The sequence below is a fragment of the Aedes aegypti genome, chromosome 1 (assembly GCF_002204515.2).
Source record: "Aedes aegypti strain LVP_AGWG chromosome 1, AaegL5.0 Primary Assembly, whole genome shotgun sequence".
In the NCBI taxonomy this organism is placed as follows: Eukaryota; Metazoa; Arthropoda; class Insecta; order Diptera; family Culicidae; genus Aedes; species Aedes aegypti.
In genome coordinates, this window is record NC_035107.1 from 226,831,792 (window position 1) to 226,975,970 (window position 144,179).

The 144,179-nt window shown below is 37.8% G+C and overlaps 1 protein-coding gene and 1 long non-coding RNA gene across 4 annotated transcripts; one reads left to right on the forward strand and one right to left on the reverse strand.

Annotated features, from left to right (window-relative positions):
• Positions 1-5,168: 5,168 nt before the first annotated feature.
• LOC5580182 (prion-like-(Q/N-rich) domain-bearing protein 25) lies at positions 5,169-101,625 on the forward strand. 3 transcript variants are annotated; one of them, XM_021857722.1, is made up of 8 exons: positions 5,169-5,661; positions 54,012-54,307; positions 79,338-79,455; positions 79,521-79,889; positions 79,955-80,203; positions 80,264-80,812; positions 100,441-100,587; positions 100,847-101,625. In XM_021857722.1, exons 1-8 carry the CDS (start codon positions 5,604-5,606, stop codon positions 100,948-100,950), a joined length of 1,890 nt encoding a protein of 629 aa, XP_021713414.1. In that variant the 5' UTR covers positions 5,169-5,603; the 3' UTR covers positions 100,951-101,625. The 3 variants fall into 3 exon arrangements, with proteins under 3 accessions (XP_021713414.1, XP_021713413.1, XP_001655599.2); XM_021857721.1 differs by lacking the exon at positions 5,169-5,661 and adding an exon at positions 41,018-41,206; XM_001655549.2 differs by lacking the exon at positions 5,169-5,661 and adding an exon at positions 52,521-52,674.
• A 9,977-nt stretch (positions 101,626-111,602) lies between these two features.
• On the reverse strand, positions 111,603-112,183 carry LOC110674625. The gene is made up of 2 exons (XR_002499047.1): positions 111,939-112,183; positions 111,603-111,879 (listed from the first exon to the last, which is right to left on the reverse strand). It is a non-coding gene; the product is annotated as an uncharacterized LOC110674625 (long non-coding RNA).
• Between the last annotated feature and the right edge of the window lie 31,996 nt (positions 112,184-144,179).

Genomic DNA, 144,179 nt, shown 5'->3' on the forward strand with positions numbered 1-144,179 from the left:
CCTTTCTTTCATTTTAGGAAAGGAAAGTTTGTTCTGAATGTATAAAACTTATACAACTTTGATTATCGTCCATTATTCCGGTTGGCATACCTTGTTGTTCTCCAAAATCTTTGAATAAGTTTCGCATCCAAATTACTTCCTGGCAAGCTTCACTTAAGGCTAGATATTCTGCTTCCATGGATAACAGAATAACGTATCCTGGAGTCTACTTGCCCATGAAACAGCTCCTCCTCCCTACAAGAACATGCAACCAGTAGTTGACTTACGTGCGGAAATATCTCCAGCGAAATCAGCATCGGAATAGACTAATAGTTCGCTTGGCTGTCCATAATGTAGCTTGAAATTCTTGGTCGCTCACCACTCTTTTGGCGGCTGTCCAGTCAGTAGGTGCAGTAACTTTTCTCCCAAAAATCGAGGCACACACAGCAATGTCCGGGCTATGTAGAGTGTCGCTCCAATCAAGCTTCGAAAATTTGTATTGCTTTCTAAAACTCTGGTTTCATCCGCAGCTTTGATAAACCCAGTCTCCATAGGCGTTTTTGCTCCTTTGGCATTTTGCATATCAAACTTTTCCGCAAGTCTCTCGATGTATCCTTTCAGCGATAAACTGTAATCACAGACAAACAGACGTCACACTCTCATCTTTGTCCATCGACCACCCTTTTAACGATCAATTCAAGAATATGGTAGGTGGCCAATCCGCCACCCGCAGCGCTCGCATCGTTTTTGTTCGCGTTTGACGTTTACACATTACCGCCTTCTGTTAGCCCGTCGGCCAAACACACTAATTTTAGCATTGAGCGTACATGTCCTCGTGACTATGATTTTGATCGAGATTTTGTTCAAAGTGTTACGTCTGTTTGTCTGTGCTGTAATTGCCACCTTTTCGTTGTATCTCTAATCCAAGGAAATATGACAGGTCTCCGAGATCAGACAGTTTGATTTTTTTTTTCAAATGAGTGTGCACAACTTGAATCTCAGCTTCAGTTTCCACTCCAACGATTATGTCGTCAACGTAAACTACAGGATAAATAATTTTCTTACCACTGGCCTTGACATATAAACAGGAATCAGTCTCGCTCTGTTGGAAACCAATTTTCATCAGAACATCACGAAGTCACTGGTTCCAACATTTTGCAGATTGTTTAAGGCTAAGGAGCCTGTCATTCGTTTTGGCAACAATGATGACTTTTCAGCTTGCATTTCAAAGTGATAAAACTCAGTCTTGATAGTTTATTTTGACTTGAAAAAGTATCACTGGCAGCGTTAACATGCATAAAGTATGCTGATAGTTTTTCAGCTGTGACAGTGCAAAACCAACTAATTTCCTTTGGTTTGAAATCTTGAGATGAATTAGCAACTATCATCAATGACGCGAACAAATTTCAATGACGGCCTACTTCGCCTTAAGTCCATATATACTCCTCCTCAATCTGCAAACTATACGCTCTTGACCGCGGCGTGACCAGGTGGTTGCCGCATGTATATTTCCTCTTGCAACTCACCATTTAAATATGCAGTCTTGACATCCAGCTGCTTGAGTATTAACTTACGATTGTTTGCAGCAGCCAAAAATGTTCTCTGGGTTGTATTATAACCATAACGTTGAGTGAACCCCTGGGCAACTGAACGAGCCTTGAATTTCGTGATCTCTCCAGCAGCATTGAGTTTTCTTCAAAATACCCATTTACAGCCAATACATTTGCCTCCTTTGGGTAAAGGCGCCAATTCCCATGTGCCGTTCTCTCGATGTGATTCCAATTCATCTAGCGTGGCGGCCTGTTATTGAGCTTCTTCCGGTGAATCTAACGCATCTTTCAAACTTATCGGATTGTACAGGTCTGACAGACTTCTAGCCAGGAAAACTTCATGGTTCAGTCTCTCCGGAGGTATTCCCTTTGATGCACGTGTTGATCTCCTTGCCGATTCTTGAATAACATCCGGTTCTTTGACATACGAATAGCTTTCATTCATCTGTTCTTCTGTTCCTGATAAACTCTTGAAACTATCATCACCGTTCTCGAAATCCACATCGTCATCTTGCTCGTCATTTGGATCGCAATCATTGTTTTCGAAATCTACTAAGAACTCGTTCGGCTTACATTTCATGTTGCAAACTTCTTCATTGCGTTTTTCATTTTCAAGAAATTTGGCATCTCGACTTATTATCACGGTGTTGATGCTTGGATCTAGAAAACGGTACGCTTTTCTTCCTTCAACATATCGAACGAATAGTAGTTTCTCAGCTCTCTTGTCAAATTTATTCCTTTTCTCTTTAGGTAAAGGGTAGATGTACCAATAGTGGAGGTACTAAACACGATTGAACTTCATTTAAATGCCCGAATTCAAGATGCGCTATTAATGTACATGTTGATGTTGTAACGGGAAGTAACGACCATTGACTTAAGGCTAAGTAGCCCGTCATTCGTTTTGGCAACAATGATGACTTTTCAGCTTGCATTTCAAAGTGATAAAACTCAGTCTTGATAGTTTATATTGACTTGAAAATTTATCACTATACACGCTGAAATGCATAAAATATGCTGATACTTTTTCAGCTGTGTCAGTGCAATACCAACTGATTTTTTTTATTCGAAATCGTGAGATGAATTAGCAACAATCATCAACGACGCGAACAAATTTCAATGACGGCCTACTTCGCCTTAATAAAAAAATAATGATTTCATCGCAGTAATCCACGGCATGTAAGTGAAAAACAATACCTCCCCTATTGGCACACTGTTCCTTTAGTTGCGGTATATTTTTAATTTGTGTTCCTATAGTTGCGGTATCCGTTGTTTTCTTATGGGATCCTCCACTATAGGAACACTTTTCCGCAACTATTGGTACAAGCGAGTAACGTTATAGCAATTTTAGTTATATTTCATCAGTTTTAAAGCAATTTGAACACTCTTTTCAACTATTCCGTGTATCAACAAGCCAATACGTCGATTGGCAGTGTCGGTTCTGTGATACATGTAATAAAATCAGTGAAAACGGCACTACCGGAAAGTTATCAATTTTTTCCACCTTTGGGCTCGGATTTCCCCAATGTGCAGTGGTTTGCTGGAGAATAATGTACAAGTGTTACTTATATATATCAAGTAAGTTACTAGGGTAAACGTAGTATTCTTTAATCGTATCGTTGCTTCACTTAATATGAAGTTCCTTAAATTTAAATTGGTTAACACCTCGTCTAATCCGAACATTTGATTATGAATCATCCAGTGTAGCACGTATCAGCCTAATTACACAGCACAACAAAAATGACATTTTTGCGTGTCTCAAGGATCAAATTATGTGTCTCTAGTAGATTTTGGGTCGCTGAATTTGATGCCGTTCTCAGAAATGTTCCACCACGTCACAATTTTTAGCTACAGGTCACCAAAGTTGTATAAAACACAGTTTTATTGATGTTTACGTGAAATTTAAGGTATAATTTATCAAACTTCTTTTGTGATTCAATCCACCAATCATGCAAAATAGGACTTGAACTTTCAATTTCGATGTAATTTGATAGTAATTTTTACCATTATATTCAATTTAAATCGATTTTTTCAATATGCTTACAGTTTTCATATAAAATTCTTCCACCAAAAAATAACATTTTACCAGCGGAAGAATTATGAACTTTGTTGATAAGTATTGTTTAACACATGAAGTTTGAGTTTTGTGACAAATTAAGCAAATAAATTGCCATACAAGTTGGAAAACTTGTATGCAAGTTGGCTGAAATCGTCAAATTTAGCATTTTTAACAGTCAATATCTCAAAAACTAGACGTACTATGAGATTTTTGAAAACGGCAATGAATTCAGCAACCCCTAATTGAGGAAATAGTGGTATTTTGCTGCTTGAGACAAAAACGTGTTCCACAGTGTTAGTTTATCCGGGCTATAATGTTCAGACATTATGTGCCACATCTCATTTCTTTTCACTGAATCGTACACCGCCATGCAATCAATAAACAGATGATGAGTCTGTGATTTATCCGGGAATTTATCTAGGATCATTCGCAAAGTAATCTTCTGATACGTTTTCAAGCCGCGGGCCGAAAACCAATTTTGTACACCAAACTCAGCAGGATAATCCCTCTTTAATTGGCACACTCCAGTCTGTGCCCTTTCTTGTAAATTGGGCGTATAAGGCTATCCAACCAACCGGTGTTCGATAGATCCATTCGTGAAGCTGATCACTCCCGTACTTGAGAAACTCGACCGTCCTGCCAAGCAGCCTAAAAGGCTGACAGCCTTTTTAAAGAGGTCGGTGGATAAACAGCTCCACTGTCATCACCATGCTCACCCTTATTCTCGCTGCATGTACATGACGGGATCGTTGCATAAAAACTCCGCATATCGTTCCGCTTCATACTAACTTGTGCTTCGTCGTTTCGCGTTCGATATTGAGGCTCATCAAGCCATACAAAATGACAGTTTAGTTCACTCTCGTTTTTTCAACTTTCCCGGTCAATATCCTGGAACTATTATACCCACAAACACGTCGGAACCCTTGAGGAACAAAATGGAGAAAGAATCATCCAAATCCGCTGACCCGTTCGCAAGCCATTTCGTGACATACAAACACCATTCCATTTTATTTATGTAGAAGATATATAGGGAAAGTGTACCAGTTATGGCCATAGTGGTTCCCTATTTGGCCATATGCACAATTTGGACAACTTTTACATTTTTAATCTTTTTGAATGTGTTAACATGAAGATTTACCCTTTATTTTACTGCTAAAACATAAAAGATTTTTCAAAATGTGAAAGCATTCTAGATATCACGTATGGCGAAATAGGGAACCACTATGGCCACAACTGGTACACCTACCCTAGATGTTTCATAGATTATGCACGTATGCTGACCTAGTTGTAATTGTAGAGCTTGCTCTATATTTTCAAAACTGAAATATAAGGCGATATTCTATAACTGTTTATAACTGTTTATGTGTCATATGGAGAACATTATTTCAGAATCTGAGCGATTCCAAGAATGGATTTTGGCCAACTAGATTAGCCAAATACACCTTAGTGCGTCGTCTTCCAATAACCTCCTGAGAGCGCAGCTCCGTTATTTGCTACCTCGTTTGACCGCGCTATATCTAGCTACCAGGTTGGGCTTGGTTGGTAATCATATTTATGGTCTGTTTTCCATCGGTTGGCCAGGAGTCGTAGTCGGTAGTCGGTGGTCGTTGGTTGGCGCGCGTGTGTGTCTTTTCCAGCTGGTCGCGGTCTGCCCGGCGTTTTTTTGGTCGCTCCATCCGTCGGTCATTACAAAAGGACAGTACACGGACTGTGATATCGCGTGTCGCTTATTGACGGTGACGGACGGTTTCGGTTTGTGTGGGTAGCTACGTGCGTGTGTTTGTCAGTGAGTAATCACTGTCTTCGCCACCATACCATAGGATAATGTCCACAGAGGACGGAACTACAACTACCGGTTGATTAGTTTACATTTTAGGGGCCATTACGATTGTTCTGTAAAACATGCTGCTCAGTGAATGGTTTGAAGAGCTGAAGTGCTTCATCGATTGACGGGAAAAAACCGTTGTGAATTACGTCCCTCTCCGCCAGTCAGTGGTGCGTGGGGAGGCGCAGTGTTAATGCTGATTAAATTAGTACCACAAGGATCCTTTGGTTTGCGTGTCGTTAACTCGAAAGGTTAGCTTCATTATGGTTTATGTTTTCAGATATTTTGAGTACTTGTGTCTTTAGTGCTTCAATTGAAATGAAGTACACGAACTGTTGATTAATTAACCCAAGGCGGTTACAATCAGGGATAATTTGTATTAAAAGTAACAAAAAGGGTTTCACAGATTTTTTCATATGTTTTTTATTATTATTTTATTATCACATAATATCATAATAAGTCCCATACCTAATGGATGTCGATTATTTTTGGTCAGTATACTCGTACATATATCTAGTTCCAAAAAGTGACCAAAGGATCTCGGGAATGTTCCAGTGGACGGAGTTATTCCAGTGGGTCACTGGGTCAGGTCGGGTGGAAAGGGTTCTGTGCTTTTGTGCCGCTGTTCTTAATGGTGCAAAACTCTTTATATATCGGATCTTAATGATTTAAAAAAATTAAAACGATTAAGCTTTAACTCAGGCCTATACGGGTAACAGATGAGGTCGTAGTACTATGCTAGTTATAGGTTAAATTGAATTTCATTGTCGATTAGAAATTAACATCGGGTGGTCGAGCTAGTACTTCATGTACTTACCAACTATTAGGCAAGTCACAATTCAGTTGACTAATTTGCTAAAGGTATTGTTGATTTCGGCCAGGCGATACATCTTCATGTTGTCGGATAAATGTGTGCTGCTGCAGCATGGAACCTGACAGAACGTGAAACGCTAAGGAAACAGCGGATGCATCTCTCTTGGGGGATGAAGCGATTCTTGGAAAAAGTGAAGTGTGAAGAAATAGAGCAGGTATGCTGTTCTCAAGAGACTTGCGAGTTCTATCAGCAGCTGGGCACATCTCGTAAAGCCCCTAGCCGAAATGTGCTGGAATAAGTATAGGAGTATCCTGATCCACAAACGTAATGATATCGAAAGATAGAAGAAGAACTTGGATAAACACTTGAATGGCACTGGAAGCGCAGGCAGTAGAGGTCTAGACAGCGAACAGTGGGTCAAACTGATGAAAAGTAGCAAAAAATTCTGTGTTGTGGTTTGAGTGCGGAAAATGATTCACCCCATTTCCGAAAGGAACAATTCTGGGGAATAGACTTAGCGGGGGTGGAATATTGCGAATCGAAACGGTTCGCATACGAACATTCCACATTATGAGAATTTTCTGTATTCGTTAACACTTCAGTCGTCGTGCTGTTGTATTATGTACAACAGTGGTGAAAAAACCTCGCTTATCGCACACAGCATCAGCGTGGTGGTTCTGGCGGTGGAAAACCACGCGAACAGGTATTGTTTGCAAATGATTTATGCGGAACGTCTTTCTGCGAAATGGTTAATCCCCTTTCTCAGAACTTATCAATTTATTACGTCTAATTTTAAGAGCTTATCGTTTCAAATTGTACAGAGGTATATGTGAGCCATCGATGACAGCCGCAGCATTATTTATGTTCTCCATTTCAACCAAGATCATCTTATTTACACGTAAATCAATAGTTTCGGCACCGTTAACAAAATTCACGTGACAGTGTTATGTAATAATTAACCTTTACGTCCCCGACCCCTGACAAGGCATTTTCAAATAGCTTCCATTTCATAAATTTTCATTCGATTGGTTTTTTGAAACCACTAGGGCAAGTGTACCATTAGTGGTGCACCTAAGGGAAAACTGCTAAAACACGGTGTTAAGATCATGAAATATATGATTTTAACGTATCATTCGATAGATCTCAAATCCTTCTATCATTCAAATGTATAAAAATCACGATTCATTTGAAATTTCCCTGCAAAAAGCCTTGCACCAATAATAGGAACACTGTTCCTTTAGTGGAGGTATATTTTAAGGATGGTTCCTTTAGTGGTGCAAACCATTGATTTCTTATGGGACCCTCCACTATGGGTACTGATGCACCACTATAGGTGCAAAGGAGCAAAAAAATTAAGCAAAATAATTGTTTTAAATAGTTTTACGGTTAAATTTCATGAATATTATTCGATTACTTGTATCATTTTCGCATCGTACATAATACAAAAATATCACATAATCAATTATTAGCGCGAAACATGCCAAAACACACTACCTCCACTATTGGAGCTACCTCCACTAAGGGAGCGTTTGCCCTAATGAAATACAAATTATTTGCCAAAAATGAACAATGCAGAATTCGGAACCATGCCGAAGATATTCTTGGTTCTACTGGGCACTGGGGTAAGGGATGGCACACAAATTATGTCACGCTAAATTTAGACTTTTTGACCACCTCCCCCCCCCTTTGTCACGTTTTTTGTATGAGTCCATCGAAAATTTTGTAAGGCTTGTCACGCTGGGCTTGATCCCCTCCCCCCTTGGAGCATGACGTAATTTGTGCATGACCCCTAAGGTGGTGCCTAATTTGAGAAATGTGATATATTTTTTTTTCAAATACAGCACCGTAGTTTAAATGTAAAACGTATGAAAATGGTTGATTGTAACAACATTTTAAATATTTGTCCATTCTGGAACACCGTGGCCGGTTCTGCCACTTTCTACGGCCAAAAAATATCATGCGACGTCTCAATCTTCATGAATTTAAGAAAACTTATCAATACATGAAGAATAAACTTGACATCAACATATTTGGCCACTCCAGAGCACCTGAAACAGGTTCCGCCAGGGCCTCTTTGGGGAGATTTCATAATTTCGAATCTACATATCGATGAACGTAGAACGAACATTGTAATAATGAATGTATTCACTCCAGAGCCCCTGGTACTGTTGTATGTCTATATGGAACAAAATGTGAACTTTTCCAACCTCTGACTGATGTTAATCAAACTAGAGAAGCAGTCCTGCTATTAAGTGAGTGGGTATCAAAAACGGCAATTTTTGGCGTTATAAAACATGTGAATGAACCCTAATGACAAGTAAGGGATTTGTCACTGTACTAATTTAGAGCAGAGCAATGCAGACGATTTTAAGCAAATCAAAATCTATGTTCATTGAACGAAGCTATTCAGCAATACCATGCTCAGGGCCGTGGGTTATAATCCCACTGGTCAAGGACCTATCTGAGTTGAAAATGTTATCCAAAAATGCATGAATGTAAATGCAAAAATTATTAATTGGCAAAAAAGCACGCAATTAATTACAGTGAAAATGCTTATTAGAGCTTTGAAGAAGCTGAGAAGCAGGCTCTGTTCCAATTGGAACGTAACGCTAACAGGAAGAAGTTCATTTTATTTATAATAAAAAGTGCTTCTAAGGCAAAAATGTTTGCAAAAAGTTCTCATTTTATTACTGTGGAAATGCTTATTAGCTGAGAAAAGGCTCTGTTCCATTTGGGACGTAACGCTAAATCTACGTTCACTGTATTTATAATAAAAATTGCTTGCTCCGTTCCTGTACAAACAGGAACCTAAGCAGGTGATCATTTCGTTTCAATAGATCATCATTGCAAATTTATTTCAAAAATGCTGGTTATTCAACACAAGACCATCAACCACAAAATCGAAAATTGCAATCGAAAGAGCAGACGGGAGCAGCTGGAATCATTTTCAGTATTCAAAAGGCATCCTAATTAAGAACTTATGCCAAAATCAGAGAGGTTCTTTGAGGTGATTTTTTGTTTTAGCTGTTTAAAGTTTTGCTAGTTATTTTATTCTATGTGGAAAATAAATGAAATGAAGGCTTCGGTTCTTACAACATTCCTGTAAGAAAAAAATCACAAACAGAATTGTGTATTAAACTTATTAATTTTGGTGATAACAATTCGATTATCACATAAAAAATATCATAGAACAACATAAATCTCTACAAAAGATACATTGTAATTCTCACAGATTTACAGAATCCACGTCATTCAATCAAACTGTTGAACAACTTGCGTTGGTCTGGCTTATAAATAATTGAGTTCACGATGTTTTGCTACTCATTTAACACATGTCAAATATATGTCAACAAAGTAGCATACTTGAATTGGTGCAATAAAATAGTTATTTTTTTTTACTTTTGTCCATAGGACGCAGCACTGTACGTCGTTGTTTTTTTTTTCACCCGCACACTTTGTTTTCGTCTTTTTTTTTTTTCGCAAAACGCGAACTGGACACAATTGATCTGGATTCCACCGCTCGCCCTCAAACGAGCATGCAATAAATTCAACGGATCAAACACTACTCGACAAAGTTTTGATTTTCTATTAATAATGTCTACTTGAAGGTTGCGTTGCGTGCTAACGGAGTATTTCGTAGATTGCATACTGAAAACTGTCATGTTAGAAACTTTACAACACTTATTCCAATTGCTCATGGAAAACTATTTTGGATCAAATAGTTATCCAATCTGAAGTCAGATATGCAAAGATATGATAATTTCCATTGCCGGCCACGCTCATCTTCTCCGTTACGAGCAATGGAAAATGATGATATGACTTGAAGCTTGAAGAGAGGCCAGCGACTCACCGACGCCCTCATAGATGTCAAGGAGTTGGATGATGGGAAGGGTAATGGTCTAGGATTCACTATAAGCGAGTGATGTGATCGGATTGAAATTTAGTGTATGTGTAGTTTAGTATACTTTTTGTAATTGAGTGTAAGTGTAAATGTAATGTTTTCATCATCGTTAGGAGTGAGGGATGAGACACAGGTATTTCCACCTTGTGCCCTAGCTAAGAAGCTTTGGTTTTAGCGCCATTACTCGCTCTTTGGAACGAGAAGATAAAATAACCCAACCCCATGCTATAGAAATAGCCCAGAATTAATAATAGCGGTGAAATCGGAACAAACTCACCAAATTCTTCCATTTATCGAAACGCCGGGTAAAAACACGTTTCCTCAAAAACTTTAATATTAATCTTTTGGGAATTTGAATCAAAATCGTCTGAATGGTTTCATATCTGAATTTGGTTTGAATCAATTTCTGCGAAGCACAATAATCATCATCGAATGCGGCTTTCATACTTAACACAGGTTTTCAAAACTTATTATCAGGAAGCATAAAATTAAAAATGATTAATAATCTCACAACCGAATGCTTTTTTATCTTATTTTGTCAAAGTTACACTTATTCCAAACGAAAAAAAAACTATCTGGGTGCCGTAACACTAACGGAATCATGCAATAATCTAGCACGCCACAAACCATCTTTAAGGCTCAAGAATCCATCGTTCAATCATCAGCAATCATCAAAATTAAAAAAACAGTTTTTTCGTTCAAATTTCAATCGATACTTATGAAAATCTATCATCGTATTTCAGTTAGCAAATGCAATGCAATGATAAATTTTCTTGAGCATTGCTTCGATTTTGAGTAAAACAACTGGTTTTGAAAATTTGTAAAACGATGATGGTTATTTTCCTCTTAAAATCTTCGCAAATAAAAATAACACTTAAATCACTGCACCATCAGCCAGTTTTATTGCAGCTGTTTAGCATTGTACAAAGCACCTGCTAATATCGGCGGGTTCTGGAACAACGAGAGCGCAAAACATTTTGTAGGAGGTATAGCGCCATTAGTCGAATCTATTTTTCACCGTCCAAAACGCGGAACCGAAGTAAACGTGACAGAAAATTCAAAACGCAGCCTCTCGCGCGCACGATTTACTGCGATCTCTTCGACAATATGTCTACTTGAAGGTTTCAAATAAAATGCCCCAAAATGCTGCCTTGAGGAGCACCAGCTCTTACTGGAAGTCTTTCAGACTTGAAGTTCTGACAATTAACCTGACGTGTTCGATTTGACTGGTAACTTTGGATTACTCTAACAATGCATATTGGAAAATTAAAGTTTTTTTTATTTAATTTAACAATCAAAGTTTCTTGCCAAACACTGTCGAATGCTTTTTCTATGTCTAGAAGAGCAAGATCAGTAGAATAGTTGGAATGTATAAAATTTGTTACAAGTAAAAATTGGTAAGTGGTCGAATGTCCATGTCGGAATCCGAACTGTTCATTGACAACCATTTCATTGATGTGGACCATCATTCTGTTTAAAATGACCTATTCAAATAGTTTACTGGTGAAGGAAAGTAATCTGATTGGACGATAGCTTAAAGCTTCTGCAGGATTTTTGTCTGGTTTCAAAATTGGTACAACCTTGAAATTTTTCCATTTGTCAGGAACATATGCCAATGTAAAACATTTGTTAAATATATCAACTAAGAACAGTGGCGCAACCAGGGGGGGCCAAAACCCACTTAGAGCCGAAAAAAATTAAGGATAACCAAGCATATTTTTGAAACTCATTACTACACATCTTATGCAACTACGCAGCAGTAACTTAGTTTGGTTCATTTTAGCAGTAGTTTCAGAGGTTTTTACGTTTAGTTTAGTTACGTTTTCAAAGGTGTTTTTTTTTCCACCGTCAAGTTAACATAAGATGTAGCATCCGAAGCATTACAAATGTTTCAGTTAGCTCGGTATTTAATTATTTTTTTAACTATTTTTTTAAAGCATATCAATTTACGTATAAGTAATTCTTTAGATTTTGAAGATTATGGAAAATATCAGGAGTTTCAACAATTATGAGATTTTGCGGCTGTTGATCCTGAATACAGTATTTAATCAATCAGATTATGAAATCATACAAAAACAAAATTTGATGGTCTTATTGAAAAAATGTTTAACTCGGTTTTGACTTTTAGACTCGATTTTCTGGTTTGTCGATTCTCTAACATGAGAAAGTTAAGCTCCCACTGGAAGTTAAGTATGGCAATGCTGGTTTGCCTTCGACCGGCTGTAACAATTATTGCAATAATTTCTATTTCAAAATTTTGCGCATTGTTGAAAAATTGAAAAAATATTTAAAGAACAACATAGATGGACGACTAAACGATATCACGTATTATATTGTAATATATTGTAATCTTGTTTGATCAATTTTTACTATGCGTGTTAAAATAGTGATGTTTACTTATATCTTCAAGTCGGGTTTTGCTACTAAAAATTACCATCTTTATTCAAATTTACAAATACCAAAACATCAAGCCTCAGCATCGCATCCAACAACCAAATCACCGACGATGATACATAAAGTCGGCGTTCCTGGAAACAATTGTGTAGTAGTTTCAGCAATTACTGCGTCCAACTGAGAAATATTATTTTCAGAATTTTTGTTTCTTAATTGTGAAAATCGTTTTTAATTTCTTACTGCAAATCCTTCCATATAATTTTCATAGCATGATCGTGAGTGCGTTGAAATTGCCTTCTCTTCACGTTTTTAAGACGGATCAAGAGTTTAAGATCATCGTCCTTAATCAAGGATTCAAATTTTTCTTCACATTTTGGAATTGCAATGCTCCTGGCTTCAACAATAAAATTCGTTAAAGTTTCAAGAGCATTGTCAATATAAAGTTTTGTTTGCAAAGAAATGTTAACATCAGGATTAGAGTCAATATACGTTTCATATATACTCCAGTCGACTCGAAAATAATGGAAAGTGAAGCTGATAGGATTGAGAATCGCTTCATGAGATATTTGAAACGTAACAGGGACATGATCAGAATCAAAATCAGCATGAGTAACTAATTGGCTACGAAGATGACTAGAGTCGGTTAAGACCAAATCAATCGTACATGGATTTCTAGAAGAGCAAAAACATGTAGGGCTATCAGGGAATTGAATTCAGAAATATCCCGAAGAGCACTCATCAAATAAAGTTCTGCCGTTGGAATCACTTTGCGAATTATTCCACGACCGATGTTTGACATTGAAGTCACCAATGACAAACAAATTTGACTTATTGCGAGTCAATTTTCGGAAGTCAGTTTGGAGCAAATTAACTTGCTGTCCAGAGCATTGAAAAGGCAAATGGGCAGCTATGAAAGTATATTTACCAAGCTGTGTCTCAACAGCAACACCTAAAGTTTCAAAAACTTTAGTTTCAAATGACGAAAACAGTTGATGTTTTATACGCTTATGAATGATGATTGCAACTCCCCCACATGCCCCTTCAAGTCGATCATTACGATGAACAAAAAATTTAGGATCTCTTTTGAGTTTGGATCCAGGTTTCAAATAAGTTTCGGTAATAACTGCTATATGCACGTTATTAGCTGTAAGAAAAACCATTCAGAGAACGAGCATTCCAATTTGAAATATTCAAATTATTATTTGGATCCATTAGAAAAACGTAATCCAATAACAATTTGATTTGTAAATTTTACACCAACTTGGACTGCTTCAGTCATAGTGGTGGCTTTGAACATTGTATCAATCATTAGATTCAATTGATCAGTTAGAAAATTAAAATCAGAGGCAGACATATCACTTGAAGTGGGTACACCTGATGATTTCCCATTAGAATTTTCGGTAGACGAAGAAGCGGAGTAGGAGTTACCTGTGGCGGAAGGGTTTTTTCCATTTGATTTGAAACAAGTAGAATGGGTACTCATAGTACGAATAGGGGAGGAGTTCAAATTACCTGCTACGATATCGGCAAAAGATTTTCCGTGGGTAGATACATTCGGAATTGAATGATTGTGATTCCTAACCAAGGGATCGTTAACTGGAAAATGAGCATTGTTCGATACTCTACCAGGCAAATTCCGGAAACGACCGTTATTGTAACGGATAGGGGGAGATCCCCCAGTGCCGGACAGCACCCAATACCGGACAAAGTCGAAATATTGAGAAATCATGGTCCAATCAAGATGGTGTATTAGTAGAAAAGAAAGCTATTATGTAGACTAATGTTTGCGTAGAATAACGAATCCTTGAAATATGCATGCCTTTTAAAAAAGTAGAAAAGTTTGAAAATCTTTAAAAAATTGAGGTATTCTCTTAATTTTGAGCCTATTTAGTAATTATTTTGAATATGAAAAAATACCATGGATCACGCAAGCATGATCGAACATGATCCTAATTTGATAGAATGAATGTATTTTGTACCATAATTGAACTAAATATGGATAAATTACAATTTCCGTTAAGCACCTCCTGTCCCTCAGTTTCGGACAGCTTCATTTGTTATATGATATCTTTGTAATTATTGCGTCAGTGTCTCAAAATACTTTAATTTTTCATGGGTTCCGTCGATCATGGTATCAAACATGCAATAAAATTAAGAAGAATGAACATTCAGAACAACATCGTAAAATGTGCTATTTTCCATCATATATGGAAGAGTTTTATGATGGTACTAAAAAACATCATCAAAATGCATTGTCAAAATTCATATTTATATTTTCACATTTATTTTTGTACACTATAAAATGATAATATTTATCACAAATGGGTAACACGAGCCAATAAAATCAATAGCTTTCGAATTATGAATTTAGTGGCTTAAGTGTCCGGTACTGGGGGATCTCCCCCTATTATCTTTCATCTGCCTGGCACGAGCCTCAATGAATCTTTTACGTGAAGGGCAATTCCAAAAATTGGACTTATGATTAGCCCCGCAATTAGAGCATATGAACTTGGTGGTATCTTCCTTCACTGGACAGACGTCCTTAGCGTGAGAAGAACCTCCGCAAATCATGCATTTAGCATCCATGCGACAATTTTTTGTACCATGACCCCACTTTTGGCACCGACGACACTGAGTGGGGTTCTGGTAATTTCCTCCAGGTTTCTGGAAATGTTCCCATTTTATTTAGTTCTTTTTTGTTAAAGTGAACTAAATAATATTTTTGAGAAAGCCCTTTCTGAACAATACCAGATTGGGTTCTTTTTTTCATAATGATTACTTGAACTGGGGAAAATCCAAGTAAATCATTTATTCCATTTTTGATCTCTTCAGGTGACTTAAAGTCACTTGAGAGACCTTTAAAAGACAACTTTGAACAAACGTTCAGTTTTGTCGTCATAAGTAAAACATTTGTGCTTCTTCTCTTCAAGATGTTTGAGAAGAAGTTCGCGATCTTTAAGAGTTTCCGGCAAAACGCGACAGTCTCCTTTCTTTGCGATTTGGAAGGAAACCTTGATTCCCCTTATGGAGTTTAAGATCTCCTGCCTAAATCCCCCAAATTCGGAACAACTGACCACGATAGGCGGCACTTTTGCTTCCTCACTTGAATCAAAGAGCCTGGGCTATAGGCTGCTTCGATTTGTCTAGAGCATCGAACTGATTGCTCATTTCGATGCAATTATCAACATCATCCATTTCACCCTTGGAAGAATGTTCGCATTCCGGAGGAACGTCCTTTCTTCCATTCTTGTAACGTTTAGTGACAGTTTTAAACCCCATTTTTTTTTTTTGAAGAAAGTTGTGAATTCAGAGATTCATCCTTCCTTTTGTCTGTAGGTGCAACCATGTTTAGTGAATAAACGAAAGAAGACGAGACCTCCTGAGAGGTTTTTTCCCAAGACGGTGTCCAAGAAGGATTACCACCGCTAGCTTTCGCTAACGGGTCCAACGTAAAATCAAAGGCACGGGTCCAAACAAGGATCGTAAAGGGATCAATAGTAGAGAAATAATCCTGAAAAGTACTGATTTTTGTAGCACTAAAAAGTACTTTTTTTTCTTTATTATATATTTTTATTAGTAACATTCCAAACATTACATTCATTTCTTATATATAGGTGTTCTGTGTTATTAGACAACACTATCATCTTAATTTGGTAAAAAAATTTAAGATTTAATTAACATTTTGTTAATAACATATTACATTTCATTTGCCGTAGCAGTTCAGATTTTTTACAGGTGAGATGATTTTACCTGCTTATAAGAGAAATAAAGTTTTTAATATACTTAACCTAACTTAACCTAAACATATAACGCATTAATCGTGGCAATAGAAGATTGTAACGATTTTTGCCTGAAATTATTAATTATTTTATTTGACATTTGTTCCAATGTTTCAACATTGGATATTCTATGTAACTCATTGGTACTATACCAGGGAGGAAGCTTCAAGATCAATTTCAAAATTTTATTTTGAATTCTCTGTAGAGCTTTCTTCCTGGTATTACAACAGCTAGTCCATATTGGTACAGCATACAACATGGCTGGACTGAAAATTTGTTTGAATATCAAAAGCTTGTTCTTAAGACAAAGCTTTGATTTTCTATTAATAAAGGGATAGAGACATTTTACATATTTGTTACATTTGGCTTGAATGCCCTCAATGTGATTTTTGAAAGTTAAATTCTTATCTAGCATGAGTCCTAGATACTTAACTTCATCTGACCAATTTATTGGAACCCCTCTCATCGTGACAACATGTCTACTTGAAGGTTTCAAATAAAGAGCTTTTGGAAGCATTAGGAGAAATCTTCCATTTTTGCAAGTATGAAGAAAAAATATCCAAACTTTTTTGCAATCTACTACAGATGACACGCAAGCTTCGCAAGATTTTTGACATCCCTGAGGTAACTCAGGTAAGTCAGATGTGAAAATATTGTATAATATTGGTCCCAAAATGCTGCCTTGAGGAACACCAGCTCTTACAGGAAGTCTTTCAGATCTGGAGTTCTGATAATTAACCTGAAGTGTACGATTTGACAGATAACTTTGAATTATTCTAACAATGTATGTTGGAAAATTAAAGTTTTTCAATTTTACAATCAAACCGTCATGCCAAACACTGTCGAATGCTTTTTCTATGTCTAGAAGAGCAAGACCAGTAGAGTAGCCTTCAGATTTGTTGGAACGGATCAAATTTGTTACACGTAAAAGTTGATGAGTGGTCGAATGTCCATGGCGGAATCCGAACTGTTCATTGGCAAAAATTGAATTTTCGTTGATGTGGGCCATCATTCTGTTCAAAATAACCTTTTCAAAAAGATTACTGATGGAGGATAGCAAACTGATTGAACGATAGCTAGAAGCTTCTGCAGGATTTTTGTCTGGTTTTAAAATTGGAACAACCTTAGCATTTTTCCATTTGTCAACTGAATAGTACTGTTTTGTAGCACTGTTCTATTGCTTTAGGTAGTTTTTAAAGAACTTCCAAGAGCAGAGAGAATTTGTGTACCCACAGCACGAAGGTACGATGCGCACTGACAGTGTGATGACTAATTGTTTTTACATCGCTTGCAAGCATGCCAATACTTAGGAGAATACATGAATTTTCACAACGAATACAATGTTTCGGTGGTGGAGAGGGAGGATTTCTGTTAGTTAGAATGATTTGGGCTAGTTTCACGGTCACCATGAGGTTATTTAGTATCTGCCTGCTGCGCAACACAGCTACACGACATGGCATACAATAGTGCCCGAAGAATATCGGTTAGTTATTTGACTGGGTATAAGACTCACACGCAAACATGGTTTCAAATTGGAATAATATGTACCTCTCATTGTGGGAATTATTTACCTTTGGGACGATTTTGGCTATAATCGACCGATGCGTAGATTTTATCTTCGAAAACGTAGTACCGTCAAAACGAGTATCACACAAGGAAAAATAAATAAAAATTGCTGGATACAAGTTGTTTTGTTTCATAAAAACAAAAACAACTTATTCAAATGCAAAAAGTGTTATATACCTTCAATCATGTAATAGCAACTAAATAATAAATCACAAAATGAAAGTTATTTCATTATGCTCGCTTCTTGGGAAGCAAATGAAGAAGAGCTTGATGTTACAAAGCTAATTCTTCCTGAGAGATCCACAACGCAATTCAAAAAGTTGACTCGCAAACAATCACTCTAGATAATTTCTTGTGAGGGAAAAACTTTCGAGTTTTCTTCGTCATCGGCTAGTTTGCCGTTTTCCCATGCAACAATAACCAAACTTAATAATTTATTTAACCTCCGTATCAGCCTTCATGTGTCACCTGTATACGTGGGAATCAAATTATAGTTAACGATGGTGATAAATATCCTCCGCTATGTGAAACGTACAACGTCTCGTCCAATTTTTGGGAAACATAAATCGTAAATTTGATTCGATCGCTAGCTGCACAGAGTAAACACACTCCGAAATGCAAATATGAGGCAGGTTAATCCAATTGCTGTTTATATCTTCCGTTGTTTCCCATTTCAGTTCGATAACCAAGAAAGGAACCAGGGAAGGTGTACAACATATCGACCTAATGCTTATTTATTGAGTAAAAGGGCAAGTTCCCTAGTTTTTGGCCAAATCGTACACTCAATATTTTGTTAAAAATTTCAAAATTCTACGAAAAAAATATTATTTTGTATTGAAAATCCTACTATTGGTTAAGAAAGATGCAAAGGGGCTCAGATTTCAAGCAGAATGAATTGCTTCAAGTAGATTATGGGAAAATTACAATGTTTCATCGAGTTACCATTTATGTATTTTTTTATTCATTTCGATGTATGACTAAAATATCCATAATGACAGCTGTGTTCTTAACTAGTATACTTACCCTTTGTTGCAATACTTTGAAGTTTTCCGATACCAGGAAAAACAACATAAGAAAGAAAAATAGTAGCAAACCATCTCCAGCACTCGTTCCATCATCAGGAAACCCCATTAAAATACAGTGGAGCCTTTTCCTACACGGTAGTAGATGATGAAAACAGCCACCGTAGTTACACGAATATTCTTATACAGCTATTCCCCGAAACCTTTAGGCATTCAATGTGATATATTTAGTGTTTCAAAACATTCAATGCTAAAATTCATTGACTAAACAACCAATCGTAAGAGTTAAGAGGCTTGACTCAGATTCAGCTTCTAACAGCTAATAAAATCAGCTTCTAATCAAAGCATACAACTTTGTGTCATTAGCTCGTTAAGCATCATATCAGTAGGGATAGTAAAAATAATTAAAGGATATATACATTCTACTAGATCTTATAGAGGAGAATCGCTCAAAAGTAATCAACTTAACCCGATTTGATGGTGTCGTTATTTTCGATTCAATTCAACTTCATTCAATAAAAAAAATTACGAAGTACTGATTTTCACGAAAAAAAGTTGACAATTCTTCATAACAATCCAACAAAATGTTAGTTATCATCTCCAGTTTGCGGTACAGAAAAATGGGATATCTTTCATAATGCGGATAACTTGGATTGTGCAGTACCCACAATATATTAAACAAAATAACTTAATTTCTGTCATTCAGTTAACCAAAAAAAATAATAATAATAAAACAATAATAACGCGATAGTAAAGAGTATTAATATGTAACTTCATGTCAGATTTATTTTCGTTGGAATCGAGAAGAATTGAGGCTATATGAAAAGTTTATAACATGATGAGATTTAAGATTAAAGTAAATTTTTGTTTTACGGAAGTTATGTTGGTCGCAATAATGACGATTTTTATGAATATCGTATTTTGAATAGATATATATTGATTTTATAAATCTGTGAGTTTTTTTTTCCATTCTACGGAAGCTATTCATTCTTGGTCTAATCCAATAAAAAAACATTCGAGAACTTTTCCAAAGAGCTCACGAGGAATATCCCTTGTAATTCTCCCACGAACTTTTCAGGTATTGAACCTTGTGCTTTTAAAAGATTCCTCTGAGAATTTATACAGGGTTTCTTCATGAATTATTTCCGTTCTTAATCAGTGCTTTCTCCAAGAAATCCTTAACCAGTTTTCTCTAAGTTTCTCCTGGGATCCCCACGAAAACCATTCCCGGGATTAGTAATTTCCATTCAACAGATTTTACCTGAAATTTCTTAAGGATTTCTGATTTTACCAGAAAGTTTCTCAGAGAATCTCTATCAAATTGCTTATAAAAATCTGGAGAATTTCGACAGAACATGCATTGGAAATTCTTTTAAACATTGCTCCCCGAAGGTCTTCTACGTACTTATCACATTTAAATTCTGGTTGTTGTTAATATTGTAATCCTGTTGTTCATTATTGAATTGTTTGAGATTTTCTGGAATTACTGCGGATTCCTAAAAAAAAAAAAAAAAATACCAGGGACTCTAGGAGTCTTACCAGGATTATCTTCATGATCACCAAGCAAGGATTATTTCTAAAATTCTATTTCTTAGGGTTAGAGAAAGACTACCTGAATTTTTTTTCAGCACTATTGGTCATTCCATGAGCTGGCGCATTGGAAGTTGATATGGGATTTCCAGCTCAAACATGGGAAACGGCACATCATCTACTGTTTGGTTCAGGAAAATTGACTGCTAAGTCCGGTTCACCGCAGAACAACCTCAAGCGCAAAGTTGAACAGCAGGCACGAAAGTTCATCACATTGTCGTAGTCCCCGGTGGGATTCGAATGAACAGGAGTGTTAGCCCGAGATCTTCACGCACCCGACCAGTGGATTACAACAAAATTGTTGCACAATTGTAACATGATTTGTTATTATTAACAAATTTTGTTTGAATTTTTGTGTCAAGCACTTTGATTTGACGGGCGTTTCAAATTTGTTTCGACTTGAAACATAATTATAACAAAGTTTTATATAAAATTTTTGAGAGCACTTGATTATAAGAAATTTTAAATCAATTCAGGTTTGGAAAATAACAAATGAGTTATTATTTTGTTCGGAAAATAACAAAATGAGTTATTATTTTGTTTGAATTGAAACAAAATGAGTTACATTTTTGTTTAAATTATAACATATTTTGTTTCAAATTTGTTTAGTGTTATAATTTGTTATTTAAACTACTAACCAGCCAAAATTATAACATATTTTGATAGAAAAAATACGCTAACTGAGTAACAAAATCTGTTACAACTCTGTTGTAATTAACTGGTCGGGCATTTTTGCACATCTATCGTTGCTTTAAGGTGAAACATCTCGGAATACGAAGATGGCCGACTTGTGCCCCTACTCACGTTTTCAAAGGCACTAAACTAGAGAAGGATTTGGCAAACTTATCTGATTTTCTTATTTTAAGCTTTCTGCCAGTGCACAAGGCCAAAATAAAAAGTGCACTGTTGTTGGGTGCTTTTTTCGCGAGATTTGTGCCTTTGAAGTTGATTCCAAACTGTTTCACCTTAATCAATCTTGTAAGCTTCCCGGGAAAGCTATTCTCGTCCATAAGCATCCATAGCCTGTACACCGTCAATACTGTTGTATGCCGCCTTGAAATCGATGAACAGGTGGTGGGTAGGGACCTGGTACTCACGGCATTTCTGGAAGATTTGTTGTTCTTGAGCTGTTGAATGGCATCCTTAACTTCCCGCCATTCAGGTGTTTGTCGAAGTACTGCTTCCACCTTTCGATCGCCTAACGTTCGTCCGCTAAGATGCTCCCATCCTTATCCTGCACATCTTGGTTTGCGGCACGAAGCCATTGCGGGATACGTCGAGCTTCGTGATAGAACTTCCGTGATTTTTGAGACCGGCTCAGCTATTCTGCCTTCTACCACTCCGTCTCCTCCGGCGTTTTTTTTTTCTCCCGAAAGAGACGGGACTGCATGATAGTTCAGACAGCGTTCTTCATCTCTAGAATCTGCTTACATTCCTCGTCTAACCAATCGCTCCGTCGACTTCGTCCCATGTACCCGCCATTCTTAGCTGCATCGGCTAGTTCGCCGCTGTGGTATTCGCAGATTGTGTCGGTTCGTATTTTCTCGTTGATTATTTGTTGCTTGCATGCACTCGGGCTGGCTTGCAGGGCACGACACTAACTATCTAGATTTCCAGAGGACCATTCATCCTAAATTTTCGTTGGACTATAGTGCGCAGTTTAGCGTAAAGTTCTTCTCTGGCACTAGGATGATGATCAGCCGCCCCTGCAATGAGAACAAACGCTGTTGTGAGGTTTTTTTTTATGGAGAAGAGGGGGGGGGGCAAGAAGAATATAAAGCGGATGTTTGCAGGTTTTTTACCAAAATGATTTTATATTAAAAACTAGTGGTCCCGGCAAACTTCGTCTTGCCATCAAGTAGGCTATTGTATAAGCTATGGGTCGTCCCATACAAAATGACAGTTCCGTCCACTCTCGTTTTTTCGACTTTCCCGTTGAATATCCTGGAATTTTTATACGCACAAACACATCAGAACCCTTGACGAACAAAACGGAGAAATAATCATTCAAATCCGTTAACCCGTTCGTAAGCCATTTCGTGACATACAAACACCATTCCATTTTTATTTATATAGATTGACTATACTGCCCATAACTGCAAAACAGTCACATTCGACATTTTTGACAAATTGGAGTTAATACCATGAAGAGTCATCAAATGATAAATACTTTCGATCAACTTACTGAAATCTGTGAGACTGTTCTAGAAAATTCGAAAAAAATACCAAGTTGTTTTGTCACACTGGTAATTATAACCGCATAACACATTGAGGTTATAAATGAGCCTCGTAATGTAATAGCAATGAAATTTCTATCAGAATTATTTTCTGACTATTCACCTAGTATGCGATATGAGTTGTACAAAATATCAGCCTAAAATACCGTTTTGATTCATATTACGGACAGCTTCAAATTCCGGACACTCTCGTTTGTATGGGAAACATTTCACACGAAATGTTTCAATTTTCGCCGTCCAAAAGTTCTCATTTTCGAGGCTCGTTTTATTAGGTTTTTTCCATAAATATCATTGCAAATTTATAATGCCCAACTACCTTAGACGTCTCTTAAGTGGTTGAACGATTTCAATTGATGATTTGACTGTTCCATTAATGATTATCATGAGCTGTCCGTAATTCGAATCAAAGCGTCCGGAATATGAGGCAAAAGTGAGGGAGCGTCCGGAATAAGAATCATGAAAAGGCCACACGTTTTGATTTATTTAAAATTATTCAAGTTGTGGACGTGTTTTCTTTACCCACCATCCAAAAGTTAAGGGCTTCCGACGCTCGATAACGCTAAAAAATCATACCGAATGATTTATTTTGTATGGTCCAAGCTGGGTTATACTTCACTGAGGCCTTAAGTGTCCGTAATATGAATCAAAACGGTAGGCACTTTTGAGTTCCAGGTAATTTTTAGAAATCTCATACTGCCATAAATTGCACACTTGGTATTCCATTTACCCAATGCCTACTTTTGTCGAATGTTACAAATATGCAGTTATGGGCAGTATAGTACAGTTCATTTATCATTGACGTTTGGACAGTATTTTTTACAATTTTTGAAAAAATATTTTTTTTTTATAAAAAAACGATTATTTCCACATTTGAGACCAATGAATTCCTACAACAACTACTCTGATCTTGAAAAAATATTCAGAAAAATATGTATGGTACTAGAAATGTTTATTAAAAATCTTTTTTTACTATTTAGTTATGTCGGTAGCTGTAAGCTTATGAGATTATACTTCTGTTAAAAATTCTAAAAAGATTAAAGAAATAGTCCAATTTGTCGACGAATCATGCAAAAATCTGTCAAGTAACTATTAATTAGCAGTTAATATGATATGTATTACTACAAAACATTAGTCATCCTTTTTTTTGCAAAGTCGCAAAAATTCTGTCAGATTTGGTTTGGGACTATGGCGTAGTCAATCAAATTAAAGTTTAGTTCCATCAAATTGGGTTAACCGTCTGATTCAAAAAGATTGGCGAAAATCATCATAAATTGGAAGATTACTGTAGCAAGTAGGAAACCCCTAACCATAGGATAGGGCGCGTCAACGGTGGAAACGGTGCACTGTCTGTGGGGTCAGGATCGGGCACAAGCCGGACCAGAGAACGCGCACGGTCCACAGGAAGAAAATTTAAATAATTGATCAGAACGGCGCTGTTTTTGTTGGCCAACGACGATGGTGCGAAACGAAAACGAGGTAAACTTACTACCGTCAAGCTACCATTCACCGTGCATTTAAGAAAAAATGCACTTCCAAAAATTATATAATTTTTCCAAATAATTTAAAGCGTACTAGAATACCACTATGTAGCGTGCAATTATATAATAATTCAGGGAAAAATCTAAAACTAGTGATGCATAACAAAAAATTACTCAAAAATTATGTTTGAAAATGTCATGTTAAGTTCGCCTCGTACCGTTCTATGTCACCATTTACCGTGCACACTAGTGCACCATTCACCGTGCGTATAGTTTTCGTCATGATTAATTTTGTATCTTGAAAAAAAAAAACGTTGTTGATAGAGCAATTATGTTGCTAGTAGTGTGAGCACTCATTTTTAATAGTATTCAAATATTCATTTACAATAAAAACCATAAAAAGTTTTAAAATTGGCCAAATAATTATTTTTTCATTAAAATCGTTATTGGCGGTTTTACTGTACTGTCCAAACCATTCTATGTTCACTCAACAACTAAATATGAAGTAGTTTAATGACGACATAACAATATATCTAATATTACCGACAAATTTCATGACTTTTACACTAATGCACGGTAATAGGAACCATATATATTGGAGAGGATCTATTCACCGTGCATTTGAGTTTCGATTGAAACTCAATAAAAAATACTAATTTACATAAAATCTCATTGCTCATACGATGAAATACATCTTACTAATAGTATCCACAGGGAAAACTTGTTGAAATTTTGAAAAATTTGATACTCTATCGTTAAAATGAAAAATGTGATTTTTTGGCATTTCTACTAAGAGTGTTGAAAAATCTCATTCTCAAACAAAATTCACATGATTGTGGCTACATAAACAAGGTTTTTCAAAATGCTTTTTGACAAAAACTACATCATTTCATCAGTTTTATCTTGTTTTGCTGACAAAAGAATAATTTGTGAAAATTGTATGAATATTCTGTAGGAATTTGTATATGTGCACGGTGAATGGAGGCCGCACGGTGACTGGTGACTTAACGGTACTACGGTATGGAAAACCTATGCAATGTATCATGTGTGGGGATGTAGGTATTTCGTTGGCTGCCGCGCAAAGTCCAGTCTGCCTTTTGTTTGTTGCAAGTAGACAAACAAAATTGGAACATGTGGAAGTGACGGGCGGTAGTAAATGATTATCCAGCTAATACGGTAGGTATCCATCAATGGAGCGGGCGGATGGATAGACGGAAAAACGGGCGGCAACGTTGACCTTTCTATGTTCGCCCCATCAATGACGTCACCAGTTCGAGTATTGATCGGAATGAGTCCAGTGTTGAACTGTGTAGGGAAAAGAATAATTTCGTGTTAAAGCAGGGCTGCCCAACGTACGGCCCGTGGGCCGCATCCGGCCCGCGACCTCATTTTGGGCGGCCCGCGGAGGGTTCGAAGGTTCTTCCCATATTTGGCCCGTTGACTATCCTACCAACCCGAAGCTAGAAAACACCAAACCTATTTAATTTTCAATTTAGTATCAACCTAATATATTTTAGGTTGTTTTGTTTCCTTTAAATCTTCTTAGCATTCTCAAAGATTTCAAGGTTGCATTTCGAAATGATTATTGAGTGAGACTCTGATGGAATCCTAGGCACGATTCTTATGAAGTCCTGGACATTTTGCCCAAGATTTTAATAAAAGCTTGATCAAGATTTTAGCACATTTTGGGTCGGATTCTTACAGAATTTGGAGCTTGACTTTTATGAAATCCTGCGAATTATTCGCATGGAGTCCAAAATTTTTGATTCTGCAAAATATTTTGCACAAGATTATTATATAATTTTGGAAGAAACTCTCACAATATCCGGCAGAATGCTTTTTTTTTAATGTGGCCCTTATTTTTAAATGTGCTTTTTTTAAATGTGGCCCGCGGCACAACATTGTTTATGTGATTTGGCCCGCGGTTCAAAAAGGTTGGGCAGGCCTGTGTTAAAGGATAACCCAGGGCAAGATGGGTAAGTGCCATTTTTGAGCGCATTTACTGCAAAAGTGAGGTCATGGCAGCGAACATTGCTGCATGGTTTCTAAATGTATGTTTTACGGAGATTCTTCTCACGCTAAGGACGTCTGTCATGTGAAGGAAGATACCAAAAAAAATGTATGCGCAAATTGCAAGGACAACCATAAGTCTAGTTTTTGGAATTGCCCTTTGCACAAACGAATCCTTGAGGCTTGTTGAGAGACGAATGGTTATCGTAACGGTCAACTGAATAGAATAAATCAAAAGAAATTGTCATTAGTGACTTTAATGCCAAACATCGCTTATGGAATAATTCACGAAGTAATTCCTACGGCAGAATTTCATTTGATGAGTGCTTTTCAGGATATTTCTCAATTCAATACTCTGATATCCCTACTTGTTTTTTTCATTTCTAGAAACCTTGCTACGATTGATTTGGTCTTAAGGTGAAGATTAAATAGTAAACATGGATTCATAGTCTTCTGGCGATGATTTCGCAACAAAAATTATGCTAGGTACCGGATCGAATTGTCTTTTAATTAAAAAAAATCCAGCTCGAGGGCATTTATTACCATCTCACCCTATGCATAAGGAACAGGAATAGAAGGTATTTGTCATTCAAACAGTGTTAGTCTGGTATGCTAGGTCACTGTAGAAACCGTGGCAAACAGAACGTAGGAAAAATTCTTCCGGTCGTTCTGCATAACTATGCACCGAAAAGCGCTGCCAAACCGTGGGCATAGAAAGGTGTAAATTCACTACTCGTTTACATTATTGCGCTGAGCCCGTGTGGCTATGGACTCCGCTTTAGGATCGCTGTCATGTTTGATTTATGTCCACCTTTAGATGCATGCTTGGTTTGAACTGGTGGACCGAGTTTGCTTTGGCCCGGTTGGCATTAAATAATCATGATCGAAACACGAAATGAATGTTGCAAAGTACATTAGAAGAAACTAGAACACTTGATAAATTTACATATGACTGGGGTCAGAGAGAATAAATTATTTCAAGCACAATTTTGAACTAACTTCCCCAAATGCAGACATATTTCATGAATGACGTTGACCAAATTGAAATCAAATTTATAGAAGAGATTTATGATGATTTATGAGATTATCCCAATCCCAATCCCAATCCCAATCCCAATCCCAATCCCAATCCCAATCCCAATCCCAATCCCAATCCCAATCCCAATCCCAATCCCAATCCCAATCCCAATCCCAATCCCAATCCCAATCCCAATCCCAATCCCAATCCCAATCCCAATCCCAATCCCAATCCCAATCCCAATCCCAATCCATCCCAATCCAATCCCAATCCCAATCCCAATCCCAATCCCAATCCCAATCCCAATCCCAATCCCAATCCCAATCCCAATCCCAATCCCAATCCCAATCCCAATCCCAATCCCAATCCCAATCCCAATCCCAATCCCAATCCCAATCCCAATCCCAATCCCAATCCCAATCCCAATCCCAATCCCAATCCCAATCCCAATCCCAATCCCAATCCCAATCCCAATCCCAATCCCAATCCCAATCCCAATCCCAATCCCAATCCCAATCCCAATCCCAATCCCAATCCCAATCCCAATCCCAATCCCAATCCCAATCCCAATCCCAATCCCAATCCCAATCCCAATCCCAATCCAATCCCAATCCCAATCCCAATCCCAATCCCAATCCCAATCCCAATCCCAATCCCAATCCCAATCCCAATCCCAATCCCAATCCCAATCCCAATCCCAATCCCAATCCCAATCCCAATCCCAATCCCAATCCCAATCCCAATCCCAATCCCAATCCCAATCCAATCCCAATCCCAATCCCAATCCCAATCCCAATCCCAATCCCAATCCCAATCCCAATCCCAATCCCAATCCCAATCCCAATCCCAATCCCAATCCCAATCCCAATCCCAATCCCAATCCCAATCCCAATCCCAATCCCAATCCCAATCCCAATCCCAATCCCAATCCCAATCCCAATCCCAATCCCAATCCCAATCCCAATCCCAATCCCAATCCCAATCCCAATCCCAATCCCAATCCCAATCCCAATCCCAGGAAGGTGATTTTTGTTTTGTATAGTGTCACCATGTTCTTTAATCATGCTTTGTTCTGAAAAATTACCCTTAGTTGATCCATAACTGTGGGGTGACTGTATGTGCAAAATTTCACTTATAAGATGTCACGAAAAAGCCTTCTACGTACAAAAGTGGAGGCGATGTACGTGCATATATTATGTGATGAATAATAACATACAATGCGAGTGTATAAATACTTTACCGAACTAACCTGTGATCTTATGCGACTTATGATAACAAATTTTGATTTGACAGCTGCTACGGATTGATTCGACTTACTTTGTACGAATGTACGGGACAAAACAAAATGTACAAATGAGCTCAGAATAAAAGCGTTTTATGCGAGGAATTTCATCAATCTGACCACCGTGTTTTGCGGGTTTAATGAAATTTGTATGAATAAACGAGTTATTACGTGAATTTTTATGCGATTTCTGGTTGTCTGGGAAGTCCAATTCTATGTTCAATTCCTCTAGTCCAGTGCTTCCCATACTTTTTAAACTTTCGCCCCCTTGAGGCCAATATTCATCTGGAATCGCCCCCCTGATATGTGATTCGAATATTTGTCTTCGCCAAAAAATGTCTTCGACTCGCATATCCATAAAATCATAATACAATAACTATTATGTACATTTCAAAATGTTTTCTTTAGTATCGATAACCCACCATTATTAGGACTGATTTAGGGGGAGATCCCCCAGTACCGGACAGCACCCAATACCGGACAAAGTCGAAAAATTGAGAAATCATGGTCCAATCAAGATGGTGTATTAGTAGAAAAGAAAGCTATTGTGAAGACTAATATTTGCGTAGAATAAAACATCCTTGAAATATGCATGCTATTTTAAGAAAGTAGAAAAGTTTGGAAATCTTAAAAAAATTGACGTATCGCCATAATTATGAGCCTATTTAGTAATTATTTTGAATATGATAAAAAACTTTGGATCACGCAAGCATGATCAAACTTAATCCTCATTTGATAGTATGAATTTATTTTGTACCATAATTGAACTAAATGTTGACAAATTATAATTTTGGTTTAGCACCTCCTGTCCCCCAGTTTCGGACAGCTTGATTTGTTATGTGATATCTTTGTAATTACTGCACCAGTGTTTCAAAATACATTCATTTTTCATGGATTCCGTCGATCATGGAATCAAACATGCAATAAAATTAAGAAGAATGAACATTCAGAACAACATCGTAAAATGTGCTATTTTTCATCATATATGAATGAGGTTTTTGATGGACATCTTGCAAAATAAGAAAAAACTCAAATTGTTCTTGTAAATGTTGCAAATGCTTTGAATTAGCAATTATATACTATTCTTATTGTAAAAACATTCAATGATGTTCAAATTTTCAGAATTCGGAGCATTTCCAGATTGTGTCCGGTTTTGGTTGCCACCTTTCAAGATCGATCAATTTGGTACTAAAATACATCATCAAAATCCAATGTCAAAATTCATATTTATACATTCAAATTTATTTTTGTACACTATAATGATAATATTTATCATAAATGAGTAACAGCGTAAGCGTTACCGTTAGCGTAGTTACGGTTTACTTCGTAGATTGGATACTAGCAACATTCATGTATCTTTCTAATAATCTCATCCTGACTACTTTCATGAACAAGGCAGGGGAGTATACCTTGTTCAAATCATAAACAAGAATACTAAAAGCATGAATATCACTATTCCCGGCCACGCCCATATTTACCGTAACTCGGGATAGGGGAAGGAAATGTTGATGTAGCACTTACTTAATGAGAGGCCACCGACTCAGCGACACCCTCATAAGTGCTACGGAGTTGGAGGTTGGGGAAGGTATATTCTCAGGATTCGCCTAGAAAGCTGGCGATAGACCATAAACATTTGTTGTTTAAGTGTTTTCAATTTAATCTTTTGAATGCCGGCAATCAAAAAAAGAAAACAATAGTTTATTTACAGTATAAATAGTATTTCGCGAAATGCTTGTCGATTGTGCAGTAATGTTTTTGCTCAATAGCCAGTAAAAAGCAAAACCGATCCCTCCAGAGTCATCGCATCGTATAACGACATGCGTAAAAAAAAAAAAATCTCCGTCAACGAAAACACGCGCGAAACCGTGAGCAAAACCTATCTGACGACGCAAAACCGAACTGTCCTGCTTGGGCTTCACGAAGCACTCAATAAACATACAGATGATAATCATTGAACACATTCAGGCTGTGAACCGTTTCACCAGTTCGTTTAACTATTAGTTAAAATTTGACATTACAATAGTTATTTTCCCCTCACATGGTTAAATTGAACATCGCAGTCGACCCATTTGAGCTTTGACAGTCGAGTAGTTATTTCAGAACAAAGTTGGCAGATGGTTAGTTATTCTCAAATTCACGGGAGCAAAAAATAACTTTCGAACTGTCAAGTTTAACCATGCTCCATAGCAGGGTTATTTCTAACCGGAGGGGAAATAACTATCGAGCTGTCAAATTTTAACTAAAAGTTAAACGAACTGGTGAAACTGTTCACAGCCTCAATGGCTGTTGTGAAATGAAAAAAAAATAATTAAATTTACATTGGGGTTATGGTGGTGTCAAGCCGTGAAGAAGTATATATTATTGTAAAACAAATGTAACTCTAGATGTAAGATTTAAAATGATACTTGGCTTGGTGCCTCATGTTACTGGTTGCCATGCCAAGATGCTCTCTTCGAACCGCTCGGTACGCACACTAACGAAGCGGCATTCATTGCTATTTTTACGAGTGTGCGTCTTGACGTTAATAGCTGTCAAAATACGTTGCTCGACAGTGACCACCATCCCAACATGCACCAATGAGAATATATACTAAGGTGTGGAAGAAGAAGCAATGGCTATGTATTAGTAAAGAGAAAAAAACGTAAACAAAAATAACTACGTCACTAATTTACACGGCTTCTTATGGGAGCTCACCCGCTTGTAGTTGTGAAACATTTTGCACCGTACACGGATGTCACGCACACTAAATGTCGTCTTCCTCACCTCGGTATATATTCTCATTGAACATGCACACTTTTTATTGACCCCCTTTTCCACATGCACTATTTAGTTCTTCCTCACATACACACCTACTCGCCTTCTCTACCCTTCATTCTAACATAACCCAACAACACAAATAAAAACCAAACATCAATCGAGAACATTTCACTTACACTCTCTCCCACTCGTAACAGCATTATTGCACACTAAAAACCCAGCAAGTGTAGATTTTTTTCTTCACCAAAATGCTTTGATCATTGAAAATTTCTTGCAGCGAAAATCAATTCCTGCTGACACATATTTGATATTTTCACAAACGGCAAAAGCTTCCACAAACTGAAAATTATAACAGCCTCGCAGTTTCATACCACTCACTGCGACCGAAATGCTAGAAAGCTCACTTCGAGACCGGACCGGAAAACTCGACACGTCCCGTATCGCCGTCAGAAAATTTTCAAAAAAAATATTTATCATAAATGAGTAACAGGAACATAAAAAACCAATATTTTTCGAATTATGAATTTAATGGCTTGAGTGTCCGGTACTGGGGGATCTCCCCCTACTTGACTGTAATTCACTAGAGCAATCAGTTTTCGTTACAAATTTGGCCCAGTTTCAACTAATTTAATGTAATGTATGCATAGGCGCCAACTTGTGATGAAGTTGAGGGCGAAGCTCTTCAAAATTGAATCAAATGCAATGTTTTTCCATCAAACGCACTTCTTTTCACATGAATATGTCATGTTTGGGTGAACTGCATTGATTATGTTTGAAATTATGCGTTTTTGGAAGGACCGTAATATGATTCTTTCATTAAGATTTCATACTGTTATATCTGATACATATTTCTGAGATAACTTCAATAGTTTTCAGAAAATGTGAATAATAAATGCTTGACGTTTCTGGGTACGCTTTTTTATCCAATCCAAAACCCTGAATCCAGAATGGTTTGGAACTATTTTTTTTCAAAGCAATATATCAAAATCGTTTTTTTCAGATTTTTTCGTACGTTCTGTAGGTTCAATTCCGGCGCATCTCTGATGATTTTTCAAATATGTTTTTAAGTAGAGTGTTGTTCGTCTTCAAAATCAGGTGGTTTTATTGTTGGAATCCGATTTTTATTTGCTAAATTTGACAAAATTTGATTTATACCATAAGAAGAGATAAGAATGAGTGCAACCGAAACTTAAAATGGGTACTGTTAGCTTCATAACCTCAAAGTTCCCATACAAAAAATCCTTATATATGAAAAAAAAATCTAAAAATTGCTCACATCAAAAATATAGTGGGTGTTTCAATTGTTATCTGTGGCTAATCAAAACATCTCAAATATCGATAATTCTTTAAATTGCACATGATTTTTAAAAAACCTATGTTATGCATCACTAACATTTTGTGTTTGACAATCATCAAGTAATGTCTTTCATAACTTTTAAATGACAATAACAAGAGATATTGTCGCGCGCCCACCAAATCGGAACGCGCGTATGGGACACGCGACGTGTGACTCGTTCCCGACATAACTGTCATAATGACATGTATGGCGCTACATTCTTACGATGTTTATAAACACAGCGCACTATTCAAATATTAGTCGCGACGCTTGGATATATATATAAAAAAAAGTTTGTCCTTATTTCTGTCGGATTCATAATATAACGAACTAACCTAAAACAATTCTGGAATTAGTTAAGTTTGGAATTGAATATCATTCAGATGTGTGTCCTCTAAGAGTTATAAGTAATTATTTTCAAATGCTCCCGTGTTAGATTTTTCGCCCCCTTTCTGGATTTTTCGCCCCCTAAATTCTGTTTTACAAATTTTCGCCCCTTGAGCTTAAAAATCGCCCCCCGGGGGGCGAATTTGGCCACTTTGGGAATCACTGCTCTAGTCGGTGGAGGTCGGTGGTAACTTTTCATCAAACGACAAATTCATCACTTGGCTACATAAAGTTTCATGTTTTCCGTTACCTTAAATTAGTCAAAGTTCAAGTCCAAAACCACATTCAAATTGAGCTCCAAATCGTATTGCAAATCCAATTCAAAGTTTATGTCCAAATTCAAGTCCAAATAGGGAGACTTACGGCTTCGGCACCATTCGAATATTATCGGCAGCAAAATTTCAAACGTCAAATTCACAGTATTATTCTATCAAAACAAGTCAATGAAAACATTCAGATGATTTTTTGTTCTGCCCGCTTCTCACTGACGAGATTAGCGAGACTGAACAAACAATAACGCCAGAGATGTCATCAATTCAAATGAACACGCCTCAAAATGCGACTGATTTGGAGCTGCCAAGAAGATTCACCAGCAGATCTTATGGGAAAGTTGCCGAAGAGAATGAAGCTGCCGACAATAGTCACACTGACAAGAGATTTTCTCAGCGTTGTAAAAACGTTTTCAAAAGCATTTTGACAAGTCTGTCGGTGTGAATCGATAGAGGATTGAGCAACGCATAAATGTAAACAGACAAACATGGAATGTCGGAGAAAATTACAAAAGAAGCGCGGCATCGACTTAGACTGTCGAGAGTACGTAAGTTCCCCTACCAGTCCAAATACAAGTCCAAATCAAAGACCAAAGACCAAGTCCCAGTCCAAATCCAAGTCCAAATTAAAATTCCATTCCGAGTCCAAATCCAAGTTTAAATCTAAGTTCAAATACAAGTCTAATTGCAAGTCTTAATCCAAGTCAAAATTCAAGTAAAAATCCTAGTTCAAATCTAAATCCAAATATAAGTCCAAAATCAAGTCCAAATCAAAGTCCGCATCTTACTCTAAATCCAAATCCATGTCCAAATCAAAATCCATGTCGAAATTCAAATCCAAGTACAAAACTGATCTCAAATTAAAGTTCAAATCCAGACCTTTGTTCTAAAAAATTCAGTCTGTTAAAACGACATGCGAAATTCAACGGATCTCAAATTTAATTGACAGTTTAAAAAAAAAAATGTATATAACCATCGGCTAGATGGCACTGGAAATCTTATTTCGGTGGAGCACACCTGTCGTTGTGCATTAGGGAACAGTTGTCGCTGTCTATGCATTCGCATTCGTTGCAATGATCCATTTTCTTTAGGGGATGTCCATAAATGAAGTTTGTATACCTTACGATTATGGAATCAGAAAATTTATTCAGCAAAATAGGAGCTTAAAACTTAACAGGACGTCTTGAGGACTGGTAGGCTTTAGAAATGTTCCATCTCTCAGTGTGGTTTTTGGTGTTCTAGAAGAAGTTTTCTCCAATAGGTTCATGCGGGATTCGATGGAAAATAGGGGAAGTCGAACTTTTCACGATATGGCAAGTGGTCTGGAGGCTGACGGTGGCCTATTCATTCAAAATAGAATTTAGCTGGATGATACTTCAGTCGAATCTCAATTGTTTCGTGTGTTATGCCACGGTGCTCCAATTACCGTTATTATCAAATAAAATATATCATTCAAACGGCAGTCAGCAGTTGATTCCTGACGTTGTTCTACATCTCTGGGCCGATTTTGAAAAAAATCCTTAGTCAGAATTTTGAGTTACGCCCTTTTGAAGTATATCCGATAGAAATCACACGAAATATGCCACTTTAACGTGTTTAAACGAAGAGATGTAGTTTTTATTTTTTATATGGTGAAGAAATTAAAAAATACATTTTTCTGAATTTTTTCTCGACCGACATTTGAAAAGGGCCAATGCTATGTTTAATTATTACTAATAAGCCAATGCACGAAAAATGATATCTACCAAATTAACACCTGGTAGTGATTTTAAGAAATTGTCCAAAGCATTCAAATTTGTATGAAAAATTCTTGGACAGGATATGCAGATACGCCCTTTTTAAATGTATAGAATGAATATGGAATATGGTGGATTCTGCTCCTTCTATAATCAACGGTTAGCTAGGTGCATACATAATCATTACCATTTTCGGTTGTTCTTATTTCATTCAATAGGGTCCCAAAGCCCTGTCCCAATTTTAATGCCAAACGCTTAAGTTTAGGCCAAAAACACATGTTAACTCAACTTTTAGATGTTTTTCGTTTGCTTGAGTCCAAAACAATTTTCTTTATGTTTTCATATATTTTGTCTCACCCCTTGGCTTAAACTCAAATTTTTGGGTGTAATTTGTTTTTCGTGTCCCTTCTGAAATGTCAGATAGGAACAACCCCAGTGCTAAAACTAAATCCCCTGTGGTGTTTTTGTAGACTAAGCGAACGTCAAACACAATCTTAAGTGTCAAGGTTCATTTAAAGACCCAATTTTAAATTAAAGTTAAAATATGATGTAGCCCTTATTTGAGCGGGAAAATTTGCTAAAGTAGTTGCATTAACATGCTTTTTTGTGTTATCTAATAAAAACAAGATTTCATTAAACATTTTAGGACCGTATTTAGCAAGTTGCATAGAAGGAATGATTCAAATATAATGTAACGTAGAATTTTCCAATTTGAGACCCCTTTTCCTTCCCCACGTAACAGCTTTTGTATGGAAAATGTATGAACCGTAACACCGAATTCCCTCGTTACGTAATATTTGAACGATTACACGTACACATTTTGTCTATACTGACATTGAAAAAAGACCAAAGTATAATTGAAATATACACATTTCAATGTAGCTGAACAATAACTGTATCAATGTTGACCGAAACACTCAAACATCACTTATCTGTATCTATATTATACATCTATTCCATTTTATTTAATTCCTTTCTATTCTAATCTGTTCTATTCTTTTCAATTTTACTCTTTTTAATTTTTTTCTACTCTGATCCACCCTACTTGTTCTTATACATATTTTTACAAATGCACACTGTATTAATCAACAACTGCACGCAAAAGATTTGAACGGTACAGTCGTACACTTTCGATATTTGTACGGCTTTTTAGCGCTCCCAGCTCTGTAAAAAATTGCTATGCACAGATTCTGACTCCTAATGCGTGCTTCCCATGAACATTTGAATTATTATTTCACAGTAAGTCCAAACAAGGGTTTCAACTTATGTATGATAGTTTTTATGTATTTTAAGGAACTGAAGCATTTTGTATTAAATGCTTTTCATTTGAGCTGGATCCTTGATTTAAAGGTAATTTGAACAAGTTTGTCGAGAGCTGGGAAGAGCAGAGTCTGACAAAATCTTCGAAATATCAGATCACTAAGTTTCATGTAAAAGACTTCTGCAATGCGACTGGTCGAGGACTAGGCTGACATAATGAGCTGTCGTCGGAGTCTGTGTATAGCGCTGTTTCACAGACCTGTCAGCGCTATAAAGTCGAACAAACATCGAAAGTGTACCGTTCAATTCTTTTGCGTGCAGTTGTTGATTACAACATTGGCATTTGTAAAAATATGTATAAGAACAAGTAGGGTGGATCAAAATAGAATAAATTTAAGTAGAATTGAATAGAATAGAACAGATTAGAATAGAAAAGAATTGAATAGAATTTAGGTATTAGAAGAATATAGAATTATGTAGATACAGATATGTTATGTTCGAATGTTGCGATCAACTTTGATGTCCAGCTATATTGATGTGTATATATTTCAATTATACTTTGGCCCTTTTATAATGTCAATCTAGACAATATGTGTACGTGTAGATTTTATGCAACTTGCTAAATTTAATGAAATAAGAACATCCGCAAAGGTGTAATGATTATGTATGTAACTAACCGTTGATTATAGATGAAACGGAATTCACCATGCAATATTCTTTTTATACACTTCAAAAGGGCGTATCTGCATATCCTGTCCAAGAATTATTCATTCATATTTGAATGCTTTGGACAATTTCCTAAAATCACTATAAGGCGTTAATTTGGTAGATATTATTTTTCGTGTATTGGCTTATTAGTAATAACTAAACATAGCATTGGCCCTTTTCAAATGTCATTTGAGAAAAATTTTAGAAAAATGTATTTTTTAATATTTTAAACCATATAAAAAATTAAAACTACAAAATTTTATTATGATCTCTTTGTTTAAACAAGTTAAAGTGGTATATTTCGTGTGATTTCTATCGGATAAACTTCAAAAGGGCGTAACTCAAAATTCTGACTAAGGATATTTTCAAAATCGGCCCAGAGGTGCAGAACAACGTCAGGAATCAACTGCTGACTGCCGTTTGAATGGTATATTTTATTTGATAATAACGGTAATTGGAGCACCGTGTATGCGCTACGTTCAAGCCCGCCAGAGAATTGAATAAATTGACGAAAATCGATGACGTAGGTCGCATCGATGTCAGGTATTTCCCCCATAAGAAGCTTTAAAAGCTGTGATTACTGACTGGCAAAGTGACGCAGTTGGGAACATATTCGTTGACTTTCTCCATCGAGAGCGTGGGATGCGATGGTACGCTTTTATCGAATTTTGGATAATCGATATTGATGGATTCGTCAATGGCTCCATAATGGTTCCCAAATTGTTTTACGTAAGTGGAGACTGTTTCGGTTCCCATTCACATATTCGCTCCGACTAATGTTCAATTATCACGTTACATGTGGGATTTATAAATAAGGCTTGGAACGAAACACACAGGTTACCAAAGAACGGGGGTTTCACCTCCAACACATTGCAGTGTCATTCATCTTCTAGAGCAGCGAGGACAGAAAGGCCGAAAGAAATGTGCCTGGCCCAAAGGTCTAGGTAGAGTTTATTACATTGAACTAGGAACTGTATGTCGATTGAGTGAGCCCTACCATCGTAGGGAATATTTCTACTTCTGGCATTCCTCGGTTATTCCCATCATGAATGAAATGCGGTAACTGGTAGTTGGTAGTACATATACATAGTTACCCATTTTGAAATTAATGCGAGGGCAGATAAAGGCAAGACTGCTCGATGAATTATGATAGCAATGTATCGTAGGGCCGAATTTAGTGTTTGTCAATGATTTGTAAAGATTAAGTCTTAAAAAAAAATCCACAGAAAACTTACTTCGACCCATTTGGTACGGATGATTTTACAACTCTATGATCAAATTTCTGGTAACAGTGCTAAATTGTGCTGTAAATAAGAAATTAGAAGCTTCTTGACGATGCTTGCCCAAGCTTCTGGAGGAAGCTTTTCCGAGCTTCTGGAGAAATCTTTTTCAAGCATCTGGAGGAAGCTTTTCCAAGCTTCTGGAGGAAGCTTTTCGAAGCTTCTGGAGGAAGCTCCAAGCTTCTGGAGGAAACTTTTCCAAGCTTCTGGAGGAAGCTTTTTCAAGCATCTGTAGGAAGTTTTTTCATGCTTCTGGATGAAGCTTTTCCAAGCATCTGGAGGAAGCTTTTCCAAGCATCTGGAAGTAGCTTTTCCAAGTTTCTGGAGGAAGCTTTTCCGAGCTTCTCGAGGAAGTTTTTCCAAGCTTCTGGAGGAAGCTTTTCCAAGCTTCTGGAGAAAGCTTTTCCAAGCTTCTGGAGAAAGCTTTTCCAAGCTTCTGGAGGAAGCTTTTCCAAGCTTCTTGAGAAAGCTTTTCCAAGCTTCTGAAGAAAGCTTTTCCAAGCTTCTGAAGAAAGCTTTTCCAAGCTTCTGGAGAAAGCTTTTCCAAGCTTCTGGAGAAAGCTTTTCCAAGCTTCTGGAGAAAGCTTCTCCAAGCTTCTGGAGAAAGCTTCTCCAAGCTTCTGGAGAAAGCTTCTTCAAGCTTCGGGAGGAAGCTTCTCCAGGCTTCTGGAGGAAGCTTCTCCGAGCTTCTGGAGGAAGCTTTTCCAAGCTTCTGGAGGAAGATTTCCCAAGCTTCTGGAGGAAGCTTTTCCAAACTTCTGGAGGAAGCTTTTCCATGCTTCTGGAGGAAGCTTTCCTAAGCTTCTGGAGGGAACTTTTCTAAGCTTTTGGAAGAAGCTTTTCTAAGCTTTTGGAAAAAGCTTTTCCAAGCTTCTGGAGAAAGCTTTTCCAAGCTTCTGGACGAAGGTTTTCGAAGCTTCTGGAAGAACCTTTTCCAAGCTACTGGAGAAAGCTTTACCAAGCTTCTGAAGGAAGCTTTCCCAAGCTTCTGAAGGAAGCTTTCCCAAGCTTCTAGAGGAAGCTTACTCTAGCTTCTGGAGGAAGCTTTCTGAAGCTTCTGGAGAAAGCTTTTCCAAGCTTCTGGAGGAAGCTTCTCCAAGCTTGTGGAAGATTTTTTTCCAAGCATCTGGAAAAGGCTTTTCCAAGCTTCTGGAGGAAGCTTTTCAAAGTTCTGGAGGGAGATTTTCTAAGCTTCTGGAGGAAGCTTTTCCAAGCTTTTGGATGAAGCTTTTGCAAGCTTCTGGAAGAAGGTTTTCCAAGCTTCTGGAAGAAGCTTTTAAAAACTTCTGGAGGAAGCTTTTCGAAGCTTCTTGATGATGCTTGCCCAAGCTTCTGGAGGAAGCTTTTCCAAGCTTCTGGTGGAAGCTTTTCCATGCTTCTGGAGGAAGCTTTTCCAAGCTTCTGGAGGAAGCTTTTCCAAGCGTCTGGAGGAAGCTTTTTCAAGCTTCTGTAGGAAGTATTCCTAACTTTTTGAGGAAGGAATTCAAAATTTCTGGATGATTTTTTCTTAAAGTTTTGCAAGAAGCTTCTCAAGCTCCTAAAGGATTCTGTGCCTCTTGGATTACGCCTCGCTGTTTTGCGGAGGCAATTTAACTTACCGGTTTTTCCACATTTTGACCCAAATCCGCCCCTGACTCAGAAGCTAGTACGCCCCATTTGTGTGCCACTGTTGGTCATCGCATGAACTGACCAGCCATTCAAGCATGCACCCACAGAAATGGAAAGCAATCGCATTTTCTTCACATGTGAAAACGTTCTTCCTTATTTCCACATGCAGTTCCAGTCTCTTTAGTAGCCCACTCGATACACGGCACATGTGTGAAAAACCAATGTTCTGTAGGCATTCTTCCAGAAATGGGTACAAGTATCACAGGGCAGGCGGGGTTACGATTCCACTTTTTACGTTCTGGTTGTCCACGAGGGTGGCCTCCAAAAAGTCCATCAACGAACAACTTAGTGTAGTTGAGCTGGGTATTGGGGGTGGAAAACGGGGAACGGGGTGATAAACATTGTATAATATAATTACACACAGAAGCGTCCACCCCGGGAAACACGTGTTCTAAGTTGGCTCTAGCCGTGGAAAGCACAGAGGCGTGGGAACAGAGGAAAAAGAATTACCGTGAAACGAAGTAAGTAAGTTTAAGAGTTTTTTGGAAACAATCTGACGACAAATATAAACTGGAATCTTAATTGATGTATTATGCTTGTTTTTATGAAATGAGTTGATGATTCCAGATTTTACCAATCAACTTACTACTTTCCATCACCAAAATCGGAATCATAAATGACATATCTAAATTCATGAATAATGATTTTGTTTTCATAACTTGGATTCATGGTTCCAGATTCTGTTTTAAAAATGTTTAAAATTTCATCAATTTTTAATATTTCAATATAAAGATTTTTAGCTCTTGATTTCAACGAAAATACTCCTGACATGAAGTGTCATACTAATACTATTTACTCTTGCATTTCTTGCTTAACAGATTGACAAAAATATGATACTTAGTTCAGTATGATGTGAATCCTTCACTATCAAATCAAAGATACCCCGTTTCACGGTATGTACAACTGACCAACAGCCGACTGATTTGCTTGCGTTGTCGTGGCACGGACGGATTGACATGGTAGAAGGTACAAGCGCGCGGTCCTACCTTTGATTGTTTTCGCGCTAAAGGATTTGCTTGCTTGACTAGGATTTAGAAAATTTGCAATCCGGCCCCTGCTGTCTGGCTCGGTCAGCGGAACTTCATTCGATTTAGTGATGTTTTGACAGTGAACAGGAATCGGTCGTTCGGTTGTTTTAAGTGTTCAATTTAATTGAGTTTTCTGAAATTGATTTCATTAGGCCAGCATGAATTGGTTCACGGTGGCGGTTATAGTGTTCTTATGTTTTATAAAACGTGATACGTCTTTGACTGCGGCGGTGGTCATATGCTATAGGAATAGAAGCTATGGGGATGTAGTTGTCAGTGAGTAAATATGATCTTCATTAGTATTTAAGGTGAAGATAGATCGAAACCAAACTTTGAATTTTCAAGAAAACAATTCTGGAGAACCAGACAACCGTTCGCGCTGAAAATTTGATCGAACGGTCATTACTAGCGAGTGACCAATCGATCAAATTTTTAGTACGAACGGTTGTCTGGTTCTCTAGATTTTTGCACGAGGTTTGGCCTCGATACATTTTCACCTTATTTGTTTATATGGATTACTCAACAAATAGTACACTTCCTTGTAAAATACTGTCTGAACTCAAAAATAATATTCGTACAAAGTGAAAGGCATTGAAATTTAAAGGGATTACTCAAGTTTGTGCGGCTTCGCATAACACACCGTTCATTAGTATTACTGTATATTGGCAAAAGAAAAGGAACATTAATATTATGGTAATGCATATTGACCATTGAAGTAGCCAGAGCCCCTGTCTGATTAAAAAAAAACTGTTGCCGTGATATAAAAAAATCTTCAAAAAATCCCATGATTTTCTCTAAGCTTCTTCTTCTTCTTTCTGGCGTTACGTCCCCACTGGGACAGAGCCTGCTTCTCAGCTTAGTGTTCTTATGAGCACTTCCACAGTTATTAACTGAGAGCTTACTATGCCAATGACCATTTTTGCATGTGTATATCGTGTGGCAGGTACGAAGATACTCTATGCCCTGGGAAGTCGAGAAAATTTCCAACCCGAAAAGATCCTCGACCGGTGGGATTCGAACCCACAACCCTCAGCTTGGTCTTGCTGAATAGCTGCGCGTTTACCGCTACGGCTATCTGGGCCCTCTCTAAGCTATCTCATGCATTTACTAGAGATGGTCGGGTCTCGGGTTTAATAATAAGAATGTTCAGAATTGGTAGGAGATAGTCTTAGTAGAACTCCAGGACAAATCCCTGGAAAAGTTCATAGTAAAAATGTCTTGGACACGTCCTTATGGATGAAGTACTGATGATCTTTAAGATGTATTTTAATCTAGTGTAGCTGCTGGTGTAAATTGTGGAAAGTAATACCTGAAACAATTTTTAGATAAAACTCTGAAACAATTCTTAGAGGTGTTCTCAGAGCTATTTTTGGATTTTTTTAGAAATTCTTGGATTCGTACCAATAACAATTCCCAGAGGAATTTGTTATGAAAAGTGTTCATAAAGAATTCATTGGCAAAATTAAGGATCAATTGTAAAATCAAAAAAACAATTATAATAAAGCGAGCAACGTAGCCTTTAAACTAGAGGTTAAGTAAAATGTAGAAGTAGGTGCTTTTCACATGATGAGAATTAGCCCAGACAACCAAAATGTACGTATAAAAAAATCACCTGGAGGCTTTGTATGTGCACAATTTCACTTATAAGATGTCGCGAAAATGCCTTCTACGTACAAAAGTGGAGGCGATATGCGTGCATATATTATGTGATGAATAATAACATACAATGCGAGTGTATGAATATTCTTCCGAACTAACCTGTGATCTTATGCGATTTAACTTATGATAACAAATGTTGATTTGACAGCTGCTACGGATTGATTCGACTTACTTTGTACGAGTGTACGGGACGAAACAAAATGTACAAATGAACTCAGAAAAGAAGTGTTTTATGCGAGGAAACTCATCAATCTAACGAGTTTATCCACAGTATTTTGCGGGTTTGATGTAATTAGTATGAATAAACGAGTTGTAACGTGAACTTTCATGCGATTTCTGGTTGTCTGGGAGTGGCATAATACCGAAAATCAATATCATAAATTTCTATGAATAATATATGCAAAACAATCCAAGTAGCTAGAAGTACTAATAATAAGCCCTAAATCAGCTTAAAAATGCATACATACATTATAATAGCACTACAAATGCTTGGACGTCTCATAACAGCGCTTCCACTCCTTAGAAACCTTATTACTGCATCATTAATGCTTCTAAGTCTGATGCATACAGGAAATAAATTAGCACTTTATTTACTCTATATTCACATATTGGTCATGTTTCAATGCTATCCAGTGTTTTGACAGATTTACCATGTGCTTTGTGTTTGCACGATTGGGAAGAGAGAGCAAAACATAAATCTTCTCACTACCACAATCGCAGATTTAATGGCAGGGATGGTTCAAATTGGTATCTTTTCTCCACAATAATATTCATCTTCTGTGGCCGAAAGAGCATGAAAGCAGAACTTCATCAATCCAATATTGCGAGTGCTGCAGTTTCGAGACGTAAATGATGAATTTTCATCATCATATAATGAGGATCAAAATGTGGCAATGGCATGCAGGATTGATAGAAACTCCTCTACGATGCAAAGAGGAGGCGATTTTGCCGAGGAGAAAAAACTGAACGCAACATTTCCAACACAGATCCTCCAGCGATTCGAGTGAGAGTGCAAAAAAAAAATGATTCTCCTATGTTTATTTCTGAAGTAACCCCTGGTGGATTATTTCAAAAATGCCTAGAAAATTTTGCTGGATTCCAGAAGCAATTTCTGCTGGAATCTCTAAAAGAATTTCTGGAGGTATCCCTGATGAAATTCCAGGGGAAATCTCTTGTAGATTTTCTAGAATAATTCTTAGAAGAATTTCTCGTGAAATCTCAAATCTCATGTAGTATTCCATGGTGGGATTTCTGGATGAACCGCTGAAGGAATTTGGTTGATTTTCTGGATAAATTCCTAGCGGAATTTAAGATGGTTTTCTAAAGGAAGAGTACCTTGAGTAATTTGTTGAGGATTTTTTATATAAATTTATGGAGGAAATTTTAATGTAACTATCTGGAGAACTACCTGGTGAAATTTTTAGAGGAACCCATGGAGGAAGTTCTGGGAAAATCTTTGTAGGATTTCTTTGAGGAATCCCTGGAAGAATTTGAAGAATTCCTGGTGGATTTTTTTGTGGAAGTGCTAAAGAACTCTCTGATATTAACTTCTGACGGAATCCGTGAAGGATTTTCTGGAGTACTTCTTGGTGAAATTATTTGAAGAACTCTTGAAGGAATCTCTGGATGAGTTTCGTGGAAAATTCCATTTAGAAATAGGGTAACGACTGTTTATTTCGTTCTTAATCGCCAACAGTTGGCACCAATGGCAACAAGTACAGACAACAACCATTCGAACTTTCAGTTTCTCTCACTGACCACTGATGTTTGTATTACACTCACTGATCGCGCTACGTTGGATTCTCAAATTTCTCGAACTTCCAACACAAGTGCATGAAAGAATGGTAGGGTAAAAGCACTATATTTCGACTCATGAAACCAGCAAATGAGATGAAAACCCCTCTAAAATCTGCAAAAATGCCTTAACTTATTTTCAAATTTGACAATCGAATAAGAAAACATTGTATATGTTCATGTATAGCGTCTTTCAGGCGATATTCCATTATATATTTTGTATTTTTCGGATAAATGACTTTGTCTTTTTGTGCTATATTTCGATCCATTGTTTCATTTTTCGACCCATTATTGTGTCAATTTTCGACCTGCCGCATATTGCAACAGTATAATCGTTGTATTGTATGAGGAAAACATTAATTTATGGAATTCATATGAAGTTTGTGCGTGTCTTACTAAAGGGAAGAAAATCGTGTTTTTTCTATTTGAGTGCATTTTTATTTTGTAAAGCGAACGTGGGAAGATCAAGACATTTATGGTCAAGGAGAGCAGACGTGGATAATAACTGATTTTTATATCATTAAATATTTTTTTCTTGGAACAAACAAATACAAAACATTATTGTATTCAAAGCATATATTTTATTTCACTATTGTGTAGTTCAAAAAAAAGGTAATAAAAAACTTGTTCTTCGGCTAATTAGCACTTGATTTGGTATGTTTCTTAGTCTTCGGCTTGGAATTTTTGAGCGGTTTTGGTACACTGTTTTCTTTGTTTTCCTTAAAACTTTCTTTGATTCGTTTTGCTACAGCTCGTTCTTGTTTCTTCAAATCAGATTCTCTCTTCCGCTCCATTCTAGCAATCTTGCGATTTTCTTTTTCTTGCTCCAAACGAAGTCCTTCTGTTTGAGTTCCTCGATGAATTCCTCAGATGTAAGCACATGATATTTCTTCGACCTATATTCCCGTGTGTTTTTCCTATTTTTAAGTGGTTTAAAGGCTGCAACATCAGCAGGTTGCATTATACGCTTAACATTTGGGTACCGTCAAGCTACCATTCACCGTGCATTTAAGAAAAATTTGCACTTCAAAAAATTATATAACTTTTCCTAATAATTTGAAACGTACTTGAATACCACTACGCAGTGTGCAATTATGTCATTATTAAGGGAAAAATCTAAAACTAGTGATGGATAACAATTAAATACTCAAAAATTATGTTTGAAAATGTCATGTTAAGGTCGCCTCGTACCGTTCTATATCACCATTTACCGTACACACTAGTGAACCATTCACCGTGCGTATAGTTTTCGTCATTATTTAATTGTGTATCTTGGAGAAACGCTGTTGATGGAGTAACTATGTTGCTAATAGTGTGCGCACTCATTTTTAAGAGTATTCAAAGCTTCACTTTCAATAAAAACCAGAAAAAGTTTAAAAATTGGATAAATAATTATATTTTCATTAAAATCGTTATAGGAGGTTTTTCTGTATTGTCTAAACCACTCCATATTCACTCAAAAATAAATTTGAAGTTGTTTAATCACGACATAACAATAAATCTAATATAACCGAGTAAATTCATGCCTTTTACACTAATGCACGGTAATAGGAACCATATATATTGAATAGGGTCCATTCACCGTGCAGTTGGCTTTCAACTGAAACACAATAAAAAATAATTAAATTTGCATAAAATCTCATTGCTTATACGATGAAATACATCTTACTAGTTGTAACCACAGTGAAAATTTGTTGAAATTTATGATAATCATACTCTAACGTTAAAATGAAAAATGATAATTTTTAGCGTTTCTACTAAGAATATTCAAACATCTCATTATCAAACAGAATTCACATAATTTTGTCTACATAAAACTAGGTTTTTCAAAATGCTTCGTGATAAAAACTACTTCATTTAATCAGTTTTATCTTATTTTGCTGACAAAATAATAATTTGTGAGAATTATATGAATATTCTGTAAGAATTTGTATATGTGCGCGGTGAATGGAGGCCGCACGGTAACTGGTGACTTAACGGTACAATGCGATCAAAATTATACCCAATTCCTGGCACAGTATTGAGGTATGCAAGTTGATGCGGCTGCTATGGCCATCAATGATGTAAATGACGGGCTTTTTGATACCGTTCGCTTCGATGTATGGATTCAAAACATTACGAATATAATCTCGAAATACATCTGTGGTCATCCAACCACTGTCGGACTTAGCAATTCCCCACTTTGGCGGTACGGAGTCAGCTACAGCTTTCGGTATAGTTTTCTATGGATAAATAATAGCAGGCACTACCTTACTTGCAGCGGAGAAGGTGAACATAGTCGTGATGTTAGTTTTGCTAGGTCCTCTTCGATCTCGTATACGTTACGGTTTCCACGTAGTGCGAAAACTGTCTTTGTTTTCGGATTGAGATAGAAAGACGTTTCGTCGCCGTTAAAGATTCTTTCTGGGTCATTCAGTATGTCTGAGTGTCCCTCCGCATTCAAATAATCTTCAATTTTGTCAAACCATTGTTTTATGTCTGACTAAGAAACCTTAGCACTAGCATTCGTGACGAATTCAGGAGTTCGAATTGTGATGTTTGGGTGTCGTTTCAAGAATAAACGTATCCATGTGCGGCCTGCATTCATAGTTTAAATATAAAAATCATTATGAATCTAAGACAATTTACAATGGTTTTACCTGGCCGATTGTTTTTAAAATTGTTGGGCCTCAGCAGCGTCCAGAAACCCTTTAACATACTCCAAAACTGAGTCACGTGTGACTCGTCATCCCCGTTGCTGACTGTCGAATATCCACTCTTCGAGCTCTGTCTCCTCTTCCCTTGTTAGTATTGTGGCCGGTCCAGGACGAACGATGGACTGCGATTTCTTCACCAATATCGAATATATCGTCGATTTCGGAATTCCATACTGCTTCACAGCAGCATACAGCGTGAGTTCTTTATTGACTACCTTTGAAACCGCTTCCTGGATGTCGGCTTCTGCGTAGACTTGTCTGTACTTTTCTGAACGCTGTAATATGTTAATACATATAATTTTGATGAAATTAATGCAATAGCAGTATATTTCTCACCATTTTTGATGAAAATCGTTGAAACAAGCGATTTAACTTCACATAATAAGCACCACCGTGATGAACGAATGTTTACTTCTGATGGTGGGTCGAAAACTGAAACACATCGTTTGCTAAAATCATGGCATGCTTTTTCGACCGGTCGAAAATTGAAACATGGTGTTTCAATTTTCGAACAATTTTAAATGTATAATTAAATGTATTTTGCTTATAAATGAATTTTATTCAACACAATATGATTAAATTTGATCTATTTTAATCAACCTTCATTGAATAGGTATGTCTTTGATCAGTTTTTATACTGGTTTGTGTCTTTTGCGTATGGGACGATTTTTCATCATTGGAAGAAAACAGGTCTGATTCAGACACCTGACAATTAGATAAATAAATTTAAGATCAAACTACGGTTTATAAATATAATTTTCATTAGATCATTACAAGTATAACAACAATGAATTCACATTCCAGTGATTTTTTAAGGTTTTAAAATTTTAAATAGTACTTTAAATAACGTTTGTTCTATCAATGGTTCGAAAATTAGCACAGGGTCGAAAATTAGATCCCTTACCCTAGTCGAGAACTGCCAAAACGTATGGAAAATAATGAAAAACGTAAATTACTTGCAATTAGGAAACTGGTTCAAAAAAGTAGTTATTAGAAATCAAGCGTAATGTGAATATTTTTTTTTGTGTTTAGTTCATCTTCCCTGGTGCTTTCTTTGCTTTAGGATTTCGTTCTTACTACCACTGAAAAAAGCCATCTATTGCCTTTTATGTTTTGAATATCGCTCTACTCCTGGAAAAAAATACTAGAGGAATCATCGGGGAAAATCGTGGAGAGGATATTCTGGAGTACTTTATTTCGGAAGTCCTAATAAAATCGCAAAATTCAATAATAAATTCCACTATTGCCTTCGGGAATACCACTTGCAAAAATTTTAAATCCAAGTATGGTAAGAATTTCCTTGATTACTTTCTTGTTTTGTCACTTTATACCGGTGTTTGATGATGTGCCACCGCAATAATCAAGTGCCAAATTGTTCAAGAGTCACTATTTGATTGCAATCTGATGTCTTCTTCTGCTGCATCACATCCTCTATTCTGGATAGTTCCGGATGCATAATCACGTCTGCGCTATACGAGCAGAGATCAGTCGAAATATGGTGAATAATGTTAGTACAACAAAATCTGACATTTCGTCAATCGGTCGCACGATCATAACTTGGTTTGGCTAACTTGGGGGAGGAGCAAGGGGTGGATCACTCCTGATGCATTGAAATAATTTCATACATTCAAATGCATTCAAGTTGGTGAATCATGAATGAGTGATTGCAATGCCATGAAATAAATTAATCTTACAATTGACGAATACTCCATTTTAATCCAGTACCGTTGTATCCCGCCAATCTAATGATTCTAGGCACATCGTTTCGTTTGTAATACTTTTAACAACTGAGTGAATCTTTTCCCTCATAGTAATTGGTACGGCGTACGATGCAGTACCGTTAGGGTAATTCGTCTGTTGTTGAATGGTTAAAAATCTTGCCTACCTATTAGCTCTAAACCCATATTCATTTACAACCACGGAGATGAATAGTTTCTACTTCAAAGGTTAGCTGTAATCGTGTTCTATGAAGTTAAACCCTCTGAACCCCAAGAGTTTACCGTTCCCAACCTGTCCCAAACTCAAAACGAAGCTAAAAGAATGAAACAATTTATTTCGACAAATAATTGCGAAAAAAAAACTAAATTTAATGCAGATTTACAACTGCTACCAGTAGAGACCAGTAAAGCTGTACATTTCGCGGGGAGGAGGTTCCGATGAATCCTGATTCTAAATGGCACTGTGTCTACAGGAAATTAAAACAATATATGCCTGTAAAGCCATCATCTTTTTCCCCATTATGTTCACTGTGTGCTCAAAGATCACTGAGCTGCACCTGTCAGGCTAAATGCTAAATCAATAAATTTGCAGTCTTGAACTTCAACTAGGTAACCTTAAACGAATAAAGTTTGTGATTAGTGGCAGAACATCTAAGAAAGTTATTTTTTTGTTAGGAAGAGTTAAACCATCAGATAAACAGTTTGAAAACTTTCACAATAAACAATGTTTCGTTGCTATAGCTCAATACACTGGTACAGGTCAAAGCTAAGTTGATGTGAATGGGCAAAAATGCATTTGATGCAAATCGATGTGCATTTGATGTACATTGATCAAGTGATCCACCCCTTGGGGAGGAGTCAATGTTGGTCAAACCATCTGAGCGGCTGTGGGGTACATTACTCACACTTCCAAAGAGCATCCTTTTTTGATGGAATTTTACTCTGTTGTGGTTTGTGCTGCATCTTCCTCGCTCATTTTTCGTTGCCTCTCTGCTTTGCATTTTTTTTGCATCTTCGCAAAGAGGCAAAGGCAGCACGCTGCTCTAGTGTATGTCATCGAACTCTGATGATGTTGGGGAGTATAATCAAGGCAAATGGCATGTCGTAAAAAGACGAAAAACACCAAAAGACCTGATGGAGAGAAGTACTCTAATACATTCATTTATTTACCTTGTATACCAGCTGCTTGACCACGTACGTGAATGCTCTCTGTCTGCGTACGCATAAGCACATTTTTTTCCCAACAAGACTGACGTTTCTTGCGTGGTCTTATATTGGCATTAGTGATGCAGAGAGGCACGGTTATATCTTTGCGTTATAATGGCACGCTATTTCGCCTTTTATGGCACTATTATTGCATTGTATGCTTGAATAAAGCTGTCTAGCATCAAATAACTACCCTATATGAGCATATAATGCTGTTGTAATGTCACACTATCGTGCTTACTGGTTACTTGGAAACATACTGAAGTATTTTAATACTTAGTGCATAGTAAAACGTTGTATAAGGTTTTCAAGAGTTCAATTAGTTACTGAGAAGTTCATAAAAAAAAACGCATTGAAATGGTATTTAATAACAAATCAAGCTTTGCAAATGGGAAGGAAATTTTCACTGTTGATCATATATTATCACAAAATTTTTTTGTGATAAAATATGATTAATTAAAAAAGTATCGCTTAAATCAGCTAATTATGGAATGATAGCATAATATGGTCACCTTAACAACTCAATGGTAAACCATGTAATAGCAAGTCAAGTATGAACCGAGGTATTATTATAACCTCATTTTGTTGTATAATTGTTGAAGGCATGCTATATTCTTCTGGTCGTGCAACTGAATAACCTACAAAATAACCTGGAGGTGTCAGTTGTGGAGTTCTAGGTTGAATAATTGGTAAAATCGTAGTGCTACTATGGAAATCTTTGCAAAAACTTTTGAACAATTCCCAGACGAAATACTTGAAAGAGTCTGAAGAAATCCTGAAACAATTTTGGGGGAATTCCTGTCGGACTCCTTAGAGCAATCTTCCGAAACATTTTTTGACGTTACTCCATGAACAAAATTCTTCTTGATGTTGTCTTAGAAAATTCCTTAAAAAAACCTTATATGATCAAACATCCTATACAGTGAAGAATATTGGCTGGTTTCGCATTTCTTACTGGTGGGAGCAAAATCAAAGATCTGTAGAATTTCCCATCAGTTAATACTTAAAACTCAAATTGCTGCAAAAAATATTGTTGTTTTGAACTACCATGATCAAAAATTCAATTTTCCTGATCACAGTACGCAACTGAAGCAAAAGTGTTGTTTAAATTCCTTTAACCGTGAACTAAGTTGCGTTGTACCTCCATTTTATTATTTCTGAATTTAAGTGAATGATATCTGTCCTTCATCATTCTTACTAAGTTTCATGTGGAAGCCTCGGTAGATGACGGGTTTTTTTTCGTTTTTATCTGAGAGAGAGGAGACAGCTGGCTTAGATTGCGAGCTCCGAAAAGTCAAGGGAACCTGTCATCAACTGTCACTGGGAAACCGCACATTCGAAGGGCAGAGCGTGAAAAATCGTCAAAATTTGGTCAAACTTAAACGGGATGTGATTGAATATTCAGGTTGTTTTTCCGTGCTCTCGCATGTAAAATCGTTGATTATTTAAATATTGTCGATTGGACTCAAATTGCTGTTGAAATTGTTTAATTTTATGATCTTTTTGATAACAAATAGGATATGAAAATGGTTTTGGCCCAGTTTGTGCTCTCCGAACTATTGTGCGCAACCCAAACATGAGAAAAAAAAAAAAAATCAAAGAAGCCAAGAAAACAAGCCAGTTGTCAGTGAGCTGTCTCCTCTCTCTCAGGTTTTTATCAACAAACATCCAGAAAATAGCTCGTCATTCTAGGTTGATATACTCCAAAAATGTTTTCAGTTGACATATTTCAATAAAAAAATGTAACAAATTTCAAAACTGAACACAACTCCTGCCGAAGCCTCTAGCTATCGTCCAATTGAAAAAAGTATTTTGAATAAGGTGATGGTTGACATCAACATTTTTTTCACAAATGAACACTTCAAATTTCGATATAGATTACACTACATTACTCATTAACTTTTCCATGTCACGAATTTGATTCGTTCCAAAAAATCTTAAGGGTATCCAACTGTGCTTTCTCTACTAGACATAGTAAAAGCAGTCGAAAGTGTTTTACATAAAGGCAGGATTGAAACTGAAAAACTTCTATTTTCCAACATTGTAAGAATAATTGAAATGTATCTGTCAAATCGTACACTTCAGGTTATTTATCAATCGATGTTTCTCAAAGCAGCATTCTGGGATTAAAAAAATAGCTTTTGAAAATCACATTTAGAACATCCAAGCCAAATGTAACCTATATATATAAAATGCAATCTTCAGAATGTTACGGAAATTAAAATAAAAAAAGAAAACATAAGATTTCTCAAAGAAATCGTTAACCCGAGCACTAACAGACAGTGGAAACCAGATTTACTCCCTCATTCACTGACTTAGAGGTCCGATATCGATCGCCACAATTGAGCATATCAGTAAATCCCGTCAGCTTCAAGTAATTACCCAGATTGTTATACATCTGGATCAACGTTCAGTATTGACCGACTACCAGTGCCCAGTCGATTGGGCCGATAACAGCTTGATAAGATTAGGGGTATTACTCCTCCTCAATATGAAATTCCATTCATATACAGGCGGTCTGCGAGCCGTCGGCTATAATTCAGTATCGAACAGGTGTTTCGGAGAATTGGTTGTTTGCTTACTGTTGACATTGTCGGGCTGATCTTTGTCTGTCGGTTAAATATGCGGTGGATACTCGCAAAGTGGTTCCTAGTGATACTGATCGTGCGAGGTACATAAATAGTGCTATTAGGATTCAGGCTAATCGCTATGCTAAAAGCATGGCGTTTTGTTGGTTTGTAGTGAAATGTTGTGTTCCTAAGTGTCGTGAACTATTGTCGGTATGAAAAAAAATATCATTCATCGTGGAGTGGATTACGAAGCGGATGGACAACAGGTGTTTGAAACAGTTGGTGATTTCCGAATCTAACTTGAAGATTATCTTATCGGAAAGGCCACAAATGACTCGTCGTTGTTTCTTTTGAGTGACGCTTGATTTGAAATCGTTTGGAATTCATCAAGTCAAGTGACAGTGCGAAAACAAAATTTAAAGGAATGCCTTTTCAAATTATTGTAAGGACATTTTAAGTCGTTTCGAAAGAATTAATGGATGATCTCTCTAAAGCAATGCTTGATGAGATTCCCTAGCAAAATCACTGAAAGTCTATAAAAACCATATAAGTATTCGCGAAACAAGTAATGAAGGAATCCTTTTGATTCTTCAAAGATATTGTTAAAAGATTTACTTTGAGATGTTTAGTAGTTCTGACTGGCAGAAAACCAGGGAGCGTTCTTCACATGATTTGGTTTTATTTTTCTTCTTCTGAAAACTGTTCAAATCCTAATGAATATTCAAATAATGAATGCGCACTTTCTATGCACTTATTTTCTTCACAATTGTGTAGGTGGGAAATGATACCAAGTGTCAAAGTTCTTGGCCATCCTGCCGTGCCACAATCTACCGATCTCAAATGCCATCATGAAGCCTTCATAACTCTTCCACCTTGAGCCTTGGGGGGAAATCTAATGCATTGATTCTAACGCTTTCGGATTGCTTTTCGGGCTTCGGATGTCGTGTCTAGGAACCATAAACATTCCCGAAACATCAACCAACAGCAGTCAGCCATCCACCAAGTGGAAAGGTCCCAACCTGAAGGGGGGTTCATTTGCGCTACTGAACCAACGTTGAAAATCGTGCCGACGGCGCCGCAAATCGTTACCCGTTCTGTGGCGTATTTGGTTAACGCGCCTTGTCTAGCGTACTAGGGAGTCGTAAGATCAAAGCTCCAATCCACTATTTTTCATAACTTTGTATCTCAATTTGTACAAATCGACATTTGAAGAAGAATTTCAGTTTTTTCTATTGATCAATGTACCACCTGATCACTTCAAACATACTTCAATAGAACTTTAGGTGACACAATAAGAAAAAAAACGAAGCAGCCATATTTTTTCAATGTATTTCAAAAAGTTTTGTTATCCACTAAGACCCCTTAGTGGATACGTCACTGTTCCAACGTTGTATCAACTCGACACCAACCGAAAATTTTCCTTCCCGTTTTGTTGCAGAATCTCGCTCGGTTGTGTGGCCATGCACTACGTCTGCGGACTGCGGTAAGGTACCGGAAGCGACCTGCTCGATCTACGGTTTCTGTCAGTGCCCGGCTGGGCATGTGTTCTCCACCGACGTCAGCCGCTGCCTCCCCGAGAGCGCTTATGGGGTGAGGTGCGAGGAAGCTGTCCAGTGTTCTCATATGCTTACCGGTGCCAAGTGCGAGAACCAAGTATGCACCTGTGATACCGGGTTTACTTACGTGCGTGGACGATGCCGTCAACTAGCGAATCTCGACCAACCCTGCAATGAGGTAAGGATGATTATGTAGGATTGAAATTTTTTTCGTACCATAATGTAATAGATAATTAAAATAAGTTTTGAAATATTAGGAAAGTTTAAATATAATAGACCTGGGCCTTGGTTAGATTCCGTGGCTACAAAGCTGAAGGTGTCTGGGTTCGATTCCCGGTCGGTCGTAATGGAAATTTCCTTTACTTCCCTGGGCATAATTCATATTACGGACATTTAAGGCCTTAGTGAAGTAGTAACTCAGCATTGAGCATACAAAATAAATAATTCTGTATGATTTATCAGCGTTATCGAGCGTCGGAAACTCTTAACTTCCGAATGGTGGGTAAAGAATACGCTTCCGCAACTTGAATAATTTTAAATAAATCGAAATGTATGACCTTTTCATGATTACTATTCCGGACGCTTCTTCACTTTTGCCTCATATTCCGGACGCATTAATTCGAATTCCGGACAGCTCATGGAAATCATTAATAGAAAAGTCAAACCATCGGTTGAAGTCGTCAAGCCACTAAAGAGACGTCCAAGGCAGTTGGAGATTAAAAATTTGCATAGATTTTTATGGAAAAAGCTTATTAAAACGAACCTCGGAAGTGAGAACTTTTGAACAGCAAAAATTGAAACATTTCGTGTGAAATGTTTCCCATACAAAGTGGAGTGTCCGGAATTTGAAGCTGTCCGTAATATGGTTCAAAACGGTATCATCTTTCCTGCCACACGAATATGAAAATGGCAACATTGACAAAGAAAGCTTTCAATGGGGTCCTAAAGCCCTGTACCAATTTAGTACCAAACGCTTACGTTTAGGCCAGAAACACATGTTTACTAAATTTTTAAATGATTTTCGTTGGTTTAGCGTTAGCGTTGGCGTTAGCGTAGTTACGGTATACTTCGAAGGTTGGATACTAACTATAAGGTACCGTGGGGGAAGTGTAGCAGTGGGGTAAGTGGATCATTCGTCCGTAATAAGAATAAATACCTTAATATTCCGAATGTTTTCACACCTTTGCTTCATTTTAGGTTATATTCTCACATACACACTGATACTACTGCAAAACTGATACTACACGTGCACTAACACAAGCAAACTTGCTGACTGCAAAAATCAATTCATTTTTAAGTTGTTTTCTGTCGATAAAAAATCCATAGTATCTCTGCCTAAAATCCAATACTATTAGTTTTTTCAACACATGGTGAACATTTCAGTTCTAATTGTATGAATTACAATGAAAAAAAAAAAAAAATAAATACAGATATATTGATCATGGTACACTTACCTGCACTTTTTAATGGGATGGGGTAAGTGGATCAACTATTGTTATCAAATATTGGCAGACTACTTACGCGGATTTGAATAAGCTTTAGTGTCATCAAGTGTTGTTTTCCTTTTACATTTTTCATTCCTAGCTTGATTTTGCCAAATTGACCTGAGAAAATTTCAATTAATCCACCTAAAAGTGTTGTACAGTCTTTCTAGAACAAAAAATTGAAAATTAAAAAATTCAAACAAAACTTTTCTTGGTTTTTCTAAGCTGAAATGCAAAATAGCAAAATATAGGTACTAATTCTCCACCTAAATGCATATTATCGTACGTTTTTTGACCATATCGATTGTTCTAGACAGATGGTATAAATATTTACAAAAATATAATAAAAAGATTTCAGTATGTTAAACAAAAGAAAATGTAATTACTATTTTTAAACTACGAGTGTCTTTCGAAAACATCGTTAGGAATAATCCTCAATTCTTTTGTATAACTCTGGTGTATAAAATGGATGAATTTTCTCCAAAATATTCTAGTTACAGTATTTGTTTTTGTTCGAATGAGTGTAAAGTAATGTACAAATATTTTTCATAATATTTTGATAAAATATAGATTTCTTTTAACTTTAAAGCTATCAAAATATATAACATAGCACATATAACAAGAATGATAGTAATATCATTCTTACTATACATGATTACATCACATTTGTTTTGAGAATAGAGTTTTTTTTATATGTGATCCACTTACCCCACCATGGTAGGGCAAGTGGATCATTTGGCGCAAATTTTCAAGTCCTTCATGCTCAATGATAACAATCATAAAAATCAAAATAATTGACGATTTGAAGTGTAATAGTCCCTCATTTGTCATGCACAGAAAAAAGTTTGAATAACATTATTAATGCTAGCTGTACATAACAATGAAGTTGACTATTGATTTTTCTGTATCCACTTACCCCACGGTACCTTATTCATGTTTTTTTTCTTTTGGTAATCTCATCTAGAATGCCTTCAGAAACAAGGCTAGGGAATAAACCTTGATCCAATATTAAACAAGAATACTAAAATCACGAATATTGCTATTCCTGGCCACTCTCATCTGTACCATAACTTGGGTTTGGGGAAGGAAATTGCACTTACTGAACGAGAGGCCTTCGACTCAACGACACCCTCACAAGTGCTACGAAGTTGGGGGTTGAGGGGTATTAGGTCATCAGGATTCGCCTGAAAAGCTAGCGATGGACCCAGAGCATTTGTTGTTTAATTGTTTTAATTTAATCTTTTGAATGCCGGCATTCAAAAGAGGCAAAATGTTTGATTTACAGAGTGAAGAATTTTGGTTCGCGTAGAAAGTCGATTACGCGTTCAACGGTATTAACGATCTGCTTTTTACCTAGTGAAAAGCAGGATAGATCCCTTCAGGGTCATCTAATTAAAAAAAAGGTTCATAAACTCCGCGAAGCGACCGGGTGAAACAGGTAAAATGAGGTGCGGCGATAAGCGAGACAAAAACAAAAAAAAAATATTTACAAAGCATCGATAGTTCCATAAAATCCGACGTCCCTGTAAGCATAAACGAAAACCGCTGAAACAGGTCGCACTCCAAAACACGAAAATCTGATCTCAAAATCGTTACGTCTATTTTTGTTTTCTGTATAAAAGGAACGGACTCACTAAATACTTGCAGCCTCCGGAAAAAAAAAGTTGCTTAATCTCCCGCCGTCGCGCCGGTCAACGTTCATCACACTCTTGATCACTGTACTGAAGCAAAAGCTGCAAACCCCGCTTCTACTATCATTATTCATTTTTTTAATTGGGGATTGCAACCGGAAGTTGGTAATTATCACAGGTTCACAAACTGAATGCATTCGATATTTTCAACGCCACTCTGAACAACACATAAAATGCGGAAGAGGAAAAATTTAATGCCGGAAGAAAATTTCCACTTTCTTCCACTTTCACGAAGAACAATTCTACAAATTCAAAACGATTGAAACATAAAAACTTTAGTTGATATCGTTGAAATGATTTTCGTTGGTTTAAGCCCAAAAACATTTTTTTTACGTTTTTTGAGATTTTGTCACATTCCCTTTAGTTTAAACTCCACAATTTTGGGTATATTTCCGTGTTCCTTTCGAAATGTCCGATAGAAACAACCTCAGCGTAAAAACTAAAAGCCTTGCGGCATTTTTGTCGACAAAGTGAACGTCCAACATGATCTAAAGTGTCAAGGTTTATACTTGGAATCAGTTTTAAAATATTGCTGGAAAAATTGCTAATGTAGTTGCAAAAACATTCACTTTCGTATCATTAAATAAAAAAAAAGAGTTCATTTAACATTTTAGGGCCCAATTAATAACTGTGAAAGCGCTCATTGAACACTAGGCTGAGAAGCAGACTTTGTCTCAGTTAGAACGCAATTCCAAAAAAGAAGAAGAAATGTTCAGTTTACCTTGGGATTGGATATGAAGCAAAACTAAATTTATTGAAATTGTTTAATTAAAACTTCATTTGACAAAATATGTAGCTTCAATTTGTCATTCCTTTATTCCATCAAGATTACTTTAAATTTACACTTATATTGAGCTGTTCGGTAATCCAATCCGCATGGTTATTAAATTAATTAACTCATTACGCGTGGTAAAGATGGACAAATTATGGGTGAAATTATGAAAAAAATCCACGTGCTCGGCTGGGATTTGAACCCAGGACTCTTGTATGCTAGACGAGCGCTTTACCAACTAAGCTACCGAGCCACTTGGTGACCCAATAACTGAGTTGGTTACAAGTTTAGAATTCAAATCCCTACAGACCACGCAGACCCCTTTCACAACCAATATCCATCCATCTCATGTACCTACACACGCGGAACGAGCGAGTGCGATTTATTTAGTGTTGAAACTGTTTGCCTATCGTACCTACATCGCTTCCACAACAACTGTATTGTGGAAGAGTAAAGATGTGGGAAGGCTATCAACGTGTCGTTCTCACTCAAGTGACGACATGACTACTACAGAGAGGTAGTAACACTCTAATATAAATTTACACTTATATTGAGCTGTTCGGTAATCCAATCCGCATGGTTATTAAATTAATTAACTCATTACGCGTGGTAAAGATGGACAAATTATGGGTGAAATTATGAAAAAAAAATCCACGTGCTCGGCTGGGATTTGAACCCAGGACTCTTGTATGCTAGACGAGCGCTTTACCAACTAAGCTACCGAGCCACTTGGTGACCCAATAACTGAGTTGGTTACAAGTTTAGAATTCAAATCCCTACAGACCACGCAGACCCCTTTCACAACCAATATCCATCCATCTCATGTACCTACACACGCGGAACGAGCGAGTGCGATTTATTTAGTGTTGAAACTGTTTGCCTATCGTACCTACATCGCTTCCACAACAACTGTATTGTGGAAGAGTAAAGATGTGGGAAGGCTATCAACGTGTCCTTCTCACTCAAGTGACGACATGACTACTACAGAGAGGTAGTAACACTCTAATATAAATTTACACTTATATTGAGCTGTTCGGTAATCCAATCCGCATGGTTATTAAATTAATTAACTCATTACGCGTGGTAATGGGTCTGCGTGGTCTGTAGGGATTTGAATTCTAAACTTGTAACCAACTCAGTTATTGGGTCACCAAGTGGCTCGGTAGCTTAGTTGGTAAAGCGCTCGTCTAGCATACAAGAGTCCTGGGTTCAAATCCCAGCCGAGCACGTGGATTTTTTTTCATAATTTCACCCATAATTTGTCCATCTTTACCACGCGTAATGAGTTAATTAATTTAATAACCATGCGGATTGGATTACCGAACAGCTCAATATAAGTGTAAATTTATATTAGAGTGTTACTACCTCTCTGTAGTAGTCATGTCGTCACTTGAGTGAGAACGACACGTTGATAGCCTTCCCACATCTTTACTCTTCCACAATACAGTTGTTGTGGAAGCGATGTAGGTACGATAGGCAAACAGTTTCAACACTAAATAAATCGCACTCGCTCGTTCCGCGTGTGTAGGTACATGAGATGGATGGATATTGGTTGTGAAAGGGGTCTGCGTGGTCTGTAGGGATTTGAATTCTAAACTTGTAACCAACTCAGTTATTGGGTCACCAAGTGGCTCGGTAGCTTAGTTGGTAAAGCGCTCGTCTAGCATACAAGAGTCCTGGGTTCAAATCCCAGCCGAGCACGTGGATTTTTTTCATAATTTCACCCATAATTTGTCCATCTTTACCACGCGTAATGAGTTAATTAATTTAATAACCATGCGGATTGGATTACCGAACAGCTCAATATAAGTGTAAATTTATATTAGAGTGTTACTACCTCTCTGTAGTAGTCATGTCGTCACTTGAGTGAGAACGACACGTTGATAGCCTTCCCACATCTTTACTCTTCCACAATACAGTTGTTGTGGAAGCGATGTAGGTACGATAGGCAAACAGTTTCAACACTAAATAAATCGCACTCGCTCGTTCCGCGTGTGTAGGTACATGAGATGGATGGATATTGGTTGTGAAAGGGGTCTGCGTGGTCTGTAGGGATTTGAATTCTAAACTTGTAACCAACTCAGTTATTGGGTCACCAAGTGGCTCGGTAGCTTAGTTGGTAAAGCGCTCGTCTAGCATACAAGAGTCCTGGGTTCAAATCCCAGCCGAGCACGTGGATTTTTTTCATAATTTCACCCATAATTTGTCCATCTTTACCACGCGTAATGAGTTAATTAATTTAAGATTACTTTGCTGTATTTGATTATACTATAATCTTCAATATGAGATTAGATATAAGTTGATCTGATGTACATATAAAATCATACAGTGGAAGACTACACATCGTCGGATGCATCTCAAAACTAGGCATAAGCCAAAAAATAATTATTTATGAATTATTTAACATACTGGATAATTAAACATCCAACTTTTATAAAAACACAATGACATCACTTTGTGTAAGCATTTCTGTTTTATTTCTTCTATAATCACTTCACTTCGAGGAGGATGCACCAGGCAAACGACTGAGGTCACAAATCAGACAGTATTCGTTCCCCAGAATTATAATGCTGTTATACAGTCGCATAATTTCATTAGATGGGTATGATAAATCACACAGAGAAAGATACTTCAGCGTTTTACTAATGATGAGAATGATAAGAACTCTAATTGTAATAATTTGATTACTAATAATTAGAAACTTGCGGTTTGTCTCACTTTAGTTCTTATATTTTTTGGCTGAGTTATATTTATAATTGCTAATGTATCATTATCAAATGTGGAACAAATTGATTACTTGAAAAAATGCCAATATTGTGTCGAGAGTTGGAGCCAAATGATGTATTTACTAAATGTGCCGACGACAAATTTTATTGACATTAGTTGGTGTAAAAGTAAGCTAAGTTGTTGGATTTACATCTGGCTTCGACTCGACTTCCATTTATTATGTAACGGTAAAAGTTTCAAATTTGTGTATGTACCGTTACGTATAATTTGTGGACGGCGCCTTAGCCAGATTTCCGAGCCTGTGTGACTGAACGACACAGTGACAGCCTATATGATTAACGATCTAAAGATTATTGCATAATAGCTCATTCCTACTTGTTTTAACTTTTTATTTTATGTTTGTTTGTTCAAACATAGTTCCAACGTGCTCTTGAAAATTTTTAGGTTTGGCTTCGATTCATCTTCACCTTAAACGCAAAACATTGTTATACAAAAAATTTTAAAAAGCACCTAACGAACGTCCGTTTCGAAAAATTTGCACTGTTTGCAGCATCTCTTTTTCGGTGGAGCATTTCTTATGCCTTTGTCCACAGTATTCATTTCTCAAAGACCAGTTCAACATCAGCGGCAGCATCAGAAACACGCTTGGAAACGATTCACCTTCCATCGAAGCTCTTATCAGGTTTCTACCTGTATCGTCATATCTGACTATGTTCTATTGAATTACCTCACAAACGCGACATGCCTTATGCATTGAAGCAATACAGTTAGTGCGTCTTACGAACATTGGATTACTTATACTACAGTTACCGATGTAAAAATAGCAGTAAAAAGCAAAATAGAGATGAACTAGTATTAGACTAAAAATCACACATGTTATAATTGAGTATTATCAACTGATATATGACCAAATCTGGTCATATATAGTTTTAAAATACTCTATTATAACATGTGTGTTGCTTGGGAGGGAATCTATTCATTTTAACAGTATTTTATTTACGAATAATCGTTCACTTTACTGAGTTGAATCTCAGTTATGTGAACAAATCTGGTGGCTGGGAAACGGGATCCGCACCATTTTTGGCCAGCCTAAGAGAAATGTTAAAAAAATATGACAAGCTCTGTATGTAGCTTAGCTTAGCTCAGACTGACTACACATATCAATGGTTGCTATTCCGTGATTGACCGAAGTCAGTGAAAAAAAGAATCAACTAGAAGATCGGCTGGGATCAGCCATAATCTTCTTCAGTGTGCATAATTCAGTGCCTCTATTTATACATGATCACTAACGGAGCTGGCCACGTCCTTGCAGTCAGGTGGGATTGGGGGAAGGAATGTTAGTGTGTAACCTTTGCTATTTGGAGACCATGTATGCCTCTGCATCTCCACAAAGGTAACTGGGAAGGAAGTTTGTTAATGGGGAGGATCGTTGGGTCACAGGATTCACTTTGATAAGCGATTAGACCATGATAAATAATTATTTGTGAGATATAAACATGCTTATATGTAAATATAATATTTTCATTTGATATGAACAATATCTATGTAGAGAAAAATTATGCCGACACTTGAGGTGACGAACCTTTCAAAGTTTGTTGAATAAAGTGAACCTTTCGCAAGTCTACACTTGTAGTGTCGAACCATTCATAGTTTTTTTTTAATTACAAAAATAAAGGTAAAAAAAGGAGTTTTGAAAAAAATAGACATAAATAATTTATGAATCAGAGTTTATGTTGACACTCACAGTGACGAACCTTTCAAAGTTTGTTGAAAAATCATATTTACGTCTCAGCGTTGTAACGATTAAAGGTGCGGTCATACATATTTTATAGATTAGAAATAGTAGCATGAAACGAGCTCACCAATTGATTCGTCATCCTTGAGCAGCAACATTCCACTTTCAGCTTCACTCGTTTGCTCCGCTATATAAAAGTACTCAGAGAAAATAGGCGCGCGACCCGAGAGGGAAAACAACTGACGACTGCTCGGGCTTTCTTGACGCACTGCCCAGGAGCAAGCGTCAACGTCGAAAGATCAAAAAGAACTAATCGAACGTGGCACTTTTTCACTTTCACTCGACCGACGCACACTGTAGCCGTCGCTGAAAAAACGTGATCGAAATTGTTTTGACCTTGAAAACATGATTTTAGTACTATAGTGTCTTCGGGAAAGTTTTTCCATAAAATAATCGCTATTTTATGAAAGTGTCAGTTTGGTGATTAATCCACCTATAAGTGAGAACGAAATTTTATTTTTCGTATTTATGAATTTAAAAATAAACTTTATTCGGGAAAGTTGTAGGTAATACTAGAAGAAACAACTTTGCTGAAGACACCATATGCATATTTTTTGATTTTCATGTACATTTGTGGAGTTTTTTGTGGAACACCCCTAAAAATCACTTTTTTCATCATAACTTGGTTGGATGATTTTGTACAATTTTCAATTGTTCTAGTGTTATTTGTTACTTGCAAAAACACATAACTTTCTCCAAAAGAGCATATTTTTATCTCTCATACTTTTCGAGTTATTGAAGGTTTTATATAAAATTTTGCACCTTTTTGACACTAAAAACCATTTGGACGCGCACATTTCCGCATTCTGAAACATGTTCATCCAATGGTTTGAAACTAATACTATGAAATGCAGAGAAAGCCGTTTTTAGCCTGCTTTAGCCTGACGGTCAAAAGATAGTCTGAAAAAATGTTTACTTACATGCAGATATAATTTACACTTATTCACTACACCCTATATTGGCTTAACTTGAATATCTGGCATCACTGTATCGAATTTTATGCAATAAAGTCAACAATATAATCAATCAACAAAAGGTCGGAATAATCTATTCAGACAAGTTTATCACAGACAAACAGACAACATATCCAACACACTTTTCGTCGTTCACCTTTACAACGTTAGCTGTTTATTTTTTGCAGAAAAACACTTATTGCTATGTTTTCTGCAGGAAGTCTCAGTCCTTTCTTGAGAATTTTTCGGAGCTCGCAGCAAAAACTAAAATGTATAATATAACTATGAAACATTTATTTTTTCCTTTAAAATTCATATGCAATCCATAAATCAGTAAATATTAATGTTTAAGATTATCATCATTATTTTTAGCTCCGCTATCACTGGTTTGTTCGTTATCTTTTTTAACCAAAAGATTTTCCCATCCTGATAAGGAAACATTTTTTTCTCGGGAATGCTCTAATAGATGTAATCACAGGATTTGATGTCGCCAACAAACAGTGTAATAATTCTGAGTCAGTATCAATTCTGGAGATCCTCCCTGCAATTCTTAATATCCTTGATACATCCTCTTGAGCCTCTTCGGTCAACTGTCCAATAGAGACCAAGAAAGAAATTACCTCACTAGTATTAAAGGGACGAATGACCTTCGGGTTAAAGTCCCTCTCAAACAACAACAACAACAATTACCTCACATCCTCGTATAAGGATTCAGTGTACAAAGCGTTGAGCAAATTTCTTCATAGCATCGATGTTACTGAATCGATTCACATTTGAACTGTCGAATCTATTTATCGATTTAATCGAATCCTTTGCATCTATATATTTGAATTGAAATTTATGAAGTTTGGGATGGGATCAAATTAATTAGCAGTCGACACCAACATCTTTCAATAAAATCAGTTTTCATATTCGATACAACAAATTCACTAATTAAAAATTTGGTTTCTCTCCCATCAATTCATTAAGAAACATTTATCGATTTCTGCAAAATAAATCGAATCAAAAACTCGAATTAAGAAAATCAATTCATTCGATACTAGATGCTCCAAACATCGATTCAAAATATAGATTAATCGTAATGACAACTTTAATATTCGAAATATCAATTTAAACTCAGCCAAAGCTAGTACGGATGCTGATATTGGGTGCCACTCATATAAACCAAAAAGTAATTAAACAGTTTGAAATGCATACTTACCGATTTTCTCGCATTAAAACATATTTACACAATTATGAAGAAACAATCCACAATCGCCTTCGTGTACTGCCGTTCTACGCATATTTGGCTCGCAGCTCATAAGGTTTACATAGAAAATGGGACAAGTAGGTGTAGATGAGCAGTGTAAGCAGGTTGTAATTTATTAATGGTCCCTTTTATACATGGGTTCGATCACCACAAATGAACAAATTCAACAAAATGTTATCATAAAAAATGTATGAACAAATTTTGTTACATGATCTTTAATATGATCATCTTAAGATTTCAGTAATTTCGCTGTTTTATTTTGTATGATGCTGATAAATAACCTTCGCCAATCGTATCATCAATCAAGCGGTTCTGGTGATGGCAAATCACATGACACGATAACTATTACTAATATTCTAAAATATTTCAACAAATGTATATTTTTTCATTCTCCACAAATTATCAACTATTTATTGTAAAATGCATAAATGTTATAATTGTGAATAAAACTAAAATATAGGGATTTCTTATGAACAAACGAAAACTATAACATTTTTTATTGGTTTAGTGGGAAAAAATTTCATTATCGGTATTTTACTAGTACTACCGATGAATCTATGACAAAAGGTCGAAAGACAAAAGGTCGAAAGGACAAAAGGTCGAAAGGACAAAAGGTCGAAGAACAAAAAAGAAGGGACAAAAGGTCGAAAATCTTTTTTCAAAGAAGGAAAAATTTCTCACCAAGCAAATCATATTCGACCTTTTGTCCCTTCTACTTTTTGTCTTTCGACCTTTTGTCCTTTCGACGTTTTGTCTTTCGACCTTTTGTCCATGAACCCTACCGATTCTGATCGATGTAGTACCGTTGAATCGGTATTCAGCAAAAGTAGTCGGAGCCGGAATCCCTAATTGACCACCTACTTCATAAATGAAACTAACGTTAGAAAAGTGAACGATGAAAAGAGTGTATGATATTTAGTCTGTTTGTCTGTGGTAAACCTGTCTGAACAGATTATTCCGATCTGTTGTTGATTGATGTCATTGTTGATTTGATTGCATAAAATTCGATATAGTGATGCCAGATATTCAAGTTAAGCCAATATAGGGGGTAGTGAATAAGTGTAAATTATATCTGCATGTAAGTAAACATTTTTTCAGACTTTCTTTTGACCGTCAGGCTAAAGCAGGCTAAAAACGGCTTTCTCTGCATTTCATAGTATTAGTTTCAAACCATTGGATGAACATGTTTCAGACTGCGGAAATGTGCGCGTCCAAATGATTTTAGTGTCAAAAAGGTGCAAAATTTTATATAAAACCTTCAATAACTCGAAAAGTATGAGAGATAAAAGTATGCTGTTTTGGAGAAAGTTATGTGTTTTTGCAAGTAACAAATAACACTAGAACAATTGAAAATTGTACAAAATCATCCAACCAAGTTATGATGAAAAAAGTGATTTTTAGGGGTGTTCCACAAAAAACTCCACAAATGTACATGAAAATCAAAAAATATGCATACGGTGTCTTCAGCAAAGTTGTTTCTTCTAATATTACCTACAACTTTCCCGAATAAAGTTTATTTTTAAATTCATAAATACGAAAAATAAAATTTCGTTCTCACTTATAGGTGGATTAATCACCAAACTGACACTTTCATAAAATAGCGATTATTTTATGGAAAAACTTTCCCGAAGACACTATAGTACTAAAATCATGTTTTCAAGGTCAAAACAATTTCGATCACGTTTTTTCAGCGACGGCTACAGTGTGCGACGCGCGACATGTTTGATCCTGCCCTCATCAACGGCCCCCGCAGGAGCAAGCGTCAAGGTTGAAGGATCAAACACAACTCAAAAAAATATGACAAGCTCTGTTGTACTGCATAAACTTCAAATAACGGGTGAACACCCGTTATGTGAAGAAGAGAAAAGAAACGAGATTTTTTTCAGTTATAGTAAAAAAATCATCGAATTCAGTATTTTTTTTTTGAACATAATGTTTATTAAAAAAAGACTTCAATGAATATTGGAGAAGGCGTCCTGAACAGCCGTTCCACACAACTTTGTTGCGATGCTCTCACAAGAGCGCTGTACGGCACTGACGTCCATCTTCCGGATACATTTCCGGATCCTCAACTGCTTCGTATTCTTGGCCCACCAGTTATTTTTGCACACTACGGCACTGAGAAGGCCTAAAAATCATCAATGAGGCAGCAAATTGGTTGGGTTCATTTTTTTCGACGCGTACGGTATCTTTTTCTGCTCAAGTTACTCCAGCGTCTTCTTGGAGTAATGGGAAAACGTCTTGTCCGTGCCGAAGACGTACTTCCCATCCACATGATGCTCCTTTTAGAACAGCAAAATAATTTTCTCAAGATGTTCCTCCTAGTACAATGGTTGATTGATGGCCAGACCTCTCGGCTTGAACCACGGCTTTAAAATCCCTCTGTCCGATATGGCGATGTACAGCATAACCTACAGCACGAACGACGTCCCCCGGTGGTTCTGCGTCATCTACTGGCACTGCGATTCCATGTACTCGAGGGACCGAGTCTTCTTCAGTGATAATTTCGGCCGGCGTCACGCAAACTCGCAAACTCCGACCATGTCGTCGGATAACTTTTTCAACACTTCCTTCTACTTATCCGTCATTATCTTCGACGAACGACCGCTACCGGATTCTACCCCATTACCCCGAATGCCTTTAACCCGATCGCCATTACCCCGAATTCCACATCTCCGAACGACCCATTACCCCGAATGACATTACCCCGAATTCCTATATCATGGGGAAATGTCGTCAATATCATCATGTCAAAATAATTGTAAATTCGGGGAAATGGCATTCAGGGTAATGGAACTCGGGGTAATAATACATTCGGGGTAATGGAATTCGGGGCGATTGCATTCGGGGAACTGGCATTCGGGGTAATGGGGTAGAATCCCGCTACCGGCCTTCCGTACCACGCTCAACGATGCCAGGATCTAGTAAACTGTACTTACGGGCACGTTTTTGTCTCGAAGATTTTTCTCCACGAAGACGCTCTACTGTAAACTTTTCTCCACGCTCACCATGCGTTTCGTAAAAACGTCCAACACGTTCTCGGAATGCTTGCTATTTCGACGTCATCTTCGATTGAACTGACAGCACCCGTGCGAGAAGAAACAGGCCACCCATTTTTTTGGTAAGTAAAGATAATTACTTAGGTATTGAGTCGAGTCGAGATTTGCTGAGTTGGATAATTACGTCGAGTGCTTCGAAAATGGAGTTCCGCAACGAGTTTCGTACAACATTTTTTGCAATTTTGTAGGAGGCCACTTAAGGATATCAGAAAGACTATCACAAATATTAGGTAATTTACGAAAATTATTGTGTAATTATTCGTCACGCAACTAAAGTGGCCCTGGAAGTCATGAAATTTCCAACTTAGTATTCCAGAGCCACAGTATCAGCGAATAATATTTCTCAGCTCCCCAGTACAGTTTCGAAGTTCCAACATTTGATCCTTAACAACCTTGACTGAAAGCTCAAGAGTTCCGAACCCAGTTCAAATTAATAATTTAACTAGCTATGTTATTATTATTTACGAAAATAAAAAGGTAAACGATTTCTCAATCAAATATACTGATTTGAACTGAAAGAAGTAATGATTTGCTAATTCAATAAAAGTAAAACAATTTACTCTAATTTATTCGGCTATCTCAGTCTTAATGTTTTACAACGATATTTATTTAATTCTGCCCGACGTTTCGGCCACGGATTTTGACCTTTTTCAAGGGTAAAATTGTCTATCGTTTTGTCCTGGTTGAAATCGTCGTTTCTTCTGAATTTTGAATTTTTTTTTCTGAATTCTGAATTTTCTTCTGATTTTGAAACAACCGTTAGTAGTAAGTGCAAGTTTAGACTGTGACCAAAACCAAATGAATTTAATTTTAAGACAAATAGTACAAAAAAGCAATGACTACAAACAACTGACAGAAGAAACGACGATTTCAACCAGGACAAAACGATAGACAATTTTACCCTTGAAAAAGGCCAAAATCCGTGGCCGAAACGTCGGGCAGAATTAAATAAATATCGTTGTAAAACATTAAGACTGAGATAGCCGAATAAATTAGCATCATCAAGTACCAGTCGACCTTTTCCAACTACAGTAAAACAATTTATTGAACTCTCTTGAACTATCAATTTTTTTTCTTATAATGATAATTACACAAATTCTAAGAACATCAGTAAATGGAGTAAATTTCATTTGAAAAAATTGATAAAAAGATCATTGCTGCTAAGCATTCTGCTGGACATTGTGAGTGTCCCTTTCAAAGTTATGTTATAATCAAGTCAAGAATATTTTGAAGAATATACCCCAGAGGTATTGAATCCTGTGAGAATAACATCCAGGATTTTTTTTTACAATCGTACTCCAAATTCTGTCAGAATCTGACCTAATATTATTAGCATAAGCCGGAATGTGCTAAAATCCTGATAAAGCTTTTACAAAAATTTTGGTCAGAATGTATAAGATTTTACAATTTTCGTGCAGGTTTCCTTCAGAATCTTACTCAATAATCGTTTTGCTAGCTAGATTTTTTTTTTAAATGCTTAAAATAATAATTATTATATTGATTATAAATTCCTTTAGTTTTCTGGAAAAATGTTACATGGCGTTATGTTGCAATCTTGCCCTGTATATTACAAAAGTAGGGTAAATGTTCCCTTAGTTGCGGGTGTTCCTATAGTTGAGGGAGTGTCGTTTTCACTGATTTTATTACATTAGCCACAGAATCAACACTGCCAATCGACGTATTGGCTTGTTAATACACGGAATAGTTGAAAAGAGTGTTCAAATTGATTTAAAACTGATTAAATATCACTAAAATTGCTAAAGCTATTCTTACTTGTACCAATAGTTGCGGTACCCCTATAGTGGAGGAACCCCTAAGAAAACAAAGAATACCGCAACTATAGGGACACAAATTAAAAATATACCGCAACTAAAGGAACGTTGGGGCTCTGCACTGTTTTGATTTTGCAGAATATAACGTTTACTGGCCTTGTTGTTTACAAACGTTATGTAAGAGTGAAAGAGAGAGGATGATTTTTGTGCAGTGACCCATAGTGGAGGTATGGGTCTCTGCACTGTTTTGATTTTGAATGAGATTTTGACGTTTACTGGCCTTGTTGTTTACTAATTTCATGGAGGAGTGAAAGAGATAGAATTACTTTTGTGCAGAGCCCCATTACTTTTCACTGACATGCCGTGGATTACTGCGATGAAATCATTTTTCTCATCAAGTCAATAAACGTCACTTCTCGTTACAACATTAACATGTACATTAAATGCGCTTCTTGAATTTAGGCGGTTAAATGAAGTTCAATCTTGATTAGTACCTCCACTATTGGTACAGAAGAAAATACAGATATGCAAATATATGTATTTTCTCTGATAGTCAAGCAGCTCTAAACGCATTAAGTGCATATAAATATACATCAAAACTTGTCTGGGAATGTATTCTCTCCTTGCGACAGTTGTGTGAATCAAACTCGGTAAATTTGTACTGGGTTCCAGGACACTGTGGCATTGAAGGGAATGAAAAGGCAGATGATCTTGCAAAACGGGGCTCAAATTCACAGTTTGTTGGCCCGGAACCATTCTGTGGTATACCAAACTGTGCAGTAAAAATGGAACTTAAGTGCTGGGAAGAACAAAAGGTGATGACCAACTGGATGGATGTCAAAAAGTGTACCCAGTCTAAAAGATTTATAACTCCAAACGCAAATAAAACTAAAAAGATTTTAGAGCTCAATAAGAGGGCTCTTTGTACATACACTGGCCTAGTAACTGGGCACTGTCCCAGCAAATATCATTTGAAGAATATTGGCCAGGTTCAGAATGATATTTGTCGCTTTTGTAATACCGTGCACCCCCGCTAATTTGAACGGTACCTCATGCAAACCATCGGGGTTCATTTTTAATTTGAACATCTGGTCACTCTAGAAACGTGTTTCTGGTTACCTCTTTCGCTGTTTTGTTTTGATTCTGCGTTCCGTTCCACGGCGTTCCATCTCACTTCACTCCGTTCCATGAGCTAAATGACGTTTGAACCATTTTTAATCTGAACGATGTGCAAATTAGCGGGGTACAGATTATAAAGTGTTCAGATTAAATGTGGTCAAACCAACGGGGGTACCCGGTATTGAAAATGAAACCTCGGAACATCTGCTTTGCAGTTGTGGTGCATTATACAGGCGCAGATCAAAGTTTCTCGATAGCGGCTGTTTACAGCCCAGTGAGATCTGGTCTGCTGATCCGAGAAAGGTGATTGGTTTCATAAACCACATCATACCTGATTGGGAACGTGTCAAGCTAAGCAGCTGATCGTCTAATCAATGGTGTTCGGCTAGCGTGACATGTACATTAAACTGGGACATACTACAATAGTTCTAAATAATGGACGCAGTAGTTTCAATCCCCCAACAAAAAAAAAAAAATGGTACATCTACCCTATGTATTGAATTCGTTGAAAATTCTGGCTTTTGAAACCTGCCTTTCTTATAATCCTGTCAAAGATGAATTTAGAATGAATGAATGTCGAGAGAAGTCATGGTAGAAACATTGTTGAAACACTCATAATTCGAGATTTAGAATTTGAATGAATTAAGTATCTAAGTATCTAAGAATGTCAAAAACAAGACATTTAAAATAATTACTATACAAAAATTTTAGGTTCAAATTAAATTGAAAATGAAATAGGTTTAGTATGTTCAGGTTGGTAGAATATTCAACGGGCCAAATATGAGAAGAATCTTCGAACCCTCCGCAGGCCGCACAAAGTGTGGTCGCGGGCCGGATGCTGCCCGCGGCCCGTACGTTGGACAGCCCTGGGTTAAAGGTTAAAGGTTGGTGTTGATGATGCCGGTGAAGCCACTCAGGTTGCTAGTAGTCTCCATCCGTTCAATTGTAATCTTCAGCGTGGTGATATCAATATATGCAATGATGCAATGATAATGATCGTTACTAACTCTACTATGATAATGAAAGGCTGACTTATTTCATCTTTTTTTTTTTTTTTTTTTTTTTTTTTTTTTTTTTTTTTTTTTTTTTTTTTTCCTTCTAAGCAATGGGGGGATAATCTGCTCAACAGACTCCGGACCGAGGTCCGGGAGTGTGGGGTTGGGGACCATTTACTACGTACAAGCAGTAAACAGGACTACACCCCCGACCCACTAAACCATTTCCATTGCCGCCAAACCCTTCGTCTCTCCGGGACCACCAAGAAGGCATTGCTTCGGAGAGGGGCTATTGCACATCGCATCCTCCAGGTTAGCTGCGTAGCCATGCAGCAACGAACATCGATGACACGCTTATGGGGGTCCACCAAGGTAGCATGCTGGCGCATTGCCAGCTTCCCGGGTGGTCCTCACCTCCCGTTGTCCGCTGAAGGCGGGCAGGGTCGACCACTAAGCCCGCGCCCAGCTGCACCGCAGGTATCAAGAACTGATACTGCGGGCTTCGCAATTTGACCTACTGAAGGCTCAGGCCCTATCAGCTAGCACGAGCTGGGATTGCTGACGAAGGGGCCTCCACCTGCCCCGAACAACCAGAGGCTCGTATCCACCCAGTAGGCCGGCGCCACGACAGCAGCGCTACCAGGATGTTCTCCCCGCGGCCACTTAATCGCTGTAAGGGTCGATTTCGACCGTAGGGCACCGGTATGACCTACGTAGCCGACTGCGAACCCTTGGACCACCTGTTGATTAGCGTCTGCACTAGTCACTCCTCGAGTCCACACGCCACCTCCTTTGGAGTTCCGAGACGATGTGGGTGATAGCCGATGAAACGGCATTCCAGCCAAACTCGTCTGCACACATCCTCTGGACCAAATTGTCCGGAGTCGTGTCCCGACCGCATGTGGCAAACATGCGGTCACGCATTGTGCGGAAACGCGGGCACACGAACAAAACGTGTTCCGCCGTTTCCTCTAAACCTGCACAAACTGGACATTCGGGAGAACCCGCATGACCGAAACGGTGTAGATATTGTCTAAAGCATCCATGACCCGAAAGGACCTGTGTTAGGTGGAATGTTAGTTCCCCATGGCGCCTATTGACCCAGATATCTAACCTCGGAATCAACCTGTGAGTCCACACTCCCTTGGTGGAACTGTCCCACGCACGCTGCCATTTGACCATGGAGGCCAGTCTGGCAGTCCTGCGTATGCCTCTTGTGCCGCGCATTTCGAAGCACTCTATGTCTTCCATGATAAGGATACCAATAGGCATCATACCGGTGATGACACAAAGTGCATCGTGTGACACGGTACGGTACGCGCTCGCAACCCTCAGGCACATTAGCCTATAAGTACTCTCTAGCTTGCTACGGTAGCTATCGGTACTCAAAGCCGTGCCCCAAGCCGGGCCACCATACCTCAGTATGGACGAGGCGACACTGGCCAGAAGCTTACGCTTGCTGGCGTACACCGCAGAGCTATTGGACATCATCCGGGACAGTGCCACAATAGCTGTGGAGGCTCTCTTGCAGGCATAATCGACATGGCTACCGAAGGTAAGCTTGTCGTCGATCATCACCCCCAAGTGTTTGACGGAGCGCTTCGAAGTGATTGTGCAGTCGCCTACACTGATCACCGCTTGCTGCGCCGACTTTCGGTTGTTGACAACAACAGCCTCCGTTTTGTGGTGAGCCAATTCCAGTTTCCTGGAGCTCATCCACTCCTCCACAATTGCGATCGAGTGGGCTGCAGTCAATTCCACTTCTTCGATCGATTCACCGTAGACCTCCAGCGTAATATCGTCGGCAAAGCCAACGATGACCACACCCGCCGGGAATTTCAATCTCAACACCTCGTCGTACATGACATTCCATAACACCGGACCCAGGATGGAACCTTGCGGGACTCCTGAGGTTATGTGAAAGCACTTCCGACCCACCTCTGTGTCATAGACTAATACCCGATTCTGGAAGTAACTTCCGAGAATCTTGTACAGGTACTCGGGTATCCCCAGACGCAGGAGCGCATCAGCAATAGCCGCCCAACTGGCACTATTAAATGCATTCCTTACATCCAGAGTCACTACTGCGCAGTAGCGAATACCCCTCCTCTTACGCTGGAGTGCTATCTCAGCGGTTTTCTTAACCGCCAGAATAGCGTCTACAGTGGACCTCCCTTTCCGGAAGCCGAACTGGTTGCCTGAGAGACCATTTACACCCTCGGTGTACCTCGACAGTCTGTTGAGGATGATCTTCTCGAGCACTTTCCCCACCGTGTCAATCAAGCAAATTGGTCTATACGCCGACGGGTCACCGGGTGGTTTCCCCGCCTTTGGCAATAGTACCAGGCTCTGCCTCTTCCACGCATCTGGAAATACTCCCTCGTCCAGGCATATCTGCATAGCAGATCTGAACATACCGGGAGCCTCCAAGATTGCGACTTTGAGGGCCAGGTTTGGAACTCCGTCCGGGCCTGGTGCCTTCCCCATGCTTAGGGATTTTGCAATCCCTACAAGTTCCTCATCAGTTACTCTATCCTCATCACCAGCCCCAATCCCCGGCTGTCCTACAAAAGGAGGCCATGGGCTAGGGTTGTGGCGCGGGAAGAGCCCCTCGATGATCCCCTCCAGCATCTGTGGAGACTGCTCCGTAGGAGCAATTGCACCTCTTGTCTTCGCCATTACGATCCTGTAGGCATCACCCCACGGGTTCGCGTTGGCACTCTGACAGAGTCCCTCGAAGCAGGCCTTTTTGCTTGCCCTTATCTCAGACTTCAGCGCGACTTTGGCAGCGGTGAACACCGCCCGTCGTTCTTCACGCTCCTGCTCGGTACGTGCTCGCTGCATCCGTCTCCTGGCCCGTAGGCAGGCACGGCGCAGGTTCGCAATAGCTTGAGTCCACCAGTATGTCGGTGGTCTCCCATTCCTAGGGTGGACTTTTCTAGGCATGGTCGCATCGCATGCACGCGTAAGCACCGCTACCAGTTCGTCCCCGCTTAGGCCGAGTAGGTTACGCTCACGGCGGAGCGCCTCCCTAAGTACTTCATCATTGAAGTACGATGTCTTCCACCTACGAGGGCTTGGCCTTGACCTAGCCGCTTCCTCAACCCGCTGCCTGCTGTTGTTGTAGTCGATACTGTAGCGAACCGCCAGGTGGTCGCTGTGAGTGTAGCCATCGTCTACCCTCCAGTTCGAACTACTCGTTAGGCCAGGACTACAAAAAGTAACGTCGATAATCGACTCCGCTCCGTTACGGCTGAAGGTACTTTTGGCACCAACATTAGCCAGATCGACATCTAGCACGGCCAGTGCCTCTAGCAGGATTTGACCTCGCTGATTCGTGTTACGGCTTCCCCATTCCACGGCCCAGGCATTGAAGTCGCCCGCTATTACAACTGGCCTTCGCCCTGTCAGCGCGGTCGTCATGCAGTCCAGCATCTGCGTGAACCGCTCGGTCGACCAACTCGGAGGCGCATAGCAGCTACAGAAGAGGACCCCGTTTACTTTGGCGATCACGAAGCCCTCGTAGGTAGTAGACACCAACTGCTGGACAGGGTATTTACCCGTTGTCCATATCGCCGCCATTTTTCCGGATCCATCCACGACCCAGTTGCCGTTGCCGGCGGGTACTCGGTATGGGTCCGATATGATGGCGATGTCCGTCCCCCACTCAGCAACTGACTGGTACAGCAGTTGCTGAGCTGCGTCACAGTGGTTCAGGTTCAGCTGCGTTACCTGCACTGTGATTTTTCGTTGATGGCTCGTTTGAAGGTCGGGCACCTTGAGCCTCCCGTTGGGTGATTGTTGTTCACGGACTTGCCGGAACAAATCAAGCACTTGGGAGGGTTCTTGCAGCCTAGTGCCTTATGACCTTCCTCACCACAACGCCTGCACAACTTAGTCCTATCAGGGCCTTTACAGCCCCAGGACTTGTGTCCAGGTTCCCTGCACCTAAAGCAGATCACTGGTTGCTCATGTATGTTCAGTGAACATACTGACCAACCAACCTTGATCTTACCTACCTTAGCGGACTTATTTGCGTCTGCCACAGGTAGGTGTACTAAGGCCACCTGAGTACCTGCCGGACCTTTCCGTAGCTGAACGGCGGTGGTGGGCACCTGCACTTCGCACTGTTGCCGCAGTGCCGTGACGAGCTCTTCTGCGTTAGTGATCTCGTCAAGGTTCATCACCTTCAGAGTCACTGACTGCGTCAGAGCCCTCACTTCAACACCAGCGCCAAGGACCTCTTCCGCCAAACTTTTGTAGGCGGCGCCCTTGCGCTCCTTGTCGCGCTTGAGCTCGAGGATCATTTCACCTGTACGAGTGCGTCTTACACTGCGTACGTCGGCTCCTAGATCCGCAAGCTTCGCGTCACTGCGCATCGCCTTCAGGACTTCCGAGTACTTGGACTCTTCCGTCTTGATGATGATCGCATCACCCTTTTCGCGCTTGGCACCTACCCTCCTACCTTTCTTAGGTCTGGTATCCCTGCGCTCCTGATTCTCCTGTTTCTTCTTCTTCTTCTTCCTCACTACGGTTGTCCAGGGGGCGTCCCCCCCCTGCTCCGCCCTGACCTGTGGTGATGGAGGACCTCTCAAAGGTCGCAACCCCCTGTTCCCATTACTCCGTGAGGGGCCAGCCTTTTCGGGCCCACCCTTCTCGGCTTTCCGGGACGCCTGGCTGGGGTCCGATTTTCCGGCACTTCTGCCGGTTTTCGGGGTCAGTATCCGCCTGGCCTTACGAGCGCCGCCGGGTAGCTCCTCCCCTGACGGCTGCCTCGCGCGCTTCTGCGATTGCTTGCTGTAAGCATTCGCTTCCACGCTTTTGGGGCTGCCCGCGAAAACGAAGGGTTCCGTCTGGGTAGACTTCGGCACCTTCAGTTCCACGGGTTCTGCCGCAGCCACAGTCACCATGGGTTCAACATGGTTCTGCTTGGCCGCCAACATTGACTTACGAAGTCTAAGCAAGGCCTGCTTGAGGTCCTTGCTGATGTTAGACTTCGAGGACGCAAAGTCAATTATGGAGTCGAGCTGCTGTGCAGCCACTTCCATCGCAGAGAGCCCATCTCTACTTTTATTGATGGCCCTCATCAACCACGCTCCATCCATAACTTCACCCGATGCGTTAGCCGGGGATGAAATATGGGTTCCAGCACTGGCACTACGTGCACTGCTGCCTCCTCCTGCTTCTACTCTCCTCAACGGAGATCTAGCTAGCCCACTTCTTGCGAAGGGGTTCGCTTCCCTACTACTGCAACTACCTGCACTACCACTACTAATCTGATTATTATTTGAATTTGTACTCATTTTGGATCCCACGAGTAGCACGGGAAAAGAGGTCAACCACGCCAGAGCCCTGCATTAACGCGGTAAGGGACAAATACTGTGAGGGGTGCCCAGGTGCCCCACAGGCTCCGTTAATGGCCGAACATCTTTTTCACCCCTTCGACCATTCATTCCTCAGCACGGTTTTTCGCATCACACCTTGAATTGGGGTTACCCCGTTTGGTGGACTCTTACCACCGGAACGGGTTGTCCGTAGTTCTATTCTGGACGCCGGAACTACACGGCAATGACTTATTTCATCTGTAACCAGTGGTGTGTTGAAGTGTCCAAGGTTTGTGAGACTATCGCGATTTTATGTATCGTTCTTTTTTCCGGAGGCTGCAAGCATTTGGTGAGTCCGTTCCTTTTAAAAAGAATACCCGAATTTGTTTTAGATGTAACGGTTTCGTGATCAGATTTTCGCGATTCGGAGTGCGACATGTTTTTGCGGTTGTCCCGGGTGTTTTTTTTCCTTTTTTCTCTCGTTTATTTGAAGTGCGGCAATTACTCGTTTCAACCGGTCGCTTATCGTGGAATAGGCTATGCATTGTGAGTGCATTTTGGTCGGTTGTATGTTCATGTAAATGACAGTTCCATGTGAATCATAACAAAGTTTTTTTTTTCTTATTTAGATGGAGGGATCTATTCTGCTTTTTACTAGGTAGAAAGCGGATCGTTATTACCGTTGAACGCGTAGTCGACTATTTTGACGTGAAACAACATTCTTTATACTGTAAATCAAACATTTGTCCTCTTTTGATTGCCGGCATTCAAGAGATTAAGTCATAAACAATTAAACAAAAACTACTTTGTGTCTATCGCTAGCTTTTCAGGCGAATCCTGATGACCTGATACCCCTCCCAACCCCCAACTCCGTAGCACTTATGAGGGTGTCGCTGAGTCGGAGGCCTCTCATTAAGTAAGTGCTACATCAACATTTCCTTCCCCAATCCCAAGTTACGGTAAAGATGGGCGTGGCCGGGAATAGCAATATTCATGGTTTTGGTATTCTTATTTAAGATTGGATCAAGGCTTATTCCCTAGCCTTGGTCCTGAAGTAGAATGCCTTGATGAGATTATCAAAAGAAAAAACATGAATGTTGCTAGTATCCAATCTACGAAGTATACCGTAACTACGCTAACGCTAACTACGCTATCGCGATTTTATGTATCGTTTTGTTGCTAAATAACCAATACCAAGAAAGTGTTAAATTATTCAAAACTGGACACCACCCAACACCCACTGTGAAGAACGCAGCCGCATTGTATTAGTTCCGCTACTCAACACCAGACGCCGAGAAGGATAAGGATGGGCGGCCATTGTGGGTGGTGTAAAGGGGGCCATGATGAGGCGAAATGAGCTGGGAAGAAAGTTCTCAACGGACAAAAATTAACCGCCATCGCTGAACCGGCAATTACCTTGCAACATTCGTGAGAGCAAGACGTGTGCTAGCTTTGATTGCTGAAAACTATAAATTCATAAAATTAATAGAAAGTGACTTCGGTCTAAATAGTGAAAAGAGCGAGCGGAAAGACATCCAGGTAAACTGCTAACCAGTCGAAGCTAAAACCTCATCACTAACCGCCAAAACCCTCTATACACCACCCCCTTCATCCACCAGGACCCCGTAGTTCACCCATTGTTCTAGGTTAGAGTAACCGAGCACTACATCCTGCGCCTGAGCCTGTGTTGGCGGAAGTACCGCCGGTAGCACGCCATGGTCATTGCCATACCTCGGAGTAGGCCCAGAGTCCACTAACGTGCCACTCCTAAGGCTACCACCGCGATTCGATAGGCGTCATCTAGAGGCGGCCATTTTGTTAACGGCCTGAAGCGTGAAGTGCGAAGTGCCAGCCGGCCGTCCACCCTGAACTAGGAAAAGGAAGCAGAAGTGCTGTGCGGAGGAGTGAAGGTTCCACCAGCCGTGTCCTGCCGAAACTGAAGCGAGAAGGAGCGAAACGTAGTCCAGGAAGGAAATACGGTGGAGTAGCGGAGCGTGAAGAAGGGGCCCCGCCAATAGTGAAGAAGAAGGGAATAAGTGAGGTAGGAGAAAGCGTTAAGAAAGTGGGAGAATAAAAATACCTTTTGTGCGAAGATTTAAATGAAGCGGGTTTTTGTTCAGCAAAGGTAGTTTAGTGTGTTCTTGGTCGCGATAGTTAAGCGCGTACGCCGACCCTGAGGCAATTGTAGAGAGGGGAGTCTAACCAGTGCTGGGCAGGGATCACCGCATTAGTTACACATCTTATGGATCTCAACCTTTTTTCTTGCAGGATATCGACTGTTTCTTCAGCTATAATCGAGAGGCCGTGGAGTGTCGGGATGGCAAGTGCCAATGTGCACCGGGTTTCTACCTTCGAAGCACAAATGTCTGTCGGCGTGAAGTAACTCGTAAGTAACAATAGAAGAAACAAGCATCCTAAAGATTTCTAAATCAACCACTCCATTTCCCGCAGTTGGCGATCGTTGCCTTGTAAACGAGGACTGCGTCGGGGAGGATCTAGAGTGTAAGAATGACTTCTGCGCGAAGAAAGAAGCACAAACGAAAACTTATCGGGACATTGGAGTGCAGGCGAAGCCCACCTGCGAGGAGAAGAAAGCGCAAGCGGACGTCAGAGTGACCCGAGATCAACAGCAGCAAACGAGTATCAGTAGCAGCAACTGTGGCACTGCTACCGAAGGGGGTGATATAAATAGTGGTGTTCAGAAGGAGGCTCAGGAGGAGAAGCGTAAGGAAAGTAACTCAAGTGGTGCCACGGCCAAGAGAGTTCGACTGCAGTCGAGTGTTGATGACCCATCGACCAAAGATGACAGTACTCCTGGGTGTAAGTATATCTATAAGGTGTTATAAGTGTGTTATGGAAAATTAAGCGATAACTATTCTTTTCAGATGGCGACACGTGTAGAGATGAAACTGAGCCATGTACTGGGCTACCCTACTCGGTATGCCGGATGGGACAGTGTATCTGCCAGGAGGGATTCTATCCTGTTGGGAAAGTATGCAAAGCCGAAATGGGTGAATACGTAGATAGAAAAGAAGATTGTGGAAGCTTGACGGATGAAACGAAATTCGTAAATGGAAGATGCGTCTGTGATAACCACATGTTCTACAACTACAATATGAGGACATGTTTGAAAGGTTGGTTTTGAGAAATTTTGGGTCAGGAGATGGTCCCTCACATTTGGTTATGCTTTTAAGGAGCTCTTGGCATCAACACATCCTGTACGCAAAATAGCCAGTGTTCGCCGTATGGAGCTGCGTATTGTCCACTGGAAACGCCCAAACGTTGTACCTGCTATCCTTATGCTGAGTATGATAGCTCCCGACAGATGTGCGTCGGTAAGAAGGGTTTCGAAGAGTACTGCGAGAAGGATGAGGATTGCACGTTAAGCAATACGCGCTGTAGTGAGGCGCACACCTGTGTTTGTCGGCCGAACTTCTTCTACGTAAACGAGCGTTGCAAGGCGGCACAAGGAGGAACGTGTGAAACCGTGGATGACTGCGGATTTGAAAAGGCGAGCTGCGAATCGGAAGACGAGCAGCAACCGAAGAAGTGTGACTGTATGAAGGGCTATCTGTACCGAGACAATACGTGCCTGAAAGAGGCAGAAGCTTACGAAGAGGAATGTACTGTGAACGAGCAGTGCCAACCCTTGCTGGGCAATCTGAGCAAATGTATGGACGAGAAGTGCAAGTGTGATGAGAGCGATACGCACTTCAAAGATGGCAAGTGCCATCCAAAAAAGGGTAAGTTTTTTTTTTTGCAAATTGATTTGCAGCGCTTCAAGCATATGGCTTCAATGCGCCATTCATTTTACTTTACGAGCAGACAGGTTGAATGTTGAAGTTGGTTCTATGCTTTCAGTTCACATGCAGTTCAAGTCAACTCAAAGTTTATCACGATCGATACTATTCGGCACAGCTCCAACTCCGGCAGTCTGTTCTCGAGTCAATATTCGCAATGTATTACACGAAATAGTTCCCGGAGATAGATGTACCCTACAGCGACGAATATTTTCACGGCTGTGGAAATTCTTCTAATCCTGGAAGATGCCAAATAGTTAATAAATAAGTGCAAAGATACATGCGTAATGCAAACAATGTTGGCTTTAGGTCAAATTAGTCAGATTCTGATAACCTTTAAGTCGATAATATGTGCTGATAGCTTTCGATATCATCCGCTAGGGTTATGTAGATGTGAGTTATTTCAGCGGTAACTATCATGAGTTAAGACACTGTTCAGCCTTTTATGATTTCACTTGGTTTCAGCCAAGGAGTCGTTCATAAACCACGTGATCATTTACGCATGGATGGTGGTCTAACTAAAAACCAAAACATCTTCAAGTGCTTAGATAGATCACCTTGTGGTTCAGTAGTAGGACGACACTATCATCGCCTGGATTAAGCTTGATTATCCTCCTGAGTGGCCATCTGAGGGGAAAGACATTATCTTCCTTCTAGAAAGACACTTGAAAATGTGCTATGCCTAATGGTCCTCGGATTGTCACTTGCTTCAATGTTATGTTTATTGAGATTTTTTTAAGTTTTTCGTTAAGGCTTGGGGTGTTAGGGTATTTTCGTTTCGTTCCTTCCGCAGGCTGTTGTAGTGTTGATCGGTTATACTTTTTATCAACCTTGTACAACCAATACAGATACACAGTATTTTTTGCATAACTTCCATACTAATACTATTGTTTTGGATCTTTCTAAGGCTTCTATAAGTTAGATCACGCGGTCTATAAGTTTGATCGCTAAGGGATATCTGGATCTCAACACAGATAACTCATTCCAGCAAAAAAGGAACATGTCTATCGCATTCATAGACCGTACTATCAAAAACTTGATTGGTTCTTACACACAATATACAAATGCATTAATGCTTGATTTGCAAAGGAACTCTCAAGTAATAACTAAGTGCTCAACAAACTTTACGCTTAGAAGCAGGCTCTATTCTAGTAGAGGTGTAATGTCAAACAGAAGAACAAGAAGAAAGTATATGTAATCAACTCGAATAAGTGTCCTATGGCTCATGAAGTTCTGAAAATCACTTTATTTTATAAACTTTTTATTACAAAATTGAAGCTTTCATCGAGCTAAAGAGGAATAAAAGCGTCTTCTATTTCGATTACCTACATTTTAAAAATAATGTATTCCATGGAACAAAAATTTAAAACAAAAAAAAAAGATTTTTTTTTTGGAGAACACGTCAAAGAATTTTCGAACGGTGAAAGATGCCTATATTTTTTGTGATAAACTTTTCCCGTATACACGCCGTGATGGGCCAGCGGTTGTTGCTAGACAGCGGGGTTCACATGCGTCTTCCCTCATAGCCGGTCGTGGCATAGCCAACCTTGGAAATCCGAGAGGGGCCGACGGCCCATGATTTTGGTACTACTAGAGAACATACCCTTAGTTTAGGCCCGAAAGCCTAATGGCTCCGCGAGCTGAGCCGTGTGCTGCACGACGGGGCCTGATATATAAGACATATAAGGGCCTGATATATAAGACATATAAGGGCCTGATATAAAGACATATAAGAAATTAGACCGCTGCTAATCTTGTGATCAATATCTAGTATGCGCATTTCCGAGGTGGTACTCAAATAGTCAAATCTCCTTCTATTTATCCATAGCAGCCCATTTTCGCAATCAAAATATTGATTCTGTTACCCGAGCGTGTTGGGTGAAACCAGCACGGAGAAAATGAAATATTAAAAAGTGAGTTCATTCCACACGGGAAAAAAATCTGTGGTAAAAAATACTGTTATAGCTGACTAAGCCCATTCTTGAAACTACCATGGAATTTCAGACCAATTTACTATGTTTACGGTACATCCCACCACAATACTGGTACATTTGGCAGAAATAATTTACAACAATCTGATTTCGACTACATACATGGTAAAATCATGCACATATCTGGTCTGCTGAAAATTGCCGGTGCGAGCGCTTAAGTTAATCCCCTTAAATGGTAGTTTTTATTGCACAATTTGTTTTGCGTGCACAATTCGGGGGGTTTGTGCGTTAACCTAATTTTGAGTTAATGGGGTAGAAGTTGTTTTCATTTACAGCCATGCGAAAAAATACCTACTGGCTGTGTTCTTTTTACTCAACCGGCAGATCAAAAAACTCAACTTCCGGTCCAGTCACCCCACAGTTATGGATAGCACACAGATATGGATCAGAGTTGGACTAAAACGGGAATATCTCATCAACTACAGGTGCACTTTAGCAGAACACATTTTACCTACGTGAACCATAAATCTGTACAGCAACGTAATTAATCATAAAATGCTTAAGTATATTTTTACGTCTGTAGGAAATAAAATGTCAACCGTATTCCCAGAAGCGTTGATTCATATTTGTGGGGCATTGAAACTCATACCACAGTTATGAATCAAAGATAAGACGATTCCGAAAGAAACGCCAAAACGTATGCTTTCACTAACACTTCATTTGTTTACCTCGCAGATAAATTGCTGTTATAGTGTTTTGATCCATAATATGAGTCGATTTGATCTATAATCCTCTCCCACTGATCCACATCTGTGGGGTGGACATCGTTTGGAATTTCTATTGGAATCGACACTTTTTGGTAAACAACCGAGAATTTTGAGCTGTATTCTCGAAAACAATTATATTCTGCAGGGTCAGGAAGGTAATTTTAATTTGTAGGGGAAGACGGGGTAAGAGCGCCCGCCGGGGTAAGACGGACCACCTTCCGTTTGGCATTAAAATGGCAATTTTCTTAAAAGTTCATCAAGCACTTTCCATGAACACAAGGTTTTTGACATTCCGGAGTATTTAGTGTGATATTTAAATCAAATTTTTCATAACAAATGTCAAAAACAAAGTTCCTGCTCGTCGATAGTGAATTTGATCTAAATTTAACAGATGATTACTTAAAGAATTCGGAAGGGATTTTTTTGGAAAAACATAACAAATTACCCTTCCATGCTTTAACAGAAATGTGAAGTATGCTTCGGTGAAGTGAAATATGAATTGTAAATATTAAGCTTTGAAATTAGGCCATAGTTGTGAAAATTGCGCAAGCGGGGTAAAGCCGACCACTGTTGACGGGGTAAGACCGCCACCCCTAATTTATATCAAACTAGTGGGCCCGGCAAACTTCGTCTTGCCATCAAGTAGGCTGTTGAAAAACGCTATGGATCGTCCCATACAAAATGACAGCTCCGTTCACGCTCGTTTTTTCGACTTTCCAGGTGAATATCCTGGGAATTTTATACACACAAACACGTCGGAACACTTGACGAACAAAACGGAAAAATAATCATTTAAATCGGTTGACCCGTTCTCAAGCCATTTCGTGACATACAAACACCATTCCATTTTTATTTATATAGATAACTGTGTAAACCATTTTTAAAGTTTTTACTACGTTGTACATCACTGTTCAAGTGAAATTAAATAAATTTTGTGAAAAATACAAGCCAAATCCGCATAGTTTTTCCAAAATATGGATGTTTCAAGGTAGCGAAAAATCGGGTGTAATTGATCAGAAGGGTGAAATTGATCATCGTATCACACGATTTCATATATTCGTAATGGAGTACAAATATCAATGTAAGCTGCAGTAAATGAACATTGCTTGTCGTAACTATTGTCGAATTGTGTGTTGTGAAGTTTTTTGCGTTAAAAAATGTTTATTACTATGAAAATAATGTAAAATTTCAAAATCATGCACGGTGCAATAATAACAAACAACTATAAACTTCTATTTATAAGCAAGGATTTGAACATGGTATAAACCTGAAAGTGTGTGAGGATGCTTGAAATATATCCCCAAACCAGATATCATCACCAAAACTCGTACCAATTAGCTCATATGGTTGAAATAATTAAATTTCTGTTGGATATCATTGAATTCCTTAGGGAATTGCATACATTTAGGCGTTTTCCGCGTAATTCTTGAAATTTAACTATTCGTTATTTATATAAATATTGCATTGTTAAGAATTTGACAAGCATATTCGGAATCAGAGAGCTCAAATTTATCATGTAGAGTTGTTTTGAAAACTAAAAATAATGGCATTGACAAGTGATCAATTTCACCCCGAAATGAGATCCTCTGATTTTTTATTTTAGAGATGTTTGTTAACACTAATTTGACATTTGTTAGAAAATGTCGATACAGAAGTCGATGAGGCTCACCATCGAACTTGTTTTCCTGCATTTATTTGTTTGGAATTGTTAATATTATAAAAACAGACTAGAAAAACCGTGAAAAATGATCAATTTCACCCGAAATTACGGTAATAATAAGTATACATTTAAGTTTTTTGAAATAATTAACCCTAAAAATGATTCAATATTCACGTTAATCAATGTAAAATTCATAAAACATTATATTTTTATGAATCACAGGGAACTGATTTATTTTTTCCCAAAATTGTGTACGAAAATCGTAGTGGTCGCTCTTACCCCGTGGGTATGCGGTTTTACCCCGTCGCTAAAAATAATCGTGATAAGACATCACTTTTTAAAAGCTTCAAGATATAAATATTTTTTAGAAATACAACACCTGTGATATTTTTTGATCATGCCTAAGGCTTCAAAAAACGACATGCTGCGTCGAAAAAGGATTTATTGATTCTTGATTTTGACATATGAATTAAATTGCTTAGGCGGGCGGTCGTACCCCGTCTTCCCCTACAGCGTCACCATGTTTTTTAATCATATTTTGTTCAGAAAAATGACCCTTAGTTGATCCATAACTGTGGGGTGACTGTACTGTGCAACTTACTCAAATTTGAGGCAACGCACAAAGGTTCAGTTTTTGAGTTGTTTTGTTCTTCGCTCTCTGACAACAATAATAGAAGGAGCGAATGAAATATGGAAAGAAAAATAACTCAAAAATAAGTTAAAAAATACTCAAGTATGGGTTTTCCGTTTTCTCCGTGAGGGAGGGAGGCACAGATACTACACACGAACAAGGATGGAAAAAATCGTCTCTAGCAACAAACAACACGGTATTCAAACGGTCTAAGAGGGTCGTTGCTCTTAAAACAGCATGATTAGAAAACCTCACCACGCGCGCATTGTACCGACATAAGAAGCATCCGATGCAATGTTTGTCGTGGGACAAAGAGTTTATCGAATGTTGTTACAAGTACCGTCGTTGGGGTTGAGAATGGGTCAAAAAGGTATATGTACGATTTATTTATTGAATCGCAATTTAACTCCAATAAACTTAAAATTTGGTTTGTACATACTCTGATGGTACATTAACAACTTTTCAAAAAATTAAAGAAAAATATTTATTTACAGCGGCACCACAAGTGAATGAAAAATGACCCAATCTCACCCCTTAGAGGGGGTGACATTGGGTCACTGTAATTGAAATAACTTGTTTTTGAGAATACCGTAAAATGGGGCGAATAGAAACACTTTCCGACATGTTTGAATGTGTACAACTTAAACCGTGCGGATAAAAACCAATTTTAACAGCCTTAAATATGGGTCACGTCTTCCTTTGCTAAGACCCCAATTGCTGTTAAAAAATAAAAATTATATCGTACAAAGATTTATGAGAATGTTGTATGTTTCTATTCACCCCGCAATGGGGCGAATAGAAACACTGTTCAGTAAATATTAATACTTTTTTCATTTTAATGGAAAAATAAACACATTTTTAAGTGCATCTAGAAGAAATATCAACATGTATTTACTTAATGCAGAAAAAAAAATAAAAATTTTAAAATTAAGTTCAATTTTCGATCATTTTTGAAATCAGCAAAAATGGCGGATGTTTCAAGCTATCAAAAATGATTGAGATTTCAATATTTTCTTCTCAATTTTGTAATGAGAAATGTAGCAAAATTTTTAATTTGAAAATAGTCTAGCGGTACTCTGTTACTATTAAACTAATGGGAAAAAAAGTGTTTCAGTAGGTTTTTAAAGGTTATCATTACATGATATTCACATTTTTAACTGAAGGTCGCTTTGTTTCTATTCGTTCCACTTTTTCTATTCGCCCCGTTTTACGGTATGATTGCAAAACCATTCACAGCAGATACATATTGATGAAATACGATGCAACAAAAAATATATCTTAGATGTTTCACAGATATGATAAACCCACTTAAAATAAGGATTAAACCAAAAAAATTGAAGAGCTATGAGAAAAAATATGTAAACCCAACATTTGTCGTCAAGTTTACATAAATTTTCTTGTTTTTTCCCTCAAATTGTCTTCAAAGTCATTCCCATAAAGCCTATTCAGTTTCCCCAAAGGTGTAGAGTAAGGTGGGGCAAAAGTTCGACCTTAGTGGTATAATCAAAGTTTCCAAGAAAACAATATCAGTTAAAACAAAACAAATACCATACAGTGAACCTTCAACATATTGGCTATAATTTTGCTGAACAAACTTGTGTATATATTTACCCATTTTTAGTTATAACAGTTTCAAAATTGATTGTCTTATTCTAACTTTTGCCCCACCGGTGGGGCAAGAGTTCGAATCTAGTGTGGGGCAAAAGTTCGCTGGCTAATACACAAAATATCGATCCTTTTATAACAGACATACTTTACACCAGCCGTAAACTTAAGTTTGACGAAAAATACACACTAAATTTCCATCAAAAAATTGCCCAAAACCGGATTAATTGTAAAATACTCAAAAATAGCAGTTTTTCACAAAACTTAGTGGAAATGTAAAATTTGGTGACAGTTTCCACACGATCAGACAAATTTAACTAAGTTTGAAGATAATATGTAGATTTTAGGCAATTTGAATTTTTTCCGTGATTTTATACATGGGTCGAACTTTTGCCCCGCTGATTCGAACTTTTGCCCCGCTGATTCGAACTTTTGCCCCACTATGGGCCAAAAATTGTTTCCAAGCCTTTATGCAAAAACTAATACACCTCAAAGCAACCTTATGATAGGCCTTGAAACGCCCTTACATAAAATATTGAAAAAGATTTTATCTTCAATTGGTTCCATGCAACGAAAGTTTGACCAAAAATTACAATATTCACGTCGAAAAACAACAAATAGCCATAACTTTTCCAAATCTCAATCGATTTTTATGATATTTGGATTGAAAGTCTCTTACTCGAATAACATTCGAACCACCATGACATTTATAAGATTTGTTTCGAATTGAGCTAGAAATCTTAAAAAAAAACTCTTACCCCACTCGAACTTTTGCCCCACTTTACTCTACTGAAACATTGATTATTTTTTAAAGCTTCGCAAATAGTTAAACTTCGGTGCGACATTCCACGATCAATACATTTCAGGCAGATTTTGACGTCATAATCCCAGTATTCCAGCGATTCAACTCATTTGTACTTCCGTGAGATGTTTCTATAATATGAAAACACTGTTAAATTATTAAATTTCAAAACAAAATCCATTTGATAAAATTTTACGATGTTGCTGCGCACGAAACACAGTTGCTGGTTTGAGAAGTTGTTAAAATGCATTGCATTGTTATTCAGTGCACGGAATACTCAAGTAGACTTGTTTGATGTTTCAAAGATGCTGTATTTAAAAAGAATAAACACATCTTAATGAAAAATGAGAACACCCGGCATCGTAAAATGTCAAAAAAGTGGACATGCAATTTCATTTACTATCGTTCTTACTTGACCCAATCTCACCCCCATTTTTGATGTTTTAGACACCGTACCGAAAAAAATGAAATTTTTGTGGAAAAATCAAATAGATTTCGGAAAATACGTGTGAAGTGTAATGAAAAGACTTTCAGCCTTCTACTAATATAACGATAGAGGTTGAAGTATATGCGTGACACTTTACACAGGAGAAATTTAATGTTTTAATAGTAGTTTACGGAACAAGTTGCAGAATGATGATTTTTACAGCACGACTCGTAAATTTGTCCTACGAGGCTTGCCGAGTAGGATAATTACGACGAGTGCTGTAAAAATCGAGTTCTGCAACGAGTTACGTACAACATTTTTTGCAATTTGAGGGTATCAGAAATTATATAGGAACGGATTTACCATCATTTTACAATTTCTGAAAAATGTTTGTGTAATGATTCATTACGCAACTCAAAACAGTTGCGTAATGAGAAAGCGTTGCGTAATGAATCATTACAGCACTGGTTTCAGTTGCGTAATGACTATTCTCGCACTGCATACTTCAGTGCAGGAAAGTAGGCCGTTTCATGACTGATTGGCATGAGGAAAAACAGCCTATTACGATGAGAAATTGCAAAAAATTTTATATAGTTTCAACATACAAGTTTATTGTTATAGTGACCAAAAACTACTATTTATAAAAATGTATATTGTGATGAATTACGTATAAAATATGTTTCCTAACATATGAATTATTTATTTTAGTAATATCAGCGTTATTAGCTTAATTATTTTATAAATCATATGTTTCCGTTTTGACCCAATCTCACCCCCTAGACCCATTGTCACCCCCGTCGACGGTAGAGATCAACTTGAATCATGGCGCATTCGCGCTAATATTTTTCGTTAAAACCATGCCCGAATGATTTTAGAATCACAAACAATATATCCGAAGGGAAATTAACAGATAACAATGCACCAATCCTCAGAATGATAAAACTATGGCTCGCGAATACTTAATCGCTAGCCCACACGCAGAACGATGCACGCGGAGCGTAGGGAGTCGATGCCGGTTATTTACCCTTTGCGTATTATGGACCCCTTATGGAAAAACATAAAATTAACTCTCAAAGCAACCTTATTCCTATGAAAATCCACCGGGGGAACTTCGATTACATTGTTAGTCAGCAGTTTCAGGCAAAATATTTGGTTTGAGACGCATAAATACAGATATTTGAACAGTTTTGTAAATGAAACCACACAAGAGGGTCCATAATACGCATTTCCAGGTGGGTCCATAATAGGCTCGTCGGCAGCGAGCCGGATTACATGGGAATCAAATGGAGGGTCCATAATAGGAAACGTCAAATTTGTAAACATTCCTATTATGGACCCCGGGAGAGTCCATAATAGGCATTCGAACAACAGTTTTTCAAATGCATATTTCGCTGGAAGAATCGAATGATTTTGTATGTTTCATAGGCGTACTATGAAGTAAAGACATTGATTTTTTTTTTTTTTTTTTTGAATTTCTTTATTAGTATCATTCCAAACATTACATTCATTTCTTATATCTAGGTGTTCTGTGTTATTAGACAACACTATCATCCTAATTTGGTAAAACAAATTTAAGATTTAATTAACATTTTGTTAACAACATATTACATTTCATTTGCCGTAGCAGTTCTGTTTTTTTTTACAGGTGAGTTGATTTCACCTGCTTATAAGAGAAAAAAAAACGTTTTTAATACACTTAACCTAACTTAACCTAAACATATAACGCATTAATCGTGGCAATAGAAGATTGTAACGATTTTTGCCTGAAATTATTAATGATTGTATTTGACATTTGTTCCAATGTTTCAACATTGGATATTCTATGTAACTCATTGGTACTATACCAGGGAGGAAGCCTCAGAATCATTTTCAAAATTTTATTTTGAATTCTCTGCAGAGCTTTCTTCCTGGTATTACAACAGCTAGTCCATATTGGTACAGCATACAACATGGCTGGCCTGAAAATTTGTTTGAATATCAACAGCTTGTTCTTAAGACAAAGTTTTGATTTTCTATTAATAAGGGGATAGAGACATTTTACATATTTATTACATTTGGCTTGAATGCCCTCAATGTGATTTTTGAAAGTTAAATTCTTATCTAGCATGAGCCCTAGATACTTAACTTCATCTGACCAATTTATTGGAACCCCTCTCATCGTGACAACATGTCTACTTGAAGGTTTCAAATAAAGAGCTTTTGGTTTATGTGGGAATATTATTAGTTGAGTTTTGGAAGCATTAGGAGAAATCTTCCATTTTTGCAAGTATGAAGAAAAAATATCCAAACTTTTTTGCAATCGACTACAGATGACACGCAGGCTTCGTCCTTTGGCGGAGAGGCCTGTGTCATCCGCAAACAAAGATTTTTGACATCCCTGAGGTAACTCAGGTAAGTCAGATGTGAAAATATTGTATAATATTGGTCCCAAAATGCTGCCTTGGGGAACACCAGCTCTTACAGGAAGTCTTTCAGATCTGGAGTTCTGATAATTAACCTGAAGTGTACGATTTGACAGATAACTTTGAATTATTCTAACAATGTATGTTGGAAAATTAAAGTTTTTTAATTTTACAATCAAACCTTCATGCCAAACACTGTCGAATGCTTTTTCTATGTCTAGAAGAGCAAGACCAGTAGAATAGCCTTCAGATTTGTTGGAACGGATCAAATTTGTTACACGTAAAAGTTGATGAGTGGTCGAATGTCCATGGCGGAATCCGAACTGTTCATTGGCATAAATTGAATTTTCGTTGATGTGGGCCATCATTCTGTTCAAAATAACCTTTTCAAAAAGTTTACTGATGGAGGAAAGCAAACTGATTGGACGATAGCTAGAAGCTTCTGCAGGATTTTTGTCTGGTTTTAAAATTGGAACAACCTTAGCATTTTTCCATTTGTCAGGAAAATATGCTAATTGAAAACATTTGTTAAATATATCAACTAAAAATGATAAGCTACTTTCTGGAAGTTTCTTGATGAGGATGTAGTAAATTCCATCATCGCCAGGAGCTTTCATGTTTTTGAATTTTTTAATAATAGTTCTCACTTCTTCCAAATCAGTCTCCCAGGCATTTTCGAAAACGTTCTCTTGATTGAGAATACTTTCGAACTCCTGAGTAACTTCATTTTCAATTGGACTAGTAAGTCCTAAATTAAAATTGTGCGCACTTTCAAACTGCATAGCAAGTTTTTGAGCTTTTTCGCAATTAGTTAGTAATAATTTGTTTTCCTCTTTCAATGCCGGTATTGGCTTCTGAGGTTTTTTCAAGATTTTAGATAATTTCCAAAAGGGCTTAGAGCCAGGGTCCAATTGAGAAATTTTATTTTCAAAATTTTTGTTTCTTAATTGAGCAAAACGTTTCTTGATTTCTTTCTGCAAATCCTGCCATATAATTTTCATAGCAGGATCGCGAGTGCGTTGAAATTGCCTTCTCCTCACGTTTTTAAGACGGATCAAGAGTTTAAGATCATCGTCTATAATCACGGATTCAAATTTTACTTCACATTTTGGAATTGCAATGCTCCGGGCTTCAACAATGGAATTTGTTAAAGTTTCAAGAGCATTGTCAATATCAAGTTTAGTTTCTAAAGAAATGTTAACATCAAGATTAGAGTCAACATACGTTTCATATATATTCCAGTCGGCTCGTAAATAATTGAAAGTGGAGCTGATAGGATTGAGAATCGCTTCATGCGATATTTGAAATGTAACAGGGACATGATCAGAATCAAAATCAGCATGAGTAACTAATTGGCTACAAAGATGACTAGAGTCGGTTAAGACCAAGTCAATCGTAGATGGATTTCTAGAAGAGGAAAAACATGTGGGGCTATCAGGGTATTGAATTGAGAAATATCCTGAAGAGCACTCATCAAATAAAATTCTGCCGTTGGAATTACTTTGAGAATTATTCCATGACCGATGTTTGGCATTAAAGTCACCAATGACAAAAAATTTTGACTTATTGCGAGTCAATTTACGCAAGTCAGTTTGGAGCAAATTAACTTGCTGCCCAGAGCATTGAAAAGGCAAATAGGCAGCTATGAAAGTATATTTACCAAACTGTGTTTCAACAGAAACACCTAAAGTTTCAAAAACTTTAGTTTCAAATGATGAAAACAGTTGATGTTTTATACGCCTATGAATGATGATTGCAACTCCCCCACATGCCCCATCAAGTCGATCGTTACGATAAACGAAAAAGTTAGGATCTCTTTTGAGTTTAGATCCAGGTTTTAAATACGTTTCGGTAATAACTGCTATATGCACGTTATTAACCGTAAGAAAATTAAACAGCTCGTCCTCTTTATCATTCAGAGAACGAGCATTCCAATTTAAAATATTTAAATTATTATTTGGATCCATTAGAAAAACGTAATCCAATAACAATTTGATTGGTAAATTTTACACCTACTTGGACTGCTTCAGTCATAGTGGTGGCTTTGAACATTGCATCAATCATTAGATTCAATTGTTCAGTTAGAAAATTAAAATCAGAGGCAGACATGTCATGTGATTTCCCATTGGAATTTCCGGTAGACGAAGAAGCGGAGTTACCTGTGGCGGTAGGGTTTTTTCCATTTGATTTGAAACAAGTAGAATCGGTACCCATGGATCGAACAGGGGAGGAGTTCGAATTTCCTGCTACGATATCGGCAAAGGATTTACCGTGGGTAGATACATTCGAAATTGAAAGATTCGAACGGCTACCCGACGGATTAAAATTAGTTTGTGAATGAGCATGATTATGATCTTCCTGATGGGTATGATTCATGATCAAGCGATCGTTAACTGAAAAATGAGCATTGTTCGATACTCTACCAGGCAAATTCCGGAAACGACCGTTATCGTAACGGATTTTATCTTTCATCTTCCTGGCACGAGCCTCAATGACCCTTTTGCGTGAAGGACAATTCCAAAAATTGGACTTATGGTTAGCCCCGCAATTACAGCATATGAATTTTGTGGTATCTTCCTTCACTGGACAGACGTCTTTGGCGTGAGAAGAACCTCCGCAAATCATGCATTTAGCATCCATGCGACAATTTTTTGTACCATGACCCCACTTTTGGCACCGACGGCACTGAGTGGGGTTCTGGTAATTTCCTCCAGGTTTCTGGAAATGTTCCCATGTCACACGGACATCAAACAAAAGTTTTGCTTTTTCTAAAGCTTTAATATTATTTAGTTCTTTTTTGTTAAAGTGAACTAAATAAAATTCTTGAGAAAGCCCTTTCCGAACAATGCCAGATTGGGTTCTCTTTTTCATAATGATTACTTGGACTGGGGAAAATCCAAGTAAATCATTTATTCCATTTTTGATCTCTTCAGGTGATTTATAGTCACTTGAGAGACCTTTCAAGACAACTTTGAACAAACGTTCAGTTTTGTCGTCATAAGTAAAAAATTTGTGCTTCTTCTCTTCAAGATGTTTGAGAAGAAGTTCACGATCTTTAAGAGTTTCCGGCAAAACGCGACAGTCTCCTTTCTTTGCGATTTGGAAGGAAACCTTGATTCCCCTAATGGAGTTCAAGATCTCCTGCCTAAATCCCGCAAATTCGGAACAACTGACCACGATAGGCGGCACTCTTTGCTTCCTCACTTGAATCAAAGAGCCTGGGCTAGAGGCTGCTTCGATTTGGTGTTCGGAAAATTTGTCTAGAGCATCGAACTGATTGCTCATTTCGATACAATTATTCATTTCACCCTTGGAAGAAACTTCGCATTCCGGGGAAACGTCCTTTCTTCCATTCTTGCCACGTGTAGTGACAGTTTTAAAACCCACTTTTTTGGAAGGAAGTAGTGAATTCAGAGATTCACCCTTCCTTTTGTTTGTTGTTGATACCATGTTTAGTTATTAAACGAAAGAAGACGTGACCTTCGAGAGGTTTTTTCCCAAGACGGTGTCCAAGAAGGATTACCACCGCTAGCTTTCGCCAACGGGTCCAACGAAAAATCGAAGGCACGGGTCCAAACAAGGATCGTAAAGGGATCAATAGTAGAAAAAATAGTACTGAAAAGTACTGTTTTAGTAGCACTGAAAAGTACCGTTTTTAATTTTAGCACTGAAAAGTACTGTTTTTGTAGCACTGAAAAGTACTGTTTTATTGCTTTAGGTAGTTTTTAAGAAAACTTCCAAGAGCAGAGAGAATTCGTGTACGCACAGCACGAAGGTACGATGCGCACTCAAGACATTGAATTTGTTGTTAGACTCCACAAAACGTATATGCGTCTGAGATCATTGCGGAAAAGCGTCGAGAATGAATTTCAGCTTCTAAGGGGTCCATTACTAGCATTGAAACCCTAGTTTGTTGTGATATCTCAACGACAAAAGGTTAATCGTTGTTGCTACACAGCTAAAAAAATGTTGTAAATTTAAGTTTATTTTCATGCACATATTTGGAGCATCAAAATAAACCTAAATTTCAACGACCAATCCATTATTTTTCAATCGAATTCACTTTAAATTTACACGATCGTGTAATATTCAAGCATTTTTAGTTGAAAATTGAATGTATTTTAATTTAAGTTTAAATGATGCTGTAACAACACACGAATTTGATTTATTTTTACAGTAGACTTCAGTTTACACTACATTGAAATTTAAATATTTTTTTCTGTGTATGATCACACGATAAAGAACAACCGCGATGCATCGTGGATTTTGTCATGATCACTAGATTTCCATCCTTGCACACGAAATATGAAACAACACTTTTCCAAATTGCAAGATAACTCCCTCTCACCAAACTTTGGTGAAACTTTTGCAAAGCTTCCATCATTCTGGACAAATATGGAAAAAGGGCCATAGTTTTATGTGCATTTAATTTTCATTTTGATTGGAAAAGAGTAAAAAGATGCGTGTTTCAATACTTTATATTCGATCAAATTAAAAGGTGCTATCGTGACATTGCTTTTAAGTGTGCAGGAATTAATTTTCAACCGAATGCTGTCAACTTTGTTGGAATGCTAAAATATATTTGGATCAATTACGCGCTTTTATCAAGTTTGTCTATTCTTTAAGATTCGGGCTCACAGTGACAGTTTGTGCCAGCAGAATCTCGGCTCACCTTGACGTACATAAATTTTGTATCGCAGTTTCTCCCTATTGATTCTTCAAACATTATCTTTTAGGTGTGTGATTCATTTTAAATGAACGGTTTTAAAAATGTATTGACTGGTTGCTGCCAGTTATCCTTGAGTAGTCTTAGATTTAGTATAGGCCTTCCCCGGCACACATCAACCTGCAGCATCATGAGTGTTAAAGCAAAAAATCCAGTGATATATGATGGAAGGAAAAATTAAAGGTGCAGCATCGGCACCGAAATGAAGTGATACAATTGGTTTGTCCTACAGCTGACTTCAAAAGCTTGCGTCTACGAGTCAGATAAGATCTTGGCTAAGACACAAATTTTCTTCAACACATTCAGAGCAGTTTTTTCATTCCAATGAAGGATATCATCGTGTTGTTTCATTAAGATGCATGAAATTCGTCCATAGGTACTTATATAAACACCATTAAGCCCAGTTAAGTTTAAAACGTATTGTTTGTACTTGTGGGTCACATCAAAGCTTCTACACAGTTAAAAATAATGAAGATTACATGTCATGTAAACTTCGTTTATGTGTCAGTGAATCATCGATTTGTTTTCGGCGAGAAGTAACGTACAAATAAATTGCCATATTGTCCGGACGTTTCGGTCGTTTTACTGGCCTACGACCATCTTCTGCGGACTCTAAAATATATTTTTAGCAATTTGTCATCGTAATAGGCTGTTTTTTATCACGCATGTCATAAAACTGCCTACTTTCCTGCACTGAAGTATGCAGTGCGGGAATAGTCATTACGCAACTGAAAGCAGTGCTGTAATGATTCATTACGCAACGCTTTCTCATTACGCAACTGTTTTGAGTTGCATAATGAATCATTACACAACAATTTTTCAGAAATTGTAAAATAATTGTGATGCTCTCAAGAAGTCTTCGACGAAATTGCAAAAAATGTTGTACGTAACTCGTTGCAGAACTCGATTTTTACAGCACTCGTCGCAATTATCCTACTCGGCAAGCCTCGTAGGATAAATTTACCACTCGTGCTGTAAAAATCATCATTTTGCAACTTGTTCCGTAAACTACTATTTTAACATTTAGAACACATCAAAAACATAAAATTAACACCTTACAATCTTCTAGCCGTTTGTTTACAGTTGGACGGCCATAACTTTTACAAACATCATAATACATAAATTTCTACATACAACATACATACAAATATCTTCTGGTCATGTGTTGGTAATAGATTTAAGCTTAGTTATAATAGAGTACGCCGTCTTAAAATTGGCAGAGTCTTACTGTTTGTTTACAACATTATCATCGCCTGGTATCTTAATGTGAAAAGTTTCTGTTATTAATCTAGTGTAGCTATTTGTAACTTTGTCTAGTATTTTTGTCTTGTCAAAGTCGAAAATATGTCCTTCTTCTATAGTGTGTTGTTACAATCCTGTACCAGATATGTTTTTTGTTTTTACATTATACTTATGTTGATTTGGACGTTTACACAAAAATTGACTTGTTTCACCAACGTACGTTTATGCGATGTAAACTTGACATCATGTAAATTTAAGTCTGAAATCATGTAAAAATGTGTTATATGTCATGTAATCACTCAGGATCCTGCTGAATTACATGATATATAATTGAAGTTTTTATGACATATCATGTAAATATCAATGATATTCCACGCTTCAATTATGTGCATTATATATCTCAGAAGTTTACATGTTTCATTTGAACTATGTAATAAGTTGGATCCCGGCCAATTGAGCTTATCGAACAGCAACTCTCATTATATGGGATTTCTTTTGTCCCAGAGATCAAGCTCTTTTACTAATTTAATTCCTCTTTCAACATCAAAACAATGAGAATAAAAGCAAACAAATGATTTGGCAGTTTGTACCGATTGATCGCGCCAATAGAAATTCACGGCTACTATGGTTGATTCATCTACATCACAGCTATTTTAGAGTAAAGTGGGGCAAAAGTTCGAGTGAGGCAAGAGTTTCTTTTCAATGTTTCTAGCACAATTTAAAGCAAAACTTAAAACAAGTCATGGTGGTTCGAATGCTATTCAAGTAAGAGACTTTCACTCCAAATATCATAAAAATCGATTGAGATTTGGAAAAGTTATGGCTATTTGTTGTTTTTCGATGTAAATATTGTAACATTTGGTCAAACTTTCGATGTATGGAACCAAATGAAGATAACATATTTTACAATATTTTATTTAAGTGCGTTTCTGGGCCTATTATAAGGATGCTTTGACGTGTATTAGTTTTTACATAAAAGCTTGGAAACAATTTTTGGCCCATAGCGGGACAAATGTTCAACCCATGTACAAACTCACGGAAAAAATTCCAAATTGCGTGAAATCCACATATTATCTTCAAATTTAGCAAAATTTGCCTGATCGTGCGAAAAATGTGACAAAAAATTTACATTTCCATTAGTTTTGCGAAAAACTGCTATATTTGGGTGTATTACAATTAACCCTGTTTTGGGCATTTTTTTTGATGAAAATTTAGTGTGTATTTTTCGGCAAACATGCCTGTCATAAAAGTATTGATATTTTGTGTTTTAGCCAACGAACTTTTGCCCCACACTAGATTCGAACACTTGCCCCACCGGTGGGGCAAAAGTTCGTTTAAGACAATCAATTTTGAAACTGTTATCACTAAAAATGGGTAAATATTTTGACACAAGTTTGTTCAGCAAAATTATAGCCAATATGTTGAAGGTTCACTGTATGGTATTTGTTTTGTTCCATTTGCTATTGTTTTCCTGGACACTTTTATTATACCACTAAGGTCGAACTTTTGCCCCACCTTACTCTATGGAGGAAACAGCACATCTAGCGTTCTAATTCTAATATTTCTATTCGAGAACACCTTTAATTTTGATTAAATATAAAGTATTGAAATAGGCGCATCTTTCTACTTTTTCTAATAAAAATAAAAATTAATTGTATAGGAAACATTGACCTTTTTTCCATGTTTGTCCGGAAAAATTGAAGGTACGCAACAAAATAAAACTGCCTTGATTGTCGCTAAGACAAGACGTGACCAAGGACAGGGCGTGACAGCTCAACCAAGACTGCCCCGTTGCTTTTCAGCCGATAACATTAACGATACAAAAGTCAGTGCTACCAGTATCCTTTTTAAGCAAATCTTGTGAACAAATTTAAACAACAAGTCTCATAATTAGGTTTTTCCTTGCATGCTTAATTGTAATGCAATAAAAGATGCTAGCTATTTTGAAAATCAAGTTTATAAGCAAAACCGATGATATGTTTAGAGAAAAATAACACTATTTCAATTATACTGTTCTTAGTTGAGTATTTTTATTTAATTTATCAATGCAGAAGCACATGCGGTAAACTTACTATCGAATATAGATATAGATAGATTCAAAACAAAAAGATTTCATGAAACATTTCCAAACTGTTAGTGAAAAATCTCATTTTTGAACTAGAAACATGGCCGGACTAGCAACAAAGTGCCCTGTTGCAATTCAACTCAACGATTTGAAAGTAGGCTTTTGCCAAACCGACCAATGGGAAGTGGTCTTTTTTGACAGGCAATTGGTTTCGTTTTTGTACTTTGGCCTGATACGTCTTGTCTTAGGACGTGACAGGTCAAAGTACAAATTCGGAAGAAAGACCCCTTATCATTGGTAGTTTTGACAAAGGCCTACTTTCACATCATTGAGTTGGAATACAACAGGGCACTTTGTTGCTAGCCCAGCCATGTAGTTAGTTCATAAATTAGAGTTTTATCTAAATTTTGAAATTTTTAATAAAATCTTTTTATTTTAAATCTATTTGTATTCGATGTTAAGTTCAAAGCATGTGCTCCTACAATGTTAAAATAAATAAAAATACTTAATTGAGACCAATATAATGAACATAGCATCAATTCTCTCAAAAATATCGCTGGATTCAAATTTTGACCCGATTTTTTTTTCAATACAGCATCCTCTATTGCACTAAATTAATGAAGCGTGCAAGAAACAATCAAATAATGAGCCTTGATATTTGCATTTGTTCACAAGACTTCCTTAGCCGAGTGGTTAGAGTCCGTGGCTACAAAGCAAAGCCATGCTGAATGTGTCTGGGTTCGATTCCCGGTCTGTCCAGGATCTTTTCGTAATGGAAATTTCCTTGACTTCCCTGGGCATAGATTACCATCGTACTTGCCACACGAGATACGAATGCGAAAATGGCAACTTAGGCAAAGAAAGCTCTTAGTTAATAACTGTGGAAGTGCTCATAAGAACACTAAGCTGAGAAGCAGGCTCTGTCCCAGTGAGGACGTTAATGCCATGATGAAGAAGACTTGCTTAAAATTATATTGGTAACACTGACTTTTATATCGTCCAGGTTATCGACAAAAAATAACGGGGCAGTCCTAGTATATCGTGTGTAGTATCTGTGCCTCCCTCCTAGGTTCTTCACGGTCCTTCACGTCGGTACTCTTCATTGAACCAGTCGTTTCGTCTTCATCGTTGACCAGTGTCAATCACAAACCGTGTCGTTGCGGCTTTAGCTTCTTGAAATTTAAAGTATTAAGTTACAGATTAGTCTAGTTTTTATTCTAAATAAGAATGTGGTTATTTCGGAATGCTTTGTTGTAGCTTAGATTTATCTAACTGATATAACTTGCTTACTAATATAGAAATTTCCTTTTCAGCTTTAGAAGAGCGCTGCCAGTTGGCCAGCGAATGCTTCGTTGAAGATCAAGCTGATAATGTGGAATGCCGCAACTCGTCGTGCCAGTGCAAATTCGACTACTCACCCGATGTGGAACGGCAGCGTTGCGTTCGACCTAGTGGCAAAAGTAAACGAAATGAGAACTACAGTCAACTCTCCATAACTCAATATTATTGTGTATCTTGATATCGAGTTATAGAACCATAGCTAAAATGAGTATTCATGACACTTTCGATGGTCTCTCGAATCTTAGATGAAGTGATTTAGTGTTTTATAACACGATATCTCACTAACTCAATGGTCTCTTCAATATCGAGTTTTAGAGAGTTGATTGTAAATGAATGTCTAATGAAATTTGCTAAAACTTTCACTCATTTCCTCCACAGGCTCTTCCGATCGACCGAGTGCACTGAAGGTAATCACCCTACTGTTGACCAGTGCAGCGATCCTTATTACAGGTTCGGCTCTACGGGACGCCTACTATGCGTAGTGATTTGGAAGGCGAAACCTTACGTTTCTAAAATCTAGTGCAGTTACATCAACCCAACGGAGGCAAAACAAAACACTGATAGCGTGCGCAGCGATAAGGAAGAACAACCAACCCAACAAAACAGACAACAAGCGATTCCGCATCTGACGATGTCATCGAATGGCGGTGGAAAGCAACTGAAAGCAATCGCGAAAATAGCATAACAGTAGAATAATAACATCAGATAAACAATAAAAATGGAAACGATCCAAGTTCACTGCTTGTGCGAAACTTGCTTTTGAAAAGTAGGCCGACGGATACACAGAACGCAGTGTTCCCAATCTAGGGATTATCAGAAGATATCATTCGAACAACATATCGTAGGGCTTCAGTGAACTAATTTTTGAGCTATGTTGGAAGCTTTGTTGTATGCTTGGCTTATTTTGCCCGCATAGTTAATGGAAAAGAATAACTACAAGCTGAGCTTAGGAAACATCGAACAGGAAACCTGTTACATATATTCTTATCAAAGGGAAATCAGTATAGTGAATCAGTAAGGGATGAATTACTGTTACACAGTTGAAATCCTGAAAAAAAAAATAAATATAGAGGATCGTTATGATATTATAAATTAGATAAAGCGTACGAGATATTGTAGAGACATTTTACAAATAAAAGCAATAATTAATTATTAAAGTGATTTCTTCGTTGCTTCAAATATCTTGAAGAAGTTCTCTTACTCAAACAAAAACGAATTATGAACACATCGCTTATTCTGGCTTATCTCTCAGCTGATTGGAAATAACAAAAGTGTTCGGCCGAACATGGATGAGAAAGTATACTTCCAAGCTCAGTATAAGTTTGTGGGAAGAATCACACAGATCATTTCGCTGTAAGTAGCAGAGTAGAAATGAAGCATCTATGGGTTAGACGTCAATTGTTTACTATTGCATTGGTGTATATGTTTGGTAACAGCTCATCGCTTTTGGTTACAATTGGCGGTAAAGGAAAATCTACATCGAAGTTGCAATTTCAAACAGGTTAGTTTGTAGATCTATGACTATGTGCTATGTTTAAAATTAACAATTGAACAAACTAAAATTTTCATTGTAGTGATTCCCTGCGCAACAAACAATGATTGTAAGTCGTTGCAAAACACGACCTGCATTGGAGTAGATTCAGGATCCAAATTGTGCCGGTGTGAAGATATGGAATTACCTAATCTAGGGCGCTGCTGGCTCTTTAACAAAGGTAATGAAACAGTTTTATACCTAATGTTTTCAAAATTATAATTACAGAATCGATCGTAATATTTTCAGACCTTGACAACCAATGCTCTATCTCTGAAGATTGTTACGTTCATAGTAACACTCAGGAAACTGTAGATTGTGTAACAACGCAATGTCAGTGCAAACTTGGTTACTATGCCAACGAAGATAGCACTATTTGCCAAGAAATTGAATATCCAGGTACATTTTGAACTACCATTTCACTAAACGCATTAATTAATCATCATGCTGTGTTTCAGATTCTTCCAGATCATTAGAAATTTTAAACTTATGCCTTCTTCTATTCACCAGCTCCCTAGCAGTGTTATCATTGTACATGTTGATAAAATTAATTAGGTTTTCCAGTAAAACTGCTGCTCACAATCAATTTGTTTGTTGAGCTTCAGCTAAAAGTACCTGCAATAAATAAAATACTCGGACTTGTATGTATAAAGTAATTGTAAAAGAAATATGTCGAATATATACTTGTCAATAAGTCAAACCTTCGTGATTTTTTTTTTTCGAATAAACAATTTCAATGATGCTATGATATAGATATATTATTAAAACAGTCACTACCAATAATTATGAAATTGTATCACAATCCGAGCATACTGGCAGACAAATATCACTCTAGTATTGTCCCGAGTAGAATTGTTTAATTGGAATAATTTGCAATATAGCAATCATTTTCAGTATAATCATCTCTAGAGGAACTCCTGGGCTCTTGAGGATGATGCACTGGAGAAATCACTGAGAACTTGGGATCCACCATTTTGAAGAAATTCTTAATGAACCCCCTGTTATCGGGGAGCAGATATAAGAACCAGACACCGGGTTCTTAGCAGTACAAAACAAGCGAATTGTGGTGTATCAAAGGCTTTAAACTGGAAATATATTTGGTCAGATATTGAGTATTTAAGGTTACATTTAACATTTTTACTTACACTTTCGGTATTTGACCTTATCAAAACTTAATCTGCTCGCACCGTTTCAGACGTTTTAATTCGACTGTTATCGTCGAGTTTTCTGTCGCAGCTATAGGCGCTCATCATTGCTTGTTTTATCGAACGAACCATGCGTTCCCACGCTCCACCCATGTGAGGAGAAGCAGGAGGAATGAATAACCACTTTGTTGCGGTACTGGTAAGTGTTGCGGCTATACCTTGCTGAATTTCCTTTATCAAAATCCGCTCTGCGCCTTGGAAGTTGGTGCCATTATCAGAATATATTTCTGCTGGTGCACCACGACGACATACAAAACGCCGTATGGCTTTGAGGCACGCATTTGTGGTTAGACTGCATACTATTTCACAATGGACAGCCCGAATAGTAAGGCAGGTGAAGAGTGCTATCCACCTTTTCGCGTTAGCGCGCCCTACTTTTACCACCAATGGTCCGAAATAATCCAGACCAACATAGGTGAATGGTCTAGTAAATGATGCCAGACGAGCAGGGGGTAGCGAAGCCATACGAGGTATGTGTGGAACTGCTTTTCTGGCTTTGCATACAGTGCATCTGTTGCTTATTCTCCGTACTATCGTCCGTAGACGCGGTACATAATACTGTTGCCGAATCTCATTCACCACTGTCTCCGAATTTGCATGTTGGAATCTTCGATGAAACATGTCCACGATAAGCTCGGTAATCCGATGTTTTCTTGGTAGAATGGCCGGAAACTTCGTCTCCTTGCATACATGTTTAGCCGCTCCTATCCTTCCATCTATTCGTAGAACGCCTGCTTCATCTAGAAATAGCGTCAACTGATACAATACACTTTGGCGGTTTAGATTTTCCTTATCAGTTTCTGGACAGTCTCGATTGCGATAGAGTATCATGATCTCCGATGGGTATTCCTGCCATTGAACTTCCGCTATTAACGTTGCTTCGGCTAGTCGTAATTCTTCTTGAGTGAGATAACCGATGTTCCTCGCAACACCAAGCCGTTTACGCCTCAGATTTCCCACGTAACGATGAACATAGGCCGTAGTTCGATGTAGTCTCTCCCATTTTGAAAATCGATTGTAATCGATCACTGGTGGTCGTACAGCTGATAGGGAATGTACATTGCATGCACGCAATTCCACTTCAACAGTCTTATGCGATGTCTTCTGCCTGGGCCACTCTTCTACAGGTCCAAGTAGATACGGCGGACCTGTGAACCACATGCTTCTGGTATTCAGCGATGGACCATTACCCCATTTAGTGGCTAGATCCGCGGGATTCAATTGCGTGGGCACCCACTTCCATTCACATACTTCGGTCTCGGATAAGATTTCACCTATTCTGCAGGCAACGTATTGCTTATACTTTCTCGGATCTGCTCGGAGCCAAGCAAGAACGGTTGATGAATCTGACCAAAGGTATCGTTCTGTAATGATTAGGCTGTGGGAATCCTGAACAAATCGCATCAAACGGGTGCCAAGGACGGCTGCCTGTAACTCCAAACGAGGTATGGACAATGGCTTCAGCGGTGCCACTTTGGTTTTCGTGGAGACCAATACACAACGGACTATCCCATTCGGATCTGCAATCCGGAAATATGCAACTGCAGCGTAAGCAGCTTCGCTCGCACCCACAAAGACATGTAGTTGTAATCGTTTATAGTGTAGCTCTGTAGCTTCAGGGAAGTAGCACCTAGGAATTCTGATATCTGAAACCTGTCGTAGCAGCGAAGTCCAATCACGCCAACGATTCCAGTGTTCCTCTTCCACCTCTTCATCCCATTGAGTCCCAGCACGCCAGATATCTTGTAGTAATATTTTGCCATGTACTAGGAGGAAACCTAACAATCCCAACGGATCGGATGGAACGCTCCGTGCAAAATGGAAGTTCCGTTCACTCCTGTTTTTTCAACTTTCCCGTTAAATATCCTTTGCATTTTATATACACAAACACGTCGGAACACTTCAGGAACATAACTATGGAAGAATCATTCTAATCCGTCGAGCCGTTCTCAAGCCATTTCGTGACATACAAACACCACTCCATTTTTATTTATATAGATTATATTATATTATATTACCATATTAAAATAATTTCAAAAAAGGTTTTGCTTTGATCTTATATTTCATTCCATTGTAGTATATTGTGTTATGTTGTATTATTATTCCTATCCCACATTTTCTAGGATTCGTGAAACTCACGACTAGCACCAATTGTTTCGTTTATATTTTTTTGGTTTATGTAGCTGCCTGTCCCGGAAAGCATTGTTTCACCTTCAATATTTTTAATTCTGAACATCAAGGGAATTATCCACAATCTTTTTTTCCTTGAGTTCCTTCTTGTGCACCATACCAAATGTAGGCCGTGTTTTCCTATAAGGTAACACAGTTTAACATTCAATGTAACATTGAGGTTGTGTATCTTTTTCTTTTAATACAATCCGCAGTGAAGACTTCCTACTGGATGGAAGTTGCCTCGTGACCACTTTGCGAATCAGTCCATTGCTGTGATACTCGCTGCCATGAGCGTGGAACACAAATCTATATCATTTTAAGTACTTCTAGCATTGAATTCCATTTTTTTATATACTTGAGCCGATATAAATACAGCATGCACCTTATTTAGCAAGTCCCCTTTCCAGACACATTTAAAAAGCATTTATAATTTTCAGCACATCTCGAATTGTCTGCAAGGAAATCATCATCAATCATTATAATTAAAATCACATTCTTAGATTAAGTTTGTAATGCAAACCATTATTTCCAAATTCTTTTTCAGATTATATGCACAGTTCCCTCTGAGCGCTGGAAGTATGCTGCAATTTATGTAACTATAATATTTTTTTTTTTCAGGATGTATCTGCAAGACAAAAACATAGCATAAAAATCTAGTGTTATATTTTGTATATAAATAATCTTTCTCTGAGGATTCTAGGTCACATCTCCAAGTTGCTGCAAATTTTTTGTTTTTTCATATATGATATTTTAAAACTTTTATATTAAATTTAAATTATGCATCGATCAATTGGTTCAATCGTATAACAAGTGTAATTTTGGAAGGGTGCATCAGGGCATCATTTAAGTTACAGCTGGACAATGGAGTGGAGTGCCAGCCGGAGACAGGGGTTGAAGTAATTGTAACATCCTTGTAGATGGGTTATTCTATTACCAACCTACATACATTATCATACTACATACATACATACATAAAAGGTTGGAATTGGGAGGGGCAACTGGGCATTATTTAATTAGCAGCTGGACGATGAAGTGAAGTACCAACCGGAGTTTAGGAGAATGCACTATAACATCCTTGTAGATGGGTGCATATCTCCAACAATTGCAATGGATTTAACGCGCCCTTCTCAAACCAAACCATACCCTGTACATATGGACATACATACAAACATACTTCATTCAAAGATACATAATGAGACAAAATGATTGATCGTATAAATTGTAATATATATCTCTCCAGGATAGGTGCAACATCGATGAATATGATAGCCAACGAAAACTAAAACTTCTAGGTATGGACAAAAGACAAAATACAATGGACGAGATGTACTAGCCTAGGGTTAAAATCTTAAAACCTCACAGCTCTATGAAACTTTTGTAGTCCGTCAAGGGAGAGTTGACTGTATTGTGTTGTACTACATTATATTGTACTGTCATATATTATATTATTTTATATTATATTTTATTATGCTGTTTTATATTATATCACCTTGTTTTTTTAATACTATATTATATTCTGTTGTAATATATAGTATTATAATATATTATGTTGAATTATATATATTTTTAACGAACAATAATATCATTCATAATATATCATTCTTCAGGACAATGTGGAACATGGACGGAGACCATAAATTCTATTTTAAAAGTATGCAAAATGCATTTTGTTTAAATTGAGAATTATTTATGATGACCATTCAATCGCAGGACGCTGGATTTTCTATAATGTAATACATTGGTTGATGTTACATTTTATTGTGATTATACTATATTTTATTGTGCTATATTATATTGTACTGTGTATATCATATTGTTGTACAGTCAACTCTCCTTTATTCGATATCCCCCAAACTTAATGTAATTGGCGAATTAAAAAAAGCTTGTTTTCAACTCCTAATAAGCAGATACGTTCCTATTTTCAGTATTTATCGATTAAGGGAGAGCTGACTGTATTGAATAACATTTTATTATATTATTTTATATCACACTATAATATATTGTATTATAATTTATTACTCTATATTATTCATTATATTATATTATGTTGTATCATATCACACCATATATTGGGAAGGGAGGGAGCATCAGGGCAGCATTGAAGTTACAACTGGACAATGAAGTGGAGTGCCAATCGGAGTCAGGAGGAAAAATGTTAATCGTTCGCGACTAATACTTTTCTCTCCAACAGTTGTAACAGATTTGACGCGCCCTTCTTCTAACAAACCATCCCGTGGAAAGCTCGACAAGTACTGCAAATTTCAATATTCAATCTGTTGGATCGTACTGTTGGAAGGAGATTCTCCTTTTCCCGCGGGTTTCGCGTAAGTGTCTCTGCTTACGGGTCCGCCACCCCCCTTTTGGCCCTTCATACAATGGTATGTTGAATGCAGATCGATAGTGAAATTTGACCTTACTGTTGAGTGGAGCCGCAAGCAGAGCAAGACTCAAGCAAGGATGGTGGCTATCTACATACATACATACATACATATGTGAGTTGCTGTAGATGATTTGCTGTACATCGTCCTTGAGCTGCGTACAAAAGCATAGCTCATCATCTTCGGCAAGCCATAGCATGCCCAAAATACGATCATATGTCTGACTTTTGTCGTGGAATAGATGCTTTTTGTTTGTTTCCACTGTTTTCCCTAAGCCCTGGATTACATAGGCGCTGTTGGACTGCCAGTTTCGCAATGAGAAGCCGCCTGCCTGCTGAATTGCTCTAACTTGGGCGGAAGTTTCGGCTGCTTCGTTTTCGGTCTGAAAACTGGCTAGATAGTCATCTACGTATGTGTTCTCGATAATATCTTTCGCCGCTTTCGGGAACTTCTTCTCGAACTTTGTGGCATTCAGGTTTTTCACGTATTGGGCCGAAGCAGGTGAACAAGTGGATCCAAAGGTGGCTACGTCCATGACAAAGGTCTCGGCCGGTTTCGAGGGATCGTCTCTCCATAGGAACCGTTGAGAGAGCCGGTCTTCTTCTCGTATTCTTATCTGGTGGAACATTTCCTTGATATCCGCCGACACCGCCACATTGTATTGACGGAACCGAAATAACACTCCTGGCAACGATACCAACTGATCTGGGCCCTTCAGAAGCATTGAATTGAGGGATATTCCATCAACCATGGCTGCCGCATCCCAGATTAGACGCACTTTCTCTGGTTTTTTCGGATTAACTACTGCTCCTAGGGGCAGATATCAGACTCGCTTTAGATCAGCTCGCTTCATCTCCTCGTCGCTGACTCGATGGGCATAACCCTTTTGCTGATATTCCTCTATTTGACGATGTAAATTTTGCTTCAAAGAAGGGTTCTTGCTCATTCGACGTTCTAAACATTCTAACCTCCGCATCGCCATCCCATAGCTTTCGGGCAACTCGATTTCATCGTGCTTCCAAAGCAGTCCAGTTTCATATCTCTCGCCAGTTTGGAGAGTTGTTACTTGGAGAATTTCTTGTGCTCTTTTATCATCAACAGAAATTATTCTGTTTGCTGAATTTGCTTTGACATCATCCAGAGTAAAGTAGTTTTTTACCATATCGTGCAGGGCACCATCGATACTACATTCGCACGCGTGAATATTGAGTGAACTGGCTGGCGAATTACTGCTCCCTCCATATATACACCACCCCAGACGAGTTTTAACGGCAATAGGTTCACTTACTCGACCTTCTATCACTTTTAATGGAACGGTGAGGTGCAGATTATTCACGCCTATTAACAAACGGGGAATCGCTTTTTCGTATCCGGCGATAGGTAGACCTCTCAGATACTCGAAGGTGTTTTCTAGATCTTCGACACGCAGTGTTTGGCCTGGAAGAGCCAGTCTCTTAACGGTTCTGACATCGTTTAGTTTCAGCTGATTCGCACCTTCCACTCCAGACACCATCAGTTGAAGCTGCCTCGAATTTGCTTCCATCCGAGAGACGTTTCCTGTCCATGTCAGACAAAGAGGTATTGTTTTCCCCTCAACGCCAAGGTCTCTGGCCAGCTGGTCTTCGACGAGTGTGAGATGCGATCCATCGTCAAGGAAGGCGTACGTATTTATTGACTTTAAAGGCCCATGAAGTGTTACAGGCAAAATGCGAAATAGCAACGAATGGTTCAATACATGACGCGTATGGTTTCCAGATAATTCGACGTTACGGGTTTGATCCACAGCTGAAGATGGATTACTACGGTTGGAGTGCAGAAGGCGATGGTGGCGGTACGTGCATCCATCGATTCCGCATTGTCTGGAATAGCGGCAGCTTCTTCTTCCGTGGGCAGTCAAACAGCTGCGACAAAGCTCATGAATTTGCACAGTTTTCCATCGATCGTCAACGGAAAGCGTATTGAAAGTGTCACAATCTCGAACGTGATGTCCAGGCCCTTCGCAGACACAGCAGCTGTTCTTCTCTTGTCTTTGTAGATCCAATTCACTAACATGGGCGTTGATTGATCCTCTGGACTTAAACTTCGTTCTATCCACACTACTTCCTTTGCTGCTTCCTCCTGTGTACAACGTGACCTTGCTTGCTGAAATTACCATGCCACTCATGAAATCTCCAAACGTCTTCAAGTTTACATCTGGAAATCGCTGCATATAACTCGCCCATTCCATCTTCACATGACCCGGAAGTTTCTCCACCAGCTCCATCAACAAGTAGGGATTTGAAAGATGAGACTGCTGACCGGCTGCTTGAAGATGATCGCACAGACACTGCACGGCCATGCCGAAGTCTATAAGCGTTTCAAGCTTCTCGGCCTTTGGGGCAGGAGTTGATCGCACCTTGTCCAACATAACGTTGATTAATAGCTCCGGTCGTCCGTAGAGAAGTCGTAGTGTACTGATCACCTGTGGCACGGATTCTGGTAAGAGAAGACGACTTCTGACAGATTCATACGCGGCACCTTTTAAACAACGTTGTAGTCTAGCGAGATTCTCCACTTTTGAATATCCACACGCACGCGACGGTTGTATTTTCGAATGCACTTATAAATATAGGCCAATCCGCGGGATCACCGGTGAACGGGGGCAAATCGCGAGGCATTACTTGTCGCGCGGCTAACTGCGAGGGGGAAGGAACATGCTCAGACAAATTTGATGCCATATAAGGAGATGTTTGACTAATATTGACATAATCTGTATTGGCTTTTGGAGGTTCTAATTGAGTTTCGTTTCTTTCCTTAACTGGTGGAAGAGAAACGGTGGGTGTGACGTGGTCTTGTAGAACAGACTTGGTCAAAAAAGCTGGCTGTGAGCTCTCAAACTTAGGAGATATACTAACAGACCCCAGTCTAGCAAGAAGACTTTCGTAAGGGTCGTCGCTCGGTAGAGCGAAGATTTTCTCATTTGTTTCATTATTGGTTGGTGGCTTACCTGATGGCAGTAGGGGGGGTGCAGGGAAAGAAACTTTATCATTGGTAGTATTTACACGAGCGACCACACTTTTACCAATCGAAACCGTTTTGGGATACGCGCCAGTGCTTCGCTGCTGAGTCCCAATCGGTGATCGACTAGTTTGCGGATCCAATAGCGCAAGTTGCTTCGATGAATTCTCGAACGATTTCTGCTGCTGTCCGTCGGTTGATGGTTGGTTACGTTCGTCTGGGAGCTGCTTGGCTTGCGGGTCGTACGATTTACCATGTTGAGCTAAAATTGGCTTTTCTCCCACGGTTAATCCACCGACCGCGCCTTCCAAGTCCGGATTCTCGGAGAGATTTTGGATCCAAGCGCCGACCCGTCGCATGCTTGAGCGCCGACTTACTTGACTTCGTCTGGATCCGTCCTCCTTTGCCGCCAGTTGTTCTTCCAGCAGTCTATATTTTTCCTGCATGGCCTTCTTTTCTTGCTCAAATACCCGTTTTTCAGCTTCCCATTCGCGCTGCTGGATTGCGCGCTCTTCTTCGATAAGTTTCAATCGTAGGGCGATACGAGCAGCGTTGCTGCTAGATGACGACACGCTCAATGGTAAGCAAGTGGAGCAGGTCCATGGTCGCTCCGATATAGAGTTGGTAACTCCCGCACAGCGCATGTGCCACCAGCCATCACAGTGATCGCACTGGACAAAATTATCGTACGAGTCGGGGCGCGAGCAATTAACGCATCCTACCTCTCGTCTTGCGTCCAGCGACTTGTCCTTCGAATTAGCACTCATCGTAACGAAAGTTTTAAAGATCTGTTATCGGGGAGCAGATATAAGAACCAGACACCGGGTTCTTAGCAGTACAAAACAAGCGAATTGTGGTGTATCAAAGGCTTTAAACTGGAAATATATTTGGTCAGAGATTGAGTATTTAAGGTTACATTTAACATTTTTACTTACACTTTCGGTATTTGACCATATCAAAACTTAATCTGCTCGCACCGTTTCAGACGTTTTAATTCGACTGTAATTATTGTTAAGTTTGTTTGATAATCGATACGCATTTATATGTTTTATAACTTACTTTTAGAAATATAGTGCGTTTTAACTAATTCACAATAGTTTAAGTTTTAACCCCTTTTAGACACTGTAACTACAATAAGTTTTAATTAGATTTTATAAGCTGTAAGTTTTAAATTCATTTAGCCTTACGTTTAAGCAAAATTCAAAGGGAAATGCAGCGTTCTTTTCAAAGGGAAAAACGATCTTTATAGATATTTAGTATTCAAGATTAACTTGCTATGGAGCTGAACTATCTTAATCCTTCACGATATCAAATTTGATTTGTCATCGTTGCATGTCATGGAACTGCCAACTTCGTTTGACAGAGCAGCTTTGTGGGTCAGCCGAAAGGAGTCGGTTGATATCTGGTTTGAAGCAGTGCAGCCAGCGGCAACACCCCCTAAAAGATTTTTTTAAAGAATCCATAGAGGAATTAATTGTTGACTTTTTGAAGGAATCATTCAAAGACATGCCAGTGACATTCTTGTAGTTCTTTTTGGTATATGTCTTTAAAGAATCTTTTAAGAAATCACTCCAGTTATCCCTGAAGAGTTTTTTTTTTATAAATCCTTGGAGAAATTCCTGTAGGAATCCTGGTGAAGTCCCTGGAGTGCTTACTGAGGGAATCAATAAAAGAATTCCCATTAAAAACTTTTTTTCCCAAATTTTACGAAAAAAAAACTTTATGTTTCGTTTGGAATAAAAAAAATTCTAGAAGAATCAGCGGATTATTATTTATTTTTTATCATGTCAGTTTAAAATTCCAAGAGTATTTTTTGCAAGCATTACAAGAAGTTTCGCAGGAAATTATTTAAGGTATCTTTGGTAAAATTTGTGGCCAACTCTAGCAAGAATTACTGTAATAAGTCATGGAGATTCCTGGAGATATCTAGGAGCTATCCACGAACCAATCTCTGGAAGAACTTCTAGAAGAAACAAATTATGGATTATGCGAATAAATAACGAAAGAAATACCAGTAAATAAAATAATAAATTCCTAATAACTTCCTGAAAAAAAAAATGAACGACCAACTAGAAAAAAATGCTAGAAAAATCAGTGTAAAGAACTGCTGGACCTATCTATGGATTAATTGCTGTATATCTCAACTATATCTCTATATGTCTATGTATATCCCACCACATATGCAATTCGTTTGTGTACTCGAACACTAGTGCAGTAAGTAAAAGTAAAAACCCAATTTCCAAATATACTTTTAATGGAAAACGATGTAAAAAATTCAAACTTAAATCATTTGAAATAAATACATAGGATAATTATACACTTTTCATTGGGTTTGACTCTATCACCTTATGTGCCACAAAATTCCGGAACCCTGGAAAAGGACATCAATCCGATGATTGCAAACCATATCAATCTTCAAGACTTTTCTTCAGAAGTATAATATGATGCAAATTGAGTAAATTTTTGGCAATATAGTGTCAGATTGTAGTACACTTTTCACAGCATTCTAGATTTTACTCTATCACCTTATGTGTCACAAAATTTTGGAACCCTGGAAAAGGACATCAATCCGATGATTGCAAATTATATCATAGGACATATCAATCTTCAAGACTTTTCTCCAGAAGTATAATATGATGCAAGTTGAGTAAATTTTTGGCAATATAGGGTCATTTACAAGTACTCCGGGATGTTTTAGTCGATTCTGGGATCGTGGAAAAGGACATTAATCCGATGACAGTAAACCCTATCATGCGACATATCAATCTTCAAAATATTCAACTGGGAGTATAATATGATGCAAGTCAAAGATGATGGATCAATTGGTGAGCTCGTTTCATGCTACTATTTCTAATCTATAAAATATGTATGACTGCACATTTAATCGATACAACGGTAGGACGTAAAGCCTGTCCACGTTAAATTTCGGACACCCAAATAATGGCAGCAAAAAAAGTTACTCATAATTCAACAAAAACAATTGTTTATTTCAGAATAAAAGAGTTATATCTACAAAATAAACAGTTGACAAGGATGTTAATCCTTCTTTCTGTAAAATTCACGAACTTTCTGTGGTACACCCGCCATCCGTGTCCGAAATTTATCGTGGACAGGCTTTAAATATGATTTTTCAACAAACTATGAATGGTTCGTCACTGTGAGTGTCGACATAAACTCTAATTCATGAATTATCTATGTTTAACATTTTTTTTTGTTTTCAAAACACCCCTTTCTTTTTATCTTTATTTTTGTAATTATAAAAAAAAACTTTGAATGGTTCGACACTACAAGTGTAGACTTGCGAAAGGTTCACTTTATTCAACAAACTTTGGATGGTTCGCCACTGTAAGTGTCGGCATAAGAATAAGAGTGTTCTATGATAATCCAAGCAATCGAGTTTTTGTTTCTTTTCAAATAAGTAAAATATAATAACACATGCTTTCGTCCTGACAGCTGTAGGAATGTTACATTTAGATATTTGTTCAACAAACTTTGAATGGTTCGTCACCTCAAGTGTCGACATAATTTTCCTTTACATAGAAATTGTTCGTATCAAATCAAAATATTATATTTTCATAAAAGCATATTTATATTTGACAAAAAACTATTTATCATGGTCTAATCACTTATCAAAGTGAATCCTTTGACCCAACGATCCTCCCCATTAACAAACATCCTTCCCAGTAACCTTTGTGGAGATGCAGAGGCAAACACGGTCTCCAAATAGCAAAGGTTACACACTAATATTCCTTCCCCCAATCCCACCTGACTGCAAGGATGTGGCCGGCGCCGTTATTGATCATGTATAAATAGAGGCACTGAATTATGCACACTGAAGAAGATTATGGCCAATCCCAGCCGAACTTCTAGCTGATTCTTTGTGCATTTTCACTGACTTCGGTGAATCACGGAATAGCAACCATTGATATGTGTAGTCAGTCTAAGCTAAGCTAAGCTAAGCTAAGTATCAATATCACTAGGACTTCCGCTCTATATACCAGCAATAATTTACTTCGTTTTATTTTTTTTTTGGGATTCATTATATTATTATTATTATCTTTATTATCGAGACTTTCAGCCTGTGGCTGGTTCGTCTCCATCATTGTGTTTTTGGGATTCATCGTCAATCTGTTTATTGATAGGTATAGGTCGCGTTCAACTCAGTAACGAAAACCTAGCTGTTGCTCTTAAAGGCTTAAAAATAAGACTTAAAGCAGATTAAGCAAGCAAACACAATCAGGTGTAAGAATTGTAGACGAGGCACCTATTTTTTTTAAATTACATGTAATGAAAAAAAAAAAAATTACCGTTCAACATTGCGTTTTGTCGCAAATACTCCTTGATTTTTCAGACGATGATTTGTTAGAGTCGATCGCAGTGCTGTAAAGCAGGTTTTCACTATTTTACAGATGAACAACTAGGCTAAGCTTGTACTGCCATTCACTCTACGCAAACGTATAGGTTGCATGTAGAGAATGAAGCAGGTTCAAATGTGATGCTGAAGCAGTGCTTGTAGATGATTTTGTTGAAGAGCCATATAACACTTGTGACATATGATAGTAATGTTTCCCGTGTAATAAAAACACGTGTACTGGTTGGGAATATCTCCTTTCATGGATTGAGTAACCAGCTTAGGGTCCCGCAACTTGCAAAGGGAAACGACATTTCTACACTATTGCTTGATAAAGGCTTATCTGCAGCTGCTTGATAAAGGCCTCTTTGCAGCTGAATACACCGTAGTTCGGCTACCAATGTTATCTGGGTAAAAAAAGAGCTGCGGTAAATGCAAGCATGCCTAAATGAAACATCATTGTCAATTTGCTCTGTACGAAACGCTTATGATTGGCTTTACGCACATTTATTTGAGAATAGGAGCGGAAACTATTGAGCGAATAAAATAGGCAAACTTCAGTGAGCTGTTCATTTAGTGCGAATGCCGCAAGAAAAAGTTTTATCATTCAGATGGAGGTCAGTGGAAGACATACGCGTATGTTCATTCTGATATTGACGTGAGCATACTAGAGCAACCTAATCATTCCAGATTTGAAACACACAGTGTATACTAGCTCTAATCGATTATAAAACAATTCACATGGCTTATCTTATAACTATTATTGTGCTACATTTATTCTCAGATACTTTTTTGTTTTAGAAATAACATTGTTAATTGTTAATTTATTTTATATCGGTTCAACATAGAAAACAACAATAAATCAAATTTAAACTAGTAAACTTAAAAAAAAACATACTTTAGTCACTCCGGTAAGTTAAGTCAGTTGTAATTTTCTAATTATTATTTAACAGTAACAATTTTATGGTAATAGAGAACAGTCTGGCCAAGTTTTTGTGCGTTTTTGTAGATTTTTTGATACCAGCTTTTCACGCTCGCCATAAAAACAATATGCTATAAAATATTTGACAGATGCTGACTATCAGCATTGAACTGAAACTTGGAAATATATCCTCAGCATGCCTTGACGAACCGTCAAATTTCATTGTTTTTCTTTCTGTCAATCAAACGAAAATTTTGTTTGAATTTGCGGAAATAATCTTATTCATTATTGGCCCTGTCCTCTGGTTCAGAAAGGGGTATGGGCGCGTATGGCCAAATCGGTCGAGGCAGATTTTTTGTATGAAGGATGTTCTAAAGTGCCAGAATGAAGTGTTGGCTTGTGGGGAGCACTTGAAGATGGGATGGAAGGTCATTACTTTGCGTTCGTGCTTTACTTCTGATTATTCAAAAAGTTATATACAATAACCAACCCTTAGCTTAACTATCTAAATTAACAGTTGCAAATACAATAATCATTCTGAACTTACAAACATGTCTTCCTACTGGTTCCGGGGAGATAAGGGTCTGAGTCCAAGGGTCATGTCAATGCACTGTTCACCGCTTGAGCAATTCTAAAAGAATTGCTCAAGTACAGTGCATAGGCTGGTTTTCTCGGGTCGTCGTTGATGCGTCATCCCCGCATTCCCTGAGTTGCCTTCTCAGGGGATCTGTTTGCAGACTTCCCCCTTGTAAAAAACGAAAAAAATGACTTTGCAATGAGTTCCGTGACGTCACGCTTCCGTTAAGTATCAAAACGACGATTAACGCTGACATTACCCACCACATTCAAACAAGAAGGCCGCCAACAGCCAGCAAGTGCCGTCGGCTAGCACCGGACAAGCTGGAAGTCGCCAAGAAAAAGTTCCAGGTTATTAGCGAGTTAGGAATATGTCTCCCTTCCAGCAGCAGTTGGGCCAGCCCTCTACACTGTGTGCAGAAGAAGAACGGTCAATGGAGATTCGTAGGAGATTATCGCTACCCGAACCAGGTGATTGTGCCAGTTTTCACCACACTTGATCTGGAGAGGGTGTACCATCAGATTCCGGTTGAAGAGGTGGATATTTCGTAGACGGCCGTTCGGACTCTTCGAATTCACACGAATGCAGTCAATGCACCGTCACAATCTAAATGAATCCTACTAAAAACAAAAGAGAATGATTATTAAGCGATTAAAGCATTATCTATACAAATCGGAATTAGATTTTAGTTTAAGTGACAGAAAAGCAACGAAAATTATTTCAGTGAGATATGGGTTACTAAGGATTTATTTTCGAGTTTCAGTTCAGTGGTGATAGTCAGCTTCTGTCAAAGATTTTATAGCATGGCTAGCGTAAAAAGCTGGATTGCAAAATTTTAGTCAAAAAATTCAAATCAAGATTTCTTGAGATTCCTCCTAGGGATTTTTTTAAAAATTGGTCCAGAGGTGCAAAATGACCTCACGAATCGAGCCCTGTGCTCAGAGTTAATGGACAATGGCACCGTGAAGTGGCTACTGATCGAATTGGCAGAAAACGCCATCTTTCTAAGTGGACAGACACCTGAGATGTCTGCAAAACAACAGTTTCATGCTCACTAGCGCTGTCTGGTGGCAAAATCTTAAATCTCTTGACACAAATAAGTATAGTCCTTGAGCTACTAAAAAACTTTGCCCAAGGCACGATCTCTTTAAGTGGTCAGGATCCTGAGATATTTGCAAAACAAAAGTTCCATGCACACCAGCGCTACCTGGTGACAATATCTAGAATCTCTTGGCTAAAATGGTCACCGAGCTTCTGAACAACATTGTCGAAGACACGATCTTTCTAGGTGGTCAAGATCCTGAGAAATCCACAAAACAAAAGATTAATGCAGACTAGTATCTGGAGGCGGAATTCCGTATCTGAGCTACTGACCAACTATTCCGCAGTAACCAACTTCCCAAATCATCAGGATTTAGTGATATAATGATATGCAGAGATTACATTCCTCGCCCTTAAGATTCGTATGGCATAATACACAAATCGTAACGCAAAAAAATCGAGTTTTTAACCTCTTTCCCCCCATATAAAAGTAAGTAACGTTCAACGAACCCCCTCCCCTCTAATGACGTAACGGTCACCCAAGACATTCCTTCTATAAATTTAAGAATTTATTAGAAAAAGCAGCTTGCACCGTGAAAATGTATATGCTTGTCAAATCCTTAATTAAGGTAGATCGTACTGAGTACTAAAGCTTCTCCGAAGGAACAGATTCAAATATGACGTCCATCGTTTTTTGGAAATTCTAAAATCAGAAAAGTTCAAATTAAAAAGAATTGCAATAAGTTCAAATTTTGAGATTTTGAAAATTTTTTGCAATTTTTCTTAAGCAGTGTTGCCAGCCCAATGAACGTTAGCATCAGCAGACTGTATGGCATGCAAAACTTCTTTCAACTTCGGTGAATATTCGGTATCGTTATCTTTAAAATTATCTGCATATAACACTCTCATATAATTGGTTCTTTTGATAACAAACGAGCCGTGTTGTCATCTATTGCCTGGAAATGTAAACGTAAGTGACTATTTTGGAAAGTTCTCAATCCATGTTTCAACTCTGCCACACATCTCGGATCAGTATCCAACAAACATTTTAGTTGAATAAGAGTTGAACAAACCTAAAGATTATTTCAGCTGTTGTTCAGATATTAATGTTACCTAGGTATTTTCACATCTAGACGATGTATTTTTCAAAAGCATAATTATGATCCTGATTTTTAATAATGACCGATTTTTTTTCGTATTGGTAATGAAATTCCTATCAGATTTATTTCCTAACCCAATATGCGATATTATATGCGATATTGTAATTCCACCTTTAAATCTGTATTGTTGAGGTCTTTGTATTTTTTAGAAATATCAGTTTTTTCCCATACTGACAAAAAAATCAGAGCGTTAATGATTAATCATAATCATAATCATAATCACAATTTGTAATTAAAAATGTGATTAATTTGCTGTTAAGATGCCCACAGGTTTTATTATGTGGGATTTATTGTTAATCATGAGTAATATTCATCATTATCAACTGTAAATCAATTTGTTGCATATTTGCATACTTTAGGGGCATTTAATCATTAGCCAATGAATGATTATTAATTAATCATTGATTAATCCTAACATAAAATGATAGCGAGGCTTGCAAAATTGAAATCGTTGCTGACAAGGATGTTAGGATAATGTTAAGTAGATGAAAAAACCGAATTTAGTACAATACCATTTAAATCCACTAGAGTTTGTATCCTTTGACAGATACGCGTATTTCGACCTCAACTGTAAGGCAGTCTTCAGTGTCGTGTACTAGACTCGACTTGTTGCTTGTGAGGGATTGTGTGAGGAACAACGGCATTTTACTATGATGAATTGGATTATTCTATGATGAAAGCAGTGCTTGTTTGCACCTTAATGTATTCTGGATGTGTGACTCGTGTAGGGACAAAATTGAGCGCGGATGTCCGATACCAATAGTGCGGTTACTACACGAACCGGACACGATCCTGCTTTCGGTGCTCGCTCCATAGGAGCATGCAGTCGACTCAACAGACCAAACACTACCGACGCATTTCGTTTTTTTTTATCCGCACGCTTTGTTTATTTTTTTTTTCGGACAACGCAAACCGTTGCTGTGAGAGCATCTTTTGCTTGCGTAGATAGGCTGGGCTAAAAGTGTCAATGTAAAAATGTATGCAGTTTAACAGAACCCAACATGTTCCGGAACGACAACAAATGTAACACCATCCACATCAAATGGATTGAATAACGTAAACGCAAAAGCAACAGATCAATTCTCGCATAATTTGTGACCTCGCTCTAAAAGCCATTGTAACCGAGTTGACCATTGTAACAAGAGTAAGCCATTGTAACATGATTGACGACAATAAATAAATAAATAAGTTTGTAGCTTGATGTTACCGAGCAAACGAATGGATTTACACGTTATTCAACAATGCTACGATGAAGTGAAGATACTCCTCTATCTCCCAGTGGTGATCTTTATCATCCTGGTCCATTCATTTACTAAGAAACGAGGAGCTACACACTCGGTTATCAATGGCTTTTAGGGCGAGAAGTGTGCTCTGCACACTTAGACAAAAATTAATATTACACATGACGTAAATTAATACTCGATGTAAAATATAAAATTACAGTCGACTTTCCACATCTCGATGTTCTACATCTCGATATCTCTCTCTATGTCGATGTTTTTTTCGGTCCTTTCATTCACACTTTTCACTCTCCATATCTCGATATCCTCCTTGACTCGATATCTCCCTATCTCGATGTGATTTTCGTTCCCGATTTTCTCTCCGTAATGTCGATATGCCCATTATCAAAGGTTACAAGACTAGATTTTAGGGATTCAAAACAATTGGCGAAGATAAAATGACGTCTGATTGTTTTTAATTTTCCTGGTAACAGATATTTTTTTATTCTAGTATTCATTGAAAATTTGTTCTATGTCTCGATCTCTCCCTATCACGATGGTCCCTTCGATATCGAGATGTGGAGAGTCAACTGTACGTACACTACCCGCCATAAGTATGGAATTGTTGCAATACTGAGTATTGCAACATTTTTAAGTTTAGCATCACCCAAAATCCAGTGATAAAAAAAAATTCAACAAAAATAAAAAATCGCAGGGGCTCAAAGACGTATTATTTAAGATGACCTCAAAAATACATTGATCTATCACTTCAGAATCACGAGATAATATTCATTTTAGGTGATGCTAAACTTTTCAAGGTGCTGCAATGTTCAGTATGAATGTTGCAATACGCGATTCCATACTTATGGTGGGTAGTGTAAGTTTGATGATATTTGTAACTAAAAATACGCCATTCTTGTAAAATTACGCCCAATGAGAGTGAAAACTTTTGTTATCCAAACAATATTCAGTACAATGTGACGGAAAATTACGTTATGTTACTTGCTCTAATATGTCTGGCACATGACGTATGTTTCCATGTCTTTTGTAAGTGTGTGTGGCGCTCGTTTTTAGATTTCAGATGTCTAAAACCTGACAAAAACCATCATGTTGGGTTTCAGCCTTCGCACTCGAGTGGTGAATATTTGTCGTTTGGTGATATTTTCTCAAAAAGCTCTTTCAAAGCTTCTATACCATACAAGTTTTACCCAAGTTTTCGTCCCAACTTTGTCGGAAGGATAAGTTTTTCATCCATATTTGTTATCCTTCCTTCGCAACAGTTCGTTGCCTTTTTGAGAAACTTTTCCACCATTTGCCCCGGCAGTGAATGACGTCAGTGAGCCCGCCGGCAAAATAGCTATGGGTAGTTATAAAGGCTCCCATAATCAACACCGCGCACTTTTATGACGAACTCATTTTCATAAAGTGAAACGCTTATCGCAGCCAAAATATCTTGTACGTCGTCTCTTGGATTTGCTTTTTGCCGTCCGTCGTCATTCGGTCGGCCGAGCATTAGGTATTGGATGGTCGTTGGTCATCGTCGACCGGCGGATCCTATAGAATAAGGTGGCCCGGTTCATATTAAAAAAAAAAATACTTGTAGAAATTTTAAGTTACACAACAAAATAACCATTTTTCCATATATTTGGTTAGTTTATTGATACAAACTTCAAGGTGCTTCACGCTCGTTTTGCCGCCCCTCCAAATGAACAACCCTAGTGACCTGACACTGACAATAAGCCCTAAATCAAAATCATAGATACATACAAGCATTATAATGGCACTACAAATGCAGACAAGCCTAATGAGAGCACTTTCACAGCATAGGAACCTCATTACTTCATCAATCATGCTTCTAAGCCTGATGAATACAGGTATTATATAAGCCCTATATTGGCTCTACATTTGCATATAGGGCATGTTTAAATGCTGTCCGTCATAGCTCTAGATTTCTGTAGTTTTATCGTCATGAGTCACCCTACTAAAGAAAGTAGCAGCAGGTGGTGGCACTTGAGGTAGCGCGCACAGTGAAACCGGACCACGACATCCAAACGAATGATAAATGATTCGTTTCGCGCTTTTCGTTCCGTCTTCTTGTGGGTGGTACCTATGCTACTATACAAAGTGGGCCCTCCACCAGTCAGTGGGCTGGTAACCGTGAGGCACTTATCTCGGCAAAGGCAAAGAGGAAGTCGGAAAATTTTGGTTGGAAATGACGGTGGCATTTTGTCGATGGTGGGTGCTTATTATGGATCCAATTTGACCTCAGGGCAGTTTATTAGCAAATCGGATAATTGAATTTGGAAGGGACGTCACTCTGTGAATGACGGAGTACTATTTTTGCTGTTGTCGCTGTGTTGGAGGTTTAAAGGTACACCCACAAAATGAAGAGTTTCAATAAGTAAATTTCTTGGAACAAAACTATATATAGAGGACCGAGTTCTCTTCCAGACGCTGGAAAGCTTTTCTTAAAGAAGCTGAAAAGCTTGTCTTCCAGAAGTTGGTAAGCTTCTCTTCCAAAAGATAGAAAGCTTCTCTTCCAGAAGCTGGAGAGCTTCTCTTCCAGAAGCTGGAATGCTTCTCTTTCAGTAGCTGGAAGGTTCTCTGCCAGAAGCTGGAAAGTTTCTCTTCCAGAAGCTGGAAAGCTTCTCTTTCAGAAGCTGGAAAGCTTCTCTTCCAAAAAATGGAAAGCTTCTCTTCTAGAAGCTGGAAAGCTTCTCTTCCAAAAAATGGAAAGCTTCTTTTCCAGAAGCTGGAAAGCTTCTTTTCCAGAAGCTGGAATGCTTTTCTTTCAGAAGCTTCCATACCAGAAGCTGGAAAGCTTCTCTTCCAGAAGCTGGAAAGCTTCTCTTCCAGAATCTGGAAAGCTTCTCTTCCAGAAGCTGAAAAACTTCTCTTCGAGAATCTGGAAAGCTTCTCTTCCAGAAGCTGACAAGCTTCTCTTCGAATAGCTGGAAAGCTTCTCTTTTAGAAACTGGGAAGGTTCTCTTCCAAAAGCTAGAAAGCTTATCTCCCAAAAGCTGGAGAGCTTCTTTTCTAGAAGCTGGAAAGCTTCTTTTGTAGAAGCTGAAAAGTTTCTCTTCCAGAATCTGCAAAGCTTCTCTTCCAGAAGCTGGGAAGCTTCTCTTCCAGAAGCTAGCAAGCTTCTCTTTTAAAAGCTGGAAAGCTTCATTTTCAGAAGCTGGAAAACTTCTCTTCCAAAAGCTGGAAAGCTTCTCATCCAGAAGCTGGAAAGCTTCTCATCTCTTCCAGAAGATGAGAAGCTTTCTATTCCAGAAGCTGCAAAGCTTCCCTTTCAGAAGCTGGAGAACTTGTATTCCAGAAGCTGGAAGCTTCTCTTCCAGAAGCTGGAAGCTTCTCTTCCAGAAGCTGGAAGCTTCTCTTCCAGAAGCTGGAAGCTTCTCTTCCAGAAGCTGGAAGCTCCTCTTCCAGAAGCTGGAAAGCTTCTCCTCCGAAAGCTGGAAAGCTTCTCTTTCAGAAGCTGGAATGCTTCTTTTCCAGGAGCTGGAAATTTTCCCTTCCAGAAGTTGGAGAGCTTCTCTTCCAGTAGCTCGAAGGCTTTTTTCCGGAAGCTGGAAAACTTCTCCAGAAGCTTATTTTATCATATCTTATCTGGAAATCTTCTCTTCCAGAAGCTGTAGAGCTCCTCTTTGAGATGATGGAAAGCTTCTCTTTCAGAAGCTAGAAAGCTTCTCTTCCAGAAGCTGGAAAGCTTCTCTTCCAGAAGCTGGAAAGCTTCTCTTTCAGAATCAGGAGAGCTTCGCTTTCGAAGTTGGCAAGCCTTTTTTTCAAGAACCTGATTTTCCATAGAAAATGCTTCTTTTCCAGTAGCTGGAAATGTTCTCTCACAGAAGCTGGAAAGCTTCTCTTCCAGAAACTGGAATGTTTCTCTTCCAAAAACTGGAAAGCTTCTCTTCCAGAAGCTGGAATGGAAAAGAAGCTTTCCGAAAGCTCTAGAGCTTTCCTTCCAGAAGCTGGAAAGCTATTCTTTCCAGAAGCTAGAAAGCTTCTCTTCCAGAAGCTGGAAATCTTCTCTTCCAAAAGTTGGAAAGCTTCTCTTCCAAAGGATGGAAAGCTCCTTTTCCAGAATCTGGAAAGCTACTCTTCCAGAAGCTGGAAAGCTTTTCTTACAGAAACCGAAATGCTTCTGTTCCAGAATCTGGAAAGCTTCTCTTTCAGAAGCTGTAAAGCTTCTCTTCCCGAGGCTAGAAAGTTTCTCTTCCAGAAGCTGGAAATATTCTCTTCCAGAAAGTGGAAAGCTTCTCATTCAGAAGATCGAATGCTGCTCATCCAAAAGTTCGAATGTTGCTCATCCAAAAGCTCGAAAGCTTCTCTTGCAGAATTCGAAGAGCTTTGAGAAGCGGAAAAGCTTCTCTTTTAAAAACTGGAGAGCTTATCTTCCAGAAGCTGGAAAACTTCTCATTCAGAAGCTGGAATGCTTCTCTTCCAAAACCTGGAAAGCTTCTCTTCCAGAAGCTCGAATGGAAGAGAAGCTTTCCAAAAGCTCTATAGCTTCTCTTCCAGAAGCTGGAAAGCTTTTCTTTCTTGAAGCTAGAAAGCTTCTCTTCCAGAAGCTGGAAGGCTTTTGTTCCAGAAGCTGGAAAGCTTCTTTTCAAGAAGCTGAAAAGCTTCTTTTCCAGAAGCTGGAAAGCTTTTCTTCCAGAAGCTGAAATGCTTCTTTCCAGAAGCTGGAAAGCTTCTCTTTCAGAAGCTGTAAATCAGGGCTACGCAACGTACGGTCCGCGGGCCGCATCCGGCCCGCGAAGCATTTGAAGACTCTTCTCATATCCGGCCCACATATGATGCAATTTCAACTGCTAATACTCAGTAAATGAAATTGTCATCGAAACGATCACAAAACAAGCAATAAACTTAGCGCTCTCACAATCGTTTGTCCCAATTTTTACCGATCTCAAGAAAAATTGTCATAACAAACACAAGAGGCAACATTGTTGCAACTTTCTTATCTCGTGATTAGTTAGTTATTTTTAGTATTTGAAAACTTGATAACACTCCTCTTTGATTTTAATAAGCGTTGACATTATTCTACGCATAAATCTAGCTTGTGAGAATCAATTTAAAGTTCATAATGATAAATCATACGTTTTAAAAATAACGATCACTCTTACAACACTATGCCATGATTTGCTTCAATATTTGATAGGTGATACTAAACTACAATCAAGATAATATCTGCGCGAAGGCTTGATTATTTCAAAATCCTGTACAATAAATTACATGTTTTGACGAAATTCTCACCAAAACATTAGCAGAATTTTTCAGAATCTTCTGAACCTGGGAAGTGTTTCGGCATAATCCTGTGTGGAATTCTGATCTAATTCTCAACATGGTTCATGTACAATCCTGTAAAAATATCTTGCAGATTCCAGAACAGGATTTTAGAATGAAGATTTTCAGGATATAACCTGTGTTGGATTTCAGCCAAATGTCACGCTGAATTCCTTCACAACCCTCGGCATGATTCTTTAATAATGATGGGCGGAAATGTGACAACATTTTGAGTAGAATTTGTAAAACATCTTTAACATGGTAGGTATTCTTTTCGGGGTTTTGGCTTTCAGTCTAATTAATTGCGTTGACTAATTTTTAATCATCGCCGACGTTTCGATCAACGCAATTAATTAGACTGAAAGCCGAAACTCCGAAAAAATCTACCTCCTATCCAGTCGAAACATCTTTAACATGATTCTTATATAAAATTAAGTTCAGGATTTTCAGCGATTCCTGAACAAAATACTGACATTTTTTTGAACACAACTCCAGTGCAAGATCAATATGGAATACTATGTGGAATTCTCACTGAATCCTTAGTATGATGCTAATAATAAAAAAATGTAAATGCTTTGGCCTGCCGCTCAATATTATTGCTGAAATGTGGCCCGCGGTTCACAAAGGTTGGGCAGGCCTGCTGTAAAGCTTCTCTTCCCGAGGCTAGAAAGTTTCTCTTCCAGAAGCTGCAAAGTTTCTTTTCCAGAAGCTGGAAAGATTCTCTTCCAGAAAGTGGAAAGCTTCTCATTTAAATGCTCGAATGCTGCCCATTCAGAAGCACGAAAGCTTCTCTTCCAGAAGCTGAAAAGCTTCTCTTTGAGAAGCGGGAAAGCTTCTCTTTTAAAGGCTGGAAAGCTTCTCTTCCAGAAGCTGGAAAGCTTCTCTTTCAGAAGCAGGAAAGCTTCACATCCAGAAGCTGGAAGTCTTCTCTTCTCGAAGCTGGAAAGCTTCTTTTCCAGAATCTGGAAAGCATTTCTTCCAGAAGCTAGAAAGCTTCTCTTCTAGAAGATGGAAAGCTTCTCTTCCAGAACTTGGTAAACTTCTCATCCAGAAGCTAGAAAGCTTCTCTTCCATAAGCTAGAAAGCTTTTCTTCCAAAAGTTGGAATGCTTCTCTTCCAAAAATTGGAATGCATCTCTTCCAGAAGCTGGAAAGCTTATCTTCCAGAAGCTGGAAAGCTCCTCTTCCAGAAGCTGGAATGCTTCACTTTCAGAAGCTGGAAAGCTTCTCATCCAGAAACTGGAAAGGTTCTCTTTCGGAAGCTGGATATTTTCTCTTCCAGAAGCTGGAAATCTTTCGTTGGAAGCAGGAGAGCTTCTCTTCCAAAAACTGGAATGCATCACTTCCAGAAGCTGGAAAGCTCCTCTTTCAAAAGCTGGAATGCTTTTTTTCAGATGCTGGAAAGCTTCTCATCCAGAAACTGGAAAGGTTCTTTTCGGAAGCTGGATACCTTCTCTTCCAGAAGTTGGAAATCTTTCGTTGGAAGCAGGAGAGCTTCTCTTCCAAAAGCTGGAAAGCTTCTATTCCAGAAGCTGGAAAGCTTCTCATCCAGAAGCTGGAAAGCCTTTCTTCCAAAAGTTAGAAAGCTTCTCTTCCAAAAGCTGGAATGCTTCTCTTCCAGAAGCTGGAAAGCTTCTGTGTCAGATATTTTTTACAGTAGGAAGCTTTGGTGCAAAAACTGGAAAGCTTCTTTTCCAGTAGAGTAAGGTGGGGCAAAAGTTCGACCTTAGTGGTATAATCAAAGTTTCCAGGGAAACAATAGCAGTTAAAACAAAACAATTACCATACAGTGAACCTTCAACATATTGGCTATAATTTTGCTGAATAAACTTGTGTCAAAATATTTACCCATTTTTAGTTATAACAGTTTTAAAAATGATTGTCTTATTCGAACTTTTGCCCCACCGGTGGGGCAAGAGTTCGAATCTAGTGTGGGGCAAAAGTTTGCTGACTAAAACACAAAATATCGATCTTTTTATGACAGGCATATTTTACACCAGCCGTAAACTTAAGTTTAACGAAAAATACACACTGAATTTTCATCAAAAAATTGCCCAAAACCGGATTAATTGTAATGTACTCAAAAATAGCAGTTTTTCGCAAAACTAAGCGGAAATGTAAAATTTTGGTGACAGTTTTCACACGATCAGACAAATTTGACTAAATTTGAACATAATATGTGGATTTTAGGCAATTTGCAATTTTTTCCGTGATTTAATACATGGGTCGAACTTTTGCCCCGCTGATTCGAACTTTTGCCCCACTATGGGCCAAAAATTGTTTTCAAGCATTTATGCTAAAACTAATACACCTCAAAGCAACCTTATGATAGGCCTAGAAACGCCCTTACATAAAATATTGAAAAAGATTTTATCTTCAATTGGTTCCATGCAACGATAGTTTGACCAAAAATTACAATATTCACGTCGAAAAACAACAAATAGCCATAACTTTTCCAAATCTCAACCGATTTTCATAAAATTTGGGGTGAAAGTCTCTTACTTAAGGAGCATTTGAACCAGCATAACATTTATGAGATTTGTTTTGAATTGAGCTAGAAATCTTAAAAAGAAACTCTTACCCCACTCGAACTTTTGCCCCACTTTACTCTATCAGAAAATCTATTTTTCAGAAACTTGAAAGCTTTTCTTACAAATGTTGAAATGCTTTTTGGCCAGAAGCTGGAATGCTTTTTTAGAATTTGTATTGCTTTTAAAAGTTAGCGAAGTTTTAAAGATGCTGGAAAGCTTCTCTTCTAAACCACAAAACATTGAAGAGGAGGAAATAGAATTTGGAGAAATCTTTGCCAAAGATATTGTCATTCCAAAAGGACTTCAATCTGAAAAAAACGAATCAAAATATTTATATGGACAATGAAACATCAACGAATTGCAATTTGGAAGGAAATTAGTTAAGTATGCTAAAGGACGTATCCCTATCTGATGTTGAAATCACAAAATTGTATGTCCTCCAATCAAATGAGAATTGAAACCTTTAGTTACTATGCATCCGTGATACAACCAGTAAATGCTACGGGTGGTCAAAAGATGGAATCACTACGCTTCGCCCTTCCATTTTATGGCCGTACTGAAAAGAAATCCGAAGGCATACCGAGCATCTGATAGTTTTCCTTGCACCTTGATTGCTAGATTATGCAAACAAAGATAGAAAAGGTTATCTGTTCGTGTGCCGGACTGTTGATGCCGAAAGGTCATACCGTGGCCGACATGCATAGGCAATGATTAAGATTTGTTCGGCATGCAATCCATTGCATGTCCTAGATTACCTGTGCACCGACCGGTCGGTTTGAATTATTTTGTGAAAGTCTTCGAATCAGTTTGAAGACTTATTCTACAAGTTACAGTCTTCACAGTAATGAACGCTTTTATGGCGTTCGTCGAGTCAGTCAGTCATCGCCGTAATTTGTTAAAATCTGCAATTCCGGTCGTTGCTTCCGGAAACGAGTTGACCTTTCGTGCCGCATGAACTACTAAACCAAACACCTCGTTTTTACTTGACAAGGCTCGAAAAATCACTAATTTTATTTTTAATATTTATCTTTAATGACTGTTTTTGCTGATCGTTTTAATTCCCCACTGAAACAAGACAATGAGGAAGGTAATTGCGTCAGACGTCAGCGGATCCTTGTCATAAATTATCTCTCCGAAAAGACAAACTGCTTTTGTTAATTTGAAACTAGCGTGTCTTTTCCGAGCGAGACCAGAACGATGAGAAATCGTGAGTGATGTTTGCTGTGATACGCCAGTGACAGAGTCGATGGGCTGTCGGGTGACGTGCGATGCGATCATGTGATTTCGTGCTAAATCTACGGCTTAAGTATAAGGTTGAGTTTGTCATAAATGTATTATATATATGTATACACTATTTTATAACTATGTACCCTCCAACTTAACATAATTAAGCAAAAGATACACGATACCCACTAGACAGTGAAGAAGGTTTTGTTTGACCCCACCGGCTATTTAAAAAAAAATCATCGTCAAAATATGTAAACTGTACAAAATCTGGAACTAGGAATGTATATACAATTATGCAATTATTTTGAAACATGTTTTGTTATGATTATTATTTAACTCTGTAATCAAAAGTCTGCAACAAAGTTGGATTAATGATTCAAGAGAATATTGAAAATGAGAAGTTTAAATCTTTGATTCGGAGATGAAAACTACGATTGAATATTCATTCGGTAAATTTAAGCATTGATTTTTTTTTTTTTTTTTGAATCAAATTAGGAGCCTGAAATGTTGAGCAGCCAATAATCTATATTTTTAAACGTGTTTTATTTTTGTTTGACTTTTTGGTTTCAATGTTCAATGTTCAATGTTCATTTTGCACCCTAATTCGACCAATCCAACATTTGAAACTGCATTTTGTTATATAATTTTGTAAACATTCATAATGATAAGGGTAAACTTGTTAGCTTACTTTTAGTTTCCTTTTTGAATTTTTGTACACTGTAGTCTTTTTTACGTGGATTTCGATTTACATCGCTTGATTTCTAAAACCACGAAACGTCGAAAAACATGAAGACTTGTTAACGTCTTTTTTTTTTTTTTAAATGACGGTTTTTATGCGGTACGTCGGCCGATGTAAAAATAAGACAAAGAGTAGGGTGTCAATGCTAGTAATGGACCCCTTAGTAGCTGAAATTCATTCTCGACGCCTTTCCGCAATTATATCTCAGGCCGATATACGTTTTGTGGAGTCTAATAACAAGTTCAATGTCTTTACTTCACAGTACACCCATGCAACATACAAAATCATACGATTTTCCCAGAGAAATATACATTTGGAAAACTGTTGTCCGAATGCCTATTATGGACCCTCCCGGGGTCCATAATAGGATTGTTTACAAATTTGACGTTGCGTATTATGGACCCTCCATTTGATTCCCATGTAATCTGGCTCGCTGCCGACGTGCCTATTATGGACCCACCTGTAAATGCGTATTATGGACCCTCTTGTGTGGTTTCATTTACAAAACTGTTCAAATATCTGAATTTATGCGCCTCATTCCAAATATTTTGCCTGAAACTGCTGACTAACAATGCAATCGAAGTTCCCCCGGTGGATTTTCACAGGAATAAGGTTGCTTTGAGTGTTAATTTTATGTTTTTCTGTAAGGGGTCCATAATACGCAAAGGGTCCATAACCGGCATCGACTCCCTATTTCATTTGGGTTTTCAGCCATTACATCTGATTAGGCAAACAACGTCATCTTGGCAAAATATCTGAAAGTGAGATTTAGTATCATATAAAGCGAAACAGACACAACAATTTCAATAACCAACATGGTCAAATAAACTTTAGCATGTATTTAGTTTTAAGTAGGTGAATGTAACTAAGGATACGTTAATGATGTGAGATTTTAGCAAACGCTATGTAAGACTATCTTTTTATTTTCGTATCTAACATTTTCTGTATAAAACCCAGTATATGTAACGATATTTTACAATATTTGTATGCGTCCTAGTTTTGGATGCCGACACACCGTATAGAGGTTTGCGTAAAATCTTCCTCCATCTTTCATTCAAAATAAAAAGTGAATAACCAGTTAGAGTGAAAATACCAAACAAAATCGAAACAGGGCAGTGCCTTATATAATTGTATGTCCGTTTATTTTAATGTTTCTATGTAATTATATAAATGTCAACAATGTATCTTAAAAAAGCTTCATGATCATTAACGAATTCCAATGATTTCAAATATTCAGTAGAATTGGAAACATTGATAATTATTGTCGAGTCTATTACACGACACTGTAATCTGCCTTACATCTGAGGTCGAAATACGCGTATCTGTCAAAGGATACAAACTCTAGTGGAATTTAATGGTAGGGGGATTAGGGGCATAATGAACATATGGGGGGAAATGGACACCCCCTCAATATCTGAGAGCATGCATACTGCATTAAAAGGTAATACACCGCATGAAATCTGTATTGCATTTGAAATGTTAGACGGTATTAAAGTTGATTTTTTGCTTCAATTGTCCTTCAAAATTTGACTTAAAAATTTTTTATGTTTCAAATTGACATATAAGCAAGGCCGTGACAGAATCACATTTTTGAGCAAAGAAAAGAACCCAGAAAGGTTCTTTTTAGCTATTATGAATAAGGGAGAGCCCTTTTACATATCGGAACGATTGACAGTCATTAAATATATTGGAATCACTAAATTTCATGGAAGTGTTCATTTCACTCCGATACCTTTTTACCAGCCTTGTTTTCGACCCAATTTTCTATCTCGCTTTTTAGACATATGGTATTATTTTTATAACTTTGAATGAATGTAGCACGTCGTACTAACATCAAACTTAAAAATTAACCGGGGGTGAAATAAAAATATTGCTGTTTTATGGTCTTAAACCGAACATTTGCTTAAAGTATCCATTATGCCCCTAATTCCTCTATAGTACTTAATTCGTTTTTTAAATTACTAACATTGATTAGATTTTATAAGTTGTAGAATTTTTACCTTAAATTTATGTAAAAATTTGAAGTCATTAATAAACGGCATACCACCATGGGTTGGTAACATTGTGTTAATGTAGGTAGCAATTATGCTCAATTTGAAATGTCTTATAATTAATTCGTGTTCAAGGTATGTCAAATTGGTCTATTGCTTTTGCCATGCATCAAAATTAGTGTAACTCTAATATTCTCCTATTAGCTCATATATGGGAGAAAAGTAAAATACAAAAATCGACTTTTTCAAAAAATTTGCCGATGAAAGATTTTTTAATATTCCGCAAGCTTTTTTCAGCTATAAAGGCTAACTTTTAGTAAAAAAATATCGGAGGTTCATGCAAGTTCGATAATAATATGTGTGTTTCAGCACACCGTGCCCTGCTTCATAATAACGGACGTACTGGGTTGGATCGAAATTAAAAAAAATGACAATCCAATCTCCCATATCTTCCTTACCATCATTATGATGAAAATAGTATTCTGTGAAATTTTCAGCTTTTTATGAGTTCATTTAAAGGTGGCCCACAAACGAAGAAGGAATATATGGAAATTACTATAGAGAATTTTAGAAAAATGTTCCAAACATGTTATTACTAGAATAGAAGAGCTATTCATGAGTTTGTTTGCTATTATTAAGCTTCATATAGGATTAAGTCCCTGCAAACATCTAAAAAAATCCCATTCAAAATTTGCTTAAAATGGAATTGTTTCTTCAGCATCATCCTTCATTAAGGTTTAAAGAATAAGTTTACACTATGAGATGAAAAGTTTGTACCTACATTACAGAACTAAAGAGTTTGGAATATTTTTCAAAAATTCTCCAAAGTAATTTCCATATAAACCTACATTGCCCCGACCACAATACCAATTTTGCAAATAGTACACAGCTGATGCTCATTGCTCATGTAAAGCAAAATTTTATGTAACTCACTATCTGCCAGATATTTATCCTCACGACAAAAAGTACCCCAACCAAACCCCAAATTCAACTAGTATCGTTAAGATTAGCCAAACTAAGGGGAAATTTTATACGAATGTATGCAAAGCAGATATGGCGGGTCACAAAGCTCACACCTTAGACGTTTGGGCTATCCATTACGATTACCGCCTGGCTCTACGGTCCTCCGAGGATCTATTTATTCAGGCATTATTCCACCCAGGCGCACACCAACAGACCCAACTTTTGCACAATATCACAGCTATCCCTACACATGCCTCGTGGAAATCGGCTGTCCGTGTGCGCTGCTGAAGGCGATGATGATGATGTGGCACTAAAACCTCACCGAGCGTGCAAATCGTCCAAATACACCAGTTGCGTGTTGAAAGCGCATAAATAGATGGCCTCTTAAGATCTGCACCACCACACTGCTGCTGTCGTACAACCGGCCCCGTAAACTATAGAGCCCAAACAACCAGATTCATTTGCTACCGTTATTTTGGGCTTGAGATACAGAGTCCTTCTTAGGGCTGAGGTGTGATTGGAGGCCGCAAAAAGTATCGCGCTGAGTTCAAAAATTCTCCAGACCTTGATTTTGAAAAGGAGTTTTTGACTATCCTTACAATATAGTGTAATTCGCCTATTGTTTAACGGTGCAAAACTCGCTAATTTTTGAACACGCCAGAAGAAATACATCAATAGGCGAGATTTTAATACGATCAAAAATCGGCGAAATACCCTAGCCCTGCTGAAAGAAACAGCTCTCAGATTGCATTATTTAAATCTTTAAATAGTAGTTTACGAAACAAGTTGCAAAATGATGATTTTTACAGCACGAGTCGTAAATTTATCCTACGAGGCTTGCCGAGTAGGATAATTACGACGAGTGTTGTAAAAATCAAGTTCTGCAATGAGTTACGTACAACATTTTTTGCAATTTCGTAGAAGACCACTCGAGGGTACCAGAAAAAATATCGGAATGCATTCACCATCATTTTACAATTTCTGAAAAATGGATGTGTAATGATTCATTACGCAACTCAAAAAAGTTGCGTAATGAGAAAGCGTTGCGTAATGAATAATTACAGCACTGGTTTCAGTTGCGTAATGACTTTTCCCGCACTACATACTTCAGTGCAGGAAAGTGGGCCGTTTCATGATAGATTGGTGTGATGAAAATCAGCCTATTACGATGAGAAATTGCAAAAAAAATCTTTTTCAAAATTAATGTATTAAATAGCAAACTATGCTGAGGTCAGGCTCTATCTCTGTTGGAATGTAATGTCATAAAGAAGAAAATAAGCTTTGTAATACACAAAAAAGGATAGCACGTTCGAGGATAGCTTTCCACGTTATTCGACATACTAGAAGACACTTTGGTCGGCTATAGGGGAAGATAGTTCAAAACGCCAACTTCTGCTCAATTGCCTTTTACAAATAAATAACAAAGTTTTACAAGAAGCTTGTAACGTAACACAGTAATCTACAATACAGTCAACTCTCCATTATTCGATATCCCGTACCTCGATATCGAATTATAAAACCATAGTAAAAGTTTGTTTTCATTGCTATCTCGATGATTCCTTACATCACATTTGCACTGATTTTGTATTATATAACTTGGTACCTCCATAACTCGATGGTTCCTTCAATACCAAGCTATGGAAAGTTGACTGTTCCTATTGGCTAATCAAACATTTTACCCCAAAAACAGCTTATTTAACGTAAAATATTTATATGTTTTTGGAGAAGTTGACCATTTTGCACGATTTTTATGGTATCATTTTTTATAATGTTGTAAATGACGAACATCAGAATGTAGGAAAACAAGTACGAAGGTAACCTTTGTCGGCTCATGTATCTTAATTTTCTAACTAACGGAATACTACTGCGGAAGAAACAGATACTGTACAATCACCCCACTTTCACTGATTTGTTAAGCATAAGACATCCCGGATAAAAAAAATACACTACAAGAACAATATAACGTATTGCAACAGTACAATTAAAAACATTTGAAATACAATACAGTATATTGTAAAATAACAATACATATACAGTACAGCATATTATTTTGAACAATTCACTGTATGGTATATGAGGTTTTAGCAATATAATGTATGGGTTGTAAAGTATCGTAACAATACAAATTTGATATTTTCTCGTACATTACTTTGAGAACAACAATAAGATATATTGTTGTTTATTGGTAACAAAATTTAGCAGATTACTGTTAAATATATTGTTTCTGTATTATTTTGAATGGCAATTTGTGTATTATTCTACAATACACAAACAACTCAAGGAAAAGTATTCTGATTGGTGGTGAAAAGAATACAATTTGTATTTTTTATGGATTATTCACAACTCACCGGATATTTTTGCCAACAGTTGCAAAAGAGTTTAAACTCCTATATAGAGGTATAGATCTTCAACATTGTTGCATTCTTCCTTAGAAAAATCACAGTTTAAATCACTTTTTTTACAAAACTAAATATTATTACTTTTTAACTATTTTTCACTCAATATTTCTTGCTTTCTGAACTTGTTTTGTTTGTTTCTGTCAGTCAAGCTACACAGAAAAATGTAACAGTTGTTTTACACGAAAATAAGAATTTGACCAAAATTGTAAGGTATAAAACCATTAAAAACTTATACAATGTTCTGTTACAATACATAAAATTGTTTTTGAATTGTATATTCAATCAGGAATAATATTGCTTCGACATTCAATTCAATAAACTGTACATTATTGGTATGTTGCTTTCACTGAATGGTACGTTTTTATCCGGGATATTAAGAGAAAACAGAAAAATAAAACAAACAATTTTCTCTTACTGGAATATGGTACGGTCCCCTTAACTAACACCTCATATGGGGGGAGTAAAAATGAAGTCATGATGGAATGGATGGGGGAGTGATAGGGCCATATCTCCTATCTCCTAATCTCCTCTCCTACTGGAGCCCATGGAAAACCCTTCAAATAGCCTTGAAAAACAATCTTTGTCTCCTCAAAACCCTCTCAACCGCTAATGATCTAAAACCTCGTAAGGGGGAGCAAAAAGAGGATTGTTATAAATTTGAAGGGTGTTTAAACATATTTGAAATATAATTTGAATTGTTTAATATGAGCAACATTGAGGACATACAAAATAATAGTTAGCTAGTTTCCCCTTACACCCCTACTGTAATCTGCTATGCCTCCTCTGAAAACCTCTTCAAACTGCCCGGGAACACAATTTGTGACCCCTCAGAACCCACTCGGACACTAATAAACTCCTCCTGAACCTCATGAGTAGGTGTCAAAAAGGAATCATAATGAAAGGGATGGCGTCATAAGAATGGAGGTGATGATGAAATTAAGGGGATTTTGAGACATAGTATATAAACTACTAGCTCCCCCTCTTGCTTTAAGTGGTATCTGGTTAGTCACCAACCAAACTATTTCGAAAGACTCTGGAACTTGATCTTATCCCCTTCAAGTTTAATTTCAAATATTTCAAATGCATTTGAACAAATTTGCGTCGAGCTCAAGATGGCTGACTGGAACGCGGATCATATATGTTATTTCTAGATTTTGATTTTAATTTAAATTATGGGGAAAATATTATCATGCTTTAGGAAAAAGATAAACATCACAAATTTATCAAAAAAAATGTCAATAAAGTTATTCAAAACAAGCAATAATCGGGTATAAAAAATCCAAATGATTCATATTGATATACTATTTAAATCTTTAGTGCAGGGTGAAATTTACTGTGAATTGTAACAAAAGAAATATGATGTAACAACAATTATAGTTATTCCTACTATGAATATAAATTTTAATATATTTTACCTTCTTTTGAACAAAATCTGTTTTCTGAAATCACATTGTTCCTATAACTATTGGTTTAACCCCTCTACCGGCAGCTTCATTTTTTATCGCAAATGAAATATTCAAATCGCGATAATAGGGAACGGACCTGGTGTAGTGGTTAGAACACACGCCTCTCACGCCGAGGACCTGGGATCGAATCCCATCCCCAAGATAGTCACTAACAATTTTAGTGACGACTTCCTTCGGAAGGGAAGTAAAGCCGTTGGTCCCGAGATGAACTAGCCCAGGGCTAAAAATCTCGTTAATAAAGATAGAAAAAAAAAATCGCGATAACTTTTTTGTTTCTTGATATTTTTGCAACAGTTTTTCACAAGCTCTTAAAACACTCTTCTAGTTTTAGAATATGTGTCGACATTGATTATTGATCATCTGGGACCGGAGATATTCTAAAATTCCTTGGGGGACCGACGCGTAGCCATAACCCACGTGAATATCTAAAGCTACAGAATTTTTATCGCATTCGGATATTCACTCATTGAAACAATACATTGAAGAGAGTATGTTGTGAAAAAATGAAGCAATTTGGTGGAACCGCCTTTGAGTAATGAGCATTTATGTTTCTGGTACCACGCTGGCCAAATACAGATCTCTAAAACTTCAAAAAACCGCATATCGTAATTTTCAGATTTCTCCAAGAATACTAAACCGATTTGCATAATTTTTTCAGAGTAGCTCCTTATTATCTGACATTGTATAGCCCACATTTTATATTTTCGATAAATTGATCAAAAACAAAATGGCCGCCAAAGACATTTTGTATGTAGAATGTCGGTCCCCCAAGGAACATTGGAATATCTCTATAACCAGATCACCAATGATTATTATCGACATGGATTCTTGAACAAGAAGAGTTTTTTTAGAACTTGTGAAAAAATGGTGCAAAAATACAAAGAAACAAAAAAGGTATCCCGCTATCAATATTTTTTGCGGTAATAAATGAAGCTCGTTTATCGAGCAACGGACTCATGTTCCGTAACCGGTCGTTTGAGAACGTCGTGACCCATTGGAAGCCCACACAATAGATACCTCAGCCAGCGCAGTTGCTGGCTAGTGTAGTATGCTATTCCTATACCTAAAAAACAATGCGCTCTCGGGCTAGGCATTGGATATATATAGAAAGCGTTGTGTTTGGATGGGCATCTAATTCTTCCGAAAGAGGTGCACTTTGCGAAAGAGGACCACGTGATTATTGAGCTGAAATCGAATTCAGGTTAAATTCTGCGTTCATGAGTCATCTCATGGCGTAGTGGTAACGCGCCCCAACTAGAGATCGGGGAGTCGTGAGTTCGATTCTCACTGAGAAGACGTGTAACTTTTTCGCAAATCTTCACATCAATTTGTCCATCTAATCCAATTGCAAATTATATGTAATGTTTAGCTTTTCGGTAGTTGTTAATATGAAAGAAAGCTTTGAAAAAACTCCTTTAGCGATAATTCCTGGGTATACACGTGTTACAATTATTTGAGGAATATATGATGGAACTCCTATAAAGATTCCTTGGTAGTCTCTTGGAGGAACTTCTGAAGAAATTTTAATTTGGTTTTATCGAGGAATATTTTGATATCCGTAAAGTGGTTACTGACGGAATCTATGTAAGCTTTCTTAGAGTTATTGTCGGAATATTGCTGCCTATATAAAAAATATTATCTGAATTATTTCGTGCAAGAAATTCTGAAAGAGTTCAAGGAGAAATCCGTGAAGGTATTCTAAGATAAATCTCAAGATAAATTCATAAATTCCAAGATAAATTCATGAAGTCCCTAAATATATGCATAGATACATTCTTGGATAAATTCCTAGATGAATTTCTTTGGGAATCTCTATGGGGATTTCTTAAGCAACATAAGGATCAAATTTTACGAGTCAAATTATTCTTCGGCGTGGAAATACAAAATCAACGGCGCAGTGCTTATCGGCATATGCCGTGCCGCATTCGGCTTCGGCGTTACGTAAAATGGATCTGTGGCGGCGTTGTGGCACAACGGCGCACTGGTCTAGTGCCAATCTCGATAAAAAGCTTCGAAAAATGCCGATAGTCAAGGAAAAAATCAGTTTGTCATTTTTCAAAAACGCAGAAGAAATCAATAAATCTTATGATATATAGTGTTTGGATATGCTAATTTTGAATCACTCATTATGCCAAACGACTTCATTCGAAATGACCTTATGCCAAACGGGGTATAATCAAAGTATTCGTGCGTTCAAACGTCAAATGCTGTTTTGTAATCATAAAATTACGAATAAGAGCATAATGTTCGGGATTTGTGCATGTAAAATTGCCAAAATAAATGCTGATTAAGGATGATTCGGCGTTTATTCGTTTTTTATGGTACCCAAGCAGTATTCAACAAAGTTCGACAGTTTTGGCGTGCTGTCATGAAGCATTTACGCAAAAACAGAGAAAATGGATATTTGGCATACATTTCCTGAGATTGGGAATCAGTGTTTTTGAGCGATAAATTTGCATTGTTAATGGTGTTATGAATAAATAACTTATAATGCTAATGGTGTTAACGCATCATAAGAGCACACATATTGATTCAAGATAAGTATCGGTAACCAAGTGGAAGTTAATTGGTTTAAACACTGCTTTTATGACAACAAGATATATTATATCAATCTTTTATCATGGCAGTTCCATATAATAACACTTATTATTAGCAACTACATACAGTTTAAATAAAGTGTTCTTCTTCTTATGGCATCAAGTTTCAATTGAGATAGAGCCTGCTACTCAGCTTAGTGTTCTTATGAGCACTTCCACAGTTAGTAACTGAGATGTTTCTTTGTCAATTGATCTTTTTTGCATTTGTATATCGTGTAATAGATACGAAGATACTCTACGTCCTGGGCTGGAAGGGAGGCACAGATACTACGTACGAAATATGACACAAAGTTATTTCAAACTTCAAGAAAACTCCAGCTTTTGTTACTGCGATTTAATTCCATGATATTTTGGATTGATATGTGATCTGTCAGTTTATACAACTTGGAGCAATGGATCGATGCACGAATTCACTATCTGACGTTTCAGCGGTGCCGTGTTATTTACGTGGCCATGGCAACAAGTGAATTCGGCACCGCTCAAACGTCAAATTCGTGAACTCGTGCACAGGTCCATGGACCAATGCACAAGTTCACTAATTTGATGTTTGAGCCGTGCTATATTCACTCGTTACCATGGTCACATAAATAACACGGCACCGCCCAAACGTAGTGAAAATAGTGAACTCGTGCACTGGTCCATTCTAGATTGGATTATTACCGACATGATTTGTTATCAACAAAGATTGTCGATAATGAATCGTAGTGGAGTATTATATACAATTTGAGTGAACATTCAATTATTTTAATTTGGCATATTGTGCGATTCTGATTTTTGACGTACATATGTACGATATATATATGCAAAATATATTTGTTTTAAAAACATTAAATTTCGCTTCTAACTAATCCACCTTTCACGTAACCATAAAATAAAATTGATAAATCCACACGAAAGTCAAAATGCTGTCGAATTGTTTTTTGGGAAGGAATCAAAAATTCCAAAACAGTATTTTAGAATATGGTGTGAAAATATTATGGATTTTATAAAAATGCAAACTGGGCCATTTTACCCCGTGAGCGCATTTTGAACCACTTTGCCCTAATGATTTCTTTCTTTTGCTCCAGTTCCTACGACTCCACTAATTTACACTGGTCTTTGTTCTAGCTTCTATGTTCTGAAATAAGACTCTTCTACTGGTTGTGTGGTGCTGTTGTCTAAGGGTTTTGAATTCTTGAAAGGTGATGGCAAAGTGATGATAAAGTCTTTGATTTCCTCACTCTTTTTGCTGCCCAACATCCTTCGGGTGTAGTTTTCCAGGCAGTGAATGATTGTGGCGTGCTTGATTCGGTTATACCTACGGTAATTTTCATCGTGCTTACTATCGAATCGGGAAAATAGACAATGTGCTTGTTGCAGGAGGTCGTGATGGTCAGTACGTGTCTGTGGCATGCTCTGAAATTCTTAGTGTGGAAGCAAATCTTAGTTCTGGTTATCACGTAAAGGTTACGCTGGTAATTATAACCACATGATTGATGAAAATTGTCTATATTTCAAGGACGATCGCAATGATTGGTTCAATATAGAGGATTTTCTAAGATAACGAGGCCTAATGTTTTAAATGAAGCTAATAATAATAACATATTTATTTTAAGTCCTTTATTAGCATCATTCAAATAATTAAATTATTTTTATATCTAGGTGTTCTGTGTTAGGCAGCACTATTATCATTACCTGTTAAAACTAAATTAAGTTTTAATTAACAATTTGTCAACAATATATTACATACATGCTATAACAGTTCAGAATTTTTAAAGGTTAGTTGGATTTAGAGTTTCCAAATTTCCCGGGATTTGACTTCCCGGGAAACGGGAAATAAAATAGTCATTTCCCGGGAATTCCCGGGAATTCTTCGACCGAGTTAATTTAGTACATCAGTGGATAAGACCATTATATTTTATGCCAGTACATATGTGTAATATATTTATATTTCTCAAAATAAAAGAAAAATCGGTTTTGTCTTCCTTTGGAACGGTAGGCTTTAATGTAAAAAAGTGTATAACATTAAGCAAAAGTCCATGTGGAGCTCATTCTTGACAAATCGTAAGAACTTCAAATAATATTTGCCAACATTGAATTAATATTTCCAAGCACTAGAATAAAACCGACTACAGTTTTCCGTTGAAAATTGTGACTATTTTATTGAGCAGAATTAACGAAAAACACCATGATCCCACTTAATTCATGAAAATGATCCTTCGAAAGGTAAAACAAAAGATAAAAGAATGGCATATGATCTTTTTTAAAAAAAAAAACATATCTTCGAATCGATATACATTTTATAAATAACTATTTTATCACGAAAAACATCAAAATATAACTAGTGATCTAATGAGGTCATTGGTTGGTATGATATGAAAAGTATATTGTGTAATAAATTGATTATTATTTGAATATGGATGGCCATTTTAAATCGAACTTCCCGGAAATACTGAAATCCCGGGAAATACGGGAATCCCGGAAAACAGAAAATCATTTCCCGGGAAACGGGAATCCCGGGAAATCTCATTTATATGTGGATACAAACGTTTTAATTATGCGGTTTGAATGCTCCTCATATGATTGTTAAAAGGTTAAGTATCATCTAGCATGAGTCCTAGACACTTAACTTCATCTGTCCCATTCAATGGAACCTCTCTCGTCGTGACAGAATGTATACTAGAAGGTTTATAATAAGTTAAGCTTTGAAAGCATTATATATGAAATATTTAATTTATCTAGATACAGTGCTGAACATAATAAAGTACGCATTGGCCGCTTTTTATACAAAATATTCAAATTTTTGAACATTTTGGTTGGAGCAAATCACACATTTTGCAAAAAAGATGACACTCAAATTTCAAAATTTATCGAATATAATTTGTTTACTTAAAAATTAATGTTCTTCACACTTGTTTGTCTCTCCGAAGGATCAGTTAGAAAGTACTATATTTTTGAGCAAGCTTTACTCAACTTCTTAAATTAAACGTTAAATAAACTGTGTTATATGAAATTCACTAGCGAATTTTTATATAGCTAACTCAAATGGTACATAAAACCACATTAAACTAAATAAATCACCAGCTATCTTTATATCAGAATGGATATCGATAAAAAGCAAAAAGGTCGTTGCATGACCTATTTATGCCAAAATGACAATCGGAACTAATCTTTAAGTAAATATTTACCATTATAATGGCACAACACCCAATCGAGCTAAGTAGGTAATTGAACACCAACAGATTCATTCACAAAAAATTCAGCACACCTCCTTAATCGGTTCGATGTCTGTCAGTGTCACTCAGCATACTCTTCAAAGCAAGTATTTTCGGTCGTAAACCTCATTGTTTGTTGTTAGGTAAATACCCCCATCGCTATCGATCGGAACTAGTATAGCAATTCGTTTTGCGCCAAAATGTTATGGGACTTCCCGAATTGCACACGAATGTTTTGTCGATTTTTCATACTTTTCTGGTTCGGGGTTTTTATAGCATTGCGCTTCCTATCATCAGTATTCATTCTACAAAACAGGAGTATTTTGATGGGTATATATTCGACGTGCCACTTTGTTTCCGATGCTCGTGGCAATGGATGTTTGTTTCGGTTGGTTAAATACGTATTCAAACAGAAGAAAAAGACTTTCTGCGTACTTGAAAATCTGTTGCATAGTATATCGATTACCAACAAATCGTTCTGAGTTTGTTAGGTAAAGGAAGTTTGATCACATCTTTCACTCAACAAAATTAAGGTTTCCATTTCAATTATGTACGTAAATAAATTACACTAGAGCTTAAATTTACAAACTAAATCGTGGGTTCGTGATTAAAATTCGTGAACTGAATCAGCTTATAATCTGAGATTTTCATTTTTAATATTGCAAGAAATTCTGTTTTTCTCGCATGAATATGTATGTTGGGTAAGTTATTGATTTGTGTGGATATTAATTATGCTTAATTTATGCAATTTAATGTTTTACGTAAATAGACCATTCCTAGAAATGCAGTTTGTATAAATTTTGCAAATTGACATTGAATAAAAATGACTAAAAATTAGACTTGTCAGGCAAAGCTTGTATGAAGTACCTCAACTACATGCAAATATGCCTTAGTGTTGTGTTACGGCTATGTACTAAGTTTTTTTTATTCGTATCATTCCAAACATTTTAGATATTTCATATCTAGGTGTTCTATGTTAGATAACATTATCATCATAATTTGGTAAAACTACATTGCACAATGGTCGGGCTCCATATGAAGGGGCGGCCAAAACTACCAAAAACTTTTTTGAGATTTTTATGATTTTTTTAATTATTAAATTTACCTCATGTGTTATATTATTATGATCCTTCATTGATATTGAACTAAAATTTTAATTTCTATGACTTTTATGACGGCAAACCGGCTGAAGTCAAAACATTGAAAAATGAAACAATAAAATAAAGCACAAAATGTATAATTTAGGAATGCAATATTTCCCCAAAGTTACCCACTATCTGAAAGCTTATGGTTCAACACTTTTATCGAGCATGAGGATGGAAAAAATATTTGGTTGAAGTTTTAATACTATTCAATATTACACTTTAGTAATTTTGATGCTTTTGAACATGAAAAACAACTCATGTCGCGTCATGTCGCCGCCATTTCGACTATTGCACATCAAAAAGCATCCTTAGATCTTACAAAAACCCTTTTAAATTTTTGCAGAAATTTGCTGATTTGCAAGTTAGAGCTATTTGAATAACTCAATATTTTACATATATTTTGACGATATTTTTCATATAAAGCTTATTTAAAATATATTTAACCACTATTTATACACATTTTGATCAAACTCGAACAAATATAAACAAAATTTGTGCTTTCAGCCCAGTTTGATAACAATTTTATTTTTTTGAAAATCTTTTTTTTTAAGTTACGTATTTTGTGAATAACCCCTTCTGAAACAACAAAAACGTCAAATAACATATTCAGATTACAT

Bases quoted from the DNA above. Each gene is read 5' to 3' on its own strand.
- LOC5580182 (XM_021857721.1), top strand. From the start codon at position 41,089: ATGAATTGGTTCACGGTGGCGGTTATAGTGTTCTTATGTTTTATAAAA. The intron at 79,456-79,520 runs GTAAGTAACAAT...CATTTCCCGCAG, and splicing joins CTGTCGGCGTGAAGTAACTC to TTGGCGATCGTTGCCTTGTA. The intron at 80,204-80,263 runs GTTGGTTTTGAG...TATGCTTTTAAG, and splicing joins TATGAGGACATGTTTGAAAG to GAGCTCTTGGCATCAACACA.